Source organism: Vipera ursinii (genome assembly GCF_947247035.1).
Source record: "Vipera ursinii genome assembly, chromosome: Z".
Taxonomy (NCBI): Eukaryota; Metazoa; Chordata; class Lepidosauria; order Squamata; family Viperidae; genus Vipera; species Vipera ursinii.
Window position 1 is genome coordinate 73,923,414 of NC_139517.1, and position 135,708 is coordinate 74,059,121.

General features: G+C 38.2%; 2 protein-coding genes across 9 annotated transcripts; both read right to left on the minus strand.

Moving 5' to 3' along the window:
- Positions 1-3,186: 3,186 nt before the first annotated feature.
- Positions 3,187-19,336, minus strand: EIF1B (eukaryotic translation initiation factor 1B). The gene is made up of 4 exons (XM_083378595.1): positions 19,080-19,336; positions 11,630-11,793; positions 6,396-6,497; positions 3,187-3,778 (listed from the first exon to the last, which is right to left on the minus strand). Exons 1-4 carry the CDS (start codon positions 19,108-19,110, stop codon positions 3,734-3,736), a joined length of 342 nt encoding a protein of 113 aa, XP_083234721.1. The 5' UTR covers positions 19,111-19,336; the 3' UTR covers positions 3,187-3,733.
- A 20,880-nt stretch (positions 19,337-40,216) lies between these two features.
- Positions 40,217-121,660, minus strand: MYRIP (myosin VIIA and Rab interacting protein). Of its 8 annotated transcripts, none has more exons than XM_083379345.1 (17): positions 121,283-121,660; positions 101,025-101,181; positions 91,843-92,064; positions 73,911-74,047; positions 72,818-72,901; positions 71,756-71,853; positions 70,847-70,918; positions 67,839-67,886; positions 64,833-65,010; positions 61,902-62,539; positions 59,672-59,908; positions 56,524-56,718; positions 55,689-55,850; positions 53,762-53,863; positions 53,239-53,299; positions 44,638-44,759; positions 40,217-43,569 (listed from the first exon to the last, which is right to left on the minus strand). In XM_083379345.1, the coding sequence occupies exons 2-17, from the start codon at positions 101,132-101,134 to the stop codon at positions 43,537-43,539; spliced, it is 2,499 nt and encodes an 832-aa protein (XP_083235471.1). In that variant the 5' UTR covers positions 101,135-101,181; positions 121,283-121,660; the 3' UTR covers positions 40,217-43,536. The 8 variants fall into 8 exon arrangements, with proteins under 8 accessions (XP_083235471.1, XP_083235467.1, XP_083235470.1 ...); XM_083379341.1 differs by having other exon boundaries at positions 67,839-67,991; XM_083379344.1 differs by having other exon boundaries at positions 70,847-70,927.
- Positions 121,661-135,708: the final 14,048 nt, after the last annotated feature.

The window sequence follows — 135,708 nt, forward strand, 5'->3', positions numbered from 1 at the left end:
TCTCAGGGTCCATTTCGATGCCCTCTGGAGATATGCGATATCCCAGGTAGTCGATTTTTTCCTGATGGAATTCACACTTCGATAATTTAGCATATAAGTGGGCAGCTCGCAACTTCTTCAGGACTGCTCTGACTAGTTTGATATGTTCCTCTTTGGTTTCTGTGAAGATAAGGATGTCATCGAGGTAAACCAGGACCCCCTTATATAGGTGCTCTCTCAGCACGTCATTAATTAATTGCATAAAGACTGCGGGGGCCCCTTGCAGTCCGAATGGCAATACTTTGAATTAATAGCACCCCATTGGGCAGTTGAATGCAGTCTTCCATTCGTCTCCTTCCTTAATCCTAATATGGTAGTATGCTTCCCTCAGGTCTAGTTTGGTAAAAATCTTTCCTTTCGATAGGTGGGATAACATATCCTTCATTAGGGGAAGGGGGTACAGATTACATTCACTAATTGTGTTCAAATTTCTATAGTCCACAACCAAATGAAAGGACCCATCCTTCTTCTCCCTGAACAGAACCGGGGCGGCCACTTTGGGTTTGGCAGGCTCAATAAATCCTCTTTCTAAGTTTTTCTTTATGAATCTCTCCATTTCTGCCATTTCCCTTGGGCTCATGGCATACATCCTGGGTTTTGGGAGTTTTGCCCCAGGTTTGAATTCTATGGTGCAGTCTGTGGGGCGGTGGGGGGGAAGCTCATCTGCTCTTTCCTCACTGAAAACCTCAGCCAGGTCCCTGTATTCCTCCGGTATCTCTGGTAATCCCTTCTCTTTCCCCACTGCTGCTGTCTCCTCCCTCTGGGTTGGGGGGGTGCTTTTGGAGTCTACGTTCTTCTGCCCCCCCTTTGGGAAGTTGAGTTCTGCTGTCCTCCAATTTATCCCGGGGTTCCATTTCTTCAGCCATTCCAGTCCTAGGATCATTGGGCATTCCATGCCTGGGGCCACTATAAACGTTATGTCCTCCTCATGGGGCCCCAGTGATAGGTGGATTGGTAAAGTGGCTAGGGTGGCTGGTCCTCCCCCTGCTATTGTCCCATCTAATTGACTAAAAGAGATTGGATGTTTTAGCCTCCTCACTGGGATGCTCAATCTCTCCACCAGCGTTGGGCTGATAAGGCAGCGGATGCACCCAGAGTCTATCAGAGCTTTTATTTTGGCTGCTTCAGGCATAGGGGAAGCTAATATAGTCACTGTCTTAAGTATGGGTGGAAGGGGTCCACTTACCAATGGTTCTCCCTCTGAGCTGTCTTCCGAGTTGTCCACCGTCCCTGCGGTGCAGGCCGGAGTCCAGTCCCAGTTCCTGGCAGGAATTGTGGACTCTACAGCCTCTGTCCCCTTCATGGAAGATTCTTTTGTGTTGCCTTGGGGCTTCCCCGGCTTCTTGGAGGATGATGCCTCTGGTTTTTGTGTGTGTGGGGGGGCTTTTGAACAACATTCTGCAGCACGGTGGCCCTCTCTCCCGCAGTTGAAGCAACTTGTTGATTTTTTGGCTGTGGCTGGTGGGTTTTCCCCCTCGCGTGTTTGCTCGGGTGGCAGGCGGCCCCATGGTTTTCCTCTGCGGTGTCTCTTCAGTAGGTCTATTTCCACTTCCTCCGCCAGGATGTACCAGTCGAGGTGGGATGGGTCTCCTCGAGGCAGGCAAGCATCATACAGGTCGTAGTTCAGACCGTCTTTGAAATGGCTAAGGAGGATGTCTTCTGGCCAGTTCAGCTTGCTGGCAATAGCTCGGAATTCTTGGGTATAATCAGCCACTGCTCGCCTGCCCTGCCTCACCGTTTTGATTCTCTCCCGGGCCTTACGGTCAGCCAAAGGATCCTCGAACCGTCGCCTCAAAGATGACATGAATCGGTTGAAGTCGTTGAGTTCTGGGGCGTTGGAGTCATGCAAGTTCACCACCCAGTCTGCAGCCATCCCGTCCAGGGCAGATTGCACAATTCGGATGCGTGTTTTGTCACTGGGGATGTCCCGTCCATACTCTTCCATGTAGCTGAGGACTTGGGTTAGGAAAAATCCCAGTCGTGATGGCTCCCCCTTGAATTTGACTTCCAGGGGCAGGAGTCTTTGGCTGGAGCGTTGTCTGCGCCGTGGCCGGTATTGCTCCTCATCCTGGTCCCCATCTGTGGTTCTGGGGGGGGGTGGGTACTGCTGAGGCAGCAATTCCTGTTCCATTGGATGGCCCCAGGGTTTCAGGTGTTGGATCCCCTCCGTTACCTTTCCAGTTGCGTCCCCAGGCGCTGCCTCGGTTGCGATTTTCAGCTCTCTCCTCCCTCAGTGAACTCAGGGTTGCTTTCATCAGATCAATGGCCTTTTCCAGGATCCGCTCCTCCTCGCTGGCGTGCAGGGAACTCTCCATCTCTTGCCTCCATTCCAGTTGGTGGTTACTACGCCTCAGGGTCTTTTCTCCCGAAGCCTTTTCCCACTCACTTTTCCTTCCAACGCCCATCGACCACCGGGGTTTTCGGTCGTACTGCTCCACCGCTTCTTCCCCGGGGGAATATGCTGCTTCAGTTTCCCATTGTCTCTGGGATTCCATTTGGGGGGAAGACTCCCCCTCCATGGGGCTTCCCTCCTCTCTTGCTTCGTCGCCAGACATTTGTATTTGTTGCAAAGTCCCCCGGTAAGGTTTTCCCTTCCAGGTTGACTCTTAAAGCAGATTCCGTCTACTGTCAGGACCCACCTCAATCCACATCTTAGGAAATAAGAACTCTTGGATGCAAGTTTAGTCCAAAAGGAAAATGTTTACTAGGAAGGAATCGATTGTGGGAATACAAGACGGAATCTGAGAAAAGTTACATTTCAATCCTATATAAACCATTCCCATTCCAGTCCCTCCCCTCATCCATCTGGTCAGGCTGTCGTCAGTTGCTAGGTGTCAGGTCCTTCCATGGGAAAGGGAACTCTCCTTGGTTTTATGGTTATTGCTTCCCTTTTCAGTTGTAAATGAAGATACAAACCAGATCTGTCTGTCCCCCTCCCTTCCCCCGTTAAAACATCCCCTGTTGTTTGAAAATCGCTTTAGTAACCATCCTCTCCCCCCCCCTCGGAGAGATGGCAGAATCCCCAGTAATAGCACGTTGTTCTACCTATACAATTATGAAATGTGATATAAATGGATTCTGACACCTATTCACCTGGTTATTCAGGATGGACACCTTTTTCTTCAAGCACCAATATCTTCTATAACAGATCATCCTATCACATTTCTTAAGAGTACTGATTAGACAATATAATTCTCATACATGCAAGGAATAGCTAATAGTTTCTATTGGACTGCTAAGTAATAATGAAAACTTTATGTCAATTTAAATGCTTGAGTCTTAGCTTCTGAAATTTGAGCTGGCCTGATATTTAGTTAAAATCTGATTATATGTTTAAATTGGCTGGAGTATATAAGGCATTCTACACAAATGGTTAAGATAAAGAGAGTTTATTTAAGCTGCAACACACATGGTTTTAATACATTTAAATCAGACAAATAATAATACACTGAACTATCAGCAGTAAAACATTTCCATTGGAAATGCATTAAAATTCTTAAGCACTTCTTTTTTTACCATCTTACTGCAGTCTTCTTATGTGTTTCTAATCTACAACCCATACCTTTTCTGTAATCATGCAAAAGCAAATCAGAATTTGAATGGGAAGTCCATTTACTATAAAGAATCATATTTCACAGAGTAGCTCACTTGATAAAATAAAACCTATAGAGTTCTTCAGGTAAGTACACACATTTCAGAAGCCATGAACTTTCAGTTGTTCCTCTTTAACAATGCCAACCTGCAGAAAATATACAAACACCAGTAAGCCCTTGGCAGTTAGGACTAGAAATGTCACATAAAATAAATCCAGATATTAATCGAAGTACAATGATGAGCAGTTGAGATTGGTACATAGTTACATATAGCAGCAGTTTTCAGTTTACAAGTCAAGCTAGAGAACCCTCAAATGCTTCCTTAAAACTTCCTACAATAAAATCTTAACTATTCAAATATATGGCATTAATTGCGATATTCAAAAAACCAAATGTTAAGAGTCAAGCTGTTACATTCTTCCATTTAGACTCAAGCACCGGGAGATGAAGCGTCGGAGACGGGGCCTAGAGAGCGTTTGGAGGTCCAGCCGATCTGAATCCGACCGATTGCGACTAAGAACCCATATTAGGTCTTATCTCGCAGCGATGAGGGTGGCGAGGTCTAACTACTTCGCTGCCCTCATCGCGTCCGCAGATAATCGCCCGGCCGCCCTGTTTAGGGTGACCCGCTCCCTCCTTAATCAGGAGGTGAGTGGGGAACCCTTGCAGGGGCGTGCCGAGGAATTTAGTCAACATCTGTCGGACAAAATCACTCGGATTCGGACCGGTCTGGACTCCGACTGGGCAGTATCGGACGATCAGGACACGAGCGGTCTTGTCAATGTTACCTGGGAGGAGTTCGATCCTGTAACTCCGGAGGAAGTGGACAGGATTATGGGGAGGCTGAGCTCCACCACATGTTTATTGGACCCGTGCCCTTCCTGGCTGGTTTATGCAGCCCGGGAGGGGACACGAGGCTGGTTCCAGGCGGTTATATCTCCCTCTTTGAGTGAGGGTAGTTTTCCCGCCGCCTTGAAAGAGGCGGTGGTAAGACCTCTCCTCAAGAAGCCTGCCTTGGACCCGGCTGTGTTGAATAACTTTCGTCCGGTCTCCAACCTTCGCTTTCTTGCGAAGGTTGTTGAGAGTGTGGTGGCGCATCAGCTCCCTCTGGTCCTGGATGAAGCGGATTATCTAGACCCGTACCAATCGGGCTTCAGGCCCGGGTACAGCACGGAGACGGCATTGGTCGCGCTGGTGAATGATCTCTGGAGGGCTCGGGACAAGGGATATTCCTCTGTCCTAGTCCTATTAGACCTCTCAGCGGCTTTTGATACCATCGACCATGGTATCCTGCTGCGGCGTCTCAGGGGATTGGGAGTGGGAGGCACGGTTCTTCAGTGGTTCTCCTCCTATCTCCTGGGACGCTCGCAGTCGGTGTTGGCAGGGGGGCAGAGGTCGAACGCGAGGCCTCTCGTTTGTGGAGTCCCTCAGGGGTCGGTCCTCTCGCCTCTCCTGTTCAACATCTACATGAAACCGCTGGGTGAGATCATTTCTGGTTTTGGAGTTGGGTATCATCAGTATGCTGATGATACCCAACTTTTCATTTTGACCCCAAACCACCCCAGTGATGCCCTCGACGTGATGTCCCGGTGCCTGGAGGCGGTCCGGGTCTGGATGGGGAGGAACAGGCTTCGACTCAACCCTGACAAGACTGAGTGGCTGTGCGTACCGGCATCTCGGGATATTCAGGACATCCCACCCCTCACTATGGGGGGTGAGTCATTACCTCCGGTAGATAGGGCTCGCAACTTGGGAGTCCTCCTAGATTCACAGCTCTCCCTAGAAGACCATATAGTAGCTGTGACTAGGGGGGCCTTCACCCAGGTTCGCCTGGTGCGCCAGTTGCGGCCCTATCTAGACTGGGATGCCTTACGTACGGTCACTCATGCACTCGTGACCTCTCGTCTTGATTACTGCAACGCTCTCTACATGGGGCTACCCTTGAAGACCACTCGGAGGCTCCAACTGGTACAGAATGCAGCCGCGAGAGTTGTATTGGGAGTTTCCCGATACTCCCATGTCACACCTTTGCTCCGCGAGCTGCATTGGCTACCAGTTGTCTTCCGGGTGAGGTTCAAGGTGTTAGTAATGACCTACAAAGCCCTTCATGGCATGGGTCCGGAATACCTTGGGGAGCACCTGCAGCCGGCGTCAACTTCCCTCCGCCCAGTACGCTCCCACAGAGAGGGCCTCCTCAGGGTGCCACTGGTCAAAGAATGCCGACTGGTGGCCCCCAGGGGGAGGGCGTTCTCTGTGGGTGCACCGGATTTATGAAACCATCTTCCGGTCGAGGTCCGGATGGCGCCCGATCTCCGCTCCTTCCGGCGCGATCTTAAAACCCATCTCTTTAAACAAGCTGGCCTGGCCTGATGGGACGGGGTGGGATTTTTATAAATGAACTTTAATTTTAATCTGTATTAATTTATTATGGGCATTGTTTAATCACGTTTTAATAATTTTTAATTTTTGTATCTAGTTTTTATGTATTGCCCTGTTCACCGCCCTGAGTCCTCCGGGAGAAGGGCGGTATATAAATTAAATAAATAAATAAATAAATAAATAAATAAATAAATAAAGATTAAACTCTATCAATTTAGAGAAGACAATAAAGCTCACAAAACTAACAAATTTCTATTTTGTTATCATGTTCGGACCAAAAGTATATTAACAATTTTCAAGTATTTGTTTAACCTAAATAAGCTATGTGCATTGTAATATTTGAGTCAGCAGTCTGAATTGAAAGAGTTGTAACAAGTTACTCACCTCTAAAAGGAATTGGCAAATGTTCTTCCTCTGGTCACCCTGTAACTGGATAACTTCCCCGTATTCAGGATGTTCAACCACAGTACCATTACAAGCAAATTTCTGCAGAAAAACATTGCTATATTCAGTGCCAACAAATTGTTTTTCAGGTACTTGATGCTATTTCCATTACAGATAATCCTTAATTTACAACTATTAATGAATCTGCAATTATGATTTTAAGCCGCATAATTAAACAGGTCATCATTTGACTACACCCAATTTTATGAGCTTTTTTGTAGTGATTACAGGTAGTCCTCAAGTTACGAACGTAATGGAGCCTGCCCATTCCATTCGTATCTCAAGGATTCGTAGGAGTGAATCTCATACCTTGAATGCAATTCACTTCCAGTTTTTGCCCACGCACTTACTAATTTAATGCGTGGGTATCTCAGGGTGGGGAAGGCCACGGGGGGCCTAGTGATGGAACAGGTCATCTGCTTCAGTCCACCCAAGCCCCCTCACTGAGAAACTTCCTGGGGTCCCCACAATTGCTCCGCTACCCAATCCTGCCAGGTCACTTACGGACCTTGTGAGTGAAGAACTGTCCCCTGTCCAGCCTCTTTGTTTCTTTCTCTGCTCTGGGCAAGAGCAGAGGGAGGCCTCCGAGGCCCAGAATGGACATCGGGAAGCACATGACTGCCACCCCTGGCCTCCGTTCTGGGCCTCAGAGTTGTGGAGGAGGCCTTAGAGGCCCAGAACAAACCTCCAGAGGCACCTCCGTTCTGAGCCTCAGAGGCCTCCAAGGACCTGAACGGACCTCTGGAAGCATGCAAAAGCCTCTCACAGCCTCTATTTTGGGCCTCGGAGGCCTGCAGGAGGCATCCGGGGCTCAGAACAGACTTTCAGAGGCCCACTGCAGTATCCTCCATTCTCCTTTCCGGGTGTCACCAGCCCGGAAAAGGCATCTGACACATGTATTGAGCCTCCAGAAGCATGCAGAAGCCTCCCAAGGCCTCTTTCTGGGTGGCAGCAGCCCAGAAAAGGCCTCTTATGCCTGTATTGGAACTCCAAAGGCACTTGGGATCCTCCCCCAGCTTCGGTTCCATTCTCTGTTGTAGAGAACAGAGCCCAGAAGTACCATGCGATCACACAAGACCAGTAGCGTGAGTTCTCGCTCCACTGATCTCATGTGATCTTGCATTACTTAGGCCTCCATTCTCTGCAAATGCACCAAAGGCCTGGAGCAGCCAAGAAAGCGAAGGATCTTGATCTTCGCAAGATTGAGTATCCAAGGTCTAGTACCTAGTCCTAGGGTAACCGAGGGTGGCAGGGTGAATGTTGCAGTGCCACTGCAGTTGTTCGTAACTGTGAACAACTGCCATGGTGTGGCAACATTTATAATTTTGGGACTTTTTTGTAAACACTAGGAAGCACTTATCACATAACCTTGAACATTCATTAAGGGAACGCTCATAACTCGAAGATTACCTGTATGTGGCACCCATAAAGCAAATGCGTGTTGGTTAAGCAAATGCCTCAATCCTTGAGTCAACCCATTCTTCATTAAGGAGACTTTTTTTGCAGTTTCCAGCAAAAATGTTATAAACTGCAGTCACAAAACTATGGCATGCTGCAAATGGATGTAAATGTGAGCTGATTACTGAGCGCCCAAAATATGGTCACATGACCACAGGGGGGGGTGAGTGGTGGCTGTCAGAACTTTGAACATGGGAGATCTGAACCAGATTAAAGTGCAAGAGAGTCATATTTAAGAAAATAAAACAAAGTATAGATATTACATTTTAAAACTAAATAATAATAATTTAATCAACAACAATCAAAACATTGGTCTCCTGATGTAAGAGGGAGTCCTGCACAAGCTTACTGTCACCATGTGACAAAACTCCTTCTCAGTCTGCGCTATGGTAACCTCAAGTTCCCTTAGCTGATGCAATTAAACTGAGGCAGCAAGCTTGTGCCTATTCCCCCAGACAACAGGCAGGCAGATTTCTTGCATACAAATTTGTACTTACCGTATTTTTCGGACCATAAGACGCACCCAGTTTTTAGAGCAGGAAAACAAGAAAAAAAATTCTTTCTCCTTCTCTCTCTCTCCCTCTCTCTCTCTCTTTCTCTCCCTCCCTCTCCCATTGTCCCTTCCTTCCTTCCTTCCTTTCTTCCCTCCCTCTTTGTCCTTCCCTCTCTGCATTAGAGCAGTACCCATGGAGGCGGCCCTGCAGCCCGGCTTTCTCTTGCAGAAAGCAAGCTGAAATGGAGTGAGGGAGATTGCCAGAAATGTGAATCGGCCGATCTCGCGCTCCTGCAAACTCCCTCGCTCGGTTTCAGCTTCCCTTGCTACAAGAGAAAGCAGGCTGAAACGAGGCAGATTGCAGCAGCGCGAGATCAGCCAATTCGCATTCCTGGCAATCTCCCTCACTCCGTTTCAGCCTGCTTTCTCTTGTAGCAAGGGAAGCTGAAACCGAGCAAGGGAGAGTGCAGGAGTGTGAGATCGGCGTTTCTCAGCACATGCCGATTCGTGCTCCACTTGCAGAGGTTGGGGCTGGCCATATGGATCCCCTTCGGACCATAAGACGCACCCTCGTTTTTCCCCATTTTTGGGGGGGAAAGTGCGTCTTATGGTCCGAAAAATACGGTAGTATGGCAGAAGCCACACAAAACATTTTTTTTCATACATGAGATGTAAAAAATTAAAGGGAACATTGCAGGGAGGTGGTAAGAGGAAGCAGGAGATGTGAAAGTGGTGCATGGCATTCTTCTGATCAGAGCTCTGATGTCTTTCCTGGGATCTGCTGATGCCACACTCCCTGTTTAGGAGTCACAGTCCTGAGTGCTCCTAACTTTGGCGTTTACTTTCCACAATTTTTCCAGCTGATCCTTCAGGCCTAGTACTTCTCCACCTTCTGATACTCCTTCCTTACGTTCTCAATTGGCACATTACATCTATCACCATCGCTGTCTTCTGATCCTTGTCTATTATACTACCACAATGTATGGTTGATTGGCCACTACCTCCTGTCAGTCTGGTTGTGTAAGTCCCAAAGGACCATAGCTTTCTTTTCTCCACAATCTTTTATGGGATCTCCCATACAGCCTTAGGAGAGTTTAGCTCATATTCTGTACAGATATTTTTGTATACAGTGTGTACTGTTCCTGCCTTCATCTTACATTCTGCTGGGAGAGACTGTCCCTCGAGGCCTCCCCGCACAGTCTCACCTTGGGTCCTGTCTAGTGTGGCACAGCCTTCTTTCCATGGATCTGGTGCTTAGTGCCTGTTCTTGTGCTGCTACGATCAATGCTTCAGTGCTGTCTCTTAACCCACCCTTTCTACCCACTGGAAAGATTTCTCAATTTGTGCCACCTCAATTATAATATTTAGTTAAGTTTTAGTTATAACTAGATTCTACTTCATTATGTTGATGCATTAGTCAAAGAAAAAAAATATAAATGTGTATTTTTCAAAGTAAGTATGTGGCCTGCAAGGATTCTTATGTATATTTACTTCCCCCATTTCTATTTGAGTTATACCCCACTGCATTATACCATATAATTCTGACTATAAGACATAGCTCTAATCTTTCAATTGAATTTTGCCAAGGCACTAGTAAATTTAAGTTTATTATTCTGAAATAATAACAACAACAACAACAACAACAACAACAATAATAATAATCATAATAATAATAATAATAATAATTTGGAAGGGACCTTGGAGGTCCCTGCTATCGAGCAAGGTACCACCTATACCACAGGTCTGCAACACGCGGCTCCAGAGCCGCATGCGGCTCTTTCAGCCGTCTCCTGCGGCTCCCAGTCCTCTGCCATGTGCAGTCCCCCCCCCAAAAAAGTGGGACTAAAAAAGTTCAACCAATCAATTCAAATAGGCAGGGTAGGTGCATATCTCGCTTTGGCTCCACTCTTCAGTCAAACCCTGTTCTGCGCATGCATGCATGTATGCGCATGTGCACACATTTTTTTGCGGCTCCCAGTTTTTCCTTTTGTGAGGGAACCGGTTCCGAGTGGCTCTTTCACTGTTTCAGGTTGCTGACCCCTGACCTGTGCATTTGATTTTTCCTGCCTAAATGCAGAACCTTACTTTTTTCACAATTGAATTTGATTTTGTTAGATAGTGCCCAGTGTTCGAGTCTGTCCAGATCCTCCAGTATCTTAAGCCTATCTTCTGGAGTATTGGCTATTCCTGCCAGCTTGGTGTCATCTGCAAATTTGATGAGTTCCCCATTTATCCCTTCATCCAAATCGTTGATGAAGATGTTGAAGAGCACTGGGCCCAGAACAGATCCCTGGGACACCCCACTACACACTTCCTTCCATGTAGATGCGGTTCCTTTGAGGACCACACGCTGAGTACAGCCTGTCAGCCAGCTACGAATCCATCTGGTGGTGATGCTATCTAACCCACATTTTTCTATCTTATCAAGTAGTAGGTTGTGATCTACTTTATCAAATGCCTTACTGAAATCCATATCTACAGCATTCCTCTGGTCCACTAGTTTTGTCACTTGGTCAAAGAATGCAATAAGGTTTGTCTGGCACGATCTGTTTTTGACAAACCCATGTTGGCTTTTAGTAGTCCTCCCAAATAAATTATTATGGCTTTCCAGTAAATACCATTTACAGTTCTACATCTGATTATCACTAGTTAGTACTAGTTGTTCTACTTCTATTTCATATAGTTTTAGCATATTTCATGTAAACTTCATATTAGATCTCTTTATCCACCATTTTAGTTCACTCATATATTTTAGAAAGGTAGTATATTAAAATTTTAGTTTGCTTTTAAATCTGCATTTTCCTGAAATAATTGTTATTAGCAAAGAAGTAGATTAGCACAATATTAACGAATATTCTAGGAACAATTGATATTAAATTCTGATTATATTTTGCAATATTTCTAATCGTAAGGATTAGAGACCTTAATCCTTTCCAAATGTGGCAGTTTTAGGAGACTCTATGAAATCAATTTTATCACCATTACTGCTCAAAAGAGTTTTCAAAAATCAATCGGAAGTCAATTGTTTTTTAAAAAACATTTAGCACTTGTTTTTACTAGCTAAAACAAAAATTATTACGTATATTGGCATAACACAATTTCAGAACTATCACAGCAGTTTTAGCATATCTATATAAATTAATGTAGAGATATAAATGTATGTACTTTCAGTTTGGACATTCTTAGTTCAAACATTTCAAAATCCAAGAAACAGAAACTTTACCTTTTTGAACGCTTTCACAAGCTTCTTTTTGTCGTAGTCATCAGCAATTCCCTGAACAGTCGTTAATGTCTTTCTGCCGTTTCGCTGCTGGATCCTTATATGGATGTAGTCTTCAGTCCCTGCCGGGAGTAAGTCGTCACCCTTAGTTGCATCAGCAAACGGGTCTGAAAAGGGAAAATTCATATAATGAAAATGAAATGAAATTCATTTATACATTTTCTAAATAAAGATATACAGGTTGTCGGTACCCTAAAATTCTCTTCATCATTTTCTAAGTGGAGAAGCTAATTATACCTCAGGAGGTACATGTTTGAATTCCTTAGAAGAGTAGCAGTCCAGATTCGCTGTACCTATTTAATAGTTAGTACTCCACGATTTAATACCAAGATATGATTAGATTTTTTGCATTTTTTGCACACATCCCAGTGATGCTTCCTAAATACAAGAACTGTTCAGATGTGAAAATTGCTTTGCAGTATTTATAATCTGGGTAATATTTGAAGTCAGAGGGTAAGTTACAGACTGGAAATTTCCTGGGATGTGGCAATTAATTGGCTGCTGGGAAGCTGTTTCTCTACTTTGATTTGTTCGTACCATAAGGCTCAGTCCTAGGTCTTGGTTTGCAAGCGATACAACAGAAGGATTGCTAGGTAAGATTTGTCTTTCTGCTGATGACACAAATGTGTGTAATACGAGTTGATGTTCCTGGAGGTATTTGTAAGACGGTAAATTATTTGACATTGCTGGGAAACTGGCAAAAATGTGGAAAATGCAATTCAATGTTTGTAAATGAAAGATCATGCACTTGGAAAAAAGAATCTTCTAACACTGTCTTAGGGATACAGTGTTAAACAGAGTAACAGAAGAAAAGGATTTAGATATGTTCAGAGCAGATGATGCAAAATAAGTAAACAGGCAGCTGTAATGGCAAACAAAATACTGGGATGCATCTCTAGAAGGATCACCACCAGGAAAAGGGAGATCATAATTTTGATACTTAGGGCTTTAATCAGATCCCATTTGAAACAGGATCCAATTCTGGAAACCTCATTTTAAAAAAGGTATTGATAAGGTTGAGTGAGTCCAGAGATAGACAACAAAATGATGCAAGATCTGAGGGACAAACAAATCAGTAGAGATTGGAGGAACTGAATATGTACAGTCTGATGGACAGAAGGGAAAGGGGAGACATGATTGAAACCTTTAAATACCTTAATGGTGTAAATAAATTTCTAGAAGGCAGTATTTTCAATATTAAGCAAAAATCAAGAGCATAGAGGCGTAACCTCAATCTGGCAGGAGGGAAATTCAAAAGTAAGTTAGGAAGTATTACTTCACACAGAGAGAGTAGTGGAAGCTTGAAATCAATTTCCAGTGGAGATAATGAACATGCTTGAGATAAGCACAGGTCAATCATTGACAAAAATTTTAAAAATAAAATAAACAAAAATTTCAAAGAGCAGACTGGCTGGACCAGTATGTCTTTTTCTGCCATCAGTTTTCTATGTTTCTAGGACATGAAGAAAAGCTTTCATTCCAAAATCTTTATTTTCTATCAACAAATTATCGTAATTCAAGAAAGAATGGATGAGAACAAACTGCCACCTTAGAAGGAAAGCAAACCCAGACTTCTGGTTTGCGTCGTAACAACACGGCCGAGAGATTAATAATAATAATAATAATAATAATAATAATAATAATAATAATAATAATAATAATAATAATAATAATAATTTGGAAGGGACCTTGGAGGTCATCTAGTCCAACCCCCTGCTCAGGCAAGAAACCCTATACCATTTCAGGCAAATGGCTGTCCAGTCTCTTCTTAAAAACCTCGTGTTGGAGCATTCACCACCCCTGGAGGCAGGTTGTTCCACTGGTTAATTGTTCTGTCAGGAAGTTTCTCCTTAGTTCTAGGTTGCTTCTCTCCTTGACTAGTTTCCATCCGTTGCTTCTTGTCCTGCTTTCAGGTGCTTTGGAGAATAGCTTGACTCCCTCTTCTTTGTGGCAGCCCCTGAGATATTGGAACACTGCTATCACATCACCCCTCACTCTTCTCTTCGTTAAACTACACATACCCAATTCCAGCAACCATTCCTTATATGTTTTAGCCTCCAGTCCCCCAATCATCTTTGTTGCTCTTCTCTGTACCCTTTCTAGAGTCTCAACATCTTTTTTACATCGTGGTGACAAAAACTGCATGCAGTATTCCAGGTGTGGCCTTACCAAAGCATTGTAAAGTGGTATTAGTACTTCACTTGATCTTGATTCTATCCCTGTTAATGCAGCCTAGCACTGTGTTGGCTTTTTTGGCAGCTGCAGCACAATGCTGGCTCATATTGAAGTGATTGTCTACTAGGACTCCGAGATCCCTCTCACAGTTACTACTATTGAGCAAGGTACCACCTATACTATACTTGTGCATTTGATTTTTCCTGCCTAAATGTAGAACCTTACTTTTTTCCCCACTGAATTCCATTTTGTTAGATAGCGCCCAGTGTTCGAGTCTGTCCAGATCCTCCTGTATCTTAAGCCTATCTTCTGGAGTATTGGCTATTCCTGCCAGCTTGGTGTCGTCTGCAAATTTGATGAGTTCCCCATCTATCCCCTCATCCATATCGTTGATGAAGATGCACTGGGCCCAGAACAGAACCCTGGGGTACCCCACTACACACTTCCATGTAGATGCAGTTCCATTGAGGAGTACGCTGAGTACGGCCTGTCAGCCAGTTACGAATCCATCTGGTGATGATGCTATCTAACCCACATTTTACTATCTTATCAAGTAGTAGGTTGTGATCTACTTTATCAAATGCCTTACTGAAATCCAAGTAAATTATATCTACAGCATTCCTCTGGTCCAGTAGTTTTGTCACTTGGTCAAAGAATGTAGTAAGATTTGTCTGGCATGATCTGTTTTTGACAAACCCATGTTGACTTTTAGTGATGACTTTGTTTGCATCAAGGTGTTCGCTGATTTGTTGTTTGATTATCTTTTCCAGAATCTTCCCAGGTATTGAGGTCAGGCTTATAGGTCTGTAGTTTCCTGGATCTATTTTTTCCCTTTTTTGAAGATGGGAACTACATCAGCTCTCTTCTAGTCCTCTGGTAGTTCCCCAGTGCTCCAGGATCTTTGAAAAATATAGGTCAGTGGTTCTGAGATCACGTCTGTCAGTTCCTTGAGAACTTTGGGGTATAATCCATCTGGTCCTAGTGATTTGAACTCGTCTAGGCTGGACAGGCGTTCACTTACCATTTTTTTGCCTATCTTAACTTGCATTTCTATTCTGTTTTTTATGGCAGTGGTTTTGGTAGGTTGGACTGTTTTTTCCCTTTGTGTAAAGACAGATGCAAAAAACGAGTTAAACAGTTCTGCTTTCTCCCCTAGATTGTAGGGCTCACACCACACAGCTGGTTTTCCCCTGCCAGGGGACTCTTTAATGGGTCTAAATTTGCCCCAGAGAGGCGATGAAGGAGGGCCCCCCCGTCGATCACAGAAAAATGGCAGTCGATCTGTTTGATCTGGGGAAAGCCCTCCAAACTGGCAAGAGAAAGGCTAGCTGCACTTCCATGACTAGCCCAGGTTACAGACAACCGAAGCAAAAAAGCTTGTTTGGAAATGGGTGAGAATATTGATCTTTTCTAATTTATAATTGGATTGCCTGGAAAAGACCCCGAAGAAGAAAAAAAACCATCCAAAGGTGAGAAGGAAGGGGATTGCAGCCCTACCCTTCCATAGACGGAAGTGGCATTTTAATTTTTATGGGGGACAGAAATATGTTGAAGTAGAACTAATATAAAGCTATAGTTTGGACAAACAAAACTGAGGAAATTGTTAAGATTTTAAAAGAGTATTGGAATGTAACTACAAGAAAATATTTTTTTGTTAGAAAATGAACATCTAATGACATCTACTGGTGGATCAGAGTATAGCACTACAACTGTCTTGACTGAGAAATTGGCAAGATGCCCAGAAACAGATAACTTGTTCCTTTGATCTCCAGTGACTCTTAGTTTAATAGAGCAGGGCTTTTCAACCAGTGGTACGGTACCACCTGTGGTACATTGGCACCTGGCAGGTGGTACGCGGCCATCCTAGAAAAGTGGTAGCGGGGGAAGGGAATGAGCAGCACTGTGCAAGCCTGAGCGAGAGATGGCTGGAGCTGCAGGGCTGTCAGGGCTCAGTGGAAGCGCCAGGATCAGCGCCAGGCTCCAGCTGGAGCTCGGTGCTGATCCTAGCGCTTCTGAGCCCAGAAGAAGTGAAGATCATCTGGAATGTGGCAGCACCTCCAGAGTCTTGTGATTTACATTCAGATGCTTGGCAACTGATTCATATTTATGACGGTCACAGTGTTGCAGGGTCATGTGAAGTGACCAAAACCTGCTGCAACCATCCAGCAGATGGGGAGGGAATAAAAACCAAATTCCTCCCACCCTACCCCCGCTGCCAATCCTCAACAGAAATGCTCACAACAATGAAAACCTTGGACAGGAGGAAGAGCACTGCCTGGCGGGCAGGGAGGTGTCTTGCTCGGCTGTGGTTTCGGGGGCACTTTTTCAGTGCCATTGTAACTTCAAACAGTCACTAAGCGAACTGTTCTAAGTCGAGGACTACCTGTACCTTATCACTTTTTTCCTTTTTTTTGGTCATCAAGTTTTTGACACCTTGCTAGGTGACTGGTGGTACTCGGTTGTTGCCATATCCTAAAAGTGGTACAGTGGGTGAAAAGGTTGAAAAGCCCTGTAATAGAGAATAGCTGGGAACAGAGGAAAATACATTGGGCTATAGTGAGAACTACAATTGTTATAAAAACTGCTGACCTTTCTGGATTATAAACATCTACTGAGCTTTGACTTTTAAGCTTATTGCAGAGAAAGAAAAGCTATTGCAGAGAAAGCTATTGCAGAGAAAGAAAAACATTGACTTTTGGCTACTTTTGAAGGGTGGAGGCTCTTGGATTGTTCTTAGGTGGTTGAACATTTTGGACTGCAAACTTTGGTTGATTGATAATTGTACCCCTGAGCAGAGGAACTATTATAAAACATTGCTTTTAATGGTGGATTAACAACTGGATTATAATGGCCATACATAAACCATAAGAACTATACAAGATTTTGTTGCATGGACCTTAAGACTGGTTGTATTAGTTAAAGCTAATACTCGGGGATTATGGTATTTTTGATAGAATATCTGGAGGGGATAGATAAAATGGATGCTGCATATCTAACAAAATGTGGTAGAAAACCACATCCAACATTCTCATCTGAAGCCCCCAGCCTGATATATCAGGGATCTGCAGGAGTGACACCTCAAGACAAGGCAAACACCTTCCAGGAGGAAATGTATGCTATGCTGCAATCAATTCAAAAGACAATTCTTTCATATAAAGAAGACACAAGAAAAAAACATGATGAGAATAAAAATAATCTAAACAATATGAGCAAATCCTTAATCTAAGCTTACAATGAAAAAAACTCTCAGAAAATGAGGACAAAGAATGAACAAACAAGTCAAAAAAACAACATAAACCAGAGGAAAATGAACAAAAGTTGGAGGCTACAAATGAAGAGAATTACAGTCTGGCACAAGCAAAGAAAAATTCTACAAGATTTTGTTATAATACTGGAAATGGAAAAGGCACCTTATCTTTCAAGACTTCAAAATATACCTGACGGCAAGATAAAAGATCTGATAAAATAAATTATAGTCAGGAGAATCACTAGAGTTTCAGAGATAAAAAATGAAAAGAGAAGTTGAGGAAGAAGGAAAGTGGGAATGGTTTAATGAATACAAATGGGCAAAATTCCCCCTCAAAAATACTCCACCTAAATTGTTTCTACCATTCCAAACAACATCCATAAAAATACAAAAAAAATCCTTAGTGATTTGAATACACTGATTTGGAAAGTGGCTTGGCAAAAGAAGAAGGCTAGAGTTAGACTTAAGAGAACAGATGATTTGACCTATCAGGTGGGGTATTACATGATTAAATATTTGTTTGAATACAGTTAAAAGAATAGATGACTTTTGGGTATAAATGGATTTTATAGTAAGAGAGATATAATTAGAATAGCACTTATTTATGATATGGGAAATGTAAAAATATTGGGATGGCTTAGGTGAGTGAAATGTCTGGACACTTAAATGTAACTAACTTTGAGAAAATCATAACCAACAAGAATATTTTGAATACTGATGGGAAACTAAATTCAAGTAAGAGCTTGAAAAACAGGGTCTACATTGATTCAATAAAACCTTGAATTGCAAATACAACTGAAACATAAGCTGGTTAGAAAAGATGTTATATGCTGATATTATTGTTATTTGTATAAATACTAGAAAAATGTCTATATCTAATTTTATATGTATTGATAGTACCAAGCAATGTATTTGCCTAATGCTGGTAAAATGAAAATATTACTGGAAAAAAAGAAAATATATTACTAACATGTTAACTATGGATTTATAAAAAAATAATTACTATTAATCATTGTTGAATATGTGAACCCAGACATGTCGTTTACCAAGCTGTGTGTGTGTGCACACACACACACACACACACAAACACATAAATTCTTACAATAGAAAAAAGAGTGATATGCAGTGGTGAGTATCTCAGGAGTTAGAATTATACTGATAGAAGACTGCAAAAATGCAAACAAGATCTGATAACCAAGTATGTAAGTCAAATAGTTTTGAATAAGGATATTTTAAAAATCTAAATATCAGATTTTAGTCATGTATACAATTATTCTTTGAACTAATAAGAGTATAATTTGCTAGGACAAACACACACATTTAAGAAGAAAAAGTAAGTGGCATTTCGATCTGTCACTAAAACTTAATGTCAGAAGAAGGCTCAAAAGGATTAATTAAGCTCTCAATTAACTTTTCAATTAACAGATGACCACTAGCATTTGGGACCAGGGAGAGGCCAGAAGATCCTGGCGCCCTCCTCCTAAAGCTGCTGGGAAGTTCAAAGATGTGGTAGAAGAAAGCGGGCGGGCGGGCGGGCGGGCATTCTCGGGCAGCGATTTTATATACCTCCCCGTTTCTCAACCAACGCATTTTGGAGTACCTACGTCAATATTAAACCTGCAGAGCTCCAAAAGGAGCGCTATTCCTCATGCTCAATCCCGTGCCCTAGACAAGCACTGCCTGATTAAACACTGGTTTTAAAAAGTGGCGAATACTGGCTCATCGTCCTCATAAGATTCACGGCCAGCGTGATGGACGTGGGAAAGGAGACCAATTTAATAGCAGACCGCAGTTGCAGCAGACAGGCAACGGAGAAAGGGTTGGAAAACGTAAAGAGGGATGGGGGAGGAAGAAACGGAGGGGAGAAAAGCCCAAACCATGAACAATTTCCCTGCAAAGAAAAAACCGCAGCTGGTGCCGATGCGTCCTCTTGTCACTGAGGCAAGAGACAAAGGGGGACCCATTTCTTACCGAAGGATTGGAGATTCTGGATAGTGGACATGCGCTTCTGTGGCTGGGCGCTGCTCGGGGGGAAAAGACCGCGGCTGGGTTTGCCCGGATTTTCTCAAGTTCAGCAGTAGAGAAAATGTAAGGAAAAATGAAAACAAACGGCGAAACCCGCAGGGCAGAGAAGACCCGGCTGGGGGAGGGGGGATGGGGGATGCTGCGTCTACAACAGTAATAGCGACGCTTGCTCGCAAAATGGCCGACGCCTCTTATTTCGGCTCTTGTTTTCCCTAGACAGGGCATGTGATGGTAATAGGGTTTCCGTGGAATCCTGGGAAATGGAGTTTCTTCTGCTGAAGAAACTTAAAACCATCTTTGGACAACGAACTACAACTTACGAAAGGCGTGACAGAACAGATTCTCAAAGCACGATCACCTGTTAGTCGGAAACTATGCTGTGCGTGTTTGATTTAGGTTTAGCGTGCAGTTTGAATATTATTTGTAGTTTTGCATGTTGAATAAAAAATGTGGTTTATTCAGTCGTGGCTAAAGCAAAATTAATTTTTTCAGATGTAAAAATACAACCAAAACCTGCACAAAATGAACGTCAAGGGGGAACAAAAGTGTTGGTAGAGTATACAAGATAGTCTTTGAATTACGGCCACAATTAAAACCAGAATTTCAGTTGCTGAGCAAGGCAGTTATTAAATGAGCCATGCCCAATTTTACAATTTTTTGCCATGGTTGTTAAGTGAATCACTGAAACTAACAATCATGTAGTCATTAAACAAATTTGGCTTCCCCCATTGACTTTGCTTGTCAGAAGCCAGCTGGGAAGGTTCATAAATAGCTTTCATATGACTCCAGGATGCTGCAACTGTCCTAAATATATGCTGGTTGCCAAGTGCCCAAATTTTGATCAGATGATCACAGGGATGCTGTGAGCAACATAACTGTGAGGAATGGTTGTAAGTCACTTTTTTGAGTGCCATTGCAATTTTAAACTGTCACTAAATGAATGTAAGTTGATTACCTGTAGTTAAAAAATCAATGTATATAAAACCATCATAGCTGCTATCTTAACCTCTTAATCACATGCTGCAAATAAGACGAAAGAGAGAAATGCAAAAGGCTGCAATCAATTTTGAGAACTTGTGTTATACTTAGGTCTGCTAATCTTCTCAGAATATTAAACAGAATATTAAAACCCTGTCACAGTCTTAGTTCTCCATAATATGATTGAGCTTTTTGCTCAAAAATTCTTGGATGCTGCTCTATTAGCAGAATTTTTTTTCTGCTAATCTCAGAAACATGGAGTTGGTCTGCGATGAACTAAATGTATTTTGCATAATTGTCAAAGGCATTAGTCAACACGTATTTCCAAATTTCACCCTTTCACAGAACAAAAATATAGGTAGTAGTAATATAACAATATTATATTTATTTTTATTAAATTTTATATGCTATCACCATAATGATAATAAAATCACTATTAATGATGTGAACAACTTGTTTAGTAAACATTTTCTAAAAACCTGAGAAAATCTAGGAGTTCTCTCTGGCAAGGTGGAAAATTAGATTATTTCAAAGATGCATGAAGGTCAGCTCAATCCAACAGCAGGAGCTGTGGCAAGACTGAGAACATGCAACTTTTAATTTTATTACTTACAGCAACCTGTCAATTACCTTCCTTGGAGGAAAAAGATGACATAAAATAGTGCTTTAGGAAGGTCATTTTGTCCATTCTGGTTGACAGTGATGAGTATACAGTGTTAGCATTCAGATCACGAAGAGAATTGATCCCTGTCTCAGTTCAGATCTTAAATATCTTTTAACAATGATTTGTGCAGCTCAGTCTAGTATAGTATGTCAAGGGAGAGAAGTGGCTGTCTTTTTTTGTTCTTCTCTGAGCATTTTTGTGTCTGCTTAATACAGTGAAATATTAGCATCTGTGTCATCCTTTCACTCTGAAGTCTTCCATGTGTATTTGCATGGTGAAATGAGTCTGAACATTGATTCAAGTAAATGTTTTTACTTTTGATTTTTGAAGTACAAAGGATAATGTTCTAAAGTGGAGAAGACAAAAGACATGAAGCATATATGATATTGACTAAGTCATCTTCAGAAAACAAGGTTGCAAGTTTTGAAGGGGGTTGATATTTCATGAGTAAACTAATTACCGTAGCTAAAGATCAGGAACAAAAAATACATGCAATCTGTATGGAATCTCAATCGTGTATTTCACAAAATATTAATAATTCATAAGGTACAGAAGTTAAAAATGGCAGTCTTTACCAGTTTGACAGCTTTCTGATATGTAAAGATTCAAGCATCATCACCTTTTTGTGAATATGAATTCAGGTTTCACACATATTCAGATTGTAGAGAAGTTACTGTAAGAGGTAGTCAAAAGAAATCTAGAAATCAGGAGCCATGATGTAAGGAAAAGGCAACACTGGAAGTAGAAGAAAGCAATCTAGGATAATGGAATGGAACCACTTCGATAAACAGGACCACCACAGGGCTTATTGCATTACTACAAAGATGTTCCTACTTGTAGTTCTATAACTGCAACCTATAACTGCAGTTTACAAATCTACAAGGTTTGAACAGAGCTGCATCCAATCGAAATGGGTCAGTATCATTTTTATTTTTATTTTTTAATTTATTTTCTAGGGCAAGATAACTGAAGTAACCTATTAGAGTTCTCACTCCCATTTCTTGAGAAATGAACATTTTAAAATGCATTATATAAAATATAAGACAATAATAAGTTATGCAGTTCATTCTTGCATCCTGTATCACAGAAGATAGCTTGAGCCATCCCATTTCGCCAGGCTGGCATAAAAAAAGTGGGACTTGTAAAGAAAATGGCCTCCAATATGCTAGAAGGAAATTTTGAGGGCGATATGGATGGTCAGTTGCTGCAGGCTTGAAAGTAATCTCCCTGCCCATAAAAGCCAGGGAAAATTCCTGTGATGTCCTGTGTTTTAATGTATGGTGAGGAATATATACAACAGAAATATAGGAAGATGATATCTGTATTTGAGAAGAATCTATTTTATCTTCCTGATTGTCTAGGCCAGCCATTGGATCATTGCTACTTTGCCACCATCCGCATTCAATGTGAAAGGTAAGGAGACTGGTAGCCATTATTAAAACATTAGCCCAGGTGCAAGTTGCTTCATATTTCCAGAAGCAACTAGCTGCATATGTAAATATGTATGCTTATGATCAATGAAAGGAATTGGTCAAAGTTCTTGTGCTGTCACTTTAAATAATAATAATAATAATAATAATAATAATAATAATAATAATAATAATAATAATAATAATAATAATATACATATATTTAATAATAATAATAATAACAACAACAACCTAGAAAGTGACATAACCAAACAAAGATTAATGGATCAAAGATGTTTCATCATCCATAATAAAGTTTTTACAGATATGGAAATTCAACATCTAGGAACAATGGCTAAAAAGAAAACAACAAGCAATGATGATGAACAGGCTGAAGAAATTGTTCCAATACCTGAACAAACTGACCAACAAACTGACTAACCAGTGGAAGAATGAAGACTGCCCTGTGCAACACTTGAAAGTGTAGAGCTAAGTAATCTAGCGAAAATGCTGAAAGAAAAGATTGAAAACCACATCAAAGAAAACACAGAAAGAAAAGGACTGCTTGCCATCTGTGAAGTGCATAGCAAATGAGTGAAAGATTTACTAAATGCTGTGAACAACATTTAAACTTCCATCCCATCCAGCACACTATATGAAACAAACCAACTATTGTTCAGTACAGCCGCCATTATAACTACAGAATTGGGTTTTAAAATGCCAAAAAAGAAACTCACTGGAACACCAAAGTGGAAAATTTGACTTGAAAATAAAACAAAGAAAAAAACTACAAGGAGATGTCAGCGAATTGACATACTTGAAAGAAGGAAAACTAAAGAACGAAAAGCTGAAAAATAGTTTATACAAAAAATATAACCTGGAGGAAAAAACAATAACAGAAATCATGGAAAACTTAAAACAGCGTGTAATAGCAACAGCAAAGAAAATTGAAAGATATGAAGGACGAATAAAACAATATTGTGAAAACGTCCAGTTCAGAAGAAACCAGCACCTCTTCTATCGGTCACTTGATGAAAATAAAGTCCAAACTACTGTTCTACCATGTAAAGAAAAAACCTTGAACTTTTGGAAAGAACTGTGGGAAAACCCATTGGAACATAATAAAACTGCCTCCTGGATAAAAGATATCCAAAAACAATCAACACAAAACAAAAGGGAGAATATTGTAATAACCACCAATATGGTTGCAAAATAAGTAAAGAAGGTCAAGAACTGGAGTGCACCTGGCCTGGATAAGCTGCATGGATACTGGTTGAAACATCTCACCAGCCTCCATCACCGCATGGCCACCCAGTTTGATGAAATGCTTCAAAATGCCACAAGTGAAGAATGTTAACAGCTGGTCGAACATACTTGATAATGAAAGACCCTGAAAAGAACACAGAACCAAGCAACTACTGCCCAATTACTTGTCTGCCAACAATGTTCAAACTTTTTACAAGAATACTGACAAATTCAGTATTCAATCATCTGATGGAAAACAATTTGTATCTCACAGAACAAATAGGAAATTATAAAAAATCAAGAGGAACAAAAGATCAGTTGCTCATTGACAAAATGGTACTTAAAAATGTAAAACGACGAAAAACAAATTTAAATATGGTGTGGATTGATTACAAGAAAGCATTTGTCTCATTACCTCACAGTTGGATTAATGAGTGTTTGGAAAACTTTGGAATCAGCAAAAACATCTGTACATTTTTGGAAGCAAATATGCAAAAATGGAAAACAGTTCTAACAGCAAATGGGGAGAACATTGGTGAAATCAACATCAGACGAGGAATCTTCCAAAGGGACTCACTTTCACCACTACTGTTCAACATTGCATTAATTCCATTGACAATAATATTACAAAACACAAAACTGGGATACCACATCTCAAGCCAGCATGGCAAGATAAACCATCTACTATACATGAATGACTTAAAATTGTATGCGAAAAGCCACACTGAACTTGAATCAATACTCAACACAGTTCAACTGTTTAGCAGCGACATCAGAATGGACTTTGGACTTGGAAAATGTGCTATATTATCCATGCAGCGAGGAAAAATGGGAAAAATATAAGGAATAGAATGGGAAATGGAGGTATCATGAAAGCACTAGCAAAGAATGATGGTTACAAATACCTAGGCAAAGCTACAAAAAACTGCGCTACTTGGAACATCTTACATTTTAAGGAGATGCCTGGTTGATACCTAGGACGCTGGCAGCAACCTGTGTCAACCATTAGTGCCAGTCAATTTGAGTGTTCAGTTGACTGAGTTTCATGTTTTATGAATAAACGCTTAATAATAATGATGATGATGATGAACTTGGCAGTGCCTGGAGACAGCAGAATAGACGAGAAAAAACTGGAGAAGATAACAAAATACAAAGACCTACAAATAGAAATAGAAAGACTGTGGTGAAGGCAAGCAAGGGTAATACCAATAGTAATAGGCGCCTGGGTGCAATCCCAAAACAACTAGAGCACCACTTGAACACCATTGGCATTGACAAATTTTCCATTAGTCAATTGCAAAAGGCAGCCTTACTAAGAACTGCTTCCATCCTGCAACAATATCTATAATACCATCAAACATCCACAACTGCCTATCCCAGGTTCTTGGTAAGGACTCAATAGGTAGACAAAAATGCCAAAACCAGTCTGAACATCTGGCTGACTGTGCGATGATCAATAATAATAATAAAGTTGGAAGGAAGCTTGGAGGTCATCTAGCCCAACCCCCTGCTCAGGCACAAAACCCTATACCATTTCGAACAAATAACTGTCCAATCTCTTCTTAAAAACTTCCAGTGTTGGAACAGTCACCGCTTCTGGAGGCAGGTTGTTCCACTGGTTAATTGTTCTGTCACTCCTTTTCTTGGTTGCATCTTTCCAGGTTAGTTTTTTGCTGCAGAGTTTTGATCACTAGGTTGTTCAATTTATTGTTGTTTCTGCCAGAGAGATCTATCAGACCTGCTATGTGGTCTGCTTCTACTAGATTGAATTTGTAACAATGCTAGGCCAATAATGCAGTGTTCTGAGGAGCAACCAGAGTTAGTAATAATTGCCCTCTTTCCCATAAACAGGAAGGAGGGGGCACTAGGCTAGGTTTGATTCAAGATTTAAAGGAATGGCAAGGTATTCACATGGCACCAGTCCCTGCAGGTAAGAAAGAATCTGGAAGAGCCGTGAGATAGGATGGCTAGGAAGCAGGCAATTCTGAATGTGGAAGGTTCCCATCCTCTTCCCATTGTCTGCTCCACAAAGATAGCAAACCATCATTGCAGATGGGAAGGTTAGCCCTTTTCTGTCACTAGAAATCTAGCTCTGAAACTTTACTTACATGAAGAAACATGTGAAGATAATAGGCTAATAACATGGTCAAGCAAAAACAACTAATTAGTTTTCTCCTTAACAGGAAAAGTGTCCTTAAGGAATCTAAAATGCCAATAGTAATCCTGTTGTGTATTAATGTAAATTCATAAGGGCAGTTATAAATAGTCAACTGTTGTTGTAGTTCAAATCCTTAACTATCTGTCTATGACTTTGCAAGCTTGTGTTTTAAGCGGGAATGTTTGCTTTAATTGGTTGCAGCCTAGCGGCGGTCCGTATAAATAGATGTCAAGCGGTTGTTAGAGCCACTTCTGTGTTGTCTGAATAAATGAACTGTTACTTTCACTCTTGTCTCTTCAATGCCTCACTGATCCCAGTATTTAATAGTGGCGATGAAGGTGGGATATGCTGCTAAGGAAGAAAGATCTGGAGGTCTGAGATCCAAAAGTCACTAAGGGGTAAGACCAGGCATCAGTACCCTGGTAGGAACAGCATTCCCCCCCCTCTGTCTGCCAGCAAGCCACTCTGGAGACATCACTGTCCTGAGGGATCTGTCCCTAGGATCCGCACAGAAGCCCTTAGCAGCATAAGGCATTGAAAGATTCCATAACAATCAGCTATGGCCAAGGTCGGCAAGCTATCCAAATTCAACGTATCACACCTAGAGAGATGGAGTTCGTATGTTTCCCAGGTTGAAAATTATTTGAAAGCAAACCAGATCAGGGAAGATAGCCTAAAGGCTGCAACGTTACTATGCATATGCGGCCAGGAGACTTTTGACATACCAGAGAATCTAGTTGCCCCAGCCAGTTTGGAGTCAGTTACCTACGCTGAGTTGAAGAGGAAACTCAAAGAGCACTTCGAACTGAGACTATCCATCATTGCCTGGAGACACACGTTCAAGCAGAGAGAGCAGTAGCCAGGGGAATCAGCTACGGAATTCATGGCTGTCCTGAGACAGGTGTCCAGACTCTGCGAATTCCCAGACTTAGAAGATCGGCTCAGGGACCGACTGGTATGTGGCCTGAGAAACAAAGACTTACAGCAGAGGCAGTTTGCAAAAGAGACTTTGACGTTTCAGGACGCCTTGAAAGAAGCAATGGCAAAAGAGGCCACTGGGGGAAGCTGTCAAGGCTTTACGAACCTCAAAGAATGTCCACAGCCAAACAGCCGTCAATCATGAAGACTCAGAGAGAGCCGACGACCCAGACGAAAACAGTGAGATTGACCGGGTGCAGAAGTTCCCAGAAAGAAGGCAGCAGCCATTTGACAAGGCAGCTTTCTTCCCTAGCTGTGCTGGCTGCGGAGGACAGCAGCAGCACTCAGAATGCAGGTTTTGTACAGCTGTGTGCTGAGCATGTGGCAAACAGGGCCACATCGCTATCGTCTGTAAAGGTCGCCAGAGGGAATCTCCACCCAAAGTCTTCCCCAGGAAAGGTAAAGGGGCCCCAGGGCAAAACAGAGTAGGATATTGCTCTGGAAGGAGGAGCATTCTGAGAACAGGAGCCCATCGCACCCTTAAAGAAAAGTTTAGATAAGAGTCAAGCTACAAGGAGTTCCATGCACAATGGGACACCAGGTCAGCCCTGTCCATAATTTCATACAAAATCTTCAAGTACATTTGCAGCCACAGCAGGAAATGAGTGAGACTCAAGCCGTCAAATTTAGTGTTGACAGATTTTCAAAATTCCCATGTAGTGGTTAAAGGCGAAGCTACATTCAAAGTAAGATTCAAAGAGTTTGAAGGTCCCCTCAACATCGTGGTGGTCGATGGCCAGCGCACAAGCCTGATCAGCTTAGACTGGTTTGATGCCCTGAGCATCCATGTGACTGGCATCAACAGAACTCAAACAGCGGATTTGGCAGCTGTCTGCCAGGAGTTTGCTGATGTATTCATCCCCCGCTTAAGCAAATATAAGGGAGCACCAATCACCATCCATCTTGATCCAACCATAACCCCAATCAGGATCAAGCCTCACAGAGTGCCTTTTGCCCTTAAACCCAAGATAGATGCAGAGCTAGATAAATTAGTGCAGCAAGGTGTGTTGCAACCGGTAGATAGCAGTTTGTGGGAAACTCCCATAGGCACACCCATGAAATCAAATGGGGAAGTGCACATATGTGCTGATTAGGTAAAGGTAAAGGTTCCCCCACACATGCGTGCTAGTCGTTTCCGACTCTAGGGGCCAGTGCTCATCTCCGTTTCAAAGCCGAAGAGCCAGCGCTTGTCCGAGGGCGTCTCCGTGGTCATGTGGCCGGCATGACTAGACGCCAAAGGCGCACAGAACGCTGTTACCTTCCCACCGTAGTGGTCCCTATTTTTCTACTTGCATTTTTACGTGCTTTCAAACTGCTAGGTTGGCAGAAATGTGCTGATTACAAGTGCACTATTAATAAGGTGCTTCAGCAGCATGCATATTCGGTACCTGTAGTGAGCCACAACCTGGCATCACTACAGGGAGGTCGCTTATTTGCAAAGTTGGACCTGGCACAGGCGTATCAGCAACTGCCTATAGATGATGCTATGGCCGAGGCTCAAACAATAGTTACCCATAGAGGACATTCAGGGTTTGTTGCCTGCAGTTTGGGGTCAGTGTGGCCCCAGGGCTTTTTCAGAGCATGATGGAACGCACACTCAAAAATATTCCAGGTGTGTGTCCTTATTTCGACAATGTCCTAATAGCTGGGGAGTCAGCACAAATATTAGCAGAACGTCTAAGAGCTGTTCTTCACCGCTTCCGTGAAGTGGGGCTGAAGTTCAGGAGAGACAAATGTCAAATAGGTGTGAACTCTACAGAGTTCCTTGGGTTCTGCATTGACGCCACCAGAATCGACCCCGCTGACTCAAAGCTCAAGGCTATTCAGCAGGCTCCCAGACCTCAGTCAAAGGGGGAGCTACAGGCATTTTTAGGGTTACTCAATTTCTACCATGCATTACTTCCTCACAAGGCTACATTAGCAGAGCCTCTACATAGGCTCCTGGATAAAAGGGCACCATGGCAGTGGACCAGCGTCCATGACAAAAGTTTCAAAGCAGTCAAATCACTGCTGTTGTCAGACTCTGTGTTAACACATTTCAATGAGAAACTGCCTATCAGTATTGCATGTGATGTTTCTTCATACAGGATAGGAGCAGTTTTGAGCCATTTAATGGCTGATGAAAGGCAAGCTCCCATAGCATACTATTTGAGGACACTTTCCCCCGCAGAAACAAATTATGCACAAATTGATAAGGAGGCACTGGCTGTACTGGCAGAAATAAAGAAATTCCATTATTTCCTTTATGGTTGCCCATTTACAGTCTTTACAGACCACAAACCTCTTTTAGGTCTGTTTAATGCAGACAAGCAAACCGCTCAGATCCTCTCTCCCTCAGATCCTCTCTGCTGAGGTGGTCAATCATTATGGCAGCCTACAGTTACAGGCTAGTCCATAAGCCTGGCAAGGAAATGGGCCACACTGATGCACTCAGCAGGTTGCCCCTGCCTCATTCAGAACCAGACCCCGCACCTGCTCCACGCATCCTGGCAATCCAGGATCTACCAGAGTCTCCCCTTCACGCAGGGTATGTGGCTGCTGAAACAGCCACTGACAAAACACTCAGTTGTGTTTTGAACTGGGTGCTGAGGGGGTTGCCAGAATCCAGTCCTGGAACAGAATTTCACAATTTCATCAGAAGACAAGATGAGCCATCAGCATACAAGGGCTCCATTCTTTGGGGAAGCCGGGTTATAGTTCCACACACATTGAGGACTAGAGTCTTAGAATCTCTGCATGAGGGACATCCTGGAATAGTCAGGATGAAGGCACTCGTGAGAAGCTACCTGTGGTGGCAGGGTTGGATAAGGATATAGAGGCTCAAGTGAAAGGATGCCAAGTTTGCCAGCAGTCCAGACCTGAAATGCCTCAAGTCCCAGTATATTGCTGGGAAACCACGCAAACTCCCTGGTCTAGGATCCACATAGACTATGCTGGACCTTTCCAAGGACAGGTGTTCCTCATTGTAGTGGACATTTACTCCAAGTGGCTGGAGGTAGCACCTGTTCCTACTATGACTACTGCCAGGACCATCCAGGAACTGCAGAGAATCTTTGCCACTCATGGCTTACCTGATGTAATTGTGTCAGACAACGGGGCACAATTTACTGCTGCTGAGTTTCAGTCTTTCTTAAGGACTAACATGATTAGACATGCCACATCAGCCCCTTTTCACCCGTCCTCAAACGGCCAAGCAGAGCACATGGTCAGAACAAACAAGGAGTCATTTAAAAGAACAGTGTCTGGAGATTGGTATAATCGGCTGGCAGACTTTCTGCTCTGCCAGCATTCAACTCCCTGCACATCTATGGGCTGCAGCCCAGCGGAAGTAAGATGGGGACATTGGCTGACCATGAAGCTGGACCATCTCCATCCAGGCTGAGTTGCATCAGACACAGCACAGCCCAAGCCCCCGAGGAACTTGCAAGTTGATGACCGAGTTTGGGAAGAAACTATGGACAAGGGGCACTGTGGGTGGTAGCTGTGGTTTGTAAGGTGTAGGGACCAATGTCATATGAAGTGGTCCTGGAATATGGTAGGGTGGTTCGCCATCACATCGATCAATTGCACCGGTGGCAGGGTAATCAAACCCTGGCTGCCGACAGGGAGGAGAACCAGGAGCTGCCTGGCAGATGCGATGTGCCGGAGACTTTCGTTGCTTGTGGGACTCACAGACACATGTTTTGGCCTTGGGTGAGTTACCCCCGAGAAAGGGAACTGCACCCACAGGACAAGACTTGCTTGCGGACCAGTTTCCCAGTCTGTCTGGAACTGCTCCGTCCACAAACATAAGCACAGATCTACCCAGCCAATTCAGTCAAAAAGACACTGGTCTACCCGAAGTGAGTGAATCAAAGAGCCCCAGTCTACCCAGCCAGTCAAGGGGGCTGGTAGACTGGAAACTACCGGCAGTAATGCGACAATCATAACAGTCGCAGAAGCTGCCTGCCTATTTACAGGACTATGTATATTTTCTTGATATGTGAGTCATCTAGGGGGAAGGGATGTTGTGTATTAATGTAAATTCATAAGGGCAGTTATAAATGGTTTACTGTTGTTGTAGTTCAAATCCTTAACTGTCTGTCTATGACTTTACAAGCTTGTGTTTTAGGTGCTTTAAACTCATTGGTTGCTGCCTAGCGGCAGTCTGTATAAATAGATGTCAAGCGGCTGTTAGAGCTGCTTCTGTGTTGTCTGAATAACCAAACTGTTACTTTCACTCTCGTCTCCTCAATGCCTCACCAATCCCAGTATTTAATAAATCCTATTTTATTTTGGAAGTTTACAGTACATAACAATTGAATAATCAGGCTAACAAAACACCTTGCATTTATAAATGTCCTCCACTTTTATTTATTACATTTTTAAGAATTGCCCATCTACCTCAGACTAGAGAGACTAAATATTGTGCTACAAAAGATTACCTGGATGGAGTCGTAGATTCTTCTACATCTAAAATCCTTTGTCCTAAGATTAATTTAGCTTGATTTGACCTTAATGATAGAATATCATCACTGCCATAATAATTCAGTCCCCTTTGGACTTCTTTTACTCAGGAGATTTGAAATTATTTGCCAGTATTAAATGGACCAACTGGGTATAAAAGATTTAACCAAAGACTGGATTCAAATTTATTGCTTCCTACTAAAGTATCATACTTGTGACAGAGTGGAGATATGGAGATGCTTCTTCAAAATTTAGTCTGGACTCAGTTGTAGCCATGTTTTCTATTATTTTATCTGAGTCCTGTATGCTTGGATTTTAGCTGCAGTTTTACTAAAGCAGGTATAAACTGTGGTTCTTGACCAGCTTAATAAATCTATGTAGATGGTTGATCTCTGTGCATTTTGGGATACATATAAACCAGATGATCATTCTGGCTGCCAGAAGATTGAAAAACTGACCCTAAATATTGAAAGGTCTTTGGCATGTTCAATGGTATGTCCGCCTAACTTTAAGTTTGTCTCTTTCAGGTATATGGAAAAAGAAAGGATCCTGATGTGGGCAAAATTTATTTTTAATTCCTCCTTACTGCAGTAACTGATAAATGATCCCAAAGCCTTTTTTAAGGTCAATAGAAATCAAGGAAGAATTACGGCACACAATAATACTCTGATGGACTAATTTGACAGAGTGACAGGCAGGATTACTTAAACAGAGCATCATTGAATTTATATAAAAATTAAATAAAATGCATCTTTGTTTAGTTCCACTCCTTCTTTGTATTTCCCTTGTGACATGTCATTGCTTACTACACATGACCTTCCATCTCAAATTCTCATGAATTTTAATAAGCAAAAGCAATAGACATTTATCTAAAGTATTTAAATTTATACTACAGTTTATCTCTAGATCCTGTGTCAAAAGTAAATCTAAAATCAATAAAGGCTGTGTAAAGGGAGACGCAGTACTATGGGTATACTTTTCTACTAAATTCTGTGACACCATAGGATTGTTTAATGTTGATTGACTAATCCAATCTGTGTCCATCAAAATATTTTCTGATTTAACCCAATGAAGAGTTTTCCATGAGTCTGATTTCCTAAAGTAATTGGGCATACTTTAGCAGGATGGTGTCTTTTGTCTTTGGTGTTATAACAAGCCCAGTCCATAGTAATCTTGGCCTTTCAAAACTACTTGGAATCCATCTGGTGCAAAAGATTGTGAGAAAATAGTTAAGAAGGAATCAGCTGGAAGAATATAAATACTGCCCTGGTTTTACAATAGGCATACCAGTTCCTGATCTTATTTCTAGGCATAGTTCAAAGTGTTAGATCCCTAAAGGAACATGTCTTTCACATAAATTTACCTAGATATTAAGATACAAATGTGAAATCCTTTTCCAAGTTTTTACCATCAGAATTAATATGGATTGTCAATGAAGACAGAACTTATTTATTTGTTGTTCTACGTCTGTTTGATTTCTTTTTCAGGAAGTCATGGCAGGAGGTACATTTGTTGCACTTCAGGTAAACGCCTTTTATTTGTCCAAGTTTCTATTAGTTTTATATTTATAGGTAAGAATACAATTTCTATTCTATTGTATTATTATTATTATTATTATTATTATTATTATTATTATTATTATTATTATTATTATTTATTATTATTATTATTATTATTATTATTATTATTATTATTATTATTATTATTATTATTATTCCCTTTTTATATTAATTATATTAACTATAAGATGCTTAAATAAATTAGCATTTAGTTATTTAATATAAAACTATCTACCAACTATTATATAGGAGCAAATGCAGCCTGAGATATGACTTTCAATTGAGCTGTGAATAAATCCATAAGCTGAAGAACCCTTAGATCCTTCAGCATTGCTGAGGTTCCATCCTGGGGTGTGAGGACTTAAGATAGCTTGCATCGTGTTGAAGGCTAACAAGAGGACTCCAGTATATACTTTCCTGTTGATCAACTTGTAAAATGGCACTTCTGAAAGAAAAGTGCCTTTATAGTATTTCTTTATGGCTCATTAATGCAGGTGACGTGTTTTCAGTCATTCCCTTTTTCCCTCCCTCTTTTCAGAGTTATAAAGAGCTTAGCTGGGGTGCTGAGGAAGCCTTGGTCACCTGTAGAGAGTCCCCCAGAGGAAAAAGGTAAGGGTGGCTTGGAAGGGAATGGAAGGTTTTTGCTTTGTTAGAATCTGTCCTGAGGAGTGGAATAAATATAAGCTAAATAAGAAAAGATTTCACTACCATACAATAAATAGAGAAGAGTAGAGGGGAAAAAAGATAAAAATTGGTCAGCTGTCTAAAATTAAATTTTGGTGATGGTAGTGCTGCAATATTCAGATAGTTACAATATTTACCAATTTACCAGGTCCTCACTTCTTTAGTGAAATGAATATTTGCTTCCTATTCTCTTTCTCAGATGTTTATTGCAGCCAAATTGTCCAAAAATTTATGTAAGGTGCTATGGTAAAAAGAATTGTTTGACTTTGTTTTATCATGTTTAAGGTTGTTCTTCCTTCCTTCCTACCTTTAATGGAGTTCTGAAGTCATGTAATTTAATTTTTGAACATATTTCTGTGTAATTTAAACTTTATTGTGTTAATTAATTTTTGTCTATGTTGTGCTATCAGTCACTTTCCTGTGACATTTGCAACTTTGTCATAGATAGATAGATGATAGATAGATAGATAGATAGATAGATAGATAGATGATAGATAGATAGATAGATAGATAGATAGATAGATAGATAGATAGATGGATGCAGACAGACAGACATAGATATATTTGGAAACCAGCATTTTAGTTAATGTCCCGTATCTAAGATAAGTTTATTCTCACTGCAGTTAAAAGCACAGTTGCATCTCCTGAAAAGAGTCATTCTGGAGAATATGATTCTGTTCTATCCTTTGATCCTTGTAAGCCAGAATTAATGCACCAGCTTGAATAAACAAGTAAAAGTAATGTTATAAACATTCCAATGGTTAGCAATCAGTAAACTAGTATTCTATCAATCAATAAGCCTGCATATATAAACAAATTAGGACAGTTGAGCTTACTAGAATTAGGTAGCCATGCTTAGGAGTAAGGACCTTGAAGTATAATAGTCACTCATCTACTCTGAGAAAAGATTGGACATATAAAACGTTCAGAAGAAGGTACGGCATCTTTGTCCAGGACAGTCCCAAGTGGAAGGAAAAGTTTATTCTGTTTTCTCTTGCCCTTATATCTCCATTTAGAGAAGGCTTGGATTCCAATAGAATCTATTTTCAAAACTGACACATTATTTAGCATTAGAGGACAACAAATGAGTTTCTGAAATGCAGAACAGATGGTGCTCTATCATCTGATTGCCTCTGCTCATTGACTAGTCAAACATATCACACAAGCACAGCAACACGTTAGTATTTGCAAAGCCTACTGGGGAGCAGAGGATTGGATTGCCAGCTTCTAGGACAGGCTCCTTTGCAACAGCCCTATTCAAAAGTGTTAGGAAACAGGTAGGCAGGACAGACAGACATCTTAATTTTCAAAGGAAGCAAAGACATCAATTTTCCATCAATTATTCAGTGGTCTGAAGAATTCAACCTTCTTTCTAAATTTGAACAAACATTTTAGTACTGAGATTTATATTTAGAGTAGTGTTTAGAATTTTGGATTATACATACTATTCTGAATATTAAAGTTCTTCTGCATGAACTGATTTAAATGCTAAAAACAGCCATTTTTTGTATGTAGGGCTTGTTTTTTCCTGTTGTTTATTTTTCTTGTCTTGTATTTTTCTTTTAATTAACAAAACAGAAATTGCTAAACATAAACTTAATTTGAATTTTTGTATTTTTGCTTAATGCTTCTAGAACTGATTCACCATGTGGATTCTTCCACTTGGATTTCATCCACATCTTCGATCTAAGTCCTCAAAGCTCATCACAGTCTATATTTTAATGTTAATTCTATCAGTTGGCTTTACTTCATGTCAAAGAAACTCCATTAAACACCAGGTTGACAGTAGAAGTGAGTAGCAACTTTCTGACTTTTCAATGGAAAGTTTGATTTGCTGCAGACTCTACCCTTGATTATTTTTCTTCTCCACATTCTAGCATCAAGTTTTATGAAGAAAGTCATGTGGAATTTTAAAAAGCTTTAAGTTTTTTAAAGTAAACTTTAATTCCAAGGACATGTTCATGCTATATTCTTGTCATCAGTATGGAAATGGTGACCGTTGTCTTCTTCCAGAATGTTTTTCCCCTCTTCCCAATCCTGCCTAAAGTCTGATTACTTAAATTTGTAATCAGGCCTAATGTTGTTTAACTTAGACAAGGCAGGTTAAATGCCATAAGCTGCTTAAACCCTCCTAAACACATGTCAGATTTAATCTAGAATAAGTGGGTCCCTTCTTTCTCAACGCACCGGACTGCTCCAGAATAAGAACCTTCCTTAAAAGTCGCCCGGTTCGGCTCCGTGATAGCCGGCGATGGAAAATATCTGGTCCAAACCCAAAACCCGAAGTGAACAAGTGCACGCGGTCTCACGCCTGCGCTTCCTGCTTGGAGAGCGCCGCGGGACTCTGCGTGGACTACCTGTGGCGAGAAATCAGTGAAAAAGGCTCGTCAGGGACCGAGAAGGAGTTCTAGATGCAAAGCTCCGCAAAGGGGGCGGGAAAGAGTCCGAAACGTGGGTTCGTTGCTGAATGCAGTGCTCAGGGAGCCCCAAGGGCTGCACAGAGTTGGCTTGGCTCCGCTCTCGAGCTGCTCTTTCTTGCAAAGCGAAATGAGTCCGGCAGGTGAGATGGGCGGCCACATAAACTGAATAAAATAAATAGAAGCGGCCAACTCTCCGCCCAGGCTCAGGCCAACCGCAAGCGCCCCGCAGGCGCCCTGGCAGGTTTGGCCAAGCGAAGACGGACCCGCTGGCCGGCCGGCCTAGCTTCGTGCGCATGCGTGGCTTTATTTAGCGGGGCTCACGTGCGAGCTTGAATGCAGCGGCTCTTGCAGGTCGGAGCCCCGCCCAGCCGCCCTCGAGAGGGACCCGGAAGCATCCCGCATGCGCGCGACTCTTCTTGGAAAGTCTACGCCGCTACGGGGCGCGTCTTTTCAGCAGTGCCGTGACGTCACCGCCCGCCCGCCCCTCTATTTCCGCTTCCGGTTGCCTTGCCCCGCCCCGGGTGCTGACAACCCATGCTACGCCACTGAGAATAACTGCTAATTGCAATTCCCAGTTGCAGTTGTCAGTCAGTGGGGGCCACACGCTATCCTAATCAGAGAATGATAAAGCTGTTGCCCAACACATGAAGAAAAGAGGGTAAGAGGACCCAGATTGTTGGGGGCAATTAAGCTGACTTTGTAATAATGCGGCTTGGGGTGTGTGTGAAAGCCCTAATAAGCAGGCATATACATAGAATGAAGGCTACTGCTAAGCTTGTAAGCCGCCCGGAGTCTTCGGAGAAGGGTGGGATATAAATGGAATTAAAATAAAATAAATAAATAAAATAAAATACGGTAAATTAATTTTGTTCCACAACATTATGCTTCAATGTATCCATTTCAGGACTTTGACCTTCTGAAATAGGAAAGTGCCAGTGCTTTTCAAAATTGTTGGACAGGAATGAATTGCTTGTTCAGTCTCTGTTTCCTATTTGTGTCCTAATTGGGGACTGCAGTGGTTGTGACATCAGAAGTATAGCAAGGGCTAAACTTTTTGGTAACATTTTTTGTATGGATTTATGGAGGCATAAATGGGATCCCGAACCTGATTTTGTCCCCAGTAGTAAAAATTGGCTGTTTTCTGGGAGATTTAACCCCTAAATGGCCTAGACCTACCTACCTGAATGTATAACTTCCTTGTTCATTGTAAACCACTCAATCTAGATATATAGAGCCTTGGTGGAGCAGTGGGCTAATGCCTCCTTAAGTAACACCAGCTGCCTGCAATTAGTGCAGGTTCGCATCCCACCAGGCACAAGGTTGATTCAGCCTTCCATCCTTCCGAGGTAGGTAAAATGAGGACCCAGATTGTTGGGGGCAATTAAGCTGACTTTGTAATAATGCTGCTTGGGGGGCCCCGAAAGCCCTAATAAGCAGGCATATACATAGAATGAAGGCTACTGCTAAGCTTGTAAGCCGCCCTGAGTCTTCGGAGAAGGGCGGGATATAAATGGAATTAAATAAATAAATAAATATCCTCTTTAATACATCTTCTGCCTCTTGAAAGGCAGTGTTGCGATATATTTCCAACTACCTGCAGAATGTATTAGCTGAATTGATTCAGACAGTATAAATGCCTGACCATTTACTACTGTCTGAATCAATTCAGTTAACATCATTCAACAGGTAGCACTCAATTTACTATTGGTCACTTAATGACCACTTGTCAAATCCTGAAAAAAATCCTACTTACAATCCAGATTTGAAGTTCTGACAGCCTCCTCTCCCCACAATCATGTGACTGCATATTGGGCAGTTGGCAACCGGCCCACATTTACAGCTGTTTGGAGTCATGACTATTTGCACTATATTTGTAGGAAACTGGCATATAGTTCCAATTTTGGACATAAAACAAAACATGAACAATGGATTTTCTTAATGACTGTGGCATTTGCTTTACAACCACCATGTTTAACAATCATGATTGGTTTTGGAAAAATCCTTTTGTTGCAGTAACTTCCTTAGTATAAACTGACTTTATTAATTAACTGCACATGTATTAATGTACTACATTAATTCAAATGGGTAGTTGGGAATGTTGCAGAGGATCCATGCTTCTTGCAGAATGCCAGACTGTGGAATATAAAATATTTGTGTCTACACCAGTTGCTTCTGTTGCAATTGTGGCTTCTTCGACTGTATGTCTTTGCAGATAATTACTTTTATGTTAGTTCATTGATGTTTATATGACTCTTATGTGAAATGAAGTATATGTATGTATGAATTTGAAGCCATATACCGGTAAATCTATTTAATAAATAAATAAAATTTTAAGTAGTGGCTCAGTCAATATCAGACTTTCATGCTGCATTAAAGTGATATGGTCAACTGGAATTTAGAAAAATATGAACATTTCTGAAAATATTAAGGTTCATATAAATATAATGATGATCTTATACTTTAGATCAATACCAAAGAGATAGGAGTAGTTCTCAGCCATAGTTGAGAAGCATTTTGAAAGCTTATTGTTGTAAGTTTATATATAATAGGACTTCTAAATATGTTAGTAATGTCAGGATAATTCCATTTTTTAATAAAACTAATGAGTTCTGAAGCATATCAGCTAGTTGTACAATTATAGATAGTCCTCGATGTATGACCACAATTGAGCCCAAAATTCTTGTTGCTAAGAGACAGTCACAAAGTGAGTTTTGCTATTTTACTACTTTTCTTGCCACAGTTGTTAAGTGAATCACTGCAGTTAAGTTAGTAACAAGGTTGTTAAGTGAATTTGGTTTTCCCCATTGAGTTTGCTTGTCAGCAGCTTTCAGGTAATTACATGATGTGGGACAATGCAACCATCACAAATATAAGTCAGTTGCCAAGCATTTTAATTTTGATCACATGATCATCAGGATGCTGTAACAATCATAAGTATGAAAAAAATCGTATCACTTTTTCAGTGTTGTTATAACTTTGAACAGTCACTAAATGAACTGTTGTAAATTGAGGACTACTTGTATTTTGCAAGTATATAATTAACTCAATAAACCTGAGTTAATTTCAGAGCTATAACAATTTTCTTCCCTAATACTATTAAATGAAAATATTCTGTTCTGTAAACTAAACTATAGTATCCAACACCCCTCATAAGCATGCATGGTGGTTACTCTAAGTAGACTACAGAAAGGATCTAATTTAGCTGGGATACTGGGCAATTTTCTGGACAATTAATAATAATAGATTAGGCTTCCATTATGAACTTAGTGGTAATTAGTTTTAAGATGAATCTACAGTAATATCACTATTTTTGAAGCCTTTTATCCTATGCAAGAAGACTGAAAGTGTGTATTTTCCTTTATTTAACTTTATATATTGAATGTCTCTTAAAAACAAAAGTTGTCATTGGTGAACACAATACCATTTTTACAACGACTGTTATCTGATTGAAGTATTAACATAATCATCTTTATTCATTACTTTGAATTTTAGATCCTGAGATCAATCCTTTTTGGTATGTGGGCCGTGGCGTTCGACCAATTGGTCGATTTGGGAAAAGGCAACTCAAGTTTGGACAAAAGAGGTTGAGGCCTGTGTGCTGCAGTTCAGCTCTGATACTCAGTGCTCTACAGGAACAAGAAGCAGCACAATATGATGAATGGTTACTTTGAGTCTTCTTAATGAAAATGAAAAAAAATCACAGTTGCTTTTCTTTGTTGAAATACCACCTCCTTTCTTCTGGCTCCTTAGTTGCAAGCTATTTCATACACAAACGATAAGCATTTAAATACAAAACTTTGTAATTAAAGCTAAAAAGGTATTCTGTATGTAAACTGTATGTAACTAATTGGTGTAGGAGGAAAGAAAGAAAAGGCATTTCTGCTTGTTAAGGATGTGATCCCATTTCAAGAATCTTGTAAACCTGGGGTGCACGCCATCAACCGGTCTGCACAAGCAAGCAAAGCCCCATCTGTGGGATGCAGGCAGCACACAAAATCATGCCCCCTCTGGTCCGTGGAAAAACCTTTCTCCACGGAACTGGTCCCTGGTGCCCCAAAGGTTGGGGGCCTCTGTTGTAAACCATACTTATCTGGACATTACCAATGGCAGATGCATACCTATCAAATGGATGGGTTGCATGCTGTATTCAGTATGTTATTTGTGAAGGAAAGGAAAGCATGGATTCAATCCCATTAATCTCTTAATGCTTCAAGATGATGGTTGACTATAATTACCATTTAAAATGGATTATGAATTCAGTATATATATAAGAAGGGGCACATAATAAGATATTATATTAATAAGATTTAACTTCAGAGAACCCATTTGTTTATACAATAAATGACAACAGTTACAACTCATATTAATTTGGAAAATCTCCCATATAGCTCATTTAAAAAATATTGGAAAATGTTATAGCTAATATATGCTATGCTTTATTTTATGCTTAAGTATGTAATTAAAAATGAATAAATAAACTGATAAAATAGCCATTGATGTGATATTATTTTGATTTGTTTTAGGCTTGTTACAAATGTTGACATATAAAGCAAGATGACCTCTGAAGTAAGAGAGTTTAGGTACAGATTCAATCTGTATATAAACCTTACAGAAATGAAGCCTATACAAGTTGGATCCAAAACCAGACTAGTTGTGAGCATACTGTTTAATTCTCTTCAACATGACAATTGAGGAATGATAGTACCGGAACAACTTCATGGTTCTGGAAAAGTAGGAAACAAGTTCCTATTACATACAAAAACCCAAGAACCAAATACCACTGACAAGAAATTTATATCAGATGGTTTTGGTTACCTTATTCCCTCAAAATGAGAGTAAAAGGCTTGGCAAACCAGCTAATCTTCTTGAGCATCCCTTTGACAGGGATGTTTTACCTTTGGAAGAACAAGCTAGTCATATTGGGGAAGTTCTTGAGAAAAAGAAGTTCTCGAGAAAAATTTTTTGAGGGAGCTTCAATTTAACTGAACACCTGAACTTGCATGCGGCATCTTTTACACTCTTCAAACAGATTGCTTGGTTTCTTATTTGCAACCTCTTCATCATGTATTGCATTGGACAGTGAAAAGAATAGAATGGAAAAATCAAGCTTTCGGGGCATCAATCTGCAACCTAAATATGACCGATATGATTTTGTGGCTTTGTTAGTAAGAACTATCAGGGCTTTGGAGGGACAATGATGGGTAAAATAGTTTGATATATATCTGAAAATATTCCTGTGTTAATATGGTCATCCAACATAAGAAGGAATAGGTACATAGAATGGATACATGGGATACATTAAATCTTTATGTGAGTCTAGTAAATTATTTATATTTCTAAACATTGAGCATTGAATCAGAAAATATGTACCGGTAAATATCATGGGCTCAAAAACCTGTTTTTCATAAATCATTTCTTTTACTCTTTTGTCATTTCTGTTAACAAGAATTCTTGACAAGAATGCAGATAACAAGGCAAGCATTAACTTCAACTCAGACTGAATTATATTGTCTTATTTGTTCTGACATTAAAATATTTTCTTTATAAAAAAAATAATCTAAATATAAACATTAATACTAAGGATTGAAACCAGATCACGACAGAATAATTATTTTATGTTGTAACACACACATTTTATGATTTCTTTTAAACAGTAAGTTAATTCTTTGCACATTTGGCACAAGTAAAGTTTTGTAAAAACTGAAATGGTATACATTGAGGGAGGGATTTCCCCGCCCCCTTTTTTTGCAATGCCTAAACAGGAAACATTTTTCTCAAAAAAGACTGAATAATTTAAATTTTAAACACAGTAGTTGCTTTTCATGCCTCTTATGGAAAACATTCTATTCCATACTCATTTTGTTTATATCACATTAACAGAAAAAAGCCAAAATATATTATCTATTAAAATTAGCCATATTGGATTCAATGCTACACACACAATATTAGCTATTAGTGTAACTGGACAAATATGTAAACCACCTGTCATTTCATTCAATTAACATAGATCTGCAGAAAGTGGGAGTCAATCTTGCACAAACACTGAAAAAAGTGTGGATTGAATGTGAGTAATTTACAATAGTATAGGAGCCTAATTTTGCTGAGGAGCATTTACTAGGTTATACACTATATGGATATCTCTATATTGTAGACAAAATCCTGCCATCGGATTAGTTGTTCCACAAAAGACAAATAACAGTTGCATGCTGTATATGACATAAATTTGTCTGGAAAAAAGAAAAACCAAGCAACCAAATATCAATAGAAATTTTAGACAAGCGACAAGGAAATACACAACAAAATTAATGAAACTACCACTGGTGCAGTTCTATAGTTGTATAATAATGTCCTAGACTTATTGTAGTCAGAAGTAGCTCCAATTAAAATCAGCAGGGCTAATTTCTAGACATTGTGTTTAGTACTGCCAAATATCTTTTTAAAGATGTTTCAAAAGTGGTAAAGATTTGGATTTTAGCTAATTCATGCTTTCTGAGTGAAATGAATGTTTTAAAGTATTAATTGGTGTGCTATTTATATAAGTTCTTATGAAAACAGAGCACAAGCGTGCAATCATGTAGACATCATGACTGACTCTAAAGCCATACATGGAAACTATTTCTTTGTATGCATTCAGGCAAAATTTAAATTATTATTTCTTGTTTTGAAACTCCAATATGCTCAATTCTGTTGTCTAGATTTTTGTTCATGCAACTGATAAGATATAAACGATTGGCCAGTTTTAGTGATACTAGCTAGCCAGGGGAATTAATAAAATGTCTCACTTGTCTATGTTTTGGGAATTGAAGATACTTAAGCCAAACCATTTCTTCAAATTATTTTTGTAGAGGCTGAGCTTCCAAATCTGTTTTTACAAGCTTTGATATAAACAAAAGAGCCAAGATTATATATGCACTAAAGGGCACTTTCACATTCTGGACTTCAGACACATGACTATACACTTTTAGAAACATTAATGTTAATAGAATGATAACATATACTTTATATATGAAGAAGTTTCTATAACTGGAGATGGAATAATGCATATTGATTTGAAACCTGCCTTTTGGAATAGATTTTAAAATGCTAGATTTTGAGTTCTAACAGTTGAGATTACAACCTGTCTCAAGTGGGAATACAGCTGGGTCTCCAACTGGCTTCACTATTTCTTGAGGATGGAAGAGATTTCAATTAATTTAGATGAAAGTATATTTAATCAGCAAGTACATTCTTCTACTGATATGAAGTTAGGACAGACTAGCAGAATATGCCATAGTGGAATGCAGGTAGAAATTACAAAGGAAAATGATTTCTTTCTTATGCTTTCAACCTCCTTTCTGGCAATCCTGCTCCACAGGATTTATTTCAGGATTACCAGTTATTCCTGGAATTCCTATTGCTCTGATAATGTCATAAATGGCTGAACATCTGAACAGTAAGATCCCAGGAAATATGTATCACAGAATAGAATTTAAAATTTTATTTTACTTTCAGATGAGACAATAACTAATATTAATTGAAGAACTGAGAATAATAAAAAACAGGCTGTATCTAAAGGTAATGTCCTTTAGCATAACTGATAGTGAATAAAAGTGCATTTTAAAACATGAAGCCATGAAACTTAGTGTACTTCCTGGAGTCTCTTTAGAACTTTAAGGCAGAGTTTTGATGAGCAGACCACAATAGTGAAGACTTGAACATCTTGAACATCTTTCTCAACGAGGTATCCAAACAAAGCCCTATTACTGAGGCATTGTGGGTTCTTAAGAATCTTTTTTTTCTGGATGTATATAATGGCTGTTATATAAAGGCACTCTAGTGTGCAGCCTTAGGCAGTGTGTCATTGGCGGTAGAATTTTGTAATTCTAATACATTACAAAAGATCCTATAGTTGGTTCCTAAAAGAGAAAAGATATGAAGAAATATTTAATAAAGCAATAAAAATGTGGAAGATATTTTAAAAGATAGTTGCAAATAAGATTGGCCAGTCTTTTGGGTATTCTCTTTATTTTTGTCTTATTTATATACTGTAGTAACATGCCCTTCCTGGGAGATTCTCCTCTAAAGAGAATTTAGAACCTCTTAGGTTTGAATACTCTGGAAGAAAATCTTGAGGACAAATAGGAAACATCCTATCAGAATACCGTATCTGGTTAACCCCAAGAGATGTCCTAGAAGGATTCTATTCCACCTACAGTGATGTATTTTCCTTTTGATTCAGGGTTGTTGGGTCACTGTGAACCCTACACGAGCTGAAGTGCCATCATTGGGACTTGCTGATTGGACTCTTCTCATTACCAAACTGTATTACTGCTTTTTAAGTTTCCTATCATTCGTAACACTACTCCTTAGATTATTCTGGTTTCATTTAGTATATTTTACACTTTGACTTTGATCCTTATACTAGTTAATTCAATCTATGCAAAGAATAGATGTTGATCAGTTCTAAACAGGAGCATAACTAAACCTTTTAAAAAACACCACAAAGACAAAATATTATTTAACCACTACATCTTTTCTCCCAACAAGTGAACCAAAATGTCACTTAGATACATGATTTACCAATTTTATGATATCCTGCTATTTGAATGATGTGGCTCAAAATCCCTCTTATAAAACAATATTTTAATGAATTTTGCAGTTTAATTCAATATGATTTGCTGATAAATGAATTATAAAATTGAAAATTTGCACCAAAGTATCTGGCTTGAATAAAATGAAACCTAAGAACTGTATCTGGTCTATGTTTATTGTTTAATTATTCAACTTCTATATTGAATACAGCTGTAAGGTTTTTCAGGACAGCATATCAGGATGGAATCTATCATTATTCCTCTAGTAAAGAAGGGGAGGACAGATAACTTGACATGACTGGATAGTGTTAAAATATTTTTGTAACTTTTTTTTCATTTATCTTTCCTCCTAGTATCTGGGAATGAGGTGCTAAACTTTTATTTAATTCTTACCATCAAATCCTTGGCAGTGATCTTTTTTTCTTTTTTTGTTCTTTGTGTCAGAGATCCTTGGAGTATGAAATTCCTGTTAAATGTTCTAATAGGAGCAACTGGAGATGCATCCACGTTTTCACCTGAAAAACATTTGCCAGCTTCTTTCAAAATTATATTTGCATTCAAACATATTGATGGTAGAGGCAAAATATGTAACTGCTAGGCATGACTAGAAGACTTTAAATTTTTCAGTCTTAGTGTACTTCTGACATTTTCTTGTATAGATGTTTCTGATGTATTAAAAGGGACAAGTGCACAAATAGCAGCCCCTACTATAAACAAATATGGGGAAAAGGGAGATTAACAACAGTAGCTTTTCTAATCATGCATTTGTTTAACCTAAAATGAAAACATGTTTATTTATATGTTTTTACATAGGACAAACATTTTAACTTACACAACTATTGTTGTTGTTAGCTGCGAAGTCATGTCCGATCCATCACGACCCCATGGACAACATTCCTCCAGGCCTTCCTGTCCTCTACCATCTTCTGGAGTCCCTTTAGGCTCACGCCTATTGCTTCAGTGACTCCATCCAGCCACCTCATTCTCTGTCGTCCCCTTCTTCTATTGCCCTCAATCTTTCCCAGCATTAGGCTCTTCTCCAGTAAGTCCTTTCTTCTCATTAGGTGGCCAAAGTATTTGAGCTTCAACTTCATGATCTGGCCTTCTAAAGAGCAGTCAGGGTTGATGTCCTCTAGTACTGACTGGTTTGATCGCCTTGCAGTCCAAGGGACTCGCAGGAGTCTTCTCCAGCACCATAGTTCAAAGGCCTCAATTCTTTGGCGCTCAGCCTTTCTTATGGTCCAACTTTCACTGCCATACATTGCAACTGGAAAGATCACAGCCTTGACTATATGCACTTTTGTTGACAGGATGATGTCTTTGTTTTTTAGTGTGCTGTCTAGATTTGCCATGACTTTCCTCCCGAGGAGCAAGCGTCTTTTAATTTATTGGCTACAGTCCCCATCTGCAATGATCTTGGAGCCCAGGAAAATAAAATCTGTCACTACCTCCATTTCTTCCGCATCTATTTGCCAGGAACTGAGAGGGCCAGATGCCATGATCTTGGTTTTTTAATGTTAAGTTTCAACCCAACTTTTGCACTCTCCTTCTTCACCCGCAACAAGAGGCTCTTTAGTTCTTCTTCCCTTTCTGCCATTAGAGTGGTATCATCTGCGTATCCTAGGTTGTTGATATTTCTCCCGGCAATCTTAATTCCAACTTTTGATTCATCTAGCCCTGCCTTTCTCATGATATGCTCTGCATATAAGTTAAATAGGCAGGGCGACAGTATACATCCTTGCCAGACTCCTTTCCCAATTTTGAACCAATCCATGGTTCCATGTCCAGTTCTCACTGTTGCTTCTTGGCCCACATATAGGTTTCTCAAGAGACAAATAAGATGGTCTGGTACACCCATCTCTTTAAGAACTTGCCACAGTTTGTTATGATCCACACAATCAAAGGCTTTAGCATAGTCAATGAAGCAGAAGTAGATGTTTTTCTGGAACTCTCTAGCTTTCTCCATGATCCAGCGTATGTTGGCAATTTGATCTCTAGTTCCTCTGCCTCTTCGAAATCCTGCCTGTACTTCTGGTAGTTCTCAATCCACATACTGCTGGAGTCTAGCTTGTAGGATTTTAATTATAACTTTACTAGCATGAGAAATGAGTGCAATGGTGCGATAGTTTGAACATTCTTTGGCACTGTCTTTCTTTGGAATTGGAATGTAAACTGATCTTTTCCAATCCTGTGGCCACTGTTGAGTTTTCCAAATTTGTTGGCAAATTGAGTGTAGCACTTTTACTGCATTGTCTTTTAAGATTTTGAATAGTTCAGCTGGAATATTGTCACCTCCACTAGCATTGTTGTTGCTCAGCTTTTCTAAGGCCCACTTCACTTCACATTCTAGGATGTCTGGCTCGAGGTCAGTGACCACCTCATCGTGGTTATCAGGGATGTTAAGCTCATTCTTGTATAGTTCTGTGTAATTTTGACACCTCTTCTTAATCTCTCCTGCCTCTGTTAGGTCCCTGCCATTTTGGTCCTTTATCATGCCCATTTTTGCATGAAACGTTCCTTTCATCTCTCCAATTTTCTTGAAAAGATCTCTGGTCCTCCCTATTCTATTGTTTTCTTCTATTTCTTTGCACTGTTCATTTAAGAAGGCATTCTTATCTCTTCTAGCTATTCTCTCGAATTCTGCATTCAATTGGGCGTATCTTTCTTTTTCTCCCTTGCCTTTCGCTTCCCTCCTTTACTCAGCTATTTGCAAAGCTTCCTCAGACAGCCATTTTGCTTTCTTGCATTTCTTTTTCTTTGGGATGGTTTTGGTTGCTACCTGTTGTACAATGTTGCGAACCTCTGTCCATAGCTCTTCAGGCACTCTATCAGATCTAATTCCTTAAATCTATTTGTCACTTCTACTGTATATTCAACAGGGATATGATTTAATTCATACCTGAGTGGCTTAGTGCTTTTCCCTACTTTCTTCAGTTTAAGCCTAAACTTTGCAATGAGAAGCTCATGGTCTGAGCCACAGTCAGCTCCTGGTCTTGTTTTTACTGACTGTATAGAGCTTCTTCATCTTTGGCTGCAGAGCACATAGTCAATCTGATTTCTGTGTTGCCTGTATGGTGATGTCCATGTGTAGAGCCGTCTCTTGGGTTGTTGGAAAAGAGTGTTTGCTATGACCATCGTATTCTCTTGACAAAATTCTATCAGCCTATGCCCTGCTTCATTTTGTACTCCAAGGCCAAACTTGCCTGTTATTCCGGTTATCTTTTGGCTTCCTACTTTAGCATTCCAATCCCCCATGATGATAAGGACATCATTTTTTGGTGTTAGTTCTATAAGGTGCTGTAGGGCTTCATAGAACCAGTCAATTTCATCCTCTTCAGCACTGGTGGTTGGGGCATAGACTTGGACTACTGTGATATTGAATGGTTTGCCTTGGATTTGAACTGAGATCATTCTGTCATTATGAGGATTGTATCCCAGTATTGCTTTTCCTACTCTTTTATTGACTATGAAGGCTACTCCATTTCTTCTGAGGGATTCTTGCCCGCAGTAATATACCTGATGGTCATCTGAATTAAATTCACCCATTCCTGTCCATTTTAGTTTGCTGATACCTAAGATATCGATGTTCAGTCTTGTCATCTCTTGTTTGACCACGTCCAGCTTGCCTTGACTCATGGATCTTACATTCCAGGTTCCTATGGAGAAAAGATCTTTACAGCATCAGACTTTCCTTTCACCACCAGACACATCCACAGCTGAGCGTCCTTTTGGCTTTGGCCCAGTCGCTTCATTCTTTCTGGTGCTACTAGTACTAGCCCTCTGCTCTTCCCCAGTAGCATATTGGACGCCTTCCGACCTGAGGGGCTCATCTTCCAGCGTCATATCGTTTTGCCTTTTGGTACTGTCCATAGGGTTTTCATGGCAAAGATACTGGAGTGGGTTGCCATTTCCTTCTCCAGTGGATCACGTTTTGTCAGAAATCTCTGCTATGACCTGTCCATCTTGGGTGGCCCTGCACGGCATAGCTCACAGCTTCATTGAATTACACAAGCCCCTTCGCCACGACAAGGCAGTTACCCACGAAGGGGACACAACTATTACATCTATGTAAATATTTTTCTCCTTTGCTTCAAACTCTAAACAGTATTTTCCTTCTTCTGACACTCTTATGCTAAAATATTGGTATCATTGTTCTTTGTACTAGTGAACATTCATTATTTATTGAGCTTCTGTATTGCTACTGGAAAACAATATAAGCAATTTTTTTGAAAGAAGGAAATTGACCGGTTTAATAAACATTCAGAAGGGGGAAATTTATTATGATTGCAAAAATTTTAAATGCCTGTATCATATAGCTGAATTAATAAAAAATATAGTTCAGGTAGCTCTTGACTTACGACCAAAATCGAGTCCAAAATTTTTGCTGCTAAGCAAGACCGTTGTTAAATGAGTTTTGCCCAATTTTATCTCCTTTCTTATTTAGCAAATAACTGAACTTGTTAAGTTAGTAACACAATTGTTAAGTGAATCTGACTTCCCCATTGACTTTACTTATCAGAAGGTCTCCAAAAGTGACCATATGAGCCTGGAACACTGCAAAGGTCATAAATATGAGTCAGTTGCCAAGCATCAGAATTTTGATCATGTGACCATGGGGATGCTGCAATAGTCATAAGCATAAAAAACAGTTATAAGTCATTTATTTCAGTGCCATTGTAACTTTGAACAGTCATTAAAACAATTAAGGACTACCTATATTTCCAGTTCACTAAAACTCAGTTTTATTCTTTTTGCGTTCAAACAAAACAAAAGCATGTTTCAAAGATATATATTAGTATAGGAAACATTTTGAAATTTGGAAAGTCATATTTGAAATAATTATTTCTGATTGTTAAAAATGATTTTGGCAAAAGTATTTTTAGATATTTTTAAATTGTAAATTGCACAGAATCATGGTGTAGAATTATGATTGACTGATAAATAAATAAATAAATAAATAAATAAATAAATAAATAAATAAATAAGGTTAAGAAACTTCCTAGGAACTAGAATTATATTCCTTTTTAACAGCTGCCTACTTGGAGAAAGAAATTGGAAATCTATCTCTAGTGTTCCAAACTGGATCAAATATTATCCAAAAGAATCAGATAATTTGCATTAATAAAGATGCACTTTCAAAGGAAAAATAAAAATGTGTTTTAAATGTTGATTTGTTTGTTTGTTTTTGATAACTGAATTTGAGAAATGCAGTACAGTTTTATATTGGGAAGAGAATATATAGAGCAGTGATGGCGAACCTTTTAGAGACCGAGTGCCCAAACTGCAACCCAAAACCCACTTATGTATCATCAGGTGACGGGTGGGCATAGCCCTTTGGGTGGGTGTGGCTAATTGGGTGGGTGTGGCCCATTGGGTGGGCGTGGCTGCAATGGTAGCTGCAGACTGGTGGGACTAAAAAGTTCAATCAATCAATTCCAACTTTGTGAGAACTTTTTTTCCCCCATGAGAAGTTGAAATTGATTAATTGAACCTTTTTGTTTGGTACATGGCAGTGGACGCCAAAAGCGAAAAGGTTTTATAAAACTCAGCTGAAGGCCTAGGACTGGGGCAACGGCATGCATGCCCACAGAGAGGGCTCTGCATGCCACCTGTGGCACCCATGCCATAGGTTCGCCACCACGGATATAGACCAATGTTTTGCACTAATGTGGAGTTGAAGGCTGATATTATTAGGTCAGCAGTAGCAGCATATGATGGAAATAAATCATGCGTAAGAATAAATGGAATGTTTAGTGAATGTTTTAATATAAGAAAGGGAAAAAGACAAATTAAATCCAAAATTTTGTTGTTGTGGTTGTTGAATAATTTAAGAAGTTTCTTGCAGTAATACTTTCCCACAAATAGTCTAGGTAAAACAGGAATCTTTAGTTCTTTATTCCATTGCCTATCAAACTGATTTATCCTCAATACAGGAATTACAAAAATTAATTGTAGGAAGTTTTGTCCTAACATTTAATAATCATTTATAGTAGATTAAATTAAAATGCTGCAGATCCAAGCTGCAATATCAACAGATGTTTTAATTGCAAATGCTGTCACTGAGCTGACCAAGTAACATCTGTCTTTTATTTATTTATTTATTTATTTATTTATTTATTTATTAGTTTTTATAAACCGCCCTTCTCCCGAGGGACTCGGGGCGGTGTACAGAGGAAGGAATGTATACAGGTTGAACAATAAAATAATAAGAAACACTAATGAAAACAAACTGGGACCCCAATTAACGCTATCATGCCAGGCCGGACTGCTGGAACAGGAAAGTTTTTAAGTCGCGACGGAAGGTACGGAGGTCAGGGGCCATCCGGATTTCGGTTGGTAAGCTGTTCCAGAGGGCTGGCGCACCTACTGAGAATGCCCTCCCCCTGGGGGCCACCAGCCGACATTCCTTGAGCGGTGGCACCCTGAGGAGGCCCTCTCTGTGGGAGCGCACAGGACGGTGGGGTGCTGACATTGGCAGAAGGTGCTCCCGTAGGTAGTCCGGACCCATGCCATGTAGGGCTTTGTATGTCATTGTTAGCACCTTGAACTTCACACGGAAGGCAACCGGAAGCCAGTGCAGCGCACGGAGGAGAGGTGTGATATGGGAGTATCGGGAGGCTCCCAAGAGTGTCCGTGTCGCCGCACTTTGCACCAGTTGAAGCTTCCGAGTGGATCTCAAGGGCAGCCCCATGTAGAGAGCGTTACAATAGTCTAGGCGAGAGGTCACAAGGGCATGGGTGACTGTACGTAAGGAATCCAGGTCCAGATAAGGCCGTAGTTGGCGAACTAGTCGAACCCGGGAGAAGGCCCCCTTGGTCACAGCTCCTATGTGGTCTTCCAGGGAGAGCTGTGAGTCTAGGAGGACACCCAGGTTGCGGGCCCTATCAACAGGTGGAAGTAACTTGTCCCCAATGTTAAGCAGTGGGACGTTCTGAATATCCTGGCTTGCCGGTACGTACAGCCATTCAGTCTTGTCCGGGTTCAGTTGAAGCCTGTTTCTCCCCATATTATCATTAATTACTAATTGATCCCAAGTGCAAATTCTAGCTCCCATTCAATTTTTCCATATAATTCATTTTTAAAAAATTAATTCTGAGAATTGGATTTTCCATAGTATTAATTTTCTATGAGGAAAACTGCCCCATCAAATGACATTTCCTAAAAATACCATAGTACTTTTTTCTAACTTATGTAACTTATATTTACATAACTTAGTTTGAAATCTAATTAGTTTTGATTCCAAGGCAGCACAATTAATTAAATATATAATGCAGTATATGAATATTGTAAACAAACATAAGAAGCAAAATTTCCAATAAGGGGAATGATGCAAAACAGAGTATTATTTTATATAAAAAGAGATAGTGAAGATTAATAAATCCTTTTCAATAGACAGCTACATTTTTTAAAGATAAAAAAACCAGAAAATTTATTGAACATTTTATTGCATTTTCAAAAATGTTATTAATGTATATCAGATTTCTGCAACAAATGTATAAAAAGGTAAAGGTAAAGGTTCCCCCGCACATGCGTGCTAGTCGTTTCCAACTCTAGGGGCTGGTGCTCATCTCCGTTTCAAAGCTGAAAAGCCAGCGCTTGTCCGAGGACATCTCCGTGGTCATGTGGCCGGCAAAAGGCGCACGGAACGCTGTTACCTTCCCACCGTAGTGGTCCCTATTTTTCTACTTGCATTTTTACGTGCTTTCGAACTGCTAGGTTGGCAGAAGCTGGGACGAGTAACAGGCGCTCACTCTGTTACACGACACTCGGAATTTGACCCGCCAAACTGCCGACCTTCTGATCAACAAGCTCAGCGTCCTAACCCACTGAGTCACCGCGTCCCTAACAAATGTATACTAATGTACAAAACATATTCATTTAGCCAAAGGATAAGATAAACTGCCATTTATCAAGACAGAGATAGCTTTCATTTTTTATTTGGGTTTAAACTGATTATCTGAGAAATACTGTATATGGGTTAAAAACCCCAAGAAGTATAATGTATACATCACCTATCCTTTTCTCAGCCTACCTTGAAGAAGTATTTTGCAAACTAGACAGGACAATACATGGAATAAAAATCAGTGGTGCCTATTTAAGATTTGCAGATGATGTTGTTCTCTTCTCACAAGACCCACAAGAGCTACAAAGACACATAAAAGAGCTGCACAAAGCGGGAGAAGCATTTGGCTTAAAAATAAACCTGAAAAATATCTAGGTTATATTTAATAAATTCACCAAAGGAAAAAAATATTATATCTGAAGAAGAATTAGATGTAGTAGACTAGCAGATTTCAATGGGAGGTAATACAATAAAGGAAATTGAATGGTGTATTAAATGTGGTTGGCAGGCATTCAGCAAGCTAAGCATAAATTTCAAGAACAAAGTCTCCCTATGTCTGAAGAGAAAATTTTTCAATCAGTATGTGCTGCCTGTTTTAACATGTGCCAGTGAAGCATGGACACTAACCTCACAATCGATATAAAAGCTATGAGTGGCACAAAAAGCCATGGAAAGATACATGCTCAGCATTACAAGACAAGATAGAAAGATCTGCACATGGATTAGAGAACAAACAAAAGTACACAATATCATCAAGAGAGTAAAAGAACTGGAACGGAAATGGGCTGGTCACATAGCAAGAAGAATTGATAGCAGGTGGATCAATCTAGTCATAGAATGGATTCCACTTGATAAAAAGCATCCACGAAAGAGACCTAAAACAAGATGGATCGATGAATCAGCAAGTATTGCGGGCCCAACTGGCAAAAGAAAGCTCAGGACCATATTGGTTGGAAACATGCAGAAGAGGCCTCATGGATAGACAATGGCTAACATGATGATGATGATGATGACATACAAAACCGATAACTGCTTAATATGTTTATATGTTTTCTGACACATTCTTTTCATCTTTACTTCAGAGCAACTAGTGCTCTGATAGTCTGGCCACATCTGCTGAGTAAAAATGAGGTTTTTATTGTTGTTGTTACCTTTCATTGGTGGAGCTGGAAGTTTTCGTCTCTGCTGTCTGGATGTGTCTATTGTATGCATCTATAGGAAAAAATGCCTTTATTAATAACTTTAGTTTAATCCAGAATATTTATCTCAAAATATTTATTTAGTGAATATAGCTAAAATGCAATAATACAGTAAGACGAAGCAATTTTCAAATTATTTGCTATGTTAATTTTAAAATATTTTGGTTTAAATAAAGTATATGTTGAAAAACTTAGAGCTGGATTTATATTGTTGTTACAATTTACTTAACCTTCTATTATTTTTTGTCAGCTTTAGCTTGTTTTTATTCTGTGTATATTCTGTGCATTCTCCCAGGAAAAGAGTGGTAAATAAGCAGAGTGATAAGTAGCCCTAAGTAGAAATATATTTCCCATTCTACATTGTGTGTATATTTTACTGGGGACTCATATACATTTGATTGGATAAGATTGCCAGGTATACGGAAACCTACTTTAGTTCATAGGTTTGTGGCTAGTGGTGGGTACTTTTCCTCACCTGACTTGTCTGGTGATCACGTCTTCTTGTCAAATGAACATATGGAGCCACATTCAAGCCTGCTACTGAAAGGGCTGAAATTCTGCTCTCAATATCTGAAATCTTAAAAGAACTATACATTTTTAAAAGAGAATGCAGGTAAGTGAAGAAGTGCAGATTACTGAACTGTACATCTTTAACTGCAGTCACACCTATTTAAACTAGATTGTTTAAACTCCAGTTTCTTTTTCTTTCTGGACTTAATATTCCTCAGTAATATTTACCTATATAAACTATTTTTCATATATATACGTGGAGTTTTGCATGAATTGGCCATAAAATGCGCTCTAAACGTCATGTAAGTCACAACAATAGAAAAATACAGTCTGCTTAATATAATACTTCACAAACATTAGCTGTTGTCATGTTTTAATTGAACATAAGATGGAAACATTCACAGTGCAGGGTGGAAAAAGTATGTGAACCCCTAGCCTAATGACTTCTCCAAGAGCTAATTGGAGCCAGGAGTGAGCCAACCTTGACTCCAACCAGTGTGATGATATTGGATGTGTTGCTGACAGCTGTCCTGCCCTTTAAAACCACACACCTTTTTTGGGTTTACTGGTCTCAAGAAGCACTGTCTGATGTGAACCATGCCTCGCAGAAAAGAGCTGTCAGAAGACCTACGATCAAGAATTGTTGACTTGCATGAAGATGGAAAGGGTTACAAAAGTATCTCCAAAAGCCTTGATGTTCATGTGTCCACAGTAAGACAGACTGTCTAGAAACGGAGAAAGTGTAGCACTGTTGCTACTCTCCCTACGCATAAAGAAGAATCCTAGAGTGTCAGCTACTCTCCCTACGCATAAAGAAGAATCCTAGAGTGTCAGCTAAAGACCTACAGAAATCTCTGGCACATGCTAACATTTTTGTTGACACATCTACAATAAGGAAAACATTAAACAAGAATGGAGTACATGGGAGGACACCACGGAGGAAACCATTGCTGTCCAAAAAAAATATTGCAGCACGTTTGAAGTTTGCAAAAGAGCACCTGCATGTTCCACAGCACTACTGGCAAAATATACTGTGGACAGATGAAACCAAAATTGAGTTGTTTGGGAAAAACACACAACACTATGTGTGGGGGGGAAAAAGGCACAGCACACCAACATTAAAACCTCATCCCCACTGTAAAACATGGCGGAGGGAGCATCATGGTTTGGGGCTGCTTTGCTGCCTCAGGGCCTGGACGGATTGTTGTCATTGATGGGAAAATGAATTCCAGAGTTTATCAGGACATTTTGCAGGAAAACGTACGACCATCTGTCCGCCAACTGAAGCTCTGCAGAGGATGGGTGATGCAACAGGACAATGACCCAAAGCATACAAGTAACTCAACAAACAATGGCTTCAACAGAACAGAATACGCCTTCTGGAGTGGCCCAGTCAGAGTCCTGACCTCAACCCGATTGAAATGCTGTGGCATGACCTTAAGAGAACGATTCACACCAGACATCCCAAGAATATTGCTATACTGAAACAGTTTTGTGCAGAGGAGTGGTCCAAAATTACTCCAGATCGTTGTGCAGGTCTGATCTGCAACTACAGGAAACGTTTGGTTGAGGTTATTGCTGCCAAAGGAGGGTCAACCAGTTATTAAGTCCAAAGGTTCACATACTTTTTCCACCCTGCACTGTGAATGTTTACATCTTATGTTCAATTAAAACATGACAACAGCTGTTTGTGTAGTATTATTTTAAGCAGACTGTGTTTTTCTATTGTTGTGACTTACAACAATTTAGAGCACATTTTATGGCCAATTCATGCAAAACTCCACGTAATCCCAAAGGGTTCACATACTTTTTCTTGCAACTGTATCTGGAGTTTAAGTAGCAAGAATATGCAAGTTATGAAGGTCATGCAGTAAATAGCTTGTCAATATTACCTGAAGCTCTGCATGATGAACTTGTGCTGCAGCTGTTGCCACTTGGTCCTCTAGATCAGCCAGTTCAGCTTCTGCAGTAATGCTGTTAATTTTACGAGCTGCATCCTCAAGTTCATTTAGCTGACTCTCTAGGCCATACACACTGCCAGCTGCCAGGTAGACCTAAACAGACCATGTACAACTATCAAGTTATAACCTTCAGATATGCGGAATCTTGTAAGCATTACAGTTTTAAGTTCCAACCCAAACAATGCATTTATATATTACTTAATTGCTCTTAATGAGGTGCTGTATAAAAGATGACCATCCTAAGAATGTTCCCACTTATATGTTGGCAATTCTAAATACTGGAACACAAGAATAGTATATTATGAAAAAAGGGGACAAAGCAAAGAACATAGCTTCTACATAGATAAAAGATAAAGCAGAGATTTAATGTGAAATGGTTCCAATGGAAACCATAAATAAAAGAAAAGGATTAATGGAGAAAAGTTAAACAGGAACCAAGAAATTATATAATATAATTGATATATAATCTGTGAGGGATTTTCAATTTATAAATAAACAAAATTAATTTTTAAAACTGAGATAAGATGTGAAATAGAAAGATAGAGTTGCATCATTGTGAATCATTGTGTGGTTCCTTATCTGTTTTTGGCCAAAAGTTGTAGATGAGACAAAAAGTTAAAGAGAATCTATTTCTGATCAAATTTGAGCTTCCCAGCTCTATTTAAGGTAATTTTAGTTGATATTCCAAATGAAATGCTCCCATTTTCTACAAAATTCAATGGCACAAATAGTTATATAGATACAGTTACTTATCTGCCACTCTTACATTTTCTTCCAACATTGTGAGCTGCCCATCAAGTTTGATAAGATTTGTGCCTAATGGGAATTCTCTGTTCCCTCTTTCATAAGTTTTTTCTGGAAAATCACATGGCTTTGTGGATTCTGCAATGAATTCCTCTGTTGCATTGATTACTTTTAGGACTTCAGTAGATATGTTGCAGAGAGAGGCTGCAGAACACTTCTGTTTTAAAGATAAAGAATAGATACTAGGAAAAAAAATATTAGTTTATAAAAACTACATTGTTTTCTATTGGATGTGTGAATGGATGGATGGATGGATGGATGGAAGGATAGACAGATTTATGAAAGGCAGGCAGGCAGGAAGCCCAAAGGAAACTACTGCCTACTATAGTCTTTTGGGGGTCCCATTTTATATATCTTATCTTGTACAGAGTGATCCCCTCAGTGTGAGGTGGTCATAGAAAATATTGGATTAGCAGTCAGAAGATCAAGTCCGCTCTCCCCTATGGAAGGTTACTGTAATTTGGGACAGGCTCTTCTCACTTTTATGGCTCAAATGTGTCTTCCTCAATCTCAGATCATCTACCAGAAGCATGGAAATTTGAGGGTTCTATGTAATATCTTAGCTGTTCTTAATACTGCACTCTTCTAGACTGAGAGATCCTATATTGTTCCTGGGATATGTTAGGCCACTCTCTCCCTATGTGAAGGTACACACACACACACACACACACACACACACACACACACAGAGAGAGAGAGAGAGAGAGAGAGAGAGAGAGAGAGAGAGAGAGAGAGAGAGAGAGAGAGAGAGAGAGAGAGAGAGAGAGAGTGAGAGAGAGAGAGAGAGAGGTTACATGCAGGTTAATACTGTATATAAAAGGAAACTACTATTATTGAACATTTGTTCTCATAAAGGAAATTACAAAAAAGAAACATAATTATTTAATAGTATCTGCATAAGAAAATTGATAACCACTGAATTCAGAGATATATTCGGCTCTGCATGTTTAAAATATTTGATTTATTCTTTCTTCAATTGTATTTGCCATACAACCTATAGGGCCTTCTTGCAATGATAATGCATAATAAAAACAAAACAATATATATTTAAAATAATAATCCAAATTGTAAAAATGTGTTTCAACTTCATTAATTTCCTGTTACTTGCTTTCCAGAAAACTGTACTCTGGAATCCCCTAATGTTTTCATCACACAGAAGTGAGGTACACATTCATACCAATATACTGTCTGCCTAAATGGATTGTTTCATCATAAACAGGGAGGTTTAGGAAGAATGATGCAAACAAATTTGGCAAACTCCTTTCAGCAGCAATGACACAACTATGGGGATGAAACATGAGGATATACCTAGCACTAAAATCCAAAAATGGGTGCCTGGTCGAATAAGAAAGAAGATCCCATCTTAGCATTGCTCATGTCTCGGTTCCTACTTTTATTTTAATTTTATTTCCTGATAATTTTAATATTTTTAATGTTTTTATATTTGGGTTTTTATTGTATTGTAAGCTATCCCAAGTCACTTTGCATAGTGAGATGGGCAACAGATAAGTTTAATAAATAAATAAAATAAAAACAATTAAAGAAGTTTTGAGCATTAAAAAGTAATGTTTTTCACAATGGTGGGTGAATCATTTAAAAAAGGCAAGAGGGTGGCCACAACTACATGGTTGAAGCTACCTTCTTGGTTTTTTTAACTCCTACCTGCACCATTATTTGTTAGCATACTGTTAAATTTTTAAAGTTGCTTTAAAAATAGCTCTCTGTTATATGGAAGACAATGGATAACTGTGATTAAGGAAAATAAAAGTAGAAGCAGCATATTAGAAATAATAAGACCTTCCTTATTTTTGACAAATATTATAGTGATAACTGAACTTAGTCAACTTTTCTCTTTAAAAGGTGGGTGGCACCATGCTTGAATTACAATATACTTCTGTACACTTCTGAACAAAACATAGTTTTCCATATTTTGCATTTACTTTTATGAATGCCATTTAGTATGAAAAATACCAATAATATTAAAGGAAGAAATCAATTTTACTGTATTGACGGACTGGGGAGAGGGATAGCCTTCACATTTACTGAGTTAATTAAAAAGAAGATGCTTTAATGTATCCTCACTGCCAGTTTGGTCAATATTTAAAGACATCTCCAACCCACATTGCCAGTTTTTTAAGGTAAGCTGGCTCTTGAAAGCTATTTATTAAGACTTAGATCTTTATGTCTTACTGTAGTAAGAGAGGAGGAATGGCCATCTATGTCAAAACTGAACAGCTCTCCCTCAGCATAAATATGATACCACATATCTACAACACAGTCCTTTCAGCAAATCCAAGAAGATTCCACTCTCATTTGTTCCTGAGGGCACAGATAAACCCCCAAATGGCCTCTAAATCTCTTAGAGGAAGATGACTAGATGACTGCAAAGAAATATGATTTTGCTGTCAGAACCAATCCTTCCATTCTCCCCATATCATCCAATCAGAATTGATGAAGCTTCTTGGGTGAGAAGTGAAATGTCTTCTTCCTCAAGGAAAAAAACATTCTCAAGTTGCTTTTTGAAAAAGATAAAGTTGATATACTTGGTATACTTTCTGCAGAAATAGTATAATCCTATAGATTCTGTTAGAAATATGATTCCAGGAAACTTTTGGCATGTTATAATTTATATGAAATTTCATTTTATGTCAAGTATATTCTAAGCAAAAGATGGAATCTCCTACATTTGTCACATTCAACTCTGAAGTGAGTTGTACATGCCTAACAAAATGCTGTCTGGATTATCTGGTCTAATTAAGGAGATTCTGGAAGAATGATTTTAAAAAGTTATAGGATCCCTTCAGCAACAATAGCACAAAGTGTGAGAATGGAAGACAGGGATAGGAGATGATTAGAAAAGCCATACCACAGCCTGCACATAGCCACTATGTGGTTTCCAACAGTTTTACATTATATTGTTGAAATTTGTGAGTGACACAGCTAAATATTGTTTGGGCCACGTTCTGATTGTTCAAGGATTTTGCAGGTGGTTTTCCTTTCAAAGGCATCTGGTTCCCACATCTCAATTCCTCAACGAATAAGATAGAAAAGGACCCAACTGTTTCTTAGATGCTATTTGCTAACTATAACAGACAAAAAGTATTATCTACCTTTTTAAACTCTTCTTGGAGGCATTTGCTATTGCTTTCTGAAGCTAAGCCTGATTTCTGGTTCTCATTTGCTGTTCTTAACTCTGATGTCTCTTCCTCTGACGTTTCTCTACTATTTTTCATTTTTATTGATAATTCAGATAACCTTGCCTTCATCATTTCTTCCACAGAGAATACTTTACTTTGTTGATGTTGGTCATCACAGCTGATGTCAATTTTTGATAAATCATCAAATACCTTAAATAATTAAAAACAAAAGAAAAAGAATTAAATCAATATATCTCAAAAAGAAAATAGTGAGATACACAGTGTATCTGTAGGATACTTATAAAGAACTATTTATATGACACAAAAGCAATGCGGTAGTGTTCTGATAATTGCAACATATATATAAATATATGTTGCAATTATAATATGTAAATATATAAGCAAGAAGTTACTTTCAGTATCAAATAGCATGCATTCAATTTTCTAAACCTTAAATAATCTCAGCCCAATGTTTGATTTGGCAATTTAGCTTTTAAGATCATTATATCTTTCATATCCAATTCATAAAGACAGAACACAAACATTTTGTTAATGTTTTTATTACAATCAGATTATTTTTCTGGCTTTTCTTCTTCATCAGCCTTGAGAAAGATTGCTTTTCTAGCCTTCACTAGGTTTATAGCTGAGCCTCACATTGGATTGGCACGCTTGTAACTGTTGCAGAGAAACAGCATGGTAAGTGGACCCAAGCATGATGGGGCAAAGAGAAGAGTGATGATGGGGAGAAAGGGAGAAGGCCGATGAGGGGGGAAGAAGAAGCCCAATTTCTTGGGATGGTGGTGGAGGAGAAAGATAGTAGACTTTTCAGGAGTAATGGTAGGAAGCTGGGTGTAGGTGGCTGAAGCCTTCTGATACATGGCAGAAAACACAGAAAACTGGATCTAGCCAGTTGAGACCTTTCAAAGAGTGGGGGGCAGGGGAGGAAGAAGACCAGGCCACTTGGGAGTAAAGGGGGAGGAAGGAGGTTCGTGTGCTGATGAGCCTCCCCTAGCCAGTCAAAGCCTTCAAGAGGTGACAAGTTTCCATGTGTCAGTGGACCTAGCTGGTGAAGGCTCCAAGCCCACAATATGAGGGAGAGTTGCAGCATTGTAAGGATGCCAAGGGCCTAAATTTTCATTACATGACTGCAGTGGTGCTAACAACAGTTGGAATTCTGGGCAGTTGTCCTAAGTCTATTCATTCAATACCATCTTAATTCTGAATGGTTATGAGTAGAAGATTATCTCTACTAGGTATTTAATTATATGTATGTTACATGTAGGGTTTTTGGATTATAAAAATGGGACAGGAAACATTTTTAATTCTCACTGCTGAGAAGTAACATAAGTACAAAGTAAGCTGAACGGGAAATTAATCATTTTTTCCATTGGCAGGATGCAAATAAAAGAAAAATAAATAATGACCAAGTCAGACAAAAAATTGAAGCAAACTGAAAATTGAAGCAAGGAAAATTAATCTATTTACATAAGCCTTTTCTTTTCTTATAATCCTGAGCTACAAATATTCTATACAGGAAGATGCTGGAAATGGATGATAATTTTCATGACAATAGCAAAGGCAACAATTAATATGCATGAGAAAAGGCAATGGTAAACTTCACTGATTCTTCTTCAGTTGGTGATCAACAAAAAAAAGTCAGATATTTGCACTGAAATTTAATTGAGACATGAAAAGCAACACAAAGACTAAAATGTGGCTGATTATTTTTTATAAATTGTGCAAATATAGCTCTAGTCATGCTATTTAGTCAGCTATTAAGTGCCCTTTTACTTCCATGTAATTTTGACTATCACACCCAGAAAAATATTCTTTCCCAAAGTTGGTTTCATAATGTAACAATACAATCTGGCTATGTGAACTTAGGACAGAATCACAACAAATAATTCCAGCAGAAAAACAGTTAACAGGAATCAGAAAAATCATGAGCATAAACACTGTCCTTGAAGCTTGTGTAACACATAGTACCAAGTCCTATTCAGTGACAAAGTGTCAGATCAAATCAGTTTATTCAATGCACAACTGTCATTAGCAATATACATATATTCATAGTTAATGGACCAATGATGGTTAGTAGAGCTTTCCGTGACTGACTTAGATCACTGTTGTTTATGAAATACAGCAAAGATTTTACCATCTGCCCCCTCCCTTTTTTGGCAGGTTGTGATCACCAAACTTTGATTACCTGATATGTACCCAAGTTCCTGGGTGGTTTTGTGCAATTTTTACTTTTGCATAAATCTTCAGAGAGAACACTGCTTTTTTCCCATGTCCTTGATGTCTTTTCAAAGTCATGATAGGTTTCTTCATTTTCACTACTATCTGAATAGTTTAAAATGGTAGCCTGTGGATTAAAATTCACATCCAATTCTTCATCCAATTCTTCTTTTTCCTCTCTGTATTTATTGTTACAAATTTCTTTATGTATTCCTGAGAGGTTAGATGCTATAGGCTCCCTTGGAGAATCGACAGGTGATATTTCTGAATCAGAGTATTCTGTCTCAGTGGTAAACCCCTTAGGTGACAGAGAAGTCATAGACTGGTATAATTCATTGCCACAACTCCATTCAACATTGTGCTGAGCTTCAACATAATTTGAAAGCTCCTGAGGCCTCTGCTGTAGCTTGTTCAAAGCCATATTCCAGTCGTCATTCTCTTCACTATCTGAACCCATCTCTTCATAAGCAGATACAACACTGGATTCTTCTTCCAAAACTTTGAACACTTGGCTCTTAGGTTTGGCAAGCATTCGAGGACAAGGCAAAATGGCATTTTGCAAGGCTACCCAATTTCCATCTGTACTTTGTAAAACAGGAGGAAAATCTAAGGAAACATAAGAAGAAACTCCAGTATCATTGTTATTGAATTTTATTGATCTAAACACATTGTTAACTAGCTGTATTTTTCAATTACTACAAAAAGCAAAATGTTGGTTGCTTTATATCACAAATTTCAAGCGAATAATCAAATTCATATGAATTTGTATCACACATATTAAGATAAAGTACTGTGAAGATTAATCAAAATTCAATCTGATAAATTTGAAATGGAGCTAGAGTCTTAATAAATATTTTAAAAGTTTATAAAATAATGGACATTTTGTTTTGCAACCCAAACATAGTATTGGATAGATGAAAAACATGATAAATACATTGATATTTATTAATATTAAGAGTTTTTTAAAATTCAAGAGTGGTTGCAATGTGTATTTTAGAAATCCATTTAAATCTAAATGGGACGTATGTTTCTATACATGGTTGCATTTTCCTTTCAACTAGTACTGTTAACCATGATACTAACAATTTGGCACTATATTCAATGCAATGATAGGAATACCTTACTGTTTTTTAATAATCCAGGCAGATTAAAAGCCAAAAATTATTTTTAGGAAAGGAGTCCATTTGTTGGATGGAACAAGATTCATGCTCTTGATCTACTTATTTTCAGATACATCATCTAGTATCCTTTCATTAGCAGAATTAATAGCTTAGAATATCACAAATACTGTAGAAGATTTATTTGAATATAAACTTAGTCATATGCAGATAAATCAGCTGACATTAATAAGACATCTATGTCCAACTATTCCATTTACTGCAATTGGTTTATATTATGCATAACAAAGAATTTTAGGGAGTAGGATGCTACACTTGATCTTAAATAAATGCAAAGAAGCAAAATTTTAAAATTCTTGAAAATTAAAGCTACAATGTCTATATATAAAATCTTAAGTAGGCTTCTATGGGCAGGCCTCAATTTATGACACATACCTCCCAAAAAAGATATCCATGACTCAGATTCAAAATTTGACACCTGCTCTATCCCCATGGTCACATGACTGTGACTGTGACATTTTGGGTGCTCAGAAACCACCCTGTATTTAGAGGTTTGCAGCACTCAATGATCATGTGACCACAATTTACAATGTCAGAAACTGGCATTTACTGTCTGGCAAAAAATGCCCATTGTGGACAAAGGGTTCGCTTAATGACCACAGCTTTCAATTAATGACTGTGGCATTTGTTTTATGATCACCATATGCATTTAATGACTGCCACATGCTATAAATGTCATAAAATTGGATTAGTCATTGGATAACCCACTAACAATCGGTGTGGTTTCTGACCTGTAATTCTGAGCTTAGTTTTAAGTCAAGGCCTACCTGTATGTACATTTAATTACACAGAGCTATTTTATTTTTGAATCAGTGAAAGTACTGATTCTCAACTATTTAGTATATTCCTGGAATTCAAAATACTTTTCTAAACAGCATCTAATTATAAATAAAATATATGTAACTACAATGGGTTTTTGAAAGCACTTTTTTCTAGAGTTTGAACAATCAGATGCCATTAGATGTATTGGGGTTTTAGCTTTCATAATATATTTAATATAACAGCCACAGTCTATTTATCCTCAAGAACAGTTGATTAATTTAAAGGCATTGAAAAATGCTTCAGAAGCTAATTGTTCATGCCAAACTTCTGAAATGTTTTTCCATTTTTTAAATAAATTATTACAGTTTAACTAGTTAAGTTTATACATGCATCAACTACTGCTGCCAGGTCATTTCACAAAACAGAACCATAAATTATTTTCTCAGGTTTTAGAGGTAAAAAGTACAGAAATAATAGCTGAACAATAAAAACAAAAGAAAATACAACTTCCTGCATCCAGGAAGAGGATTAACTCATCTAGAATCAGCTTTTGGTTTTAATATCTACAGGAGGACGAATTTATGCCAATGAATACTGCAGAGGATCTAAGTAATGAGGTCTTGCCAAAAGCAAATAAATAATTTAGTCTTGGGTCATGTGAGACTTGACTCTGGTAACAATAATACATTTTGGTGAAAAGAATGATCACAGCTTTACATTAGAATCAGGCCTTTTCATTTGCAAATTTCATGACAGGTTATAAATAACAACAAACTATTTGTTGTTAATGAGTTATTTAGCAGCTATTTTAAAAATAAAATGACAAAGCAGTGACCATTCTCAGTCTGCAGATTGTTGATCTGCCAAATTCCTTCTTCTTTCCTCCATTCTAAAAGACCATGAAAAATAGCTATTTCTTCCTTTACAGTGCCAAGAAATATCATACACATATTACAGGCCTTTATTTGGTTCGTTTAATTGGTCCACACTCTTCCAGCTGGGAAATGTAGATAGTCTGTGCTTTTGTTTTTTGTTTGGGCCTTTTGGTTCCTTCAAGGTAGATTCAGACATTGTAGATGTGAGAATTGGGTCTCGGGCTGTAGCTTCATTAGTCAGTGAAAATGCAGACTGGGATCTCTGTTAAAGAAAAAATATGTATAACTTTAGGAAATGCAAGCTTGGACAGGAGCCATTTTCTCCAGTTGCATCCAAAATGAAAAGCAAGACATATACATTAGCCTTGAAGAAAAACTAATGATATAGAGTAGACTGTTTTCTTAGCCTATTACAACAATCAGTGCCTGCTTTCCCCTTTCATATATCATTTTTTCCTGTTGAAATTGTGCTTTTAAATGATCACTAGGAAGGGAGACTGCATTTTTTAAATTGATTATGTGTTAACCTATTCTGAAAGCCTTTCTGATAATAGAATTGGATTTTTAAAAACTAGTTAAATAAATATTTGGAATACTAACAGCATAACATTCTAATATTACTTTAATGTATTGTTATTAATTATATATATTGTAATATACTAAGGAATCCACTCATGCATAGCCACAATAGTGCAATTATAAAATATCCACAATACAAACTTAAAACATCCCCAGTCATTTTATAATAACTAAAATTGTAAAAAAAAGTTTAAAACATTACAGTAGAAGTGCCCAAGAAAATATTACAACATAAATAACACAAAGAATATCTACTGCTGACCCACAAAGACACACCAGAAGAATAGAATCTTCACAAGCCTTCAGATTACCATAATACTAGAGCAAAATAGGGACGCGGTGGCTCAGTGGGTTAAGACGCTGAGCTTGTTGATCAGAAGGTCGGCAGTTTGGCGGGTCGAATCCCGAGTGCCGCGTAACAGAGTGAGCGCCTGTTACTCGTCCCAGCTTCTGCCCACCTAGCAGTTCGAAAGCACGTAAAAATGCAAGTAGAAAAATAGGGACCACTCCGGTGGGAAGGTAACAGCGTTCCGTGCGCCTTTGGCGTCTAGTCATGCCGGCCACATGACCACGGAGACGTCCTCAGACAAACGCTGGCTCTTCGGCTATGAAACGGAGATGAGCACCGGCCCCTAGAGTCGGAAACGACTAGCACGCATGTGCGGGGGAACCTTTACCTTTACCTTAGAGCATAAAGCTGGAGCTGCTAAGAGAAACATTATTTCCTGGAACCAGTTTCATCAATTTTTTTAGCATTTATTATAAACACAAAGTCATTGGATTGGATCCTTTTTTTGTAAATTATATTATCATAATAGTTATCTTTTTGTTCCTAAAGTTTTAACTCAACTTGGAAACTACCTGTATAAATTACTGTAAAAACTCTTTACGTGCAATATCCTTTTCCTTATTATTATTTTCTGCATATCTGCCATTGATTAAAAATTTGAAAATGATGGATTCTATCACCAAATGGAATAAATATACATCTCCAGTTCATCGGAAATAATGATTTCATTCAATCCTTTATTAATCAAATCTAATTTGGAGTATGCTGTCCAGTTTAAAAGAACAATAACAAATTAGAATAACTATATAAGAAGACTACCAGGATAATTTTTTTTAATCCCATTTATATCCCGCCCTTCTCCGAAGACTCAGGGCGGCTTATGAAGGATGCATTCATTGCAAATGCACTGTAAAATATTTAACTTATCTTAAAGGAAAGGAATGGATTGTTTATATGTTCAGCAAACATTTTTTTTAAAATCTGCCAGTCTAAATAAAAAGCTACAGTTTTATTTATCCATAAATTCTTCTGTAAAAATCTTCCTTGTATTATATTGTTGGTAAGAATCCTTCCTTTATATTGTTGGTGCCAGTGACAAAATAAATCAGCAGATGGCAGCAGAACAAAATTATAATTCCTACTCATTTGTATGTTACCTATAATCTTATGGCCAAACATGACAGAGTAAATTTAAAAATAAGAACATGAGAAAAAAAATAAGATGGTTTGGCACATAGCAAACAGAATAAAGCAAACCCAAAAATTTAAAGTCAGCATTCTGCACAGTCCATTAAGGAATGCAAATACAAAGAAGATCAGGAATTTGGAGTGTTGTTCTAAAAGCTTTATATTCAGGTCCATCATCCATCCAAATTTTGGATACTTATGTGACTGTGAAGACAGAATCCACACAGCTGCAAAGATTTCTTAGAAGAAGACTACAAAAAGCATTTGAAACAGGTATTTTCTAAGGTATCTTTTGCAATGTTAAAGCAGCTACTTCTTCTGGAAGCATCACATAATTCCTTCAAAGCCTGTTCCTGGCAGTCTGCATATCAAGCACAGGCAGTATTTTTGCTGGAACTATACATGTTTATATACGGACAGACCATTGAGCCATCTTGCTTTCAATAACTTGTCCCTGCGTCTATATTTTCAAAAGTTCATTGCAAAGGAAATCTTTAACCCCTTCCCTGATGAAAAAGAACTGCTTTGAGCAATAGTGCATGTCTACCTTCCTAGTCAGGTGTGTGAGTTAGGCTGTTCTCTAATTTACTGTACTACAATCCAAACTATTTTTTATAGACGTGGGCATGTGTCAAAAATAATTCTGAGAAGGTATTTCAGAATTCATGTATACATAAGTGCAGTTGCATCATTCTTCAGGCTTTTACTGAATCCATAGACAAAACTGCTTTAAGGAATCTAATTAACTGACTCTTTAAAGGAAGCTATGGCTTTATTCCGGCTCACACAGCAATACTCAGGCTTCAAATACGAACTTTCAAATTGTCAACCTAGCATCCTAACCAAATGAGCCACCATGCTCCTTTAAGATATAGCTCATATCTTTTGTACTGTCAACAATTGAGTCCTACTTTAATGCTTCTTTTCTATATTTATATCATTCCAATGTATGTTTTCATACATTTTTATATGTCAGTGTTCGTTAAGTGAAAATGCTTAACAAAAATACTTAAGAGCCAAATTTAGTACCTTACCCATAATGCATATGACCTCTTATTACTTCTTTGAAAAGTCAGCATGTTCTGTTTTGGGGGAACAGCAGATGTCACACTTCTGTTGCGCATGAACTGTGGCCTTTCAAAGCCAGCTTCCACTTGCTCAGTTTTAACTGTCTGCTTCCTTACAATCTATAGAAAGTTGAACATGGAAATATATATATATATATATATATATATATATATATATATATATATATATATATATATACACATACACACACACACACACACACATATATGTAGGTCTTGGCGTATTTGGGTCTTTTCCCGTGTAAGATTGAGGGTGTCTTGGCGACGTTTTGGAGATTAACTGAACACTACAACAAGAGAATAATTATGGAATCCATCGAAATAGAGAAACACCCCCACAACATGAATAAATGTGATGATACCTCCCGCCTACCAGACATCTGGAAACTAGCCCTAGTCAAAAAACGAGTGCCAGCCACGAAAACTGACAACAGACCCATAACAACACAGGATGCCACCACCAATCATCCTCACCAGACTCAAACCCAAATCCACCCCATAGATGAAATACCACCACCATCCAGAAGCCAAACCAAAGCAACATCTCCAACTGCTGCACCTCCGACCCCCACACAAAGCAACATATATATATATATATATATATATATATATATATATATATATATATATATATATATATCTATATGCAAATTATTCAAATTGCTAATAAAGAATTTGGGAGGCTAAGATGATCATTTCGAACTATTTATTTATTTATTTATTTATTTATTAGTTTTTATAAACCGCCCTTCTCCCGAGGGACTCGGGGCGGTGTACAGAGGAAGGAAGGTATACAGATTGAACAATAAACCTCAGGAGGTTAAAACACTGCCTGATATATATAATCAGCCCGGGTTCGAATCTCAGATAAAGGGTATGACTAACTGATGAGAACATAAATAGTTCGAAATGATCATCTTAGCCTCCCAAATTCTTTATTAGCAATTTGAATAATTTGCACAAATAATGAGCTGTCATAAGTTGACTAGTTCCTGTGGATAAGCCCTGAGCCGGGCCAAAACAGGAATGAAAGAGTTAATTAGCAAGGTCCATTCAAAAAACCTTGACAAATACTTAAATATATATATATATATATATATATATATATATATATATATATATATATATATATATATATATATATATATATATGTTGTATATATATATATACACACATACATACATACATATATACACATACATATACATACACACACACACACATATATATATATACATATATACATACATATTTTATATACTAATAAATCATTATCAGTAATTTAGAATTGTTCCATTAAGATATGAAACATATATCTTAACATTGTCTTTTCATTTTTGCTCTAGCTCTTGAAAGCTTTTGATCACCACTATCTAAATATACATACAAAAAGTAAATTATAATGAATTGGATAGTAATTGTGATGTTTACAATGATAAATTACAATAATATATGGATTGTCATTTTCATGTATCTGAAATGTGGCATGTTAAATATAAAGAAAAGAGCTAAAGCACCAGTGGTTGTTGGTAAGCATGTAAGATAGTATTCATTAAAACAGATATGAAAGCATTTTATATAAGTCATAAACATATTAGTATTTTTGAAGGCATAAATAAGGGCATTTCAAATCAAATCTTTATTATGGTCATAGAGCAGCATTAAGTAGGGACATATAAGAAAAGGGCAGCTTGTTCTGCTTGGGCCAAATTCTCAATTCTTAGATTATTTTGTCTGATGTAAAAGTCATACCATATTTTAATCAGAGTATGGCAAACATGTATCATTTGTTATATATACAAATTTGTTTAAAATATAAATTATCATATGTTAAAAAGAGAAATATTCCAGTTTAAAATGTTGATAGATTTCTTTGAATTTTCTAATGCTTTGTTAAACCTGGTAAAGAGTTTGGATAATAATTTTAAATTAATGTCTGAAGAGAAATCAGGCAGTCAAACTGAATTCTGATAGAAACAAGAAAGAAAACCATGATTTGCGGTCAGAGCAAATTAGCTGTCAATAATGAATAGTTAAATTAGCTATACCAACATCAGAGGAAACAGCTTGTTTGTATCTCTTTCCATTTTATATAAAATTTAGAAGTTTTCAGAGAAGAGAGAGGGCACACATGCAGTTTGAAGAAGCTGCTTCAAATCAAACATAATTTATTGAAAATGAAACCATAAGTCCATCACTTTATGTAGTGCCATTGCAGAAGACTATTATATTTCAAGGCATTAGTAATATATTTTGATTTTCTCTTCGTATTAGGGTAAATCTAGAAGTTTATAGCTTATTCTGAACCTACTTATTTCTTTCATTCTTGCTAAACAAAAGGGTGGGGGTATTCTTCAAACAAGCTGCACTGCCTTAACAGAATTTTGACTTCCCTCCCAGAGTTATCTAGCCAAGGTGAGGTTCTGCAATCTTTTAATCAGGGAAGCAAGGCCATGAAGATTTTGTGCCAAATTTTACTAAAAGCTATGAAAATTGCTCATTAAGATTTACTTGAGTACTCAATTGCAAAGACTTGAGCACTCAATGCTGTGTACAAGGGCCTTGGATTATCTGCTACATGAAATGAGGCTCCCAGCAGCTGAAGAGAGATCACCTTGTTGGTACATTGCTGTCTACTTTACTTGTTACAGCTAAACAATAAAGTTTAAATTTTTCTTACCGTTTAGTGTTTTCATTGCTTATGGATTCTCAAAAAACACTTTTGGCAAAATACTTCATTAGAGTAAGAATATCAACTGAAAGCTGGAAATCCTTGCATAAATCAACACACTTTATTGTATATTAGAGTTCCCTACTGGGAAATGTGATTAAAAATATTGTGATCTTACAATCTGTAATAAATTATGTAAAATGCAAATTAATATTTAAAATATCTATATATTATTGTTCTTAATGATACATTCATCTAAACAATGTGACCCTTATGTTATACCTTCTGGAGAATGGTGGTAGCAAGCTCTTCTATCAGTTCTTCTTTATGATCTTCCAAGTAACAAGCTTCATGCTGTTTGTCCTCAAAAAGATAAACATTCATTATAAATACACAGACATTTCCAATTGGTTTAACATACACTATAGAATAAATCCCATTTTGCAAAATTAAATCCATTACGCTCATAAACACAATGGATTTGCTTAATTGTTCTGTATTTGTGTGTGTGTATGTGTGTGTATGTGTGTATCAGCCTGAAGCATGTCCAGGACTTGCCCACCTCTCTATGGTGACAGGAGATGATAGGGTATGCATGTGTATATACAGAGAACATTGGAACATGGCAATCTTTTGGTTTGTTTTTCGAGAATACATTATTTTGGAAGACTCTGCTTATGGTTCCATTTGGGCATTATAACAAAGCGGTCAGACCTAGGAGCCCCTGATGGTAATGTACTAATAACTAAACATTCTCCCAAGGAAATTCCAGCTGGTCTTCCTGATGTCTTCTTTTAATGATAATTGAACAGAAATCTGTTCAACCAAATATTTCTGCAGTAGCAATTATTTTTAAAAAATAAATTTTAGTTTTGGTATTTGTATGTTTATTGTCTTATAGAATGGGGAATATGTTGCCTATTTTTACTTGTGGCTATTTTGGAGAAAGAATATAGAAAATTAAATATTGCTGCTGTGATATTAAAAAAGAGGAGGGAAATGGCATATGAATGAATAATTGAAATGATAAAATGTAAAATAACTAAAAATGAAAAAGAATACAATGAAATAATGGAATAGAATAAACTATAATAATATTGGCTCGTAAATTTACTGCCAATGCTATTTGAGCAAGAAATACACACTACCAGAAAGAATACTTTTTTATTAAATAGAAAAAAAAATTCTTACCAAGCTGTCACTGTATGCCTCTGCCTTGGAAATAGCTTCTTCTATTACTTCTTCTGCAACATGCAAGGCTACAGCAACAGTGCTTAACATGCTATATCCTAGGCAAGGAAGTTAAAAAGTACTCATGATATTTATACAAGGGAAAAAATAATTGAGATAGAAATGAAGCCCACAACTGCTTTCCCCCCAAAAAGGGTTTCCCCCATCAATAATTCACTGCTGCAAATCAGGTAAAGGTTTCTCCTTTTAGTATTATACAATATTTCTTCTAGCCAGTGAATATCAACTGTCTCACTAGGTCAGACATCAATAGAAACTCCTGGGAAATGTGGTTATAGGAGTAAAAAGTCTGTTCTAACGATTTACTCAAAAACAGCATAGGAAAACTCTCCCTTTTTCCTCTGGACTTCCCATTATCTATTGTCCCCCTATCATTTGCATACTCTCTTTGATTTGGGAACGATCTATCTGCCTGAAGTTCCCCAGCTGAGTGACCTTGAGGTGTTGGGTCTGTCTCAGGTTTCCAGTAGGCACACTTGCACTCTAAATTTCCTTTGCAAACCTTCCTTACATTCCAATGGATTCCCTCACTCTTCCCATTACAGTTGTCCTGTTGTAAGCAGGGCTGTGTAGTTAGAAAATATTTTTATTTTTAACACAAACAAATGTAGAAACCCTTTTAGTTATAATTAGATTACAAAACAATGTGTGCAAATATATCACTATTAAAAAAACAATTATATTAGAAATGCAATAAATTAAATTTTATCCATCGAAAATGTTTTAACGTTCATTCAAAAATGTTGAAAACTACACATAGCACTTGCAACGTAAGTCATTCATTCTAGAGGGTATACAAATCAATTTTTATTCAGCATACAAAACTTACTATATTTTCATAGGAAAAAAGTGAGATATGGTGAAAAGAAAAAATATTTACAATAATATAAACAGGTTTTAAGTTATTGTCACTAATGACATAAATTTATGCCAGGTTATTTCACTGCAATTCAAATATTTTATTTACAGTTAAAAATAACAGTAAAATTTAAGGATTATTACCTTCTGTCTGTTTGTAGAAAACAGAATCACTGTCACATTTGCTTTCTTCACTTACTGTGGTTCCTTCATAAAAATGTCCTGCTTCTGGAAAAGAAAAACAATACTTTCCAATGTCATGAATATATAGCATCTAGATAGAAGGTTCTCTTTAGAATTGGCCAGTAATTTCCAGACCCCCATTCCACGTGTCGCATTTTACCTCCTACAATTCCCAGCTAATATGATTATCTGGCAATTCTGGAAAATGAATGCTAATACACACAGAAAACATTTGTTTGGGAATGTCTGCTGTAATTCCATTATCATGTGAAGGGACATCATTATACCCACCTTCAAGAAAAAGGTATAAATTCCTATAATTTTTTTCAGGAAATTAGCTATGAATAAAGACAAATCTAAACATTGGGTCCATTACATGATTTAAATATTGTTGACTGAAGTAAAAGATAGAATCTGAAGTTAAGAAAAAAGTATTGCACAAAAATACTAGACATAATGAATTTTAAAGGACATGGTTTCATGTAAAGAGATGTTTAATTACTCTTCCACTCAGATGGAAGGAGTAGACGATATCATCATCTTGCTCTGAGAAGAATTAAAAATGAAGCACATCAGCAGTTGGCACTAATAAAATGAAAAGAACTGTTCATGTAAATTTATGTAAGAGAAGCTCTCTCAGACCATTCAAGTTACAATGGCATTGAAAAAAATGATTTTCACATGACCATTCCAGCATCCTCATGATCATGTGATCAAAATTCAGATACTTAGCAGCTGATTCACATTTATGATAGTTGCAGTGTCTGGTGGTCATGTGATCAGCTTTGGGGGTTAACCAATGTCTCACTTAGTAACATAAATTTTGGACTCAATTGTGGGCGTAAGTTGAGGACTATCTGTATCTTGCAGTTCCAGTGCAAAATTTATTTGCATGATGACACAAAATGACAACCTATTCATATACAATGCTTGACTCTCTTTTTTTCCCTGAGATACAATAATAATACTTTGATCACTGCACCATAGGTAAGCCCCACATTTGTATGAGTATTCATGGTAGAGAAATGCTTATTTCGGCTATTTTTCTCTCTACCTAGTATGTCACAGCAAGTTCCAGTTTCCAAGCGATGTTTTCTATATAAATTCTTCAGAACTTTAGCACTTCCAAAACGTTTGAAGCGACTTTTCACATTATTGTAATACCATTCCAGGGACTGAGCTCTTAGAAGTCTGAGGGGGAAAAAAAGAAATTTCAGAAACCTTAGAATTACTGACGTAAATATACCATAGTAGAAATTCTTTTAAAACAATTCGTATTTTTAAATAGTTTCAGGGACACTCTGTTTGCTTGAAAGTAAGTAGTGTGAAAGACCCATTTTATTTTTATTTTGTGGTTTGATTTTCTGCAGTTCTCCTGATTTTCAAGTTGAGTATATTTGTTACATATAGGTTTAAGGCACATTATAGATTTAAGGCACAGGAAATTATGATAATAATTGAAGTTGTATTAAATGATACAGAATGGAATGGGTTTTAAAATTCCAATATCCTTACATGAAATTATATGAGAAAAAATCTAAAAAAATCTAAAATGGAAGAACTGTATCCTGAGTATGCAAATACTATTTGGATAAAGTAAGCAGTATGATTATGTATCTTATCTCATGAATTTGTGCAGAATTACTTTAAAGCAGGGGTGTCAAACTGCTGGCCCAGGGGCTGGATGTGTCATGCCAAAACTGTGCCCACCTCATTGCTGGCAATGAGAAAAAAGTCGCGACACGTTGTGACACGTGACATGACATCATGAGTTTGACACCCGTGCTTTAAAGAGTAAAGAGCACATTATGAGAACTAGAACTCCCAGAATTCCTAGATGATGAATGGAATCTAGGAATTGTCATAGTTCCAAAGAGAGCATCATCGTACTAGTGAAGATTCAATTAGATTGTACGGCCATTGAACAATTATTGAATGTCTGTGTGTGTGTGTGTGTGTGTGTGTGTGTGTGTGTGTGTGAGCGTGTGTGTGTGTGTGTGAGAGAGAGAGAGAGAGAGAGAGAGAAATCTAATGGGGGAAAAGGCAGTTTTATCACGAGCAGATATGTGTACACGTAATCTGTAGTCATTCTGTAAAAGAAGCAAGGTTTGTATTTCTTTAGATCAAGTTCAAATATGATCAATTTATTAACAGTACCTGCCACTAGAGAAATATGATGGAGGTACACTCATTGCTTGTGCCTCGTGTAAAGAAAATATCTGCTTTAGAATATTTGAGCAGCAATGCCAATTTCTTCCTTCCTCTATTAACAGATTCATGGATCCAAGAGCAAGACGTATTGTATAGCAGTCTTCCGATGCGGCAGTTCATGACAAAAGTAACAATCATACTATTCAAATGATATAAAACATGTTTTTCCTCAAGATTGTTTTATAATGGAAAAAACAGTTTATGAAATAGATTGTGGAAAAGAATTATTCGCATGATTATCTCTCTAGGGTTCCACAGATGGATATAATTAGAAATTGCCTAACACAATAATGTTATATTCTGATACATGAAATCTCAACAATAGATTATGCATATATCTTTACATCAAAAATGAATTTTATGTAATGGTATCAAAAATCTTAAATAATGGCTGATGGTGAGAATTGATAAAATTAGCTTGAATGGGATAGGACAGCTGAGCTCTTAAAAAGAAAAAAATATACCACCAAATATCTTACATATATATTTAGACATTAAATCGTGCATCTTCATTTTTTATTATAAATTCACTTTCACCATGATAGATATTGCGGGTTTGGGGAACATCCTCATATAATTTCTGGATTAAACAAGACATGAGGAATGACAGGCTTTTAGAATAAAGATATGCATGATATTGTTCCAGAACAGCATTAAATGTATTCAGCCCAAATGGACATATTATCTTTTATCTACCAACATTTTAGGGTTTTTATTTTAATTGTATGCAATCACATGATACCAAAAGTCCATCTATCTGAATTATAGAACTCTCTGGCTACAACTCTTCTACAGTAGGCAATCAGTTAACTGTAGATTAAAACACACTTGAGAATATGGTCAAGAAATTAAAAGATTTTTTAAATTATTAATTTACCATATAGAAAACTCCTCTAGCCCTAAGGACAGCAAGTGTATGCATGGTCAGGAACAAAACAACACACAAAACAGATTATTCAAGAAACTGAAGATGACTTACGGTATATTTCTTTTCTCTTATGCACACACACACACACACACACACACACACACACACTGTACATATAAATGCATAAACGCTCCTAGAAAACTTCCATTTTTCCTTATATTGCATATGATGTTCAGCTTACTTTTAAGTTAGCTAATTGCAGTGCATTTTCCACATAGGCTCTTTTTCTAATACATATTTTACACCTCATTATGGTTATGATAATGTTCAAATGGTCAGACATTTTGCCTATGTGTTAATTTAAATAAATCTCTATTCTACTAACAAATTGCAATGATTCTTCCATAACCATACTGCAAGGCGCCAAAATGGTCGCCGCTGCGCCACAGGATGCAGTTACAAGGTGCTGCACCACACAAGAATGGGGCAGGGCTAGTGTCACGCAGGCACTAGCCCCGTCCCATTTGCAGTGCATGCATGTTTGTGGCCCTGTGCATGCATGTAAAATGCTTCCCCCTCCCTTTTCTTCTAGTTCACCAATCAACAATGGTTGGTGACCTCTGCTCTACCACCTCTACTTGAGCTTGCTAGTCAGCCACTTTGTGCTGGGCGGGGCTCCTGCTCCGGGCGGCAGTGGCACCGTGATGGACCTGCTGCTGGCAGTGTTGGCATGCATGCCAACAGAGAGGGCTCTGAGTGCCACCTCTGGTATGCATGCCAAAGGTTCGCCACCACTGGAATATAGAATTCATTTATGAAGCCAAGCTAAAATAGTGGGCAGAAATAATGAAAAAAATATAGAAATCATATAGAGAAAATGTGATAAAATAATTTTTAGATGACTCCCAACAAGAATATGCAAAAATATGTGATGCATAAATTTAGAGGTGCTTTCACAGTATTTTACTTTTTAATTACCATCAGGTTTTATCTATATTTTATTTAATCTTAACTTAATTTCAATTTATTATAGCCATACCACTCCAAAGGACTCTGGCTGCTTAGGACATCATTGTTAGTCTACTGTATTATATTGTTTTCTTTCTTCCAAATCTGAAGTTGGATATTATTACACCACTCATTAAAGGTTTCTGAGCCCTTATTTAAATATTTTATATTTAAGTTATCTTTTGCTGCCACTTCAAATGGAATGGAATCTCCAACTTTAAGAGATATTTTGAAATCTAGTCTGAAGAGTTGCCTCTTGAGAAAATAGGATCAGGAAAGATCAAAACCGCCATGCTAAAAATGGTATTAGGAAGCCATTTGTATAAAATAGTTGTATGCTTACCTACTGCTAAGGGGATGAAAATACATACACAAGCAAAAAATATATATGTAAACATGACTTGTCAGAGATCTAGGATGAAGAAACAGTTTTGCTTTATTGGTAATAATCCTTCATGTTTCCCTAGCGGTAAAAAGTCACATTTTGTATGGACAATACAAACACCACACATTTAAACCACATTTAAACCAATCTACTTCAATTTAAGTAGCAATGCAAGAATTCTGACATCTTTAACTCACATTTATTAAAATACTGTGATGGCTTTTGGAAATAATTCTTAAATCAACAAGAAGAGTATGCTTATTTCCTCTGCACTTTTAGGGAAGCCTTTTATTATATAAACATGTGACAAATTTAATAATTTCTAACTTAACACTGCTACTGCTCACATTCACAGCTCTAGAAGCAGGTTGTTCCACTGATTACTTGTTTCAACTGTCAGGAAATGTCTCGTTAGTTCTAGGTTGCTTCTCTTTGTTAGTTTCCATCCATTGCTTCTTGTCCTACCTTCAGGTGGTTTAGAGAATAGTTTGACTCCCTCTTCTTTGTGGCAGCCCCTAAGATATTGGAACACTGCTATCATGTCACCCCTCGTCCTTCTCTTCATTAGACTAGACATACCCAATTCCAGTAACCGTTCCTTATGTTTTAGCCTCCAGTCCCCTAATCATCTTTGTTGCTCTTCTCTGTACTCTTTCTAGAGTCTCAACATCTTTTTTACATCGTGGTGACCAAAACTGGATGACCAAAACTGGATGAAGTATTCCAAGTGTGGCCTTACCAAGGCATTATAAAGTGGTATTAACGATTCATGTGATCTTGATTCTATCCCTCTGTTAATACAGCCTAGCACTGTGTTGACTTTCTTGGCAGCTGCAGTACACTGCTAGCTCATATTTGATTGTCCACTGGGACTTCAAGATCCCTCTCACAGTTGCTACTACTGAACAAAGTACCACCTATACTATATCTGTGCATATGGTTTTTCTTGCCTAAATGTAGAACTTTTTTTTCACCAATTGAATTTCATTTTGTTAAATAGTGCCCAATGTTCAAGTCTGTCAAGATCCTTCTGTATCTTAAGCCTATCTTCTGCAGTGTTGGCTATTCCTGCATTTGGTGTTGTCTGCAAATTTGATGAGATCTCCATCTATCGCCTCATCCTAATCATTGATGAAGATGAAGAGCACTGGGCTCAGAACAGAGCTCTGGGGCACACCACTACACACTTCCCTCCATGTAGATGCAGTTCCATTTAGGACCACATGCTGAGTATGGCCGGTCAGCCAGTTACAAATCAATCTGGTTGTGATGCTGTCTAACTCACATTTTTCTACTTATCAAGTAGTAGGTTGTGGTGTACTTTATCAAACAGCCTTACTGAAGTCCAAGTAAGTTATATCTACGGCATTCCTCTGGTCCACTAATTTTGTTACTTGGTCAAAGAATGCAATAAGATTTGTCTGGCATGATGTTTTTGACAAACCCATGTTGGCTTTTGGTAATGAATTTGTTTGCCTCTAGGTGTTCACTGATTTGTTGATTATCTTTCCCAAGATCTTCCCAGGTATTGAGGTTAGGCTGATAGGTGTGTAGTTTCCTGCATCCATGTTTTTTTCATTTGTTGAAGGAACTACTACTTCAGTTCTTTTCCAATCCTCTGGTAATTCCCCAGTGCTCCAGGATCTTTGAAAGATACAGTTCAGTGGTTCTGAGGTCACATCTGCAGTTCCTTGAGAACCTTGGGGTGTAGTCCATCTGGTCCTGGTGATTTCAACTCATCTAGGGTGGACAGATGCTCACTTACCATTTTCTTGCCTATCTTAACTTGTATTTCTAATCTGTTTTTGATAGGTTAGACTGTTTTTTCCCTTTGTGTAAATTTGAATTTCATTTCTGAGTGAATTTCATTTCTTTAGTGAGATCACTCTCTTGCTTATTAAAATGCATGCTGCTTGTTAAGTAAATATGAGGTATCTCAGGGAGGGCCTAGTGATAGAACAGGCCCCCAAGGCCTCCCCAACACACTAAGATACCTCATGCTTCTCCCTCCCTTCATGCCATGCGGGACTCACCTGGAAAAGGTCTATCTCCTCTCTGCCATGGTTCCTGGTGCCGCTCTGATCTGAGGCCAGGGGATGAATCCACAGCCCCCCCGGTGGCCCGATCCAGGCTCCAAAGGCCTTTTTCAGGCCTCCGGAGCCTGGATTGGGCCGCAGGGAGGGGCACAAAATCACTCTGCGGTCATAGATCCAGGCTCTGGAGGCCTTTTCCATCCTTCATGCACTTTCTCCCACTAATGGACCAATAATTTCCTCAACTTTTTTCTTGTTTTTTACATGTTGAAAGAAGCTTTTTTGTTATTTTTTACTTTTGTTGCAAGCCTTAGTTCATTTTGAGCCTTACCTTTCGTCACTTCATCTTTTCAGGCTTGGGCTATTTGGTGATAGTCTGCTTTAGTTATGTGCTCTTCTTTCCACTTTTTATACTTGTCCTTTTTGTCTTTCAATTTATCAGAGTGTACTGGTTTCTTTTGAGAGCTGTTATTCTTCTTCTTCATTGGTAAAAGGTAAAGGTAAAGGTTCCCCCGCACATGCATGCTAGTCGTTTCCAACTCTAGGGGTCGGTGCTCATCTCAGTTTCAAAACCGAAGAGCCAGCGCTTGTCTGAGGACGTCTCCGTGGTCATGTGGCTGGCATGACTAGACGCCAAAGGCGCACAGAACGCTGTTACCTTCCCACCATAGTGGTCCCTATTTTTCTACTTGCATTTTTACGTGCTTTCGAACTGCTAGGTTGGCAGAAGCTGGGACAAGTAACAGGCACTCACTCTGTTATGCGGCACTCAGGATTCAACCCGCCAAACTGCCAACCATCTGATCGACAAGCTCAGCGTCCTAACCCACTGAGCCACCGCATCCCTTTGTATAGACATATAGACATACTATTAATCAACAGTCATGTTGGAAGCACTGAAGTGTTTCTGGATTGAAAAGATTGAATAGCGACATCACCATTGCCTGTGGGGTGCCCAATTGGGGGCTCCTTTCAGGTCCCTGTTAAATTGCCCACAGAAGTGGTATCCATCTCTCTACTCACAGTCACCTCCATTCAAACGTCTGGGTTAGCAGGAGCTGGAACGTGTGACAGGAGCTCATCTTATCCCTTGGCAGCAACCAGGTCTTGAGCACAAGCCTGCCAATTGTCAGCCCAGCAATCTTTACTTAATAGTACTAAATATTACACTTACATCAATGTGTGTACATTATCTCACTCCTAATATCTATGAATGCTTTTCTTTTTCACCTGAGTTACAACTAAAGCTTTAACCACCAATTAGTCATCTTGAAGTTAGTTGGCTTCTGTTGCTCTCAGCTACTCTTCTGCTGCTGAAGTGCTTTGCAGTCTTTCAGACTATATTGGAATAAAGAGAAGGAAGGTGGTTCACCAGTTGATGGCTGTCTATAAGCTGTCAACATCTCTACTGGAATGGAGAAGCTCTGACTCCACTTCCCCTTTTAGTTCTTCCGTTGATAGCTTGCTGGAATTCACTCCTTTATTGAAAGGCCCCACTATATTGCACTTTATCTTGACAGATGTTCCACACTCTCACCTGTGACTTCTTTCTCTTCTGCTATCCCATATGAGAAGATCTTCTGCCAAACACATCCAGACTCACATGATATTGCATTTCCATTTTGTAATTGCAGACTAGGTGTGCTACTCAGAATATCTTGAAATCCCATGGTAAGAAAAAAAAATAAACTAAGGGATATGCTCATACTGATACATGGGTCTCCTTCCATATGCAGAAATTTCATTTCAGTTTTCATATGTGGGAAAGCCTATTATTATTATTAAACTATTAGACTTAATGCTTTCTTTTGTTTAGGTCTAAATTATCAGAAAAATCTGTTTTTGTTTTATTATAGCATGTATTAAGAAATATGTTTATCATATATTTTCTTAGTGATACTACAGATATTCCTTATACACATAAAGAATCAATGTTTATGCATACAAAAAACTGTGCTGGATCAGATTAATGATTCCCCCTAGTCTATCAATTTGTGTTTCACCGTAATTGTCAGACCTTATATTAGACACATAACAATAAATTATCCAGAAATTCAACTTTAAATTTATAACTAAGAACATACATTTCAGAGGTTTCACATAGCTTGATCTGCTTCATTGCAGATAAGAAACCAAATATACACAGATAATTGGTTTCCTACAAAATGAATACACACACAATCTCACACGTGTAGTCATGTAAAAAAATGAGTAAAACCCATTGAATTGTTTGACTTGTTCAACATTTCAGCATACAGACATTTTATCTGCATTTCAACAATACTGATAAAAGGGAATAACAAATAATTATGCACCAGTTACATATTGTATTTTTTGTGTAATTTAAATAAAAGATCCTTTAGTAGGAAGTGTATGCTTTTTTTCAATGCTGTCTTATCAATAGTTTTAATCATTGACATTATCAGGACATGATCCCAATGTACATAAACCTCCTCCCCATGTAATGCAAGACTCACAAGGTCATAAACTTGTGAGACTCACCAGGTATGAGATGTTCAGTCCATCAGGGAACAGGTGACATGCAGCCCAGAAGCACACACAGCCCCCTAGACAGCTTTACCAACTGCAAATACTGAAGGCAAATAGATTGATATTTTACCCTGAACAGCTCCACATACCTTTCATAAAAGCTAAAGAAGCATGATTTACATATTTTACCCTGAAATAAGTGGGAATTTTACCCCTCTTTCTAAAAAAAAAAAGAATTTAATTCTATGTATTTTAAACTGCACTCCCTCAAGCAGGCAAACAGGATTTTATGCTTTGCATTCTGAAGATAGCAAATACTGCTGGTTATTTGTTTGATCTAATATTGATCCACAAATCTACAAAACATACACGCAAATAAGAGAAAGACATGAGCTATGTAGCTTTATTAAGGAGAATATTCTCAATTAGCTTATGTATCAGATGATATGATAATGATGATGTTGGATGATGATGATGATGATGATGATGATGATAATGATGATGATGATATTCATTCAGTTGTGTCTGACTCCACCTTATGGCCAGGTTTCTCCATACCCTCCGATCTTATACTGCTTCTGTAAGTTTTTCTATGCTCTGGGTTTGATCGTATCCAGCCATCCTGTTCTTTGGTGGCTTGGTATTGTTTTTCTGCTAACTGTTGCCAACATAATTGCTTTCTCCAGTGAATTCCCCTACATGACATTGCAAAATAAATGAAACACAGTTTTGTGATTTTACTTCTAATGACATGTCTGGTGTTATGCTCCCCAATACTTGCTTTTTGGTCACCTTTGCTATTGAGAGAATATGAAGGAGCCTTTTCCAGCACCACGGCTCAAAAAGTCAATTTTCTTCCTGTCTTACTTAAGGTCCAACTTTCACAATCATAGGTAGCTATAGGGAACACAATAGAGCAGACATCTGGTTGCCAGGCTGATGTCTTTGCTTTTTCATATTAGGCTCATATTTATCATTGTTATGTGATGCAGTGCAATCCGACATTTTATTTCTGGGCAGCATTCACTGCTTTGAGTAATCTGCGACACTAGAAAAGGGATTTTTTTTATGCATTCTATCTCTTCCCCATCAATTTCTATTTTGATGTTTCCATTCCTTGCAGTGGTCATGAGCTTAATCTTCTTGATGTTCAGAAAGAGATCAAAATTCTGACTTTCTTGATCACATGTTCCAAACTTTCTTTGGTTTCTGAGAGTTATATCATCAGCATATTGAAGATTGTCTGTTTCCTCCTCTAATCTTTACCCCAATTTTGGGTTCTTCAAGATTTAGCTTCCTTATGATCATCTCAACATACAGCTTGCACAAAAAAAGGGAGAGAATGTAACCTTGTTGCACTCCTTTCTCCATCTTAAACCAATAGGTGTCTCATATTGTTCATACAGTGTGGCTCCCTGATTTGCATATAGTGGTTTCATCAACTTGACCAGATGTGCTGGCATTTCCAGGTCTTGTAGGTCTGTCCATAGCTTCTCATGATCAACAGTATCAAACATCAAATGTTGATCAAATTAATCTGATTAAAGAGTAAGATAATAGTATTTTGATTAATTGAAACAGCCAGTCTAATCTGTATTATTCCATTTTAGAAATTACAGTGCCTCAAGATGTTAGCATGGTGAAGATTTTGAAAGCTACTATCATAAAAATACTGCATCATTTATAAGAAGATGAAGAACAAGTGGATAGAACAGTGGACAGAGCTTATTAAAAGTTTATGCTCTAGTCCAGTCTTTCTATATACTCAAACCCTTTGGATCATCATCAGTATTTCTGACAAAGTAAATAAATTATATTTCACATGAGACACAGTTGATGAACTCAAGATATTTATACAATATACTGAAAAGAACAATAATCCATTTTTATTAATATTGAGGATTAAGGCTAAATTGCCAGTGTCTCTTATGTCAGAATATAACAGAAATTAATAACATTTGCCCAGTGAATTTAATAATAAAGAAGTCTTACAAATCATATGAAATCAGTTTATTTTGCTAACATTGTTTAACCACATCAGATAACTGTACACAGCTACAACTAATCAAAGCATGTACATTACCTGTTTTTATGCAAAAAGTGCTAAGAATTCAGCGTCTGAAATGATAGGTTTTTGACCTCAACATGTATAAATCACAGTAGGAGGCCATACTAAAACTGTCATAAATGTTGGAGTCTGAGTTATCCATCCTTCATGTACTATGTATCAGCAAACAAGACCACTTTCAAAATGGATGCTACTAATTAAGTAATTTTCTGGCTAATTTTGAGATGCAGCTCCTCCTGTTAGATGCAAAATGGTACCTATATCTTGTTTTTGTGGTTTGTTTTCTTTCACTTGAATGAAAAATCAGACTCACAATGCCTGAAAGCCTATAAAGGTTTTGTTTTGCCATTCCATAGCATATTGTTTAGCAGAGAGCCAGCTTAGTTTAATGGTTAAGGCATCAGGCTAGAATCCAAGAGATTTTGATTTCTAATCCCACATTGGGCATGAAAGCTGGCTTGGTGACGTTGGGCCAGTTTCTCTCTCTCTCATACCAACTCACTTCACAGGGTTGTTGTTGTGGGGAAATGATGAATACATAAAATGTCTTTGTACCAATAGTTTTTTTCCAGCTGTACAATACGTCCAGAATTTATTTTTCAGGGTATGCTCTCTATAATGGCTTCTTTGGTCTCACTCTAAGTGACAAAATAATGAATGCCATAATGTTTTAAAAGTTTCTATAAGAAATGTTTAAGAATTCATTAGCCATATCCATCTGTGTTTTCTGAGTGCTCAACCTCTTTGGAGATATTCTGGAAGGTTGCTGCAACCTCACCCCTCAATATATCAGATAAGCAGGATGCCTAGGCATATATATAGATAGCATCTTCATAATTTTAACATGAACTTTTTCTCATGGTTTTCCTTAGAAAATCTGGAAACTATGATCTATGACATCAGCCGGCTATTGCTGATCTAAGCTGGACGCCATTGTTTTATTTCTGAGATAATCAATTCTTGCATTATTATGAAGCATATTAGCATCTTGTCCTGAAAGCCATGTTTTATTTGCTTTAGGCTTTTATCATGTTGTCTTCCTTCTGAAGAATAGAATCACACCACCACATTTCCTATTGAAGCCACATGTATATTAAATGCTCCTTAGACTATTTCATATTATATCAAAATCTCATAGTTGCCTTTAACACGATTGTATTTAATTCAGATGAGCATACCCATACCATCAAAACAGTACTAAATGGCAGCTATTTAACCTGCATTGAGAACAGTGGAGCTTCTCTAATAGAACAGAATCGTTGCTATATTCTGTCAGAAAAATCTTCAGAAGATTTGTGACCACTGCGATTGCCACAAGAATACAAAAGCATGGAGCTCTGAACAGATCATCATCTAGATGGAGTTAATTCAGAGACGCAAAATGTAAAAATATCCTGTTAGCGTGCTCCACCAGTTTAATAAATTTATATTATTTATTTATAACTATAAATAAACAATTACTTACCAGCTCCCTATCCTTTTGCTGAGGGCTAAAGATGGTCTATTCATCATTTCACAACTGGTTATGTCCTGTTTCCCACTGCCCCTTATTGCTAAAATTTCAACATGGGTTACATCCATAGAAAATTTATCTGAAGAAATAATTTTATTAAAATCCTGACAATATGCTTTGTTGCATTCTGTCAACTGACATGTTTAAATGCCCCATATGCTAGTAGTATCTAAAAATGTAAAAAAAATTGCAGAACTTTAGCTAACATGCTAGGGCATGCCTAGAATTATGCCATGCCTGTCTTCTTCATCCCCACCCCTATCCATTTTAAACAGCTAACACAAACAGGCCTGTACAGAATCATATCTCTGACATGTCTGAGCATGTCCATACATCTTCGCCCCCAAACCTGCCTTTTTTAAAATAGTTGACACATTCTGTGGGAAGTCAGCCCTCTCCCATAGAAGGAAATATTAAAAGGACAGAATATTATATTTTCTCAAAGGATCTTAAAGAGGCAGAAAAGCATGCCCAGTTCTTCTTAATAGCCCCGTCTCCCTCCCCCAAGCAGAAACCAGCTCTGTAGAAATGCAGATGTAATAATCCATTCAGGAAGGCTGGAGCCCCCCCCCCCCCCAGCTAGAAGCTTAGGAAGAGAAAGACACCTAAAATCTACATACCCCACAGGACATAATAGGATTAATCCACAGATGCCAATGGAGCACACTCAGACTCAGGTTAAAGTACATGACACAGGAAATACAAAGCCTCAAACAGGAACAGGAAACAACAACAAATAAAACCCCAAGAGGGCATAAAAACTCACTCCCTAGTACATTTGATGTCTCTTTTCTTCCAGAGCCATCTTTCTGTCTGGCTCTCCTCTTCAATAAACTACAGCCTTCTTTCTAAAGCAGTCACCATGTTGTTTATTCCCCACTTGGACTGGACCCTGATGAAGACTTTTCCTTCAATACTAACAATGTAAAAAAAATTGCAGAACTTTAGCTAACATGCTAGGATATGCCTAGAATTATGCCATGCCTGTCTTCTTCCATCCCCACCCCTATCCATTTTTAATAGCTAACACAAACAGGCCTGTATAGAATCATATCTCTGACATGTCTGGGCATGTCCATACATCCTTGCCCCCAAGCCTGCCCTTTTTAAAATAGCTGACACAATCAGGCTTGTACAGAATTAAAGTTCTGACATTTATCCATATATAATGGCACCTTGTACTAAACTCCTTTGAAACTCATCCAATTTGGTATTCAATGAATTTTGGCAGAAATGTTGTTCCGGTACTCATAATCTCTTTGGTACTCAATGCACAAGTTTAAACTTGTTGGTGCGGCTACCTTGTGAGTGACTCACTACATTTTTTCATATGGAAAAAATGTATTGGGACTCATCGTTTTTGATACTCATTGTATCATACCTCCCTGAACCAATTAATGATGAATACTGTAACTATAACTGGTGGTTTTTTGACTGCAGATTTGCAAAGATTGTGAAAGTATTTAATTTCCTGTTAATTTGTTCTTGTTTTGCTGGATGGGATTGGAATAAATTTGAAGTTTTTTTAACCTATCTAGTAGTTTTTTTAAAAAAAAATCTAACCTAACTATCAATTTCAATCATATATTAGTACAAGGCAGATATCAACAAATAAAAAATGGAGGCTTAGTTATATAAAATTTTGTCAGTTTTTCTTTCTATAAGTTTTGAATCTCAAGGATTCTGAAACAACAGCTAAATGTTTCTAAAGATCATGGCAAAAAAGAATTAAAGTTATCTCCCTTTAAAAACTAATAATAATCCAGTTTATAGGGTACAAATTAATTTTATAATCTGACTGAAAATTTAAAAAGTTGCAAAAATATGACAAAAAGAAAAGGTATCCAAACCATAAATCTCTTTCTCACTTCAGGCTTGATAAAAAACAGCTAGAAAATCCCAGTTAAGAACAGGAAGATCTTACCACTATTATTAACAAAGAAGAATTAAAATTCATGTCAAGATTCTTCACAAATCAAGCTCCTTTTCTCCATCTGAATTTCTTATGTTGCATCTGTTCATATTCAATTTTTATCTCCAAACTATTTCTGGCTTTTTGCAAAAATAGAGATGTGAAGTCTATCGGAAAACTTTTCTATCCTCCCACATTAAGAAGTTATGGAGATTTGGAAATGTGTAAATTGTCAGAATATAGTAGAAGTTTCTTTGGATAAGGAAGAATCATTTGTTAAACAATTAAGCAATATGAAGCTCAGCCCTGAGTTTCTTAAACTTAAAAAACAAAATTTCAGAAGAATATATTTATCTTTGATTTCCATAACTGAATATTTTATTATGTCCCAGCACACCCTGAATCACTGAGTGAATGTCTGCCCTGCTGATTTGATCTGACAGTACTGGCCCACTCCAAGTTCCTTAAATTAAAAATCAGGACCTTGAAAGCGTATCTTTTCAGCTATAATACATGCCCTCTGGGTTGTTGTTCCCTCTGAGATCCAGATGCCACCATCCTGCTGAGAAACTTTCTAATATGTGTGGGCATTTTTTGTTCTTGTTTTTATTACTGTATCATTTTATTGTTCTATATGTTTTTATCTGTGAACTATCCAGAAGCATTCGGAATCAGATAGTGTAAAAATGTAACAAATAAATAAAATGCTAAGGTCTGTTTATTGATTGGTTGCATTTACACTCCATCTTGTTCAGGAACTCCAGGTGACATAGATAACACTTTGTCCTCTTATTCCCCACCATCAAGACAACCCTGTGAGATAAGACGGGCTAGCATAGAATGACACAGCCATTGGAAGTCTCCTATCCTAATCTAACACTTTAACCACCACAGCACACAGGGTCTCTTGAATCAATAAATCAGGTGCTACTGAATGTAGCATACATAGCCTCCTATTCAATTTCTTGCAAATAAAATTTGAACATGTTCCATCAGCATAATGACTCCAATTTACAATCCCCCAAATCAGCATTAATGTTTTATGTGACTTGGAAGCACAGTCTTATTATCTGTGGGATGGCTATTTCCTTCTGTTTGTTTCTCATAACTTACTAATTTGAAAATTGATGGTTTTAAACACATTTTTTCCAGCAATGCTGTATATTCATTACATGCTCAACCAGGAACCAGATATTAAAATGTTGATTTTGTATTTAAAAGGCAGGGCTTTTCCTGCTTGCATTCAGCAATGTCAGAAATAATCACTGGCTACATTTCCCCCCCCCCATTATACTTCTATTTTCTTCTTCTTTTTCCCTACTATACTTCTATTTTCTTTCTTCTAGCTCAGGAGTCAGATAGACTTAATTCATCTGTAGCTGCACTGGTGTTAAAACATTTTTCTTACTGTTCCTTTACAAAATGTACAAAATCTCCAGATTTTTTTTTTACACTTGATGTTAGACTTTGACTAAAACTGACTACAGTGCCTTCAAATCCACAGGGATCCACTGTTGTTTAGTACATTTCTTACATTTTCTGTTGACTCAATGATGGATGGGGAGCATTGAGAAACAGCTCCCACTTTACTGTTAGAAAAAAATTGTTATACCAAATAATGCTTTATCTGGTTCAAAGGAGTTAGAAGGATTGTACCATATACTTACATGGATTGTGGAAGCTCATGTTCAGTTACTTCATCAATTTAATACTTTGGAAAAATAAACTTACTAGTATTGCCATTTACAGTTCATTTCTTGGCTCCTTTGACAACATTACAAATCTAATAGTCAACTATAAATTGCTGATTATTATTTTGGAAATTAATCAGTCCTTGAAAAGTTATTGTAAACAGTTGAATGTAAATTTTTTGTAGTGGTTTTTGACCACAATAAATTGAATTGAAAATTGAGATTGACTGCAAATATTACATAACAGCACAATGTAAAATACATTATCAGAATGTAGCTTGTACCTATTTCCATAAGATGGAATGCATTTCAAGAGTCCTGTTGAATATTCATAAGAGTTAGCTGAAATATTTAAATTAGAATTGTTTATATTTAAATAGATGCAGTTCAAGTAAAGCAAATTTTGAGTAGAGAACAAGAAATAAAAATGCCAAAAGAGAAAGTCAAAGAGAAATGACTATTGTCCATTCTCTTATAAAAGCCCTGAAGAGTTCTGTGGAAATAATGTTGGAGAAACTATGGAGAAATAAAAACATGCTCAGATTTCAATGAGGTATAAAAGAGAGGAAAGAGAAAACACAATCAGGCTTTAAGACTACATGGATCTCTTTCAGTCAGGATTCAGGACATGTCATGGGGCAGAAATGGCTTTTGTTGCACTTTTGGATAGTCTCTTTGAGAACAGAATAGACGGGTGAGTCCATCTTAACTCTTCTTGACCTCTTGGTGGCTTTTGATACCATCAACCAAGGTATACTTCTTAATCAGCTCTGGGGATTGGGAATGAGTAAGACTATATTGTAGTGGTTCTTTTCTGAATACCAGTTATTGGGAGTGACAGATTCTACCCTCACCTCTTCTATGTCAGGTTTAGTACTCTCTCCACTCTGTTTAATGTCTATATCAGTGGTCCGCAACCTTTTTGATACCAGGGATCAATTTCATAGAAGACAATTTTTCTAGACACTGACTATTGTAGCCTTACAATAAAACAGCATTAGTCATCTACTCTTGTTTCATGTCTGGTTTACGGAGGGGTAGGGAGGGTTGATTTACTTAGCCAAACACTAGGATGCAAAAATACACACTCATACATATATACACACACATTATATACATGTGAATATGTGAATATGTAAATTAGATTATCAAAGTAACTGGATTCAATTTGGTGACCGTTGGTGATCTTTCTGGAAATCTCAGATGCCTGTCAACTAAAAAAAGGAGGGCATTTTCTTCCTTTGAATGACCATTACTCTAAATTGTATAAAAAGAGCAGAATACATACAGCAGAAGGATATATAATATGGAAGGATTTTGGCATTTTTCATCTAAACTCATACCTAGTCTGAAAGAGAAGAGAACAAAACTTTTGATTGCTCTAGCACACCAGTCCTTGGCTTCAACGACCCAGTTCCCCTCTCCCCCCCCCCCCCCCCGCAGCCAGTCTGCCAAGCGGCAAAGGTTGGGGACCATTTATTTAGATCTTCTACAAGGAGGGAGACAAACTTGCAACACCTTGTGTTGTTGACAATGAATCCCTTGTTTTTGTAACTTGGAGCCTCCCCCTCCATCTCCCCTAGGCAAACTCAAAGGCAGGACATCCTTTTTTGTTCTTGTCTGCTTGCTCTGGATGTAAGATCCCAGAAATTCTTTATGGAAGAGGACTAGCCTCGAAGAAGAAGAACAAGAAGAATGGGGATAAAAGAAAACAAAAGTCTCCCCATTAAAATGCTCTGGAAACTAGGCCCCTTAAATGCACACTTAAGCAGTCTTAACTAAGTCAATAAGAACAATGCTCCAATCACATAGAGTGAACAATCACTTACAAAACTATCAAGAGTCAGCAACATTACAGCCATTTAGAAGTCAATCTGCAATACCAAGCAATCAACAATCTCCCCCATCCTTGGCTTTTCTTCTTTCTTCTGCCTCTTCTAGCTTCCTTGCAACTTCAGGAATTCAAATGTAGTAGCAAAATAATTGCCCACAAAATATTTTAATGTATCAAAGAATGCATCAATTTATGTTCACACCAGTGTTATCTTTCAAAATTAGGTCCTTTTTTAATAAAGAAAGAAGAAAAAAAATCCAATTAAATTGGCAAAGATTGAAAGGGCAGAGGCTACAAAAATAATGCTGAATATTTCATTTCTCCTTTTTCTCTATATTCTTTATTGAAATAGAATTTCATATATGTTTTTTCTCTCTCTCCCAAAAGACATATACAGTCAATAAAGTGATGCTAAATGTTTAAAACTAGCTCTGTCAGCTCTATTGTTGCCTCAACATTGCACCACAACAGACTGGCATTCTAAGTGTAGGGGCTCAGTTCTGCTGTCAATTGACTCACAAAATTCCAAAAAAAGCCTTGATAATCAGCTCTTGTGAAATAGTGATAGCCAGCTCCAGTTACACTACTAAGTACAGTAGTGTAATGCAAATGACACACAACAGAGAATTCTGGCCATTTATTTTTCCTTATCTTCTTTATGTTTTTGGTGCTTGATAATTGTTGCCAACTTTGGAGTAAAATTTGGTTTCCTAAAACCATGACACTGATATATCATCTCATCAAACCATCTTGAAAATAAGACGCAGTTAAAGGAGAAAATAAACAATTTCCTTCATGAAGAAAGCAAAATCTTCTGAAAAATTTATATGATTTTCCAGAGAATCAATGACCATAAGAAATGACACATTTCTGAATACTGAATGTGTCTTTTCATGTGACATTAGACTTAATGACTTAATAGAGGGGGGGGAGTCAGAAGCATCACCTTAGTCATGTCACAATAGAAACTTACCTGGCTTGCTGACACATATTGCAGAGCCAAGCTTTCTCTTTCCTCTGATAAGAGCTGCAGTTCTTACAGATGTTGTATTTGCAGTCTTGGCATTGTCGTTTAGTATTGATGAGAAATGTAAAAGGGGAGCAGCAACGCATGCAACAACGCTCATTAAATATCTGGTGCTTAGAAAGGATGCGACACTTGTTACCCTCTTCATCAAGCTTCTGTTTCATTTCACTGGAATCCCCAAAAAAGAGGAAAGAAATGAAAATGTAATTAAAATAACACTGTCCTTAAAGGGAAGTGTCATTCTATTGCCTGGACATATTTCAACAAAATAAAATGGCTTTCTCTCTACTAGGATAGGTTTATACCTACTTCTCACCTCTTCATTATTAGAAATATCTTAAAATTTCTATTTCTAATTTCTTATTAGAAATATATATATAAAAACAATCAAACCACATTTTTCTCCTTTTTGTCCTGTGGTCCTCCTTCTTTCCATATACTTTTCTATTAATTTAATCTGTAACTTTACTGCCCACACTACTCTTCAATTTTTCATACCTCTCCATCTTTATTTTTCTTCCATTCTGGAGTGGATATTGACAAATAAAATGCACCAAATTGCTTGGTATTTTGCAATATGAATTCTGAATTTTGAAGAATTCAGAAATGAAGCACTTCTTTACACATACAATTTCTCGGAAATTGATTACATGTTTTTCCAAGGACAGTGTAATTTATCAATTTGTTAATATTATAACAGTGTGACCACACAAAATAATATGCCACATATTGAACAAAGTACTTATATCTTTCCTGGGTATTTATTTCTATAATACAGTTTTTCAATGTAATGTTCAATTTAATTGAACATAATTCAATTTAACTTTCATTCTTTCTTCAATCTGAGATACAAAATCAAATTGCACAGTTTTCCCTATTCTCAGTAATGCAGTACCAAAATACTGAAGATTTAAAGAAGAAATTTATATAAGATTTAAACTCTCCCCATTTTCCAATGTATGGATTTTTGCTAAATAACAAATTATAAAAAAAAACCAACCTGCACTTTTGAACTCAACCTCTGCTTTATTTGGTCCCATTCAGCAAACTGTTTTAATAGGTATTCCTAGACTGAATTAATTAAATAACCCTTATATTATATTAGATTATATTAAAATATATTAATTTATTATATTTATTATATAAAGAAACATATCAAGTATATGTAGCTTATTTTAAATTATTCTCTGAATAATAATTCATTATGGATGAGAGCAAAGAAATATCTTGTCTGGCCACTTGTCTACAACTAAAATCAAGCTGATATTTCTGAGAAGCCCATAATCATGACACTGGTGTAATAGGCATTCTTTTATTTTCACATTCAAACTGTTTAGGAAGTTTGAAATTAGACAGCTATTTGGTCCATATTTGATCCATATACTCTGAAATCCAAATGTTCTACTCTATATTATTTTTGTTTTTGGTTAATCTAAATACAAGACTTTATGCCCAAGATTTGAAGGGTATTTTTAAATAGAAACTAGACATTGCACCTACTAATACAAGGCCAACTTGTGCGTAGACAGTTCTGAAAGAAAAGGGGTACATTGTCAGGGCAAGGTGTGTGAATGAGTGTGTAATTACAGTAAGCTCCTCTCCTCCAATATTAAAATCTGTTTCCCGATGCAACTTTTTCACTAATTGGGCAATCATAAATAAACGAAGTGAAGAGATATACATGTGGGAAGATGTTGTAGGAAGATTAGGTTAGATGCGTCCTCACTGTGCCACTTGTGTGTGTGTGTGTGTGTGTGTGTGTGTGTGTATTGAAGAGAGATGGGAAGCAAATAAATGTAATAAATAAAATAAAACAAATATATTTCTTAAAAAAATATTCCACAAATTTAAATTTAAATTCAAAATAATATTAGCATCTTTAACTTGAAAACATCTCCTCTTTATACATATGTGCAGTGATGTATTTCCATAAAGACTGTAAAACACAACATGGTCATCATATTCAAATTTCTTACAACCTCAATAGAGAAAATCTACAGTTCATCTTTTCTGAGATATATTTTTTGAAAAGCCTTATGGACTCAGCATAAAATCTTTTGATGAATTAATTTTAAATTCAAGTCAAAAGAAGCAAACATTAAAAAACTTGGATTTCTTGCTATCCATTAATTATTCTTTCTTTAGTTCACAATTCATAAATATCAGTAATTCTAATTTTAATATTTTTAGAAATAAAACCAATTTCTATCTGTTTGTTGAAAGTCCTTAAGATAATTGACCTAATCATTAATTATTACTAATGAGTATGACTAGTAATTTATTTAAAATAACTATTAGAAAGTCTGCCTTTACTTTCTTTTTATGCTTTATAATTTTATTCATTTATAACATAAAATATGAAAATAGAAAAGCAAATAGTAAAGGACAACAATAGGGAAAGGGGAAAAATAGAAGTGGGAAGAAGGGGAGGGGAAGAAACAAAAGGCGTTGACTTCCGCTCCCTCTGTTGCAGTAAAATAAGACATTGTTGAATCTCAACTTTTTACATTTCAATAGTAGTATGAATTAGCCAATACTTTCTAATAGAACATTTTACCATCTATTATACCACTTAAAAACAGAGTAGGAATAATTGCTGAGAAGACATCTTTATTATTCCTGACTCAAAAGAAAGTTGGTTTTGTTTTTATAATAATGGGTGATAGTTTGCACAGAAACAATTTAACGTAAATAATTCATTAAGGAAACAAAATTGACTTTTCTTCATGGAAAATATAGCAACTTGAAATGCATTAAAAAAATCTTAAGGTATAGCAAATGTAGGTTTTGGAATTAGTACAATTTATATTAGTAAAATTTCTTCCATACTCTTCAGACATGATGAAACCAAAATGATTTGTCTATGAAGAAGAACAGATAGAGGATATTTATCCAGCGATGACTTACAAATTCCTAAATAAGCAATAAAATATTATTCACTTTTGTAATATGCAATCTATCATTTATTAATGTTGCTAATACTTATTTCATTTACAGAGTTACTGTAGAATAGCCTTGTAGCATATGGTAATATTTTTGGAATCTACAGAATGATGCACAAAAGCATGTCATTTAATGTCGTTTAGCTAGCTCGAAGATGTTAGCTTTTGGGATCATAAAACAAAAATATAAATTGATCTCACATCAACTTAATAGTATGTAAATGTTTCCCAGCTGTATTTGTTTTCCATTTCTTTGTTGCTAATTCTAGTTGTAGAATTGTGCCATGGACTGAATTCAAAATAGACAAATGTTTAAAGAAAAAAAATGCATAATAAACAATTTTCAACATATAAAACTAAGAATAACTATTTTGCTTTAATATTTCAGAACTCTGGAAAATACCATGAAAATAATTGGATTGTTTTAAAAAATCACAGTGTATTTTCTTTGTTTATGAAATTTATAAAACTGCTTCATTCTTAAAAATGTTCCATTTGTCCTCACTTTAAGTTTTTTGTCACATAAAATATGTGAAGAAAAGTGACCATAAATTAGCTAAACTTAATTTCCCACTGCACATTACCCTAACATTTTATAAACATTTTCTTTTATTTAATGTAAATGTTAAACCCTTAATCCATGTTTTCCCATTATTCAAACTTTATACTGCATCCAAAAAATTTTGCCCTTCGAATCATGCAATACTTCACATATTCATTCTCCAAATTTAGTTTCAATAACAATTTATGAAGCTTAGCAATAACATGTTCATTATTGCCATACAGTACAAATTCAAATTTAATTTTTTATAAAGTCAAACATATTCAAGACAATTTTCACATTATGTCTCAGTTGTCTTCATGACAAGCCAGTCTTGAATATAAAACCTTCTTCAGTTTTTCAGCCAAAATAACATTTTTTATAATTATTTAATAAATTGGTTGATGGTTGTTTTAAAGTTTATAATTACAGGTAGTCCTTGACTTACAACAGTTTATTTAGTGACCATTTGAAGTTACATCATCATTGAAAAAAGTGATTTATTACCGTTTTTCATACGTGACCTTTTAGCATCCCCATGGTCAAAATTCAGACACTTGGCAACTGACTCATATTTACGATGGTTGCAGTATCCTGGGGTCATGTGATCATCTTTTGTAACCTTCTGACAAGCAAAGTCAATGGGGAAGCCAGATTCACTTAATAACTGTGTCACTAATTTAACATTTGTAGTGATTCACTTAACAACTATGACAAGAAAGATCATAAAATGGGGCAAAACTCACTTAACAAATGTCTCATTTAGCAACAGAAATTTTAGGCACAATTGTGGTCATAAGTCGAGGACTACCTGCATTTTGTAATGAAATTGGTCTATAGTGTTTTTTTTATCAAGGCACCTTGACCCTCCCTTGGTAATAACGCAATGTTTATTTTATTTATTTTATTTTATTATATTTATATACCACCCTTTCCCTGAGGACTCAGGGCGGTTTACAGGGAATTAAAAATCAAAACATACAAAAGTTAAAAACCAGTTAAAAATATTAAATTCACCCTGTACATTTAAAAACCCCAGTTAAAATTTTCTCCTCAGCCTGGGCCCGAGAGCTCGAAGAGCCAGGTCTTCAGGCCCCAGCGGAATGATCGGAGGTCGGGGGCAGTCCTCAGCTCCACCGGCAGCTGGTTCCAGAGGGCAGGCGCTCCCACTGAGAAGGCCCTATCCCTGGGTGTCACCCGCCGGCAATCTCTCACCTGCCGGCAATGTTGTCTCTTTCCAAGATTTTTTATTATGTATTTTTAATGACTGTGGGAATTGGTCTTCAAAACATTTAAAATATTGACTTGTAAGACCATCTATATTTGAAGCTTTGACTACTTTCATTTTTTAATAGTTTCTGATATTTCAAAGGGGTTATTGGTTCATTCATAAGTTGTTTCTTAGTTGTGAAACTTTTTAAAACCTTTATTCCAATCTTTAATCCAGTTCTTTTAAAACTGAGAATAAATATTTGAATGATAGATTAAATGAATCTATATTCATAAAAACAAAACATTTTAAAAGACTGCAAAAAGAAATTAAATGATTATTTTGTCAAAAGGATACCGTATTTTCTGGCATATAAGACTGGGTGTATAAGATGACCCTCCAACTTTTGAGATGATTTTCAAGATTTTTCGTCTTATACGCCGGAAAATCAGCGAGCCCGGGAAGGCACGCCCTCCCCTCTCACTGTGGAGGAAGCAGGGCAGGCTGGCGTCTGGTGGGAGCCGGCAGGGCAGTCCTGCGCACGCGCGTGCGTGCAGGACTGCCCTGCTGGCTCCCGCCTGACGCTCTTCCCTCTTGAGGCAGCATCGCTCCCCGGCTCCTAAGGAATTCTCGGGGATGCTGCCTCAAGAGGGAAGGACTGCCCTGCCGGCTCCTGCCCGACGTCGGACGGCTCCACCGATGCTGCTTCAAGAGCGTGAGGCGCCTGCCATGGCTCTTGAGGCAGCATCCCCAAGGACTCCTTAGGAGCCAGGGAGCAGTGCTGCCTCAAGAGGGAAGAGCTTTGGGCGGGAGCTGGCAGTTCAGTCCTGCGCACGCACGCGTGCGCAAGACTGCCCTGCCGGCTCCCGCCAGACGCCAGCCTGCCCTGCTTCCTCTACAGAGAGAGGGGAGGGCGTGCCTTCCCAGGCCTGCTGATTTTCCGGCGTATAAGACGACTGGGCGTATAAGACGACCCCCCAACTTTTGAGGTGATTTTCATGGGTTAAAAAGTCGTCTTATACGCCAGAAAATACGGTACATTTAATGACTTGGAGATGTTACTAAATAATCAAGAGGGATTACTTTATACAGTATATAAAGTACTCCTCTATAAAGTATCCTCTATACAGTTTAGAGGAGACAATATCTAAGGAAAAGATGAAAAAGATCCTGGATGAAATTAGAAATAAAGAAATTGAATTGCAAAAGACTCCAATGGATTCTAAAATGTTATCTTTATGATAATTATCTATTTTTTCTGTATCTAGTTCCTGTTTCTTATAAAGATTGGAATAAAAGTTAGAAAAAGACTTTTTAATGAGATCATTTTATCTGTTATTACATCACATTCCTGAAAGTATCTCTATAATTTTTTTCTTTTCCTTTCTCAGTTTGTATACAGGTCATCTCCCTAGTTTATTTGCAAATTCAAAATGATTCAGTTTCATGTAATTCAGTTTAGTTTCTATTTCTTGGAATTTTAACATAGACAACTGTTGATGTAACAATTTGATTTGTTGTACAATTTTAGAATCCATTGGAGTCTTCCAATTCAATTTCTTTATTTCTAATTCCATCCAGGATCTTTTCCTGAGATTTTGTCTCCTCTAAACAGTTATACTGTATAAAGTAACCCTTCATGATTACTTTAGTACAGGGTTGTCAAACTGCCGGCCTATAGGCCGGACGTGTCATGACAAAACCGTGCCCACCCCATTGCTGGCAATGGGGAAAAAGCTCCGATACATCACACAATGTCATGTGACGTTGCAAGTTTGACATGTCTGCTTTAGTAGCATCTCCAATGATCATTAAATTTATCTCTTTGTCAAAATTGTCAAAATATTCATTTAAATTTTTGGAGTCTTTTAAAATGTCTCCCTTTTATTAAAATAGATTCATTTTATTTATCATTCAAAATCTTTTTTCTGAGTTTCCAAATAATTAGATTAGAATTTGAAAAAAAATTAGGCAAAAATATAAACTTCTAATTTTTTATTTGGGAGGCTTTTAGAAATCCATTTACGGTAATATCAATTCTTGAGACTGATTTATGTCATTCTGAAAAGAAAATATATTTTCTGGCAAGTCTATTTTTACCTTCATAACTCTAATACAAATTTGTCCATCATCTTGAAGAAAATATTTGATAATTTATCCTCAGAGGATTTGATCTCTTTGGTAGATATTCTATCAGGGGTTGGGGTGGTCACTTTATTCCAATCATCCAAAATACACCAGTTTTCATAAGAAAAGAGTACTAATTGATTCATAAGATATTCAAAAAAAATAATTTTATTATCATTTATCTTATGTTTATATTATACAAGATGACTCCATTAATCTTTTTTACATCAACAGAGATGAATTCCTCACCTAATGTTTTCTTTGTTAGATATCTCTTGTCTTGTATCTTAATAATGTGTTTCCAAGTGTGTTAGCCAGCGTTTCAAAGCGAGATTTCCATTCGCTTCATCTGGAAAAGCTTTGAACCGCCCCCCTTCTCCTCTGCATGCAAACAGCATGATTGGGATGCAAATGAGTTCTCAGCTTGCCCAGACAGAGGAAACAGCTCAGAAAGCGTGGAAAGGTGGTGTCTCCCTCTTCTTTGACTTCTTGGGGATTCTGTCTTGAATTCTTTCTAATTCATCGTTCAAAGTGAGAAAAAACTTGTCTGTTTGTTGACTTCCAAGCATTTGTGTAAACGGCCTCCCTGTTGTTAAGCCAAAGCATTCCAGTTTGCATTTGAAAGGAAAAGGTATTGTAGCCAGTATGTCCTCTGCTTGCAAACAGTTCAGCCCAAAAGTAATTCTCATAGAATTTGTTTCCTTTGTCTGCATATTACTCAGAAACCCTGGGGCCTTTCGCTGGTCAATATAGTAATAAATTGTCTTGGTAACCAGGCAACTGGTGGGAGGAAACTGACTCCTATTCCTCAACCCCTCCCTTTGGAATTAAAGGAATGCAGACGGTAAGAAAAGCATTTGTTTCAAAGGCAAAAACTGTCCCAAGGATAGGCAAATGCAGCAGTGCCCTCTGGTGGGAACCTGCAAACAAGCCTACATTTATGCTGTCTGCAATGCAAACATTTTAACATTAAACTGCTTGTGAATAAGGCATCTCAGGAAGTCCATACGTGGCGCCCTCTGGTGGCAACCTGCAAACAAGCCTACATTTATGTTACCTGCAAATAAAGCCTAAACCAAGCTGCTTATGTAAAAGCTATCCCCATGCACTAGATCAACACAAGGGAAACAAAGCTGCAGATTAACCTTTGTTAGAAACTGCAAAGTTTCACAACCTGTGGTTGGAATTGACTGAAGAACAGGCAAATCCTTAGTAGTTCCAGATCGGCTTACAGCTTGTGGTTCTAAGAAGACAGAATTTGGCTGACTTCGTTTCCAAGTGAAATCTAGGGGCAGCACTGAGCAGTAGCAACTTGCAACAGCAAGCTTGCATTTACCCACACAGAGAGTGCCCCCTAGTGGTGCCCCTACTTACAGACAGCACCCAGAGTGGCTGATCTGCAAAAAAAGGGCTTGTCTCCAAACAGTGAACCCTAGTGGTCAAAGGGTGAACTTCGTTGAAGTACCCACTCACGCAAGCAGCACCCCGGTGGCTGATCTGCAAATAAAAGGCTTGACTCCAAACATGCAGAAAGCGCTCCCTAGTGGTCAAAGAGTGAACTTAGCTGAAGTCACCACTCACATGAACACCGCTCCCTAGCGGCCAAAGGGTGAACTTCGCTGAAGTACCTACTCATGCAAGTAACGCCCCCGGTGGCTAATCTGCATATAACAGGTGTGCATTTGTCCACATAAACAGTGCCCCCTAGTGGCCAAAGGGGGAACTTCCCTGAAGTCTCTAACCATGCAGACAGTGCCCCTGGTGGTCAAAGAGCGAAGCTCACTGAATTAGTTCAAAATAGCTAGGAAGTTTTCTGAGCCTGTCCTAGCCATGGCGGAGTGTCCTATTGATTCAGAAGAACTGCTTCAACCAATAGTGAGTAAACATCCCAAATAATTTAAGCAGTACCTTAGGGAGGGCAAAGCACATTGCTTCAGGTCTCTAAAAATTATTACTGTACTGTATGTGTCACGTTCCAAGAACAAAGAGGCATGAGAAATCATACTAATGGTAGCTGCAACTTTCTTATCTGGCTTGAATGGTTAGCCCTTTTTAAAACAGTTGATAATGTGAATTTTTAAGATATAGTTCTGTGAGTGAAAACAAAATATATATGCAGAAATAAGAGTCAACTTGTTTCTTTGATGCCAATTTACAAACCTTAGAATCTGCGTTTTACTGGGTTGTTTTTGTAAGTGTCTAAAAAGAATTTAATTTGTAATGTAGTATGTTAGTATAAAAAGGGGATGCATAACAACAAATAAACAGTTTTCTAATTTCCAAATAATATATTTGTCTTAATACTTACTTCAGTCGATCTTCTTCTTTTTTGCGGAGGGTAAAATCTCGTTGGACCACTTGAAGAACATGTTCAGCTTCATAATCAGTCAGGACAGACAAGTCTAACTTTCTTCTCATGTTTAGTTACCTTCAGTGAGCTCTGTTAACAAAAGTATCTAAAACCCCTGAAACAAATAAAGAGAAGGATGGAAGACGGATAACAATGCAATTAGTGTATATTTAAAAAACTTTGGCAATTATTTAATTTCATGTTGTTTGGGTATGAAGACAATAACTAAATATAATTCACATATTAGTAGCTGTGCTTAGAATCATTTTAATTTCAGGCCTACATCAACTAAGATGCTAGTTATTGTATTAGTTGCATTAATACTGTATATTTTGCAAGAATTTAAATACATGTTGCTCAAAGAAAACTGTAAAATAAAATCTACATAGCAGGAATAAATAGGTACAGATAGTCCTCAACTTACAATTCATTTAGTGACCATTCAAAGTTACAATGGACCAGGAAAAAGTGATCTAAGACCATTTTTCATACTTTGCAGTATGAAAAAGTGATCTATGACCATTGACACATGAGCAAAATTTGGATGCTTGGGAACTGGTTTATATTTATGATAGCTGCAATATCCCAAGGTTATGTGCATATCTTCTGACAAGCAAAGTCAATGGGGAAGCCAGATTCACTTATCATACACATTACTAATTTAACAATTGCAGCGATAGACTTAACAATTGTGGCAAGAAAGGTGGTAAAATGGGGCAAAACAGCTTAGCTTAAAAACAAAAATTTGGGCTCAGTTGTGGTTGTAAATAAAGGACTATCTGTATTCAATTCATTCTCTTGGTGCACAATGTTTTTCTTACAAATTTTCTCTTCATTATAGAATGTATCCATGAACACCAGCTAGAAGTCAGAAGACATGATGAAAATTGCTTCATTTCACAACACATGAATAGAATTAATCATATTTAACTGGGAAAATGTGAGCATCCTAGACTGAACCAAGTTCAAAAACAGTAGAGAATTCACGGAAGCTTTGCATTCAGGCAAACCAGCTCTCAACAGGCACATAGAGAGAATCAATATTTACGTACCATTCAAAAGAGATAATCAAAAAGCCAAAAAGGGAACAAAAAGATCAAAACACACCTTCCCCAGCAATTAACACTCAGGGGGAAAAAAGATTAACATTAATGCTAGACCAACAATCAAAAAGTAAAGTAATCAAAGAACTACCCACTCAGACAAAGAAGCTAACAGTAAAGAAAGGAACCACAATACTGCTTTTCTGTGTTTTTTTTCTACTGTTACTTAGCTTCTCCAAGGTCATCCTCTTGGCTTTCCATACTAACTCTCTGCTCAGACCACTACCAATATTACCAGACTCAACAACTTCTCATCACCTTACGAAGCATATTGTTTTGCTCATCCTCCATTCTGATAAATGCCATCATCTGATATGCACATTGCTAATCTCTCCGTCTATTTAAAAGACTAATGAACCCAAATACCTAATAACAACCTGAAATATTTTTACCACCAATTTCACTTGAAATTGCAAATTCCAATTAAATCAAGAAAATAGAACTGAAATTTTTCAAAAGATTCAACATTATGTCCTGCAGATTAAGTACTACTGCTAAGCTTGTAAGCTGCCCTGAGTCTTCGGAGAAGGGCGGGATATAAATGGACCCATGCCATGTAGGGCCTTAAACACCATTACCAGTGTAATGATACTAAGCAGCTTGGCTGAAAATATTTCTCAAATAAAATTCTAAAATGGCTTGGTGACATAAACAAAGAGGTTTTGAAAGGGAAATCTCAGTGATTGATTTATTAATGCAACTGCAAAATTATACCCCCAATTTGACAGAGAAGATATAATAAGGTCTTTGAACTACCAGAGTCATTCAGAAACAATTGTTACCTATCTAAAGAATTAAGAGTAACACTGAAGCTGTTTCAAAGAGTATATATACATTTCAGTCAAAGCTTATGGGCTAGCAGCTGTGTCTTCTATAGGACACTATCCTGTCTCCCATAGAATGTCTATGTTGGGAATATATAAGACATGTAAGAAACTAAACTATCATTTAGATTTGATGACACCCTCTTGACCCTAATGGCAACTCCATATAGGAATTGAGAGCTTACCTTAGTGTTGAAAATATTAATAATAGTGAAAGTATACTGTATGAGTCTTTTTAGTATTTTTTAAAAATGAAGAGATTTGAAGCTTTCTGTGAAGAGTAATTCTACTCCCAGAACATGAATGTGAGTAATAAAACAAAACACTCTTTTAACACGATCTTTGATGTCATCATTCAGTAACTCTCTACAGCAGGGGTGTCAAATTGCCAACCTGCAGGCCGGATGCATCATGGTGAAACCGTGCCCACCCCATTGCCAGCAATGGGAAAAAAGTATTGATATGTTATGACACATCACGTGATGTTGCAATTTGACACCCCTGCTCTACAGGAAGTAAATTTCTCAAAGTCCACATTTTGGACGGAGGGGACCGCTGGTTTGAAAGAGGCATCAAAGAGGCCATCTGTGTCAAAACTGAACGGTCCTCTCTCAACAGAGGGGAGGTAAATGACATCATCTATCTCCAGTCTACAACACAGTCCTTTCAATAGTTCCAAGAAGACTCCATACCCTTTTGCACTACTCAGGTGACCCTGAAGACACAGATAAGCCTCCAGGTAGCTTTGACAACTTGTTAAAAGAATGCAAATGAACAGCTGTCTGCAAGAGTATAAATCTTTCCATTCCCCCCCCCCCATCCAGTCAGAGCTGAAGAAGCTCTTGGATGAGAAGTGAAACATCTTCGAAGAAAAACAAGAAAGTCCAGCTGCCTTGTGAAAAAGCATTTTTGGGATAACTGTGACCTGAATGACTGAGAATCTCCATAGACATCATCTAGAATAGTTTCTGTGGCTATTTTTAGGAAAGTGAAGGGCTCTGTATGCCTTGGTATTGACTTTGGGTTATGGGTCCATTTTCTTCTAATTCTGCTTACCTATCCCTTTCCCCTAGTCCTCTTAACAATCTGCTTTTGAGTGGCAACCATCAAGCAACAATCTAATGTATCTTCCTTGGATCTAAAATTGTTCACAATGGTAGTTCTACTCCTAAAATCAAATGTATGATAACCTTAGGCCACACTGCAATGGTTAAAATGAGAGAGATCTGGAAAATCAGAGATATTGATATAAATACAAAAAGCAGGCTTCCCTGTAATGATGTATTGGTGTGAGAATTGGATAGTAAGAATAACAGAAGAAGTGACACCTTTGAGCTTTTGTACTGGCTTAAATTATTGCATACACCATGGACAGCCAGAATAACTGAGAGGTGTTAAATCATATAAAACTAAACATATTACTAAAAGCATCACTATATCTGATTTGTTTTGGCCATATCATGCATGCAAATTCATTGGAGAAGTCCAAAATGTGGACTTTGCTGTCTTCGAAAGAGTTGCCTTTGTCTTTTAAATGCAGATGGACTGCTGACTCTTGTCCTATGTTGTGCCATATGCTTATAAAGTTGTTTCGTTTCCACAATGTGCAGATCTGTACAGTTATCCGTACACATATTCTCGCTGATCTAATATGGGACAGCAGTTTTACTGGTCTTGTTTGAAAGGTGTGGTAAAAATATAGTAATAGCAGTTTTTTTGCATTCATTAAAAGATAGAACCACGAGTGTAGGATCAAGATGTTGCAAGACGCCCATAAACTATGTATCCAAACTTATTGCAAGTAAGTTGTTCTTGCTATATGTTTATTATTGGTTCTCCTAGAAAGATTGGGAGAAAATATTATTAATCAAGTCAAGGATTTAGGGCAGCAAAATTGTTTGATCAAGCCATAATCTAGAACAACTTATAACTGTTTTTAGTAAATAGATTTGTTTGTCTTACTGTCATGGTTCCAATAGATGAAATCCATTAAAGAACTTCAAAGCAAGAATTCTTCCTTAAGGAACATTTTATTCAGGAAACAAAGTATTGGCACTACATAGTTGAACCCAAAACTAGATTCCCTTCCCCCAGATACAAAGTAAGGAATTGCAAGTCCCACCCCCACAAAGCAGTCATAATTCACATTCTCCAATTAGCCTGGAGCATTGGCTCTCTCCTCAGCTAGTCAAAATATTATTGGTTTGTGTCCTTGAGTTCCCATGGAGCTGCGTTATTATTATGGCTAGCTGAGCTCAAGCATTCACCCCATCCCCACTTCAACATCTGATCTCTAAAAAGAAGAAAAAGCATGTTAAAAGCAAAGTAAAAATGGCTGCAATTTCCATCAGTTGTCAGAGCAGGAACATCCATTGTTACAGCGTTAACACTTACTCTAGCTGCTGCTGCTGCTGCTTTTGTTTTAAATGCCTGTAGGATAATTTCTTACGCTTGGAAGACTTTGTTGCTGTTCCACTTGAGGAAGGATAAGCAATATGGGCTTTATTTTATTCAGCTCAGACAAAAAGAAAGCTGCCTAAGGGAATGGCTCCTTATTTATTCCAGAGATAATAGATGAAAACAGCATAAAATACAGAGGACTTTTGTTTGGTTTTTTTGCTTTGCTTTTAGAGAGAGAAATTAGGTTTTTAATTGTGAACAATAAATCTTAAAGAGAGTTGAAAGACTGTCTTATTTCTGCAAAGAAAAGAGTGCTGCATGAATGGGCTAATCTTGTCTCCTTAGCTGGAAAAAGCTGACTGAATGTTCTTAGCAGAAACCAATCACCCTTGACCTTATAAAGATTCTTCATGAAATTCCATTTTTGGCTTATGATTTAAGTATACAGTATTCAGTAGGAGAATTAATAGGGATTCTACATGTTCATAACTATATGTGCTGAGTACACACTTTGAGTGATTCAGAAAACTGCACATCACAAATAGTGTTTTCTATTATCTGCAGATTTAACATGCATAGAAATTGTATTCAAATATTCAATTAAATATAAAGTTAGTCCAGACAGCAGATGCCATATAGCTAAGAAAGCCATTTGAATTTAAATATAGACAGATCGAGAAGTATTTGCACAGCAGTAGGAGTGTTCCCCAGCAGGCATGGACATAAGGCAGGAATTGCTATGGTAGGAAATAGGACAGAGTTCCACACCTTTGTGTAATAACTTCCATGAGATCCATATTGCTATTGGAGCCAAAAAGAAAAAGGAAGCTTTGGCTTTCATATGAGATTTAGCCAAGAAAATAGAACGGTAGTATGGAAAGAATATATAATTATCACATATGTATCTCTGTGTGATAAGCATGCAGTCACCACAGGTTTGGTAATATATATCCATATCCATGTAAATGGGAGGAGAGAGAGTTTCAATTCAGTTTCAAATCTGTATTTTACTTTACTGATAATGTGTTGTACTGTGAATAGGGTGTAATCCTCATAGGCAGGTATGATGCTGATAAAAAAAGAGAGAGAAATCTTAAAAGCACCCAGGATAATTTGTTAAGACTGAAGAGATTTTGCATTACAGCAACTAAGGATTTGATTGACAGTTAAAAATGCTATAATGGATAATATGGAATAGACAGTTCCAGTGGCAAATGTAGATAGACTCTTATCATTACTCAGAATGAAGGGTGTTGGTAAAGCTAAAATGAACTGAGCAGTCTACACTGATAAGGATTTGTGTGATGTTAGTTGAGTCACTGAAACATTCAAGGATATTATCCAGAGAAGAAGAGTGCTGAAAAGGAAAAGTGTCATGGGATACTCTTTTGGTCAATGGACCAGAAGGCTGGAAAACAGTTAAAATATTTATTCGTCTGAGAAACATTTACTAATCTCAGGTTCCCTATCAGTTCTGTGGATTATGAAGAATGCCTAACACGCAAAGATTAACTTTGTAATGTTTTTTTATTAAAATTAGATAGGAAAATATCAATAGCCCTGGTAATTAATGACATAGAGAATGTTTACATATGCTAAACCAGTGATGGCAAACCTTTTAGAGACTGAGTGCCCAAACTGCAACCCAAAATCCACTTATGTATCATCGGGTGTCGGGTGGTCATGGCCCTTTGGGTGGGGTGGCCAAGGCCCATTGGGTGGGCATGGCTGCAGTGGTAAAGGCAGACTAGGTAGGACTAAAAAGTTCTATCAATCAATTCCAACTTTGCGAGAACTTTTATTATGCCATGAGAAGTTGAAATTGATTGATTGATTGAACCTTTTTTTTGTACATGGCGGTGGAGGCCTAAAGCTAAAAGGTTTTATAAAACCCAGCTGAAGGCCTAGGACTGGGGCGACAGCACACATGCCCAGAGAGGGCTCTGCGTGCCACCTGTGGCACCCGTGCCATAGGTTCGCCACCACGGTGCTAGACATTAGGCTCATATTATATCATGATGTGATACTATGTCTCTAGGAAGAAAAGTTAGTTTGCAAGAAAGAAAATAAATAATAAATTGCTTTGTTAGACTATGCTTGGTTAAAAAAGGATGCAAACTGTTGAAACAGAAGAATGCAAACTAATTACTACTACTGAAAATGGAACAATAACAGTGTTTGTACAATCTGGTAAGGCTTGAATAATATATAAATTGCTTCTTTCTTGTCTGTTAAGTGACAAAAGAATGTACTGGGAGGGCAGAGATTTCTGGCTCTTCTTGTTTCAGTCAGATTCTGGAACTTACTGTATAAGAATTCATTGTCACAGAAATGACTTAACCATAGAAGGCATTCTTTCCTTGCCAATGTTTTAGCAATTGGCTATATCTTCTGAATTAAAAGTTGACAAAATCATGTGGAGATGTGAAGATACATATTTAATTATAATTTAAAAAAATAAAAGATATGCCAAAAGAAGTAGTGCCAGCTAAATATTTGTGAGTGCATATTAAGATTCATAGTTTTATGGAAAGTGCTTATAACAAGCAAAGAAAATGCAAAGATATTTAGATGAAAATAAAACATTGTTTTGCAAATGGATATAAGCCAGAAGTTTTCAACTAACTGAATGGGAAGAAAAATACTGCTTAAATTGTCTGGAATGCAAGTATATAGGTATGGATATGTACATAAGGAAACTTGACACTACATTATGGATATGTTGATTTGGAATGTGCATGTGCATTTACTTTTGTGTATAGACAGTACTGTGTTATTGGCGGACAACCCAAAGGATTAATAATCATATTAGATAAATTGTATGTGAATAGTGCAATTAGATAAATTGCAGTGAATAGTGAATAGATCTGAAAATTAATCTTTTAAAGGCCCGGATAGACTGAAAAAATGAATGAGTGAAAGTAAAATGTAAATAATGGAAAAAATTAGAAAAGGTATGTGAATTTCTGTATCTTGATAGAATACTTACTTAACATTAAGAATTTTTAAGATTTGAAAAGATGGTAGAAACATAGTGAATAGTGAATGTCTCTATTGTGAAGATGAGTATTTGTTGGTACCAACTTTGTTATCTGAAAGAAAGAATTGGGTATGTGATGAGAAACATAAAATTAAATTAAATATAATGGAAATGGTATAATTAAGAAGTTACTTGTGCTAAGGCAAGAAGAAATAGGTTCAAGAAATAATCTGTGCTAAGTGACTATAACTGAATGCAAGAGTTAGTGATCAATATGAATGAAGTATGTTAACATGATTTAATCATAGAGGGGAAATTAACATGCATTGACTCACAACACAAATATATGATGGAACAGTTAATAAGCAATGAAAAAATGAAAAAGTGAGTAAATTGTAATTGGATGGAGTTAGAAGAGTCACTAGAGAAGTGAAACACTTAAAGAACAGAAAACAGTATAAAATATTACATGGACGTGATGGAAACAAGGGTGGTTTGTAAATATAGAAATGTGTTTAGAGATATAGTGAATGGTGGCAAATTGTTTTTGAATAGAATAGAGCAGGAAGGGACCTTGGAGGTCTTCTAGTCCAGCCCCCAGCTCAAGCAGGAGAAACTATACAGTGATGGCAAACCTTTTAGAGACTGAGTGCCCAAACTGCAACCCAAAATCCACTTATGTATCATCGGGCGTCAGGTGGTCATATCCCTTTGGGTGGGGGTGGCCAAGGGTGGGCATGGCCCATTGGGTGGGCGTGGCTGCAGTGGTAAAGGCAGACTAGGTGGAACTAAAAAGTTCTATCAATCAATTCCAACTTTGCGAGAACATTTTTTATCCCACGAGAAGTTGAAATCGATTGATTGATTGAACCTTTTTTTATACACGGCGGTGAAGGCCTAAAGCGAAAAGGTTTTATAAAACCCAGCTGAAGGCCTAGGACTGGGGCGACAACACGCATGCCCACGCATGCCCACAGGTGCTCTGTATGCCACCTGTGCCATAGGTTCACCACCTATACCATTTCAGACAAATGCTGTCTAGTCTCTTAAAAACCTCCAGTGATGGAGCATCCACGATTTCTGAAGGCAAGCTGTTCCACTGGTTAATTGTCCTCACTATTAGGAAGTTTCCTCCTAATTCCAGGTTGCTTCTCTCTTTAGTCAGTTTCCAACCATTGTTTCTTGTCTTGCCATCTGGTGCTTTGGAGAATAGTATGACACCCTCAGGACAGGAAGGCCTGGAGGAACGTTGTCCATAGGGTCGCGATGGGTCGGACACGACTTCGCAGCTAACAACAACAACGACACCTTCAAATACTGGAATACTGCTATCATGTCGCCCGTTTCTTCTTTTCTTCAGACTAGCCAAACCCAAGTCCTGCAGCCTTCTTCATACGTTTTAGTCTCCAGGCCTTTGATCTCTTCATGTTTTAGTCTGCAGCTCTTCTCTGAACTTTTTCCAAAGTCTCAAATATGGTTTTTGCTATGGTTCATTTTTATTTTCTATTGGCTTTAATTTCTTTTGCTTTCTTTCTTATGTAGTCAATTTTTAAAGAAGTTTCATAAATAAAGTTATAATTTAAATCCATCCCCTTATCACATTGGACCCATACAGCTATACTGAGATACTAACTACATCTATCCTTTTTTTTTACAAAACCTATATTTCCAGATATTTTTGTTTTCTTCATCTATTTCTTCTTTTCAACTACATGAAAAGTTCATTTTATGCTACCCAATAGACCCAATTACCCAATAGAAAATTTTAAGGATACATTTTGGATTCTAGGATTTATTTTGTTCTTAACTATATAATCTTACTTAAACTACTTCTTTACTGAACAATTTAAATATGTTTTATCACCTCTTCTTTCCCTCTTTTGGTGGCTCCTACATTTTTCTCACAAGTCATTTAGAATTCATGTACAGTATTATCACACAGGAAAGAAAACCACACAGACATATGTTAATATACATAATAACCTACAGTCTCTATCCTTGAGCTTGTAGTAATAGTTGATGGATATTGCCAGAAGTACGTAGGAGAAATGTGTGTGGGGGGGGGGGAACCATGTAGGACAGAAGGCAAGCTTTTAAACAATTCTGGCAGGAAAAACATTCTAAAAAGCTAGCACATTTATATAGAAGCTTCAATTTGCCCCCCAGATTGTACAATCATCTCACTCACAAGTTCACATTTAGGAATAAATTGAAACAGAGTGTCTAATAGGGTAATGGGAAGATTGTGACAATTAGGACTTAATGGTGTAACTTAAAAAGTCCCTATTGGCCATATAGGTTAGCCTGTATGCTAGCATAGGTTAGCATGTATGAAGGAGATGGAGTCTGTACAATGAGTATGATTAAGGAAAAAATGTATCCATCATACCACACATAAGGAAAAGGAAGGAAAAATATTATCCAAGCCAACTGTTTCTTTCTGCCTGGTGTATCCATTCTTGAGAGAGTAAGTAGGAGTTAGTTTAGTATATACCAGGAGTCAGCAACCTGAAACAGTGAAAGAGCCACTCGGAATTGGTTCCCTCACAAAAGGAAAAACTGGGAGCCGGAAAAAATGTGTGCACATGCGCGTACATGCGCACATGTGCAGAACAAGGTTTGACTGAAGAGTGGAGCCAAGGCGAGATATGCACCTACCCTGCATATTTGAATTGATTGGTTAAACTTTTTTAGTCCCACTTTTTTTTTTGGACTACACATAGCAGAAGACGGGGTGCCGCAGGAGATGGCTGAAAGAGCCGCACGAGGCTCCGGAGCCGCGGGTTGCAGACCTGTGGTATATACCGTTCATAGTTCAATATAGAAACCTTAAAATTGTACAGATGTTGTACAATTATTATTTTGTTCTATAAACATTATTGTTTCTTGGCTCCGAATAGAAAGGTCACAATACAATCAAAGTTGCTATACATTAATAGTTTGCATATCCTTTTCTTCCACAATAGCAAGTACTCCTGAAACTAAAGTATTCTATCATGACATACTGTTATCAGCCAGATTTTGCTAATATCAGGAAAAAAAAACAAAATTCTACGGATATATATTGAAAATACAGTGCTTGGATATTATTTTATTATTTTATTATTATTACTCTTAGTTAATCTTCAATTCAATTCACACTCTGGGTCTGGTAAACTCGACAATTTAACAATTCAAGTCCTAACCAAGGACCTAAGAGCGAATGTCTGAGTATATAAGCAGTTCCAAGTAGGGTCAGAATATTGTAAACTCAGAATATTCTAGGCCAGGGGTCGGCAACCTAAAAAAGAAAAAGAGCCACTGGGAACCGGTTCCATCACAAATTAAAAAAAGAGGGAGCCGCGTGCGTGTGTCCATGCACGCGCATGCGCAAAAAGGTTTTTTTTGTGCATGCGCGGACGCACGCGGCTGCCAATTTTTTTAAAAATGAGATGGAACCGGTTCCCGGTTGCCCGATGGCGACGGCCCGTCTGCAAAGCTGCCGCTTTCGGCAGCTTTGCAGACGGGCCGTGGCAGCTTCCTCAAAGAGCGGCGCCCCTGCCCATTCCGAGAGGTGCGCGCGCACCTCTCCGAACGACCAGAGTTGCGCGCGCACCTCCCCAAACCTTTGGGGAGGTGCGCGCGTACCTCCGTGCGAAGGGGCAGCGGCGCCGCTCTTTGAGGAAGCTGCCGAAAGCGGCTCCGGTTGCCGACCTGTGTTCTAGGCAGCCCTTTGGGTATTGCTCTAAGGCAGGAGTGTCAAACTGCCGGCCCATGGGCTGGTTGCATCATGCAGAGGTCGCGCCCACCCCAGCTCCGGTAATGTGAAAAAATTGTGATACGTCGCGACATGACACGGCAAGTTTGACACCCGTGCTCTAAGGGCTTCTATTACTATTGGTACAACAATTGATTTCTTCCTCCACAGTCACTTAACTTCAATTTGCAAATCACAATATTTCATTATTTTTTCCTAGCTGTTTCTCTTCAATTTGTGTATCACCTGGTATTGCAATATCAATGAACCAGATATTATTATTATCATCAAAGGAGCCTTGGTGGAGCAGTGGGCTAATGCCTCCTTAAGTAACACCAGCTGCCTGCAATTAGTGCAGGTTCGTGTCCCATCAGGCTCAAGGTTGACTCAGCCTTCCATCCTTCCAAGGTAGGTAAAATGAGGACCCAGATTGTTGGGGGCAATTAAGCTGACTTTGTAATAATGCCGCTTGGGGGTGTGTGTGAAAGCCCTAACAAGCAGGCATATACATAGAATGAAGGCTACTGTTAAGCTTGTAAGCCGCCCTGAGTCTTCGGAGAAGGGTGGGATATAAATGGGATTAAAATAAAATAAAAATAAATCATCACGATCATCATCACCACCACTACCATCATCATTATTAATCATTGCACAATCAGCCAGATGTTCAGACAGGGTTTGGCATTTTTGGCACAGGATTCCAGATATCATTGCAGTATGGAAGCTGTCCTCCTTTTGCAATTGACTGATGGTGAATATGTCAATGCCAATGGTGTTCAAGTGGTGCTCATTGTTTTGGGTTTGCATCTATTTCTACTTTCTTCTTCTTGCTTGCCTTTCTCACAGCTGTTCTATTTCTATTTGTAGATCTTTGTATTTTGTTTTCTTCTCCAGTTCTTTTTCCTTCTATTCTGCTGTCTCCAGGCACTGCCACGTACACTTTCCAGACTTTTTTGTCTTTCTTATCTACATTTTTTAAGTCGGGAATGTTATGTGGTAGGTGCCTGTCTGTGTGAATTCTAAAGTCCCAGAACAATTGAAGTTCTTCATTTTCTATTACTTTCTCTATTTTATGGTCCTATCAGTACATTCTTGCAGGCAAGTGATATTTCTTGCAGATCTTCCAATGCACTATTGTTGCTACTTTGTGGTCAGTCTGTGTAATCTTTTTGCAGCAGCTTACTAGGTGGTTCAGTGTTTCTTTAGCTTCTTTGCATAGGCAGCACTTACTGTCTTCTCAATTCTGGCTATGTATGTTTGGTCTTGTGCAGCCTGAATTAATAACCTGGTCTCTTTCTTCAATTTTCCTGCTCTTAGCCATTGTCAGGTCTTGTTATTATCTGCTTTCCCTGATATTTCTTTTATTGTACTGGCCACGTAGTGCTTTGCATTCCCATGCCTCCATTCTGTTCATTTGGTTTTTCCTGTAGGCCAGTTTGGTCTCTCCAGTAATCAGTAAGCCTTCCTGATATACTAACTTCAGTGCATCTTCATCATTGTCCTTCAGATATTCTTCCAAAGCCATTTTTCTTTTTCAACCATCTGATGTACTTGCAGCATTATTTGCCTTGGTAGATAGAGTCTGTCAATGTCACTGTGTGGATGAAGCACATGATTCATTGTCATTATTTTTCTGGTCTTCTTATCCACTGTTTTTAGTTCTGCTTGAGCCCAGTCCACTTATTCCAGCTCTGTATCTAATGCTCAAGTGTTGACGGCCTTGATGGTATTTCCTCCATTGAGTTCAGACATTAAGATTTTCTTTACTCTCTTGATGAATTCACCTCTAATCTTTTTCTTGACTTCAGCGTACTTGATATTGTTAGCTTGAAAGATACCCATGTATTTGTAGTAATCATTCTCATCCTCTTAATGTTATCTTTGTGGGGCATCTTGAGTATTTCAGTTTTTACTATTTTTTCTTGTTTGATAGTGAGCATGACACATTTGCCGAATCCAAACTCCATTGCAATGTATTGTTGTTGTTGTTATTGTTGTTAGTTGTGAAGTTGTGTCCGACCCATCGCGACCCTATGGACAATGTTCCTCCAGGCCTTCCTGTCCTCTACCATCTTCTGGAGTCCATTTAAGCTCTGCAATGTCATATATATATATATATATATATATATATATATATATATATATATATATATATATATATATATATATATATATATATATGTTTTCTGAGGTTTTCGCGGGTGCCTGTATGTGGATCCTTGGTTTTTCGGGTTTTTCCCCGCGTAGAATTAAAGGTGTAGGCGCAACGTTTCGATGGAATCCCATCCATCATCATCAGGCTTCTGTTTCCTTCTTCTGGGAGAAGCATGTGGCTGTTTGTTCCTCTTTTTTAAACTGCCAGAGGGGGTGTGTTCTGTGGAGGTGTGCTCTGATTGGGTAGGGGACCAAGTGTGTTCTGATTGGGTGGGAGTGTGTTTTGAATGGTGGGGGTGTTCTGATTGGGTGGGGGTGTGTTCTGAGTGGATGGGCTGGTCTCAGCTGCCAGCTCCAGACCTGAGCTGGTGAGTTGTGCTGCTTTTGTTCGGCTTCGTGTTTGTGGTGGTGCCATGTTTTTATAGTGGGTGTCAGTTTGCTTATTGTGTGGTTTGGAGGGGTTTAAAGTGGCTGATGTTGCAGCTGTAGTTAGGTTTCTGTTTTGTGGTTGTGTGTCTTTATCGTTGTGGGTTCGGATTTGCTTTTTGAATGGTTGTGTGGTGGTGATGTCATGTGATGTTATCATGAGTTTGGGTCTGGTATCATTCTTGGTGGTTGGGCTTCGTCTGTCAATCAAGGCGGGTTTCCAAATGGCTGGTAGACGAGAGGTATCATCTCGTTTATTCATGCTGTGGGGGCGTTTTTCTATCTCAATGGCTTCTCTGATTATTCTGTTGTTAAAATGTTCAATTTTGGCAATAGTTTTGGTTTTTTTAAAATCAATTTCATGTCCCGTGGCTTCAAAGTGTTGGACCAGGGATGAAGTTTGTTCTCCCTTTCTGAGTGAGTTTTTGTGCTCTTCAATGCGTGCACTTATTATATATATGTATATATATAATATATGTATAATTTGTTTTCTGAGGTTTTCGCGGGTGCCTGTATGTGGATCCTTGGTTTTTCGGGTTTTTCCCCACGTAGAACTAAAGGTGTAGGCGCAACGTCTGGAGCTGGCAGCTGAGACCAGCCCATCCACTCAGAACACCCCCCCCCACCCAATCAGAACACACCCACCATTCAAAACACACTCCCACCCAATCAGAACACACTTGGTCCCCTACCCAATCAGAGCACACCTCCACAGAACACACCCCCTCTGGCAGTTTAAAAAAGAGGAACAAACAACCACATGCTTCTCCCAGAAGAAGGAAGCTAAAGCCTGATGATGACGGATGGGATTCCGTCGAAACGTTGCGCCTACACCTTTAGTTCTACACGGGGAAAAACCCGAAAAACCAAGGATCCATATATATATATATATATATATATATATATATATATATATATATATATATATATGTGTGTGTGTGTGTGTGTGTGTGTGTGTGTGTGTGTGTGTGTGTGTGTTTTCTGAGGTTTTCGCGGGTGCCTGTATGTGGATCCATATATATATATATATATATATATATATATATATATATATATATATATATATATATATAATTATAGACAGTGATGAACAGTGATTCTATTTCAGATATTTTTCCATCCAGCTTCAGATCGTCCATGTAAAGGTGGTGGAATAGTGTAGCAGAAGCTTATGATGTTTGATAGCCATGGCCTGAGTTATTCAGTATTGTTGACAGACCAAACAGTGCAACGACAAATAGTAGCAGTGATAGTGAATTTCCTTGAAATAGTCCTCTCCCCGAAAGTAAGGCTTACCCCAAAAATAAGCCCTAGCTTGACTTTGGGGTATGGACCTAATATAAGCCCTATCCCAAAAATAAGCCCTAGTTTTGGAGCGAGGCACATACCTAAAAATCAAGCTAGGATGGGGGTTGGGGATGGAGCTGCCCCACATACCCTGCACCCACTTACCTTGTAGCCAGGCCTCTTCTTGCCAGCCCACTTCTTCTGAGGCGTCTTCTGCAGCCAGGCCTGCATTTCTCAGTCACAGACCTTTCCAGAAGGCCTGTGCAGCCAGTTCTGTAAGACCTCTGCAGCCAAGGACTGAGCTATGGATTGAATCCATAGCTCAGTATTCAGCTACATAGGCCTTCCGGAAAGGCCTGACTGCAATATGTAGGCCAGAATGCAGCTGCAAATGAAGCTGCTGCTTTGGCCTCAGAAGAAGTGGACCTGCTGGGCGGGGCATATGGAACCAGAGGTAAGACATCCGCTGAAAATAAGACGTGGTGCTTCTTTTGGAGGCAAAAAAATGACCCAGTCTTATTTTCAGGTAAATACGTATTAACCTCTCCCAGTCTCTCACTATTGACCACCAAGTGTGTCTTCCATTGTGCCATCAATCTTTGCACAAAGTTTCTGATGTTTCTACTGACTCCTGTAATTTCTAGAACAGAGGTAGGCAACCTTGGCTCTTTTATGACTCATGGACTTCAACTCCCACAATTCCTGAGCCAGCTGGCTCAGGAATTCTGGGAGTTGAAGTCCATGAGTCATAAAAGAGCCAAGGTTGCCTACTTATGTTCTAGGCATTTGATTATCCAATCATGTGGCAGAATCAAATGCCTTTTTGTAGTCAATCCATTATTATTGTTGTTGTTGCTGTTAGACATAAAACTGTGTGATACCAGAACTGAAATAAAATTGTATCAGTATCATTAGCAGACAAAACAGATTAAATGTAGTAATACACTGTACAGAGCAATAGCTTTTTCTTTAAAGTAATTTATTCTTGTCCTGTGTATTATAAGCAAAATAAAAATTCAAGGTAATGTTATATATTAAAAGAGGAAAGTATGCTAACAAAGTAAAAACACTTTAAAAATGCAAGAATTCTATGAGATTAGATCAAAGATGCTAAATCCCAGTGAAGATCCTAATTGTTTGGAACTTTTTTAGCTACACTACTTCAGGGCTTTTAACTAGAGACATCAGGTTCCTTTGTGTAGAATTCCTTCTGCAGAGATGTTTATCTCCTCTGAGGATTTTGGTCCATAAAAAATACATTAAGAACCTTTATTGGTGACTGGTTTCTTTCCTATTCATACAGTATATCTGTTGAATATATATTCATAACATTCACAAGACCTCTCAAATGTAATAAGTTTATTAACTTATTGTGATTACTATCACTGGAAAAGTGTAGACCACTGCTGCAACATCTAATTAAATTTATATTAAAGGCAAACTAAGAGAAGCTTACAAAAGCTACATACAAGAGACTAATACAAGAGACAAGTATAAAATAAGTATAAAATTAGCAGCAACACCAGCAAGATGGAGGAACAGTAAGATGTGGTAAATATTATTGATCTGACAAAAATGCTACATACAGTATATTCAAGATCAGGTTTATGACCTGGCAATTATTACCAATAAGAAACTGATAGAGGGTAGCTGTGATCATTATTTGTGACCTTCACTTGCGGCTTCAGAAATGGAATATCAATAGGGAAGCACAAAAGATTGGTCACAGGTTGCTTCCACTTCCTCCTTACATACCATGCAAGGTCCTCCTTCCTAGGCCTCCCTAATATGCTCAAACATTCATATCCAATACCCTCCCACACATGTTCACACCTATACAGAAGTGTGCATGACCCTTCTCCAACTCCCTCTCCTCGGCTCGCCTGAGCTAGACATTCCAGGGGCTTCCCACATACACACAGTACCACTGTGGTCCTTAACTGGGACTCCCACTGCTTGTCACTTAATGACCCATGCATCTTGTGGTTACCACAGCAATGAAGACCATCTGGATTGCTGTGGCAATGCTGCTTTGTGTAATGTCAGATTTTACATCTATGACTTAGCAATAGTAATCCCAGTCCCAATTGTAAATTAGGGTCTACCTGTATGTCAATAGCCTTCTAGCATATATGGCATGCATGATCCAATTATAACTCAACTTCTTTTGGCTGTTTCTACAATACTTCAACTAAGCATTCTAACAATGTACAGAACTATTTTGTCATATTTGTTATATTGAATATAGTGTTTATTTTACATTTTGGCACTAAACAAAGGCTTTCATCATATTCTGTAGCCTCTCAAACCTAGAATGTAAAATTGCACCAAAATAAATAAGTAACCTTAATAGCTAATAATCTGCAGAGGTATAGACATTTTAATTGAATGAAAATCAGGTATTTGCTTTTAAGATATGTTAAAATTTCTCTTACTGAAAATGTTTTACTCAGTTTCACCTGGATCATAAATTTTCATCTGAAACCAATGTTTCTTGATACATTCCAATATATAATTTAGGAAAAGGAACAGCATTTTTATATTTAAATTACTTCATACATTCATTAAATTCATGTTTAAATTCCTTAGCATGTATTTAATACAGTATAGTTGCATTTTAAAGTATTTTGCTACATTATAATTGTAGCTGAGACAGATCAATTTTTTCTAGATTATTTTCTTTCTTATTTACTAACGTATAATTATAGAAACAAGCAAGCCAAGCAGTTGCTTGCTCAAATTCCCAGATTTATTTTATTTGCTTTATTGATTTTTATGCCACCCATGTCCCCTATAAAGTAACTCTGAGCGGCTTACAAGCTATAAAAGAAGCGGGGGGGGGAAATTAAAATATTAAAGCATTAAAACTACACAGTAAGATTTTAAAAACTACACTGATAAGAATAGAGAGATGGATGGAACAGTTAGCCAATTCCAGCAGTGGGTGCCTCCCTTGGAACAGATTTGGGCCAACCAACAAGTTTTAATACCCTTCTGGAAGGCCAAAAGCAGTTTTCACCTCTGGTAATAGAGTGTTCCACAGGAATGGGGCCACAATGGAAAAGGTTCTTCTCCTTGAATCCTCGTGCTAGAATTCCTTAATAGGCCTCTTCTACTGGTGTGAGTGGGACAGGCTAGTCCCATTTAGGAGAGATGGCTCCTCAAATGTCCTGGGCCCATGCCATTATGGCTTTAAAGGCAACAAACAGCACCATGAATTAGATCTGGAAACAAATTGGTAACCAATGCAGTTCGTGCAGTAGCAGTGTTATATAAGCAACCCTAGAGACTCCCAGGACTGTGTGTGCCACTGCATTCTGCACCAGCTGCAGCTTCTAAATACTCTTCAAAGATAGCCCCTATAGAGCATGTTGCCACAATTAAGCCAAGAGTTGCCTAGGACATGAATGACCATGCACAGGGCCTCAAAATCCAGGTAAGGGTGCAAGTGGTTTGCAACATAAGTCCTAATCATGACTGCTACTACTCTTTGAGATTTCAACCCCTTCCTTTATTTTTGCCATGGTGATGATTTAATACTTTGTATGACTCAGTTGATGGATTCACTTGTTCCTGGACCGGTCCCGCTCCACAAACATACTTTTTAATATCATTTGTTTTCTGTTACAAGGACTAAAAGGGAAAAGTGGGAAATCCCTGTCAATTTCAACTGGTCTAAGAAAAAGAAAGTTCTATTACAAGTCATTAGTAAATTTAACTTTTCAAAATTCCACCTTTTCATTTTCTTATCATTTTAGAAAAATGGCACCGGAGGCCAATGACTAAAGGAGAGTGGCCATTCCCACTACAGGTTGCAGTAGCTAAGCAGAGTGGATAGTTTTAACTACAAGGAATTGAAGCACAGCATACAATATGGACAGTGCAGATTGAACTAGTACAAGTTGGAAAACATGTTCTTGCTTCATAAAATGGTATTCACACTGATGTAAACTAGAACTATAGCTCTTCTCTGTAATATTTTAAAGGTGCTATATGCAAAAATAAGGTAACAATAATATGTAATATTATTTATTCATTTCACTCTTAGCAGAAAGCAAAATAGCAAAATTATTTGTACTTGGATGTTTCCATAAATCTGCAAGCTCAAACAGCTGGCCACTAATTTAGTCTGATTAGTTTATAAATGTAAATTAATAAGCTTACTGGCCAGGCCCAGCTACATTAAAGGTTAAAATAAATCAGATGAAAGAAGAAAGAAGAAAAAGCTAGAACATAGTTGAAAATTTTGCTGTCTATTGTATAACTACTTTCTTACAAATTAAATTGAATGCTATCATAAAGTCAACTTTACTATGTCCTCAGGTGTACTTGAAGTTATGTTCACGTATACATCCTTACACTTAAGACTATGGATAAAAACAGCAATAAAACTACCAATAATCACTGCAATTTTAGCTAAAAATGGATTATTAAACTGACTTCTAAATTAGAAAAACTACAACCATAAGCACACAATTAACAGAATGTAAGTTGACTTTTAATGGATTTTTAAGTAAATAATAGTAAAGTTATCTGTGTTTTGTTTAAAAAAGCTATAATCCTTTTTAGCTCTATCACTTTCTGCAAACCTTAAGATTATATGATTACTAACAACTCAATTCACTGCATAAAATCTCAATGCATTTGAATCAGTAATAAGCATACAATTCTAATTATAGTTTCAATCTATTACAAGCATTGGATGTATCTGCAAAGACTATTTTCGGAAGACATAAATTCCCTAAAGAAATAAAGAATTTGTGAGACTATATTAAATGTATAGCATTCTTTCTCTCTAGTCACCCTGTTGTAGTATTACATCAGAGCTAGAAATACCATTTTTGCAAGACCCACCTAAGATCTGTAAAGGAAATGCTGCTTGAAATTCTATAAGACATATTTCAGCAGAATCCAAGTGGCAATTGCATCAAAATCATTCTCCAAATACAGACACATTTCCACCTTTCCCTGCAGTAGGCACTGCAAAAAAGGAGACTGGTAGAGAGCAAAGAGGCGGACACTTGTCCATGCTCACACTCAGCATAATGCAAGAGAGATGCAGCAAAATGGAAGCTATCAGATAACTTCTGATTTCTCAGCTCCACCAACCCCAGTTCCAGCCCATTCCCTCTTTTCTTCAGCAAAGTGGTCCAAAGCTGAAGATAAAAGCTGATTCAACAATTCCTTAAAATCTCCATCTGTGTCCCCTGCCCACAGGTCTAAGCGGTGGTGGAGCATCTTGAGCTGCTTGTCATTTTCAGGTAACTAAACTCATATGAGGGGAAGAAGGGGAGAACCCCTCTAACCTTTGGAGTTGTGTGCACCAGTCCAGTACTTCCAATATCCGACACCAAGAGCAGGAGGCGAACCCAAAATTAAAGTATCTCCAGTATAAAGCAAGCGTCCCAAAAGGTGACTGGTCAGATATGAGAACCGGTTGCGCCTTCCTTTACATAAGCATGGCAGCTGTCATAGAAGGGGCCAGCTCTGAATTTTCCCTGGCTTTGATCAGGGTCTTCTTTGGTAGCAAGCGCCTATAGGCTATCACCACTGAATTAAAAGAAAAGTGATAGCCATAGGCGACCATATGCCTCCGTCATGAGACTCTCTCTTTACTCCCTTCCGCACTCCTTGCAGTCTTATCTCCTGCTATTGCTGACACCTGGCCGGGGCACCAGGCGGCCAATCAGAAAATAGCGGCAGTTCCACAGCGAGGGAGGGTGCTGGAGAACCAGGAATGAGCCAGAGAGAACGCGCGCACGCGCGCGCGCTACCTTTACGGCTTTGTCCAAGCAAGCCTTCGGGCTCTCGCTATTTTCTCCGAAAAGATAGGGATGGAAGAAAGAACGCGCACGCGCAAAACATCGTCTGAGAGTACTAGAAATAACAGGCGATGCCGCCCCCTCCCCCCATGGCGTGCACGTTGCAGCTGCCGTCGCTAGACGAGAGGTGAGGAAGAGGCGCTTCGTTTCGGAGCAAGGAAGATTCGACTTGACCGGAGCTGACGGGATTTGGAGGAGGGGGAAGGGTTGCTTGGTGTATATACCGTATCCTTAAGCAGCGGGAGGAATAGGCTGGGCTTTAGGTTAAAAGAATCCTGCCTCGAACTGAAACCTCGGGTTAAATTTGAATGCTCTGGAATGTGGGGAGTTTTTAAGGCAGGGAGAAAAATGAACCAAATGCCATTTCCAGATTTCACAGAGCTGGCTAACTATAAAGATTTACTTTACAAAAGGTTTGCATGTGGTACTGAGTACCTCCATTTCCGTTTTCAAAAACCGAAGACGAGTATCAAAATAGTAATGAGCCGTATTTTCTACATGGAAAAAGAAATATCTGCAAAACCACAATTTATTCATATGGAGGTCAGCTTATCAGAAAGAGGAAAAAGAGGCTGCTGTTACTATTCCATAGACTTAGAATAGCTCTTTTGCCCCTTTGTGCTGCAATATTTTCAAATAAAGATTTGTCAATCCCATTTTTATGAAATAAGTTAAATTTATAAATTCATTGGAAAGTTATTTCTAAGAGGGTTACCCTATTTAAGCATTAATAATACACTGGCTTTACAAAAAAGGCTAAGCTGAATATCAAGATACATTTATAATAATACAATTAATCTTGTCCCTCTCAGGCAGCCTTAGAAATGAATGATGGCCATTGTTGCCTTGATGTCATTCTGAAAATGTTCCTATTGTAATTATCAGAAGTATTATCTGCCATACTAGTTTGCTTAAAACCAGTCTTCTCATCATGTGAGCACATTCTGAAACATGGGCATGGGTTCAAAGTTATCCAGGATGCTTAGGTCCACCTAGCTCAGGGGTAGGCAACCTCGGCTCTTTTATGACTCATGGACTTCAACTTCCAGAATTCCTGAGTCAGCATAGCTGACTCAGGAATTCTGGGATTTGAAGTCCATGAGTCATAAAAGAGCCGAGGTTGCCTACCCCAGACCTAGCTGCTCATGTTACCAAGTCAGAAAAACCAGATACAGTATTCTCTGTATCCTTGGCTTGCTGCATGCATTTTCTCAAGTCTCTTCAATGACTTGAAAATCTTGGTCTTGGTACTAAGTAGTTTTTTATCTTAAGAGTACAGGAATTTTGGCAATATCCCATTCTGACCTCTGGTATATAAAATACTTCAGTTTACTTGAGGTGGATGATGACACATTTCCTTATGCAATAGGAATATCAAAAGAATATATTCTGTACCCCAAATGTATTTCTTGCAACTATATGTGTTACACATCCTGTAGTCAAGATTTAGAACAGATATCCACTATCATTTTTAACCAAGCAGGAGATCAAGTTTAACCATCGTTCAAGAATGCTTATAACCTGGGCTGTCAGTATTCTTGGAAACAACCAGCTTTGTATTTTTATGGTACCAAGTCTATTCCTTCATTCACCTACATGCAAAATTGTTCCTGAATCCTAATCATTTTATATAATAGGTAAAGTTTAAGAACATAGAACAATAGTTCAGCAGTTACATAAAGAAATGCCCCAAAACCAATTGGTAGACAGTTTTATCATCTTGTGTCAACCAATTATTAAAACTTAGTTTAATGTTTTATAACATTATTTTGATTTCAGTAAATTATTAAACTTATGAATTTCCATAAAGTTCAAAATATTGTTGACATACTTAACATTTATATTTGATCATTTCTATTCTATTTGTTTGATTTAATATTGTCCATAAGGAAAAGTTACTTAAGCTACAAAACTTGCCCTTGTCATCCATCTATTTTTTCCAGTGAAAAATCATACAAATTTCTGTAAGGAAGACAACCCAGGCACAGGTTTCTTACTTCAAAGAAAGTGAAGAAATGTTCTTGTAGGAATATACAGGTAGTCCTCAACTTACAACAGTTCAATTAGTGACCATTCAAATTTAGAAGGTCACTGAAAAAAGTGACTTAGGACCATTTTTCATACTTATGACTGTGGCAGCATCCCCAGAGTCATGTGATCAAAATTCAGATGATTGGCAACTGACTCATATTTATGACGGTTGCAGTGTCCTGGATCACTTCATCTCCTTTTGCGACCTGCTGACAAGCAAACTCAATGGGGAAGCCAGATTCACTTAACAAGCGTGTTACTAATTTAACAAATGCAATGATTTGCTTAACAGTTGTGGCAAAAAAATTCATAAAATTGGGCAAAAGTCACTTAACAAATGTTTCATTTAGCGATATAAATTTTGTGCTCAATCGTAGTCATAACTCGAGGACTATCTGTATTTTAAAACACCTCCGAAGGTCCATCAGGTATATCAATTATATAAAATACCTCTCTGATACGTATGTGCATGTATGCGTATTCATGTTTATGTTTAGTAAGAACTTCAGTAAGATTAACAGATTCTTCATTAATCTCAGTAGAATTGGTTTATTTAAAAATGATAAGCACAGAAGTTTGCAATTCAATATTATATCAATATTCAGGTAGCTCCCAGTTCTTTCAATAACTTTACAAATGTCATACTTGGTATTGGTCACTAGAAAATAAATCTGTAACCGGAAATGATCCATGAACACATCTTGCAATATTATAAAGAAATTGCCAATATTTTGAATTTAATTTCTAAAACAAAATCCTCATATTTAATGACTCTTGCCTTCCAAACTGTCTACTTGGTACTTCCAATGTGCCTACTGTGCCAAATCTAGTGGGCTGAGCAGATATAATTAGGGAAAGGCTAATTTGCCTTGGATAACCTAGTCTCATGCCATGAAGGGCTTTAAAGGTTAAAAATCAGCATCTTGAACTGAACCTGGAAGTAAACTGGCAACTAATGCAGCTTGCAAAAAGAGATATAACGTATTCTTCTACAAGTGCACATGCCTGCCTGAGATGCTCATTATGCAGCAGTTGAAACACACATACTCTTCAAGGTCAATGTAGAATGCATTGTATTAGTCCAATCAGGACATGAGTGATTGTAAGTAGGACTTGCCAATTCAAGAATGGTTGAAACTGACTCACCAGATTAAGTTATGCAAAGGCTCTCCTATCTACAATTGCCTTAAACAGGAGTTGTGAGTTTAGGAAGACCCCCAGATTTAGGTCTGCTTGGGGAAATTCAATCCTAACCAGGACCAAAGATATCAGGCTGGGTGGGTACTATGACCCAAAGCTATTCAATTTTGTCACGATTCATCTGAAGCCTATTGTTCCCCACCCAGATGGCCACAGCCTCCAGACACCTGGATAAGTCATTTACAACTGAAATCACCAGGGGCAGAGATAAATTGGGTATCATCAGCAAATTGATGATACTTCATCAACCATCTGAACATGGCAGCAGAGGAGCTCGCCTAGAAGCTTTAAGTAGATGTTAAGGAAAGGAGAAAACACTGAATCTCGTGGCACCCCACACTGTAGGGGCCACAGGTGGAACTTCTGTTCTCCAATCTACACTGACTGCCTTGGTGGAGCAGTGGGCTGATGCCTCCTTAAGTAACACCAGCTGCCTGCAATTAGTGCAGGTTCGCATCCCACCAGGCTCAAGGTTGACTCAGCCTTCCATCCTTCCGAGGTAGGTAAAATGAGGACCCAGATTGTTGGGGGCAATAAGCTGACTTTGTAATAATGCCGCTTGGGGTGTGTGTGAAAGCCCTAACAAGCAGGCATATACATAGAATGAAGGCTACTGCTAAGCTTGTAAGCCGCCCTGAGTCTTCGGAGAAGGGCGGGATATAAATGTAATAAAAATAAAAATAAATAAAATAAAAATAAAGCCCTGAAGAAAGGATGCAAACCAGCACAACACTGTGCCACACACCCTCAACCATCTGAACTGATCCAGAAGGATACTATAGCTTTAGGCCTCCACTGCTGTGTGCAAAAAAAAAAAAAGGTTCAATCAATCAATTTCAACTTCTCGCAGGAAAAAAAAAGATCTTGCAAGGTTGGAATTGATTGATTGAACTTTATTTTTAGTCCCACACAGCAGCGGAGGAAGTGACACTTTGGAGCTGGAAAGAAGGTGCCACATGGGGGTGGGGGGAATGGTGGGAGCAGGGTGCTCCATGTGAGGAATGGGGCGAAGCCTGTGCATGGGGTGGAGACGCAACGCGGTGGCACTAGCGTGGTAGACCAGTTGCTTCCCTCCTCCTGCCAGACACCTACCGAAGCCGCACAGGGTAGGTTGCCGCCCCTGCCCCCACCCAGATGTCCTTGCCTTCCCCAAGCGTTTTTTTACTAACCTGCCTTTCAGCTGCATTCCCTTTCTCCGCTTCTCAGCCTTCGCCACGTGTTTGTGGGACTATCGGTAAAAAAAAAAGTTCCATCAGACTTTTCTAACTTCTCGCAAAATCTCAAGAAGCTAGAAAGCCTGATGGATTTTTTTTTTACCCATAGTCCCACAAACACCCGGTGAAGGCTGAGAAGTGAACGGAGAAATGGAATGCAGCTGAAAGGCAGGTTAGTTAAAAACGCATGGGGGAGGCGAGGGCATCTGAGTGGGGGCAGGCCTGGCAACCTTACCCTGCATGGTGGCAGGAGGGTGGGGCATGTGCCCTTCCCATGCCAGGCCAGCCCCTGCAGCCCCAGGGCGGCCGAGCTGGGCGGGGGTGGGCAGGATGTTGAGGTGGGGGCCGGCAGGCTGACCAAAGCAGCAGGTGAAGTGCCGAAGGCTCGGGGAAGGAGGGTGTTGAAGTCGGTGGTCAGGCCATTGGCAAGAGCAACGCATCTGAGCGGAAAGCAGCCTCGGAACAAGTGCGGCAGGTAAAGAAATCCTCACTCCCCCCAGAAATTGCCTTTCTTTGCTTACCTGACTCCCAGCCCCATGCCATTGTTCCTTTACGATCTGCCACTTCTGCCGCATGCAAGGAAACAAAGTTTTTTGGGGGGAAGGTCAATCAATTCCAACTTCTTGTGAAAGATTGCCATGAGATTCCGGGTCAAGCCGGGTGGAGGTAAGGAACCGTGTCAGGCCAGCGGGAAAAGGGCACTCTGTGAGGGCAGCGGCATTGGGCAGGCGGTGGCAAATGGCCAGTTTTGGCGTGGTCCGGCTGTTTGATGCCTCACATATTGTGCCCAATGCCGCTCCAACCCAACCATCGCAGAGCACCCTTCTCCCACTGCTCTGACCCAACCCTCGCAGAGTGCCCTTCTCCCACCATGACGACCCGGTTCCTTACCTCCATCTGGCTTGTTCCACGGCCTCATTGCAGCGGCATTGGGTGCAACACATGAGGCAGCAAATGGCTGTGGCCGGAGGCAAACAGCCGTGCCACACCGAAACCGGCCGTTTGCCACCTCCTGCCCAGTACCGCTGCCATGAAGCTGCAGAACAAGCCAGGCGGAGGTAAGGAACCAGGTCAGGTCTCTGTGAGGGTTGGGTCGGAGCGGCGGGAAAACGGCACTCTGTGAGGGTTGGGTCGGACACACGTGGGGCTGCTGCCTCACTTTCCGTGCCCTGCCAGGGCTGGGTTCAACTGGGCATGGAGCCTCCATGCTGCTTCTTCCCCTGCAGACATCGGGAGTGCCTACCTTGCCTACCCCTGGTCCCGGGGCAGCTGCCGCCATCCTGCACTCTCCAACCCATCGCTGGCCAGCCGGGCATGCCAAGCTCAGGCCTCAGGCAGATGGAGGCCGGAGGGGAGCGAGAACTGCAGCTGCCCGGCTCCTCTGCCTGAGGACAATTGCAAAGGAGCAACAGCACGGGGCTGGAAATCAGGTAAGGAAAGAATGGCAATTTCTGGGGGGAGTGAGGATTTTTTTCCTTACCTGCCCCACTTGTTCTGAGGCTGCTTTCTGCTCAGACACGTTGCTCTTGACAATGGCCCAACCACCACTTCAGCGCCCTCCCTTCCCAATCTTCTGGCACTCCACCTGCTCTTTGGTGGCTCTGTAGGCAGAGCTGCGAAGTACTCATAGCAGCCGAATTGGGTGCGACATGCAAGGTGGCAAACAGCCACGTCACACTGAAACTGAGGGACCTGTAGCCTGTGGCTGCTGATGGACATAATTGGCCCCCATGCACTCAGTGTTTGCTGGAGCCGATGGTGTCAGGTAGCAGCTGCCCCAGCCTCTGCCTCGCCTTGCCTTGGCCTGTGGCAATGGCACCCCTGCCCTGCCTCACCTCGCCTCACCCTGCAGGACAAGCCTCCTGCCCATCATCCCACCTGCTAGAGACCCCCTGGATCTTCCCCAACCCTGCCTGGCCCCCACAGGTGTCCCTCCCCATGAGCAACATCGAGATGGCCATGCCCACCCCAGCCATGCCCACTCAGTCTGCTGTGACCACCTCAGCCATGCCTACAATGGTCTACCCTCACCCAATGGGCCATGCCTACCTGGCATGTGACGATACATAAGTGGGTTTTGGGTTGCAGTTTGGGCACTCAGTCTCTAAAAGGTTCGCCTAAAATGCTAGTTCATTCTGTTCGGTGCTTATGCGCCTATCCTTGGTACATCATGGAGAGAAAACTAGCCTTACACCAACTGACTAGCGGCATTCAGGCTGCTGGCTCTTCCAGGCTCCTTCACTGGTCTTGCCTCACTCTGTGATGTCTCACATCCAGTTATATCCATCACCAGCTTCCATTCTCTGCACACACAAAATGCAGCTAAGGATCATTTCATCTCTGAAATGATGACCCAAGAGGTTAGAGTTTCTCTACTTTAATCTCAAATGTGGATCCCAACAATTCCCAGAAGCTTCCATTAGTGTCCTGACTTCAGTGTGCTAGATATTGTGCAGATTCTCAAGATATTTTACCTGTTCTTGCAAACTTAATGATACAAATGAATCTAATTTGCCATTTACCTTTCACATTTTTGTAATCCATTCAACCTATTTTATTTAAGTAAAACAATAAAAAGCACTACCAATCCAATAACAATATATTAATGATCAATTGCATTTAGCAACAAATACAAAAAATATCATTTTAAGGAAATATGTTTTCCTTAATGGCTTTAAAATTTAAAATTTTTTAAAAACATAATAACTATTAATATTTGTATTGTGTTATTGTTGGTGAGAGGGTGTTTGGTACAATGGCAAAAGCATCCACCAGAAACCAAGAAACGGTGACCTCTAGTCCTACTTTAATTGAAAAGAACCAGTCACTCTATCTTAGCCCTAGGAAGCAGGCAATAGCAAACCACTTCTGAAAATCTTGCCAAGAAAAGTTGTCCAGGCAGTTACTACGAGTCAACACTGATTTAAAGGCAGAAAAAATAAAAACTAAATTGAATTAAATGTTGTTATAAGGATAATTTTGCTACTCTTTTAGTCAGCTAAAGAAACAGTGACTCATTTTATGATTTTAAATTCAGAAAAATTGGGTAGAACCATTAAAATGTAAGAATTCCTCCCCCCTCCCCTGCATGTTGCATGATTCCCCCTCCTAAAAAAAACACTCCACAAATGGCAGTTAAACTTGAAAACAATGTCACAGTGGTGTCAGGATCTAATTGATCTTGTGAAGATTCATGCATGACAATATGGAAGGAATTGGTTATAAGTGTGAGAGATTATGAGATATCTCCTCCACTATAGCCTGAGCCTCATAATGAAAGCCATAAAACAATGAACCCTTGACCTTAAAAGATTATTACCCATGAAAGAAACAAGATGCATGCTAGTGAATTCTCATGCCTTAATGTATACATTGTAGGGACGTGGTGGCTCAGTGGGTTAGGACGCTGAGCTTGTCGATCAGAAGGTCAGCAGTTTGGCGGGTTGAATTCCAAGTGCCGCGTAACAAAGTGAGTGCCTGTTACTCATCCCAGCTTCTGTCAACCTAGCAGTTCTAAACCACATAAAAATGCAAGTAGAAAAATAGGGACCACTACGGTGGGAAGGTAACAGCGTTCCATGCGCCTTTGGCATCTAGTCATGCCAGCCATATGACCACGGAAACGTCATCGGACAAATGCTGGCTCTTTGGCTTTGAAACGGAGATGAGCACTGGCCCCTAGAGTCGGAAATGACTAGCCCGCATGTGCAGGGGAACCTTTACCTTTTTAATGTATACATATAAGTGAGTGCACCTGTTTGTATTATATATACACACACCCCTTCATTAGATTTTGAGGGTCAGTGTTACAAATAAGTAAAATTCTCTAATAGAAGAGAGTTGCAGGGAGACAGGAAGTAATTTGGTAATTTGTCACTGCACTGTTTTAGGATACAAAATGGCAAAAAATAAATAAATAAAGAGGAGTCTGCTTCTGAGTGAAGGCTGCCAGTATACCACAGAAATACCTATATGTTCAGATTTCCTAGCAACTTGCACAGTTACTTCATAACTCTATGTGTATTTAGAAATAAATCAGTATAATTTATTGTCAAGTAAGTTACGGTATATAAACAAGAATTTCTTTGGTCTTAGTCACAAAGCTATCTGGGTGATCTTGAGCTAGTCATTTTCTCTCTGCCCTGGAAGGGGCAATGATATACACTTCCAAAAATGCTACCAAGAAATCTGCAGGGCTAGTCACTGAAGTCAACACTGACTCAAAACCACACATACACAAAAATCAATACAGTACAGGTCATCTAGGTTACCAAGAGATGCAGACAGGTCATCTAGGTTACCAAGAGATGCAGCCATCTCTAGATAATATATTCAGTATTCCATTTATTAATTCCATTTATATCCCACCCTTCTCCGAAGACTCAGGGTGGCTTACAATTTAAAGCACAAATCAATGTGCTTTGTAATAGCCTTCATTCTATGTATATGCCTGCTTATTAGGGCTTTCGGGGGCCCCAAGCGGCATTATTACAAAGTCAGCTTAATTGCCCCCAACAATCTGGGTCCTCATTTTACCTACCTCGGAAGGATGGAAGGCTGAGTCAACCTTGAGCCTGGTGGGATGCGAACCTGCACTAATTGCAGGCAGCTGGTGTTACTTAAGGAGGCATTAGCCCACTGCTCCACCAAGGCTCCATACAATATAGGTAAAAGCATTGGCAAAATAAAATAGCACTTTGAGTTCTATGGGAGTAGGTAACATTGATTAACATAAAACAGACTCATGGAAAGAAATCTTATTTGTAAAAACTAGTAACAATTGGGAATGGCAGAAAGAGACTGAAATGCAAGGCCTCAGCTATCATAAAATGTGAATGTAGTATGCTGTGATAGTAGCAATGACATCTGATAGTGATTCTAACATTGACAATTGGGAATTATAGCACAATTAATGAAATATTTGTGATTAATATTATAAAATGTTTTTATTCATTGTGCTATAATTATTATTAAAGATAAAATCAGTAGCAGATGTCATTATAACTATTACAGCATACTTTCCAGCACCAATTTCTATAACCAAAGTATTTCTAGGAATGCCAGTTCAGTATCCTAATAATATGATTATGGCAATTATCATTGGTTAATTGGTTAAAACTACAAAAAGCCTATAAATTACAAAGTATAGGTCCATAAATTAATCTAATATTAAATATTGTGCAGTATATTTAAATTAACATATTAGTATGCTTCAGATGGAAGCTTGAAAAATAATGAGTTATGCATTTGTAACTATAACACAGGTTTCCTAAGGTAACTGAGAAGTGCAAGATCAAAATAGGTTTTAGGAAAAAAATTGAAAAAAAAATGGAATTCTAGCAATATTCTTACATGCAATCTCAAATATAATTGATAAATTTAAAAGCCACTTTTATTCATCAAATTTAAAATGGAAGACAGTCATTTTTGGAGAGTGGAAAAATGTTCATTCCAATAGCATCAAACATGTAGGTCCAAGAATTCTTTCTCCCTCTACTGGCTTATTAATGAAATGAGAAGTCATATATTTCAGTTTAGAAAAAAAAAACCCTTATACATAACAAAGCTTACACATTCTTTGCGGCATTTCTGAATCACATGCTGCAGTAATACATATGAAAATTGTGAAGTAATTAATCAGAAAATCGTAAGAAAATTGTGAAGACAAACTGACGTGTGACAGAATTATTCACTCTGAGTAAGAGATTTTAGGTAATCACATGATGACAAGAGTCTAATCATTAATCCTGGCTTAATTCTTTGTTCTCTCCTTATTTTGTCAGTACACTTATTGAAAATTAACTTTTCAGTGGGAGGTTTTTAAGATTACAAAATGCAAGTTCTTCTCTGCTTGATCCAAACTACTATATGTAAAAACATATTACATATTAAAGATGCTTTCCATCTTTAATAAAGGATGCTATAATAATTTACACTTAAGTATGTAAATTAAAACCAAAAAACCCTGAAATCCTTGAAATTAAAAGTTCAAGCATTAAAAATTCCATTCACATAATAATAATAGCTACTACAAGCTGATTAAAATAAGACTATTTTACTGCCTGCTTAAATGCAATCATTGTAGTCAGTTTTGCACTTTCAAGAGGAAATCTCAAGAAACACTGTTTCACATCAACCAACCAAATCACTCCGAAAGTGTGGGAATGCGCGTCTTTGAGGGATTTAAGACATACAGTCCTAAACCTGTACTAAATACACAATGTGGTAGGGAGTATGACCCTTCATAATATTCAAGAAATGTGATAGAGAACAGATTATTAAAATATTCAAGAATCTTTGAATTAGGTCTTACCATTCAAATGCTTTGGTGACTACTAGGAATGCTTGCAATATCCTTCAGACTCTGCTCTTCGACTAACACCCAAGCCTATGCAGTATCACAACACTTACCATCATCATCATCATCACCATCATCACCATCAATCATCATCATCATCATTATGAATCCAGCCTTAAGCCTCAGTTCCAAAGCACTAGAAGAGAAAAAAGAAGAGGTTGTATATGGATCTTAAAATCTAGTTATAGGCTCTCTTAATCCTGTATAATACACATGTAGTATCTGGCATAACTCTTGGCTTTTTCCTCAACTCCTGGTCTTTGCTATTCTGATTTATTTCTATGTTATTTCAATCATTTTTTGATGATTAATTTAAGCTTTTAGACAAGGCCAAATGTACACCTTTATACAATTCCAGTTATGATCTGCTGAGTTTCTTCAGATAAAAACAGTGCTTTTTTGTAAGAAAAACGGTGCCGGAACTCACATCTTGCTAATCTTTTATTTAAAAAATTATATATTCAGTTCTTAACATAATTTTAATTTATTGTATTTAATCAAATGTTCATAGTAAATTTTACAGTAAAAATTAAAAAAAGATTTTCAATTCACCAATGATTTTTTAAAATAAAGAAATTATTTACCATTCGCACATAGTCAAATATTGTACACACAGCCACACATGTCAGTTGTGTAACAAAACCTAATAGTTGCCACCTGTGGTGCGTGACTGCAGCACGTAACCACATGACCAATCACAAGCTGAGCAGTGCCACAAGCCGAGCAGCGATATCACAACCAGCACGAAGGAAATACACATGCATCGGACTCAACACACCAGCAGCCTCTATGCACTATTTTAATGATTTTGTCACTGACCTTCTACACTCAACAGGGAGATTCAAGTACATGTAGACCAGACATGTCAAACTCACGACGTCACGTAACATATCGGAGCAAGGTTTCCTCGTGATGTGTCTGTCCCATGGGCTGGCAGTTTGACACCCCTGACGTAGACCAAACATCAAATTTTCAAAAGTTACTTTTAAACCTTGTGAAATCCGTCGAAAAAAGGTGCCGGAACTCTGTTCCAGTGTGTTCTATGACAAAAAAAGCACTGGGTAAAAATATTTGCTTGAATACATCTTATATTCAGTATGGGTCTAAAATGTGAAGTTCAAAAAGTATTTTAGCAAGATATGGCATGTTTCATCAGAAGTATTTTATATGGTGTTTCTTGTATCCTCTAAAAATACTTCTTCATCTACTAATAGACTTTTAATGAATGTGTTTATTCATATTTGGTATAGATAATGATCCATTAGTTAGACACTGCTATTAAATAAGTCCTTTTTGCTCTGTCAGCAGTATACGCTTCAGAAGTCAGATGACATATTTTGTGAGAAACCCTAGTGAATTACTACACCTACTGTTTGACTCATAGTTTGATGCTAAGATTTAACTGAATATTTTTTTCTAGTGAAGATTTCATGAATATAATTCCACACAGATTGAGTCCAGACAGGTTTGATAAGCACATTTTAGTGATATGCTGCATTAAATTCTAGGGCCTATTTTTGTGTAAAGATTTGTTTTTGATTATCTGTTTCTACTCTTGTCCAAATATTTCAAAAATAAAATGACATTTAGAACTATTGAAGTTCCAATTTTTCATCAGTGGGAGAAAAAGAATTTCATATGAGTTTTAAAAAGCAAAAATGAATTTTTAAAAGGCATGCTGAATCATATGAGGTTTTGAAAAAAACAGTTTATTCCAAATGAAAATTATGCAATAAATGAATTTTAAATGAAAATGTTGCTTTTTCTGCACATGCATATGAACCTATAGATTAAAAATACTCTTAAGAATGCTTTTCTATCAATTATCTGGATAATGTAAGCAAACCATCCACAACCTAGGACCATCCATAAATATTTATACTCTAGATATATGGGAATTCCTGACTCTAGGAATTTTATAATTTATAAACTCAATGCATCTGGATGGCCACAATTTTGAAAGAGCAATAGAAAGGGCATCAGTATCTAGGCCCATCTATATTCTCTGTTCTTTTGTTCTATTCTATAATCAATTCTGAAGTAGAGTTTATTTTCAGCATAAGAATTTATCTGACTAATATTGCCTTTAGGTAAAAATCAATTTACATTTCTCTTTTAGTAGCCTCATTTAGAAATGTATATCTGCCTGGGAAGATGGACGAATCACATTATTATAACAACTATGGGACTGTCTTAATTAGCTACTGCAGTTAATTAACTTCAGGACTATACAGCACAATGCTAGATTGTTTTCAAGGAATTTTAGTAAGTTTATATTAATCTGAGTGTTTCACAAAGTAGAAGTTATGATGATAGAACTCCAGGCGGAAAGAAGCACTTAATGGATTGTACTATAATACAATTATAGGCAATAAATTAAGGAAAGAACAACTAAAACAGAATTTGTTAATCAAAACTACTTGAAATTCCAAATGTGAGATACAATTAAGTTTTCATTCAATAATACCCATTTTGATTTATATACTGTAGTTATGTTTCACTAAAGGTTATTTTGTTCAATAAGTGCAACAGTTGCATACTTTGCTACATTCTCAATTGTCTTGGTAGAGAGAGTAATAGTGAGTTTATTTCCAATATGCTGTGTATCTCTTGCAGAAATTAATAAGCATGAGATAGCTGCCCAAATTAGCACAAATTTTAACTTCACAGCTAGCAGCAGAGTAAAAAATAAGTAAAACAAAGAAGCAATAAAAGGAATGTTACCAGACTGAAAGGATCTTTCCAAATGAACATTATATAAATGAGATTTTTAAGAATTAGGAAGGCATGTGACCTTTTTAAAGAACAAATCCACATTTTCTCCTTAGCTTTTCCTAAAGTACGACATTTACCATTTCCTGAGTGCTTTGATTCAAAATGGGTTTTCTGATCTTAGCCCTGTTAAGTCCATCAGAGTGGATGTTCTTCAGTGTTTCATTTCCATGTAGCCGGTCACTGCCCTGGATTGCCCTTTTGATTTAAACTACTGGGCTGCTATATTCTACACTGGCTGAAAGTTGAAGGTTTTCTTTTTCTTGTTTAATTATCTTGCACCTGGTCAAATAATGGCTTGTTAAATCAGTGAGCTATCCTGATACCTAAAAACT

Bases quoted from the DNA above. Each gene is read 5' to 3' on its own strand.
- EIF1B (XM_083378595.1), bottom strand. From the start codon at position 19,110: ATGTCCACTATCCAGAATCTCCAATCCTTCG. The intron at 11,794-19,079 runs GTAAGAAATGGG...TTCCCTTTTCAG, and splicing joins CCAGAATCTCCAATCCTTCG to ACCCGTTTGCTGATGCAACT. The intron at 6,498-11,629 runs GTAAAGTTTCTG...GTTTTTCTGCAG, and splicing joins TTGTGAAAGCGTTCAAAAAG to AAATTTGCTTGTAATGGTAC.
- MYRIP (XM_083379340.1), bottom strand. From the start codon at position 101,134: ATGAGAAGAAAGTTAGACTTGTCTGTCCTGACTGATTATGAAGCTGAA. The intron at 70,928-71,755 runs GTAAGAATTTTT...TATCTTTTTGAG, and splicing joins AGGCATACAGTGACAGCTTG to GACAAACAGCATGAAGCTTG. The intron at 55,851-56,523 runs GTAAGAGTGGCA...TGGTCTGTTTAG, and splicing joins TCACAATGTTGGAAGAAAAT to GTCTACCTGGCAGCTGGCAG.